The sequence below is a fragment of the Lactuca serriola genome, chromosome 4, assembly GCF_051521515.1.
Source record: "Lactuca serriola cultivar US96UC23 chromosome 4, Lser_US96UC23_V15, whole genome shotgun sequence".
Lineage (NCBI taxonomy): Eukaryota > Viridiplantae > Streptophyta > Magnoliopsida > Asterales > Asteraceae > Lactuca > Lactuca serriola.
The window spans coordinates 62,438,901-62,583,079 of record NC_136411.1 but is presented as its reverse complement, the minus strand read 5'-3'; the positions used below and the strand labels follow the sequence as shown (position 1 = coordinate 62,583,079).

Here is a 144,179-nt window from a genome sequence, read left to right as displayed (position 1 = left end):
GAACAACCATGCACTTTGGGTACACTGTGTGACTGGTCCGCTGCACCGGCCTTCAGTCTACCTGGTCCACCCTCCGAGTCTAACCGTATACATCGAGTCTACAGTGTGATTGGTCCGCCCGCACCGGGCCTTCGATCCACCTGGTCCACTCTCTGAGTCTACAGTGTGACTGGTCCACCCGTACTGGGCCTTCAGTCGTCCTGGTCCACTCACCGAGCCTTGGCACGTCTGGTCCGCCCTCTTGGGGCCTACAGCCTATCCGGACTGCTCGTTAGGCCTTCGGAACAACCGGTCCGCCCTGGGTATGTTGGCCTACAGCACAAAGCAGGACCCACCTAAACCCAACCCCAGTCCAACAACCATGTACACATAAACATTCAATCATATAACAATTCACATTCAATCAAGCCGATCTAGCAGATCACATAACATAACATCATCCTAACCAGGATACCGACCTAACTGGTCACTAGCATAGCATCATCCTATATACCAAGATGTCGACCTTAACCAGGTCTCTAACATAATACCATCCTAACTACCAGGATGCAAACATAGCAAAGCAATAACATAACAACAATACCCGGATCACAATCTGATAAAGGGCCGGCCTTGGTGCCTTAGACCCTGTTGATATAGTGAGGATAACTCACCCCACAACTGCCGACTGAACAGATAAACCCAAGCTGCTCCGACCACTGATGTGATCTCCACCACGTGGTCAAAGTCACCAATTAACAATTAACAAAATACCCCTGGAAATCAACTGGTCAACCCTTGGTCAAAGTCGCAACCAAAGTCAAAGTCAAAGTCAACCCCTGACTGACTCTACTCGCCGAGTGAACCAGATGACTCGCCGAGTCCCCATGCACAGAACTTCCCCAATCCGCGACTCAACTCACCAAGTCACCCTGAGACTCGCCGAGTTCCACAACCCTGAGTCCTTTCACACTCGACTCACCGAGTCATCCCTTGACTCGCCGATTCGCAGCTCAACCAGAAGAAAGGTTAGGGCCTCACGACCAGACTTGCCGAGTCCAAGAACAGACTCGACGAGTCCAAGGCTATCTTCAACAGGCTCATCAAGTTGTTCTTCCAACTCGTCGAGTCCCTGCTTATCTTCATCCAACTCGCCGAGTTGTTCTTCCAACTCGTCGAGTTCCAACCTATCTTCAAGCAACTCGCCAAGCACAACCTTGTGACTCGCCGAGTACCCTTAGATCGGAAACCATACAGAGGCTTTCCGATCCATGCAGAAGCTCTAAACCATAGATCTACCCTTCTACAAGGCATCCATCACGTAAAGTGGCAAACTTTACGTGAATCCAAGTAGATCTAAGCATGTTACACTCTAGGGTTTGGGTTTGGGACAAAAGAACTTCACCAACAACTCTTGAGCATAGACTTTATGGCTTTCTGGATCATTAGCAACCTAGATCTGAGGTAGCAACCTCAGATCTTACACCAAACTTGAGATGGACCTCATTTATGCCCCCAAACCCCCACAAATGATAGATCTAGATGCACAAAAGCTCAAACAGAGGATTATTACCTCAAATGAAGGCTCCCACTGATGAATGAACCAATTCTCTGCAAAGCCCCCTTGCTCCAATCTTCTTGCTCTTCAATTTCCTTCCAAGGTTACCTCCTCCAAGGCTCTAATCTCTCACCAAGGAAAGCTCACACGAATTTAGGGTTTCTGGAACTCAAAGGAAAGGTAAAGAGGCTGGGGAAGAAGTGTTATGTTCTTTATATAGGGCTCAACCCCCGGAATTAGGGTTTTCTCCACTCAGCACCAACTCGCCGAGTCCACCCATGCTACTCGCCGAGTTGGACACTTAACACACGACCAGAGTCGCGACCCTACTCGCCGAGTTCACTCGTGGACTCGCCGAGTTTCCCTTTCACACTTACACTTTTAGCCCTTCAACTCTACTTTTGATACTTCGAGATGTTACAATTCTCCCCCACTTGAATTAGGCTTCGTCCTCGAAGCCTGCAGCAACACAACTCCGGAACTACTCTCGCAATGCACCACCTGGCATTAACCAGACCAGGTTCCTCAACGCACAACCACCAAAACCCAAAACCCAATTTTTCTACCCGCGATGTTCTGACCACCGCTTCAAGCCAGCCACCGGCCTCCTCCTCTGATAACCACACTTATCAACTTCACTCGCTCCAAAACACAACAATCACTCGACTCATACGAGCTAAAAATAACCATGAACCACCGGGATTCCCGGTCTGAGGCCAACTTTATCCACTCCATGCTGATAGGATGACACATCCTTCAGCCCAGAGCAACTCCCATGAGTTCTCCACCGCAATCTCATACCCATGCTGAGCTGGCTCTAGCATCTTCGGGTTGGGAAAACCCGATACACTGACGACACCTCCAAACATCCCCCAGGATGAATGTCAACCCTGCATTCCTTTCGAGCCTCAGCAAACATCCAACCCGGATGTGATTCCATACCACAGCCACAGACACACTGCTCATCAACCATGTTTGAAATACCCCAATGATAACTCTGCACTACTGCTTTCACTTCTGCGAACTTACACTCCCTCTCGGAGCTACATTCCTTTCCTTTACCCTTACTAAGGAAATCCACTTGCATGCCTTGACACTACCATAAGTGCCATGGTGCTCACTCAATACTACACCATTCTCTTATACCATAACCGCTATCCTATGCACCATACATGCTTTGGATCCGCTCACAAGGACTCTCCAGTCCATGCTCTACCTTCCACCCACCACGATCAATACCTGGGGCCAGACCTTCTGACGCTAACACATCGCGACATACTCAATCTATTTCCTTGTACCGATCTATCAACACATGTAGAGTCTTCAGCATGACTGGACCGCCTTACCAGGCCTTCAGCCAATCTGGACCACTCTTAGAACCTTCAGCAGATCTGGACCACCCTCCAGGGCCTTCAGCATGGCTGGACCGTTCTCCGAGCCTTCGGCCTGACTGGTACGCCTACCGGCCTTCAGTCTATCCGGACCGCTCAACTAGCATTCATCATTCCGAGTCATTCCTCTGGAAACTCTCCCATACATACTGTTCTAGCCCTCTAGGGGTTCCGAACTCTATCTCCATCCTACATACTCAAACCCGGCCCGATCTCAGGCCTTCCACAATCGCTCACCCTTGGTCTGTATCCTGCCCCACCTGTCTGACACTTGCTCATACCGGCCTACGCTCGGCTGACAGAACCACTGTTGAATCCCAACAGCTAGACAACCTCTCATGCTTATCGATCTTCCAGTGAATTTTCCAATTCTCCCCCACTTAGAGCACTGACTATCAACCACCTGATCGCCATCACCGACCTCCCTTATCAACCTTACACAACACAATCCCTTACACACGAACTGGCTCCCACTAGAACGAGCAACCTTCACAAAATCACATAACATCACTGATCATCCCGGGCTCGAAAGAAACTCAGTCTTTAGCTAACCACTCCTCAGACTGCAGATGCTACCCGATATTCCTACCAAAAGCCAAATTCCTACTAATAATCCTCCTGAATGATAACCAACGAAATTCCCAACACTAAACCCATAACCATACCATAACCCTCAAAGAATAACTAATACAATACCGAAAACCACACAACGAGACTAGCAGATAAACAATACTCCACAATAATCATAAGATAACAAGACATCAAGAAAGAAACATATCTGCAGTTGCATCCGGCACTGCCCTGACCTCCTCCGCTATAAGCTGAAATGCACGACCCTGAACCCTTGGGGGCTCCGCTCCACCCTGACCTCCACCCGCAATCCTCAAAGTGGCCGGTGCTGGAGCCTGCACCGGTCCTGCAGCAAGCTGTGGACAGTTGACCCTCAAGTGTCCAACCTGATAGCAATGATAACAAATCCTCAAACCTCGAACCGGGGCTGTCTGCCGACAATCCCTCGCATAGTGCCCCTCCTTTCCACACTTACGGCATGCACCACCGGACCTACAAACTCCGGTGTGACCATTCCCGCACTTCCCACAAGTGTGGCTGCTCTGCTCTCCCATCCTAGAATCAACGGTCTTGGAGCGTTTCGGCGTCGGCTGCGACTGCACCGGAGCCTGTCTCTACTCTCGCAACTACAACTCAATCTCCAACTCACGCCGCCTAGCGGCCTCCTGCAACTCCAACAAGGTCTCGCACCTCTACGTAGACACAAACTGTCTGATATCCCTCTTAAGCATACTCAGATATGGGGACATTTGAGCCTGCTCTGAATCGAACTCAGGGCAAAACATCACCCTCTCAGTGAACATCCTGGTGATCTCCGTCACCGACTCTGAATCCTGCTTCAGCTCCAGGAACACCTAAGCTAACCTCTCTCTCTCTCAACCCGCGGAACATAACGAGTGCTAAACATCTCCCGGAACTGATCCCATGAAACCGCAGCCCTCTGCGCGTCCGAATACAACCCCGTGGTCAATCTCCACCAATCCTTCGCCCCGAGCCTTAACAGGTTCAGAGCACACCTCACCCTCTGATTAGAATGGCATGAACACGTGAAGAAACACCCCTCCACGTCCGAAAACCATCTCATAGCAACAATCGGGTCCTGAACCCCATCGAAGGTAGGAGGCTTCGTATTATCGAAGTCCCGATACTAAAAACCTCAACCGACTCCTCCCCCTGCCGCTGCTACAGCCGCTGTAGCCGCCGCGGCAGCCGTCTCTGTGAGAGCCACATAGCGCTCATCAAAATACTCAATCATGGCGGTCTTTATCGACCTGAACAGTTCCGGTAACTCGTCCCGGAACAACGCAGCAACCTCATCATGCAGGATCTCGTGAATCCTGGCGTCCAACTCGCTTGTGCTCATCTGACCATAACCTCGGGCAGTACTGACCCACTCTGACCTCCCTATCCTGCTCCCGATCCTGACCTGGATCCGCTCCCAGCATGCCTCGTAACCACCATACCGAAAAACACCACAAGATCTCAGATACTTCCCCCAAACCTGGGAACCAACTCCCAACCCAACCCTAGAGGCCATGGTTTCTTTGATACGCGTATGGGTCCTGTGCTTTCAGTAGTACGGGCCATACTACCTTCCACACCTACCCATATTTGTATCAAGTATACCACAACACCCTAGTGAAAACATACATAACAAGCGCTCAACCCTCTCTCCTAGAGGAACACCGGAAATCTCCCACAGAGGAACCCTAGGCTAGCAGGCATCATAAATCAGGCAACATTATCATGAAATCCTGAAGATCCCTAGCCTAGTACTAGCATGTTGTTCTATCAAAGCTCAAAAACAATTATCATGTATGGTATTTTGGGGTTACTTACTGGCTCCGGCTGATCGTACCTCCGCGTCCTCCTTTACTCATTTTGAAAACCATTTTAAATTCTCTTTTGAAAAACTCTCCTTGATTTGAGACTGGATTCACACGAATGTTCCTCCAATTCACTCAAACCAAGGCTCTGATACCAACTTTTAACGACCATAAAAATTCCAAACAATTTAAACTTTTCAAAAACAACCCCATTTCATTAAGTTATTACAAAAAGGTTTTCAATACAATTATCATCAGAGTCTTCCCAGAACCACATCATAAAACATAATCATGAGGAGCGCTACGATCACGCCTTTGCCTTGCCACGGTCTCTTGAAGAACCTGAAAACCATTAAACCACAACTGTAAGCCTGAAAGCTTAGTGAGATACCCCCAAAATACCAACCACATATACCATACACAAACAACATGCCATATCATAACAGAACATAGAACAGCCATGCACTTCGGGTCCACTGTGTGACTGGTCCGCCGCACCGGCCTTTAGTCTACCTGGTCCACCCTCCGAGTCTAACCGTATACATTGAGTCTATAGTGTGATTGGTCTGCCCGTACCGGGCCTTCGATCCACCTGGTCCACTCTCTGAGTCTACAGTTTGACTGGTCCGCCCGCACTGGGCCTTCAGTCGGCCTGGTCCACTCACCGAACCTCGGCATGTCTGGTCCGCCCTCTTGGGGCCTACAGCCTATCCGGACTGCTCGTTGGGCCTTCGAAACAACCGGTCCGCCCTGGGTATGTTGGCCTACAACACAAAGCAGGACCCGCCTAAACCCAACCCCAATCCAACAACCATGTAAACATAAACATTCAATCATATAACAATTCACATTCAATCAAGCCGATCTAGCAGATCACTTAACATAACATCATCCTAACCAGGCTACCGACCTACCCGGTCACTAGCATAGCATCATCCTATATACCAGGATGTCGAACTTAATCAGGTCTCTAACATAATACCATCCTAGCTACCAGGATGCAAACATAGCAAAGCAATAACATAACAACGATACCCGGATCACAATCTGATAAAGGGCCGGCCTTGGTGCCTTAGACCCTGTTGATATAGTGAGGATAACTCACCCCACAACTGCCGACTGAACAGATAAACCCAAGCTGCTCCGACCACTGATGTGATCTCCACCACTGGTCAACACCAAAACACTGAACTCAAAACAAAAGCCAACAATTACCAAAATGCCCCTGGAAATCAACTGGTCAACCCTTGGTCAAATTCACAGCCAAAGTCAAAGTCAAAGTCAACCCCTGACTGACTCTACTCGCCGAGTCAACCCGATGACTCGCCGAGTCCCCATGCACAGAACTTCCCCAATCTGCGACTCAACTCGCCGAGTCACCCCGAGACTCACCGAGTTCCACAACCCTGAGTCCTTTCACACTCGACTCACCGAGTCATCCCTTGACTCACCGATTCGCAGCTAAACCAGAAGAAAGGTTAGGGCCTCACGACCAGACTCGCCGAGTCCAAGGCTATCTTCAACAGGCTCGCCGAGTTTTTCTTCCAACTCGTCGAGTCCCTGCTTATCTTCATCTAACTCGCCGAGTTGTTCTTCCAACCCGTCGAGTTCCAGCCTATCTTCAAGCAACTCACCAAGCACACCCTTGTGACTCGCCAAGTACCCTTAGATCTGAAACCATACAGAGGCTTTTTGAGCCATGTAGAAGCTCTAAACCATAGATCTACCCTTCTACAAGCCATCCATCACGTAAAGTGGCAAACTTTACATGAATCCAAGTAGATCTAAGCATGTTACACTCTAGGGTTTGGGTTTGGGACAAAAGAACTTCACCAACAACTCTTGAGCATAGACTTTATGGCTTTCTGGATCATTAGCAACCTAGATCTGAGGTAGCAACCTAGATCTAAGGTAGCAACCTCAGATCTTACACCAAACTTGAGATGGACCTCATTTATGCCCCAAAACCCCCACAAATGATATATCTAGATGCACAAAAGCTCAAACAGAGGATTATTACCTCAAATGAAGGCTCCCACTGATGAATGAACCAATTCTCTGCAAAGCCCCCTTGCTCCAATCTTCTTGCTCTTCAATTTCCTTCCAAGGTTACCTCCTCCAAGGCTCTAATCTCTCACCAAGGAAAGCTCACACGAATTTAGGGTTTATGGAACTCAAAGGAAAGGTAAAGAGGCTGGGGAAGAAGTGTTATGTTCTTTATATAGGGCTCAACCCCCGGAATTATGTTTTTCTCCACTCAGCACCAACTCGCCAAGTCCACCCATGCTACTCGCCGAGTTGGTCACTTAACACGCGACCCTACTCTCCGAGTTCACTCGTGGACTCGTCGAGTTGCCCTTTCACACTTACACTTTTAGCCCTTCAACTCTACTCCTGATACTTCGGGATGTTATAGAATGATTTACTAAATCAATCCCCATATATTTAATTAGTCTCTTTTAATCTCAAAATTGATTCCAAATTAATTCTTGATCAACACTAATTAAATAATATGATTTCTTATTAATATATTAGACCTTATAATATATTAATAAATCATAAATAACCTTTTCTCAAAAGTCCATCCTATCAAATTGTCCCCGTGCTATGCAACCCAAATGGATCATGCTACTCTCGGGTCAAGTACATACCAATTATAGTTATGGGCTTAGACACCTAATCCAACAATAATTATTTCCTCCATTATCAACAAAAGTTGAAGAATATAATTTATTTTGGAGTTCATGTCACACCCCAAAACCGAGATGGCAGAAACATTCGGGGACAGAGGACGTTATGTACAATATCATAACAATGTGTAATAGTAAAACAAGCAACGACATCCATTGCATTAATAGTATAGTTTATACAAGTATGTTCTGTGTATAGTTGTAAGACACCAAAAATATACATTTAACAAAATAAAAGACGAATCTTGAACATGCTCCGTTTTCTCAAAACATGGTCCGGTGTACCTGTCTACTGGTGACTAGAGAATACAAGTTATTTTGAAAGAGAGTATCAACATAAAAGTTGAGTGAGTGCATAAGTATTTTATGATTAAAGTTAGTTTTATGTTCCTTAAGCATGTTTATTGTTCCAGAAAATCCCATATTTTCTATTACAACTGAAAGGTAGTTTTAATTTCCATAAAACAATTTGGTGTAAGTGTCATTATACTTATAAAATTGTATGACATAGTTTTAGTTCACCATAAGACTACAAGAAAACTGTTTTATACATTGTTATGTTTTATTTGTTTTAAACCGGTACTTTGTAGATGTACCCTTTTAAAATAAAACCCGGTACTTTGTAGATGTATCCCAAACCGAGATGGCAGAAACATTCGGGGGTGGAGGACGTCATGTACAGTATCATAACAATGCGTAATAGTAAAATAAGCAAAAACATCCATTGCATTAATAGTATAGTTTATACAAGTGTGGTCTGTGTATAGTTTTAAGACACCAAAAATATCTATTTTACAAAATAAAAGACGAGTCTTGAATATGCTCTATCTTCTCAAAACCTGGTCCGGTGTATCTGTCTACTGGTGACCTGAGAATACAAGTTATTCTGAAAGAGAGTATCAACATAAAAGTTGAGTGAATGCATAAGTATTTATGATTAAAGTTTGTTTTCTGTTCCTTAATCATGTTTACTGTTCCAGAAAATCCCATATTTTCTATTACAACTGAAAGGTAGTTTTAATTTCCATAAAACAATTTGGTGTAAGTGTCATTATACTTATAAAATTGTATGGCATAGTTTTAGTTCATCATAAGACTATAAGAAAACTTTTTTATATATTGTTATGTTTTATTTGTTATAAACTGGTACTCTGTAGATGTACCCTTTTAAAATAAAACCCAGTACTTTATAAATGTACCCCATATATAACTTGGTACTTTGTAGATGTACCTCATACATAACCCAGTACTTTGCAGATGTACCCCATATATATATATATATATATATATATATATATATATATATATATATATATATATATATAACTCCCCGTTTCAGGTACGTATTTGATCTACTTGTATTCCGTTTGTATTAGTGACTCGACAAGTGGAAGCCCTGACTCGTCGAGTAGATGCGAGGTGGGGACGCGGGTTTAAGTAAGCTACTCGCCAAGTCGATGCTTGGACTCGATGAGTAGTCCAGTCTGGATGAAACCCTAATTAAAGGGCCTACACCCTATTTAAACAAAATTATGAGCTTCAGGTCCAACCTCCATTACCTCCAGAACATTACTTTCGAAACCTTAATTCCCTTTTGGCAATCTAGAGTTTTCTTAGTAACTTGGAGGGTTTTTGGTGCATTGTGTATCTAGTAGAAGAGTAGGAAGGAAGAAGAATCAAGGGAGATGGACTAGATCTAGGAGCATCATCAGTTTCTCTTCACTTTCAGGTAATCAAGCTCAAAACTTGACTTGTGGTTTTATAGATTTTATCCTTTGCCCCTTTATGGTGTCTTGGGGTCAATAAGCTTCATCCTTAAGACTTGGACATCCCAAGTCGATTCACCTTCAGATCTACACTCTAGAACCAAGATCATCGCATAAAGATGCAAGCTCTATGGCTATATTAGCCGATGCACTTCATTAGACCTCTTTTTGGATCCTTAAAGCTTATACTTCCATGCATGCACGTAAAGTTCATAACTTTACGTGTTAGATCGACCTTATAAGCCCAGATATGCCTTTTGGACGAGATTTGTACATCAGAAATCGAGTTATAGACTTGGATAATGGGCGACTCGATGAGTTGTTCTTGGAACTCGGCGAGTCCAGGGCTCGAGTCCCCAATATGTTATGACTCAAAGGAGCCCAGTTGAGTGTTAGCTGAGGCTTAGAAAGGTCCCAAGGAGCGTTTTGATGTTTTAAGAGTTAGCCATAATCTGGAAACCATAGGACTCAATGAGTGTAAGAACACACTCGACGAGGCGAAGGCAACCTTCTTACCCACAAGAACAGACTCGACGAGTTGTTCATACAACTCGGCGAGTCGTAGACTGGATGTGTTCATATGATGAAGGAGGACTCGACAAGTTGTTCATACAACTCAGCGAGTCAAATGAAGATTGAATCGATGTTATTATAAAAGGAGAACTCGTCGAGTCTTTGCTAAACTCGATGAGTAGATTCGAGTTTGGGAATAGAAGAAAAGACAGGGACTCGGCGAGTTGGCGGCCCAACTCGGCGAGTCTGGTCAACTGGCAGTTGACATTGACCAGGATGATGAATTTGGCCAGGGGTAAAATAGTCACTTTACCCTAAGATTAGTATCAGTGTGTGACTAAGTGACTTTATGGAAATTGAAGCCGGGGAGTTGCCGGAGCAGCAGTTAGAGTCCCGATCAGCATTTCAGCAGTCAGCCTTACGAGGTGAGTTTCCTTCCAGTAGGAACGGTTCTACGGCCACAATGTCGGCCCGTTTAGATAGCGGTAGTTTCGGACTGCGTTCGGATGTCGGGGTGGTCCCGATAAGTAGTTTGGTATGCTTGAGGTCTTTGTGATTCAGACATGTCTATGTGTTATGTGTTCCGGACTGCGGTTTGATGCAGTATGCAGTATATGTGTTATTGTTATATGCTATGATTATGTTATACTATGTTCAGTTAGTTCCATACTTCGGTCCGATGCAATGGGTAAGGCCCTAGTCAGTTCCGGACTTCGGTCCGATGCAGGGGGCAAGGCCCCAGTCAGTTCCCGACTTCGGTCTAATGCAGAGGGCGAGGCCCTAGTCAGTTCTGGACTTCCGTCTGATGCAGAGGGAGAGGCCCAGTATGTGCTTTAAATGTTATTGTATGGTATGTGGTAGTTTGGTGGAGCTCACTAAGCTTCGTGCTTACAATTTCAGTTTTGGTTTTAGGTATTTCAGCTAGCAAGAGGAAGGGCTCGGGATGACGGCATGGCACCTACCACAGTTTTAGTCCGGGAGTTAGACTCTGATATTTTGACATGTTTTGACATCAGTTGTGACATGAGACATATTTTATGACATTTTGAGACACACGATTTATGGTTTTATTATACGATAGTTTGATATTATGGTTTTAGGAATGTTTTCAAACGAAATTTTTGGCTTGTATTTTTGGGATGTTTCAAGTTGGTATCAGAGCCTTGGTTTGAGGGATTCGGGCGCTCTTCCGAGTGTGTCTGAACTCAAACTAAGGAAGTGGTAAAAGTTTTCAAAAGAAAAGAGTTTTAGAAAAGTAAAAAGAAACTTAAAAAGAAAAGAGTTTTAGAAAAGTAAAAAGAAACTTAAATAGAAAAGAGTTTTTGAAAAAGAGAAAAGGGTGTGGTGCATGCGATCAGGCGAGCTCAAGTAAGTACTCCCAAATTACCCATACAAGTTTATGCTATGTTATGATTATCAGCTTTATTAGAACAACATGCTAGATTAGGACTAAGGATCTAGGAAGGATGCCTTATGTGCCCGTGAGAGTGTTTTTAGGAACTTTTCCTTTAGCTAGTTGCGTGTCACCCACCTCAACCCAACACAGAGGGGATCTGCACTTCCGGCCATAGAGGGCTTCAAATGGAGAAACTTTGATACTAGAAGGGTAGATGTTGTTGTATGAAAACTCGACCAATGGAAAATGGATAACATGCTTTACGAAAGTCGATCACACAAGCTCTCAGCATGTCTTCCAACGTCTGTATCGTCCTCTCACTCTGTCCATCAGTTTGTGGGTGGTAGGTTGTACTCATGTCCAACCTAGTTCCCAGAGACTTTTGTAGCGACTACCAGAATCTTGAAGTGAATCTACTGTCTCTTTAAGAGATGATAGATATGGGAACACCATGCAGTCGTACAATCTCCCTAATGTATGTTCTTGTTTGTATCTCCATCTTGTCAATTTCTTTGACTGGTAGGAAGTGTGCGGACTTAGTTAACCTGTCTACGATCACCCAAATGGTATCGATACCACCCGTTGTTTTGGGAATTTGGGTTATGAAGTCCATTGTAATCCGCTCCCACTTCCACTTAGATATCTCCAGTTGTTGTAGTAAAACTGAGAGCTTTTGGTATTCAACCTTAATCTTGGAGCAAGTAAGACTCATGCCCATGAAGGTAGCAATCTCTACTTTCATGTTAGGCCACCAATATAACTTTTTGAGATCCATATACATCTTATCTGAACCTGGGTGAACGGATTATCGAGTATTGTGCGCTTCGTTCAATACAATGTCTCTGAAACCACCGAGCTGCGGTGTCCAGATCCGATCCATGAGGTATAAGGCTCCGTCACCCTTGACTTCTAAGTTCTTATCCATCCCTCTAAGGGATTCACCTGCCACATTTTCAGTTTTCAAGGCTTCTTGTTGAGCCTCTTTAATCTGTGTGAGCAGTTGTGAATGGATTGTCATAGTCAATGCCTTGACTCTACGACCTGAGTATTCTTTCCGACTTAAGGCATCAACTACTACGTTGGCTTTACTGTGATGATACCGAATTTTGCATTCGTAGTCACTGAGTAGCTCGACCCACCGTCGTTGTCTCATGTTGAGCTCCTTCTGGTCGAATATATGTTGAAGGATTTTGTGGTCTGTAAAGATAGTACTTTTCGTACCATACAGGTAGTGTCTCCAGATCTTCAAAGCAAGTACCACTGCTCCTAACTCAAGATCATGAGTAGTGTAGTTGACTTCGTGTGTCTTAAGCTGCCTTGAGGCATAAGCGATGACCTTTCCCTGTTGCATAGGAACACAGCCAAGCCCTTGGTTGGAAGCATCGTAGTAAACCATGGAATCTTCTATCCCTTCCGGGAGGGATAATATCGGTGTGCTGCATAAGGCTTGCTTCCGCGTTTGGAACGCCTTCTCTTGTTTCTCTTCCTAGGCAAAGGTCACACCTTTCTGGGTCAATGTGGTAAGTGGTTTCGCGATCCTTGAGAAGTTCTGAATAAACCTGCGATAGTAGCAAGCGAGGCCTAGAAATTGATGAATTTATGTAGGCACCTTTGGTGTTGGATTAATGTCTAAGTCCATAACTATTTTGGTATGTACTTGACCCGATTATGAGCATGGTCCTTTTGGGTTGCCTTCACCATAGCAATATGTAGGATGATTTAAGGAGAGAAAGGTTTAAATATGATTTGTTAATATATTATGAGAATAATATATTGAAGGAGAAATCATATTGTTTAATTAACATTAGTCAAGAATTAATTGATAATTAATTTTGTGGCTAAAAGAGATTAATTAAACTTAGGGGACTGGACTGCAATTATTGGATAATTGAGTTATTGGGCTAAGGAATGCTAAAGGATCAAGGGGTGAACGAAAATATGATGGAAGCCCATCATATTTTCGTCCATGGCCTTATCCAGAAGGTTCCATGGGCTGCTTAGAGTTTAAGCTGTCCATTAGGGTTTTGACTGAAACCCTAGCAGCCCACACAAGTATATAAAAGACCCCTTAGGCTCCAAAAATGTGGACAACTGATTCTCTAGGGTTTCCAGCCGTTTTTGGTGCCTCCCCTTTCTTCTCCTCTTCATCCAAGTTGTATATGGTGTTTGTGACTCCATTAGAGGTGCAGCACTTGAGGCACTAAGCTTTCTAAGGCCAATCCAAGCAAGGAATTGATTGTTATTGCTATATAACAATCAAAGGTAATTCTATGAACCCTAATTCAGTTTATAATATGTTAGATCAAAGTTTATTAGTCTTGGATTCAAAGCATGTACAATAAAGAAACCTAGATCCAAGCATTAGGGTTTGTATGAGCACATAGGAAGTTCTTATGCCTAAAAACCATCAGTGGTATCAGAGCCTTGATTGGTTTCAGTTGTATGTGATGCTTAACTGCTTTATTTGCTGAAAAATCGATTTTTGGCCTCTGCCCGACCTGACTCGGCGAGTCAGTGGATGAACTTGGCGAGTCTGTCCCTGACTCGGCGAGTCCAGTCCCTGACTCGGCGAGTCCAGGGGGCAGACAGAGGGGATTCCGGGTTTTTGCTGCTGTTTTGACTTGGATTTGATACCTAATTCGTTTTTTGAAGTTAAAATCCGATTTTTATCTTAAATTAGTGATTATCCTTGCCAAAACAATAGATAATTTCAAATCTTTTAAATAATAGTTTGTTTATATGATAAATATGGATTATTTCAAATTATTTGGTAATTATCTAATGACTAAAATAAGATTAGGTCAAATATAGATAATTGTGAAATTAATTGTTTAATTTGAATTATTTGTTATTTGATCCCTAATGTTTTGAAATGTTTCAAAACTTGCCATCAAGTTTTTGGAATTTAATAGTTAATTAAAAGTTTAATTTTGAAATGTTAAATTCTAAAACCCTAGTAATTTGAAAAAGTTCAAATCACACCCTTATGGTTTTATTAATTAATTAAAGTGTATAATTAAAAGTGATTTAATAAACCCACAAAGTTTTGGTTTACATTAAAAGTACAATTTTACTAAATTAAACCAACTAGTATTTTAAAAGTGTAAAATACACCCTATACTATATATAACATTAAAAGTCTAATATTATATATATGTATGAGTAAACAGTCAGTCTTACCGTTAGTAGGCCTCATTCACGAAGCTGGTCTATAAGGGGTGTTTAAGGAAATTGCCTATAAAATGGCGATTGAATGGGTATCCACTCTTACCCACCGCACTCTTGACTAGTGGAGGGTCGTTAGCCGAACGGGTAGGATAGGACAGAAACTTTCCATTATAAGTATAATGAAGTACAAAGTAACTAAATGCTTTTTCAAATTCCCAAATCATAGTTACTTTAGGCAAAATGTGAAATTGTATGCTAACCCATGGAATTACACTTCGTACCCTTGTCAAATGTTAGTGGAGCGTGTGTGGTTAACCGGCACACTAATTTGGGGATGACATTGGTGGCGAAGGGTGGCTCGATGCTTATCATAGATCAATGGAGCGTGTGTGGCTAACCGGCACATTGATTAGGTGATAGAAGCATTGGGTGCACCATGTGATTCGTATGGTTATTCACACCTTGTTTGTGATCCTCGCCATCCCAGTCACAAATAGTAGGGCATAATCGAGATTAAACATGCCATTGAAAAGTTCAATGAATCTCAAAAGATCTAGGAGTTTCAATTCATTTAAAACTTAAACTTCCTTTTCGTTTTTCATGGTGGAAATTGGTAAATCGTCATTTACCTACCTTCAAATATTCTGCAACTAGATTACGGCATCCCTCTTCTAGGTTGTAGAGTATTGTGTTGGATCCTAGCTTGATGTTTCATTTGGGTGTTGCATCAAGAATTCTAATCAACTTAACTTGAATTTTCTCCCGTTTTGTAGATGTCTGAATCTTACAATGGTCTTCCCAAATCCTTTGGAACAAGCTTTCCAAATGAAGATGACATTCTGAGATACGATCGAGGAAATGAGAGTCATGCTTCACTTCCTCCACCTCCTCCAATTATTCTCCCTGACCCACAAGTTCAAAGGCTTGAAAAGTTCAAGCTCACTCAAGCCCTTTTGGCAAGTAAACACGAAGATGGGAAACCTGTGTGTGCACACGTCTTAGAGATGAAGTCACACATTGATAGGTTAAGCATGTTGGGTGTCGAGATTTCAAGCGAGTTGGCTGTTGACTGGGTTCTTCAGTCACTTCCTGAATCATATAGTGAGTTCGTTAGAGAGTACTATATGATGGACCACGACGTGACCCTAATTGATCTCACCTATTTGCTTATAGCTGCTGAATCAGTAATGATTTGGCGTGCTGGTCAAGCAAATTTGTCTAGTGAATCAAACTCCCAAACTTCAATGGACACTGGCAACATTGGAAGTCCAGAAAGAACTAAGTCTGTGATTGACCGATGTGTTGTGCCAAAGGAGTCCATTTGCTTTTATTGCCAAGAGAAGGGGCATTGGAGACGAAGCTGCCCTAACTACCTGAGAGATCTAAGAGATGGGAGAGTCAAGACGTATGGCTCTGCTTCAGGTAAAATCCATTATCTAACTCTTTTGAGTTCCTATTCTAGATTCTTAATACATGATGTGATAAGATTACATTTTGATGTTTTGTAGGATCGAAGAAAAGAGAGGAAACTTGAGGAAAGAAGTGAGCTGAATCTAATCATGAAGAAATGGATTTCGATCGCATTACTTGAAGAATGGATTCTTGAGCTACTACTTGGAGTTAGAATAGATTGTTAAGAAATATGTAATAACATAGTTTTTCAATTGAATTGCATTGTAAGGACAAAAAATTTTCCGCAATAAAATGAATTTTATTTATTTATCCTTGCGATGGCATGTATGAAAAGTTGATGTTTGAATGTTTCTATTATTAGCAATAATGGATTTGATTCTTAATTATGTTATTTGTGGAAATGTCAAAAGTTTACCAAATAGGGAGAGTTTCTCATTGCCCAAGTTTCAATTGGAAAGAAACTTGGAATCATGCAATGTGTATTGTATGATGAATGAAAAACTTTCACATTTGGGAAACTTAGACTAATTATTTGACAAAGTGTCAATTGAAGGACTAGGAGATCAAGTACACTAGGTTGTGCGTTGATCAAGTCCACCACAAGAGTGACAAAGATATTCGTCATGATTTACTAAAGTTTAGTAAATATGGTTATACTTATAAGATTGAGTATAATTCTGAGTTAACTGAAATAGTTTCAATCAATAGCAGAACGAAAAAGAAGAATCAAGAAGGCAGAAAGATAAAAGTTTCTCCATTCTAAGAAGAAGGGAGAGTACCTTTTATTGTGTTTTATGATAAAGTCTTAATGATTAAGAACCATATCTCAATTGATCCTCTAAGTGAGTCTTAGTGCATTTGCATGTCTAAGAAGAGGAATCGAGAATTGTAGAAATGGTTAAATCAAAGAGTTAATCATACTTCGTTCCAATATCAAGTCTTAGAGTCATACTCCAAGATTGTGACATTGAGTGACAAGTCTTAAGTAGGTTCATAACACTCATCAAATGTGGAATTTGGAAAAGTTTTCTTATTCTTGCACATTAGAAATTAGTAAGTTGTGATGTCTTGGATAAGACAAAGGCCAACTAGGACCAATTTGTGAAGTGTTTTGTCTTGATAAGAACTACACCAACTCTTGAATATTTGCTTTGTCAAGAAATGTTTCTTGACAAGAGAATCTTATATGTCAAGGAGTCAGTGGGAGTCTTAATGGTCTTGAAAGGTTTCAAGAACAAATCAAGAATATACCTTATCGATCATCACCAGCACACGACTTGAGGTTTGCAACCTATCGTGCTGATATTATTTTGTTTTTGTGCCATTCCAATTGAGTTAATTGCGTATGTGAGTTCTATGAGTTCTCATTTGAATGCATACTAGAGCCTTAGTCGATGGAAAGTACATTGATATGTAAGGACAAGTTACTAAACTACTTGGAAGACATGGTGGGCACTCGTGTTACCATAGGGCAAGAAATCAAGATTAAGAAAGTTCAGTCCATATGAGTTTGGATTTGTCGCAAACCGTGGTTTTGGCAAATTCACATGGATAGGAACTCATACACCATAAAATCTAAGTGTCATAAGATTCCCTCCTTCATGAAAATGACTGTGAGGAAATACTTCCACTAAGAGAGGTTTTAAGAAGATAGCGATTGTGAAAATTGTATTCTCACATTCGATTATGGTTACGGCATCCCTTTCCATAGTTCGAATTATGAGATTTGGCAATTAGTTTCAACATTTGGAACTTAGTAACATAAGTTCTGAATTGTTTAAACACACATATGAGCTATCTAAGACAAAGGTGTATAAGGTTAAGAAGCCTAGATAAAGGCTTATCGAAGCATCTGGTATTAGAAATATGAATTTCAGAAATTCAATAGGCAGTGTTTTCTGAAAGTTCATTTGTTTTCTGAATACATGTCAAAGCTAGTGGGAGCATAAGTGTTATACTTATATGATAATAATCATCATGATAGTGGGATCATAAGTTTTATGCTTGTATGATTATTATGGCGAGTATTGCAAGTTAGCAATATTAATTATAGAAAAACAAAGATTCAAATTGCAAAGTTGCATGGGTTGAAAAGTTGTTTTAATATAATTAAGGGAGAGAATATTATACTTTGTTTCAAAATCTAAAGCTTAGATTGAGAAATTTTAATATTTTCAGTCAAAGGATACATTGTGTGTTCTTAAAATTCGGTTATGATTACGGCATCCCTTTTCATAGTTCGAATTGTGAGAACATGACACATAAAATATTATGGCAAAAGATTGGTAAAGTATCATATCTTTATGTAAGACATTATGCATCGTGTCCCATACGCTTCGGGTATAGGATCGATTGCAAATGTTATAATATTTGACCATTCTAAAATTTTCCAAATGTCTAGCGCATTAAGTGGGAAAAGGGATTAGAATCAGTTTTGACTAAAATAATCAAACAACTATCAAAGGACGATCCAAAGTTCGTTGAGGATTGGTCGCTTGTGAGTAGTTGGAAGTATGGTATTGGATGGACCATATTGACATTATTATGAATAGATAAGATTCTATTAAGAATGAGTTGTCATATGGCAAATGTGGAAATGTTTCCATATTGGGAGTTGGATATTGAGATTTTGTGTCTAGATTAGAAAACTTTATGCAAGAAGGATGTTCAAAGGAATGTACTTTGAATGTGAGACTTCACGTCTATGGAATTGTCTTGTAACAATTTCTAAGAAAGTACTTTGTAATTTCATTAGCCAAGTCTTGGTGACTTTTCTGCTATGACTTTACGAAAGGATCGTTGCGTAAAATGTTAGAATCTAGCATATTCTAGTAGTGGAAGAACCTTGTGTTCTTACACTAATAATGGGGATTGAGGAATTGTGAAATGAGAATCATTGGAAAAGTTTTCAATTGTTCTATTTCACAAAGCATGGACCATAGGAAACAAAGTGTGCATGCTTAGAGCATGGGACAATTGTTGTTGTAATTCAAGAAATGAGTTGATTATCCGAAACATTAAATAATAAATAATGAGTGATCAATATGGTGGATAAATAGAAGTGTTTTATTTACTCTCAAAAGTTTGGGGCCATATAGGATTAAGTATTATTGTCATGTTTCAGTTTGCATGTTTTGACTTCCAGAAAAACTAGGTTATTCAAACATCCACAGTCGGTCATACGTTGGGAGTAGGTATGAATAAAGACTGTCATGAATCTGTCTGTAGATTGTCTGAAGTGTTTAGACATGGCACAAGTTTGCTGCAGAATTCATGAGTGCTTTGATAAGATTAGAGTATTGGATTAAACCCACGCATTAGGGTTTGTATGAGCACATAGGATTGTTCTTATGCCTAAAACCCATCAGTGGTATCAGAGCCTTGATTGGTTTTAGTTGTATGTGATGCTTAACTGCTTTATTTACTGAAAAAACGAATTTTTGGCCTCTGCCCGACCTGACTCGGCGAGTCAGTGGATGAACTCGGCGAGTCTGTCTGACTTGGCGAGTCCAGTCCCTGACTCGGCGAGTCCAGGGGTCAAACAAAGAAATTTTCGGGTTTTGGCTGCTGTTTTGACTTGGACTTGATGCTTAATTTGTTTTATGAAGTTAAAATCCGAATTGTATCTTAATTAAGTGTTTATCCATGCCAAAACAATAGATAATTTCAAATCTTTTAAATATTGGTTGTTTATGTGATAAATATGGATTATTTAAAGTTATTTGGTAATTATCTAATGACTAAAATAAGATTAGGTCAAATATAGATAATTATGAAATTAATTGTTTAATTTATGTTACTTTTTATTTGATCCCTTATGTTTTGAAAAGTTTCAAAACATGCCCTCAAGTTTTGGAATTTAAATTTTGATTAAAAGGTTTAATTTTGAAACATTTAAATTCTGAACTCTAATGTTTTGAAATGTCTCAAAACTTGCCCTCAAGTTTTGGAATTTAAAAGTTGATTAAAAGTTTAATTTTGAAATGTTAAATTCTAAAACCCTAGTAATTTGAAAAGTTCAAATCACACCCTTATGGTTTTATTAATTAATTAATGTGTATAATTAAAAGTGATTTAATAAACCCATAAAGTTTTGGTTTACATTTAATTAAATTAAAAGTATAATTTTACTAAATTAAACCACCTAGTATTTTAAAAGTGTAAAATACACCTTATACTATATATAACATTAAAAGTCTAATATTATATATGTATGAGTAAACAGTCAGTCTTACCGTTAGTAGGCCTCATTCACGAAGCTGGTCTATAAGGGGTGTTTAAGGAAATTGCCTATAAAATGGCGATTGAATGGGTATCCACTCTTACCCACCGCACTCTTGACTAGTGGAGGGTCGTTAGCCGAACGGGTAGGATAGGACAGAAACCTTCCATTATAAGTATAATGAAGTACAAAGTAACTAAATGCTTTTTCAAATTCCCAAATCATAGTTACTTTAGGCAAAATGTGAAATTGTATGCTAACCCATGGAATTACACTTCGTACCCTTGTCAAATGTTAGTGGAGCGTGTGTGGTTAACCGGCACACTAATTTGGGGATGACATTGGTGGCGAAGGGTGGCTCGATGCTTATCATAGATCAATGGAGCGTGTGTGGCTAACCGGCACATTGATTAGGTGATAGAAGCATTGGGTGCACCATGTGATTCGTATGGTTATTCACACCTTGTTTGTGATCCTCGCCATCCCAGTCACAAATAGTAGGGCATAATCGAGATTAAACATGCCATTGAAAAGTTCAATGAATCTCAAAAGATCTAGGAGTTTCAATTCATTTAAAACTTAAACTTCCTTTTCGTTTTTCATGGTGGAAATTGGTAAATCGTCATTTACCTACCTTCAAATATTCTGCAACTAGATTACGGCATCCCTCTTCTAGGTTGTAGAGTATTGTGTTGGATCCTAGCTTGATGTTTCATTTGGGTGTTGCATCAAGAATTCTAATCAACTTAACTTGAATTTTCTCCCGTTTTGTAGATGTCTGAATCTTACAATGGTCTTCCCAAATCCTTTGGAACAAGCTTTCCAAATGAAGATGACATTCTGAGATACGATCGAGGAAATGAGAGTCATGCTTCACTTCCTCCACCTCCTCCAATTATTCTCCCTGACCCACAAGTTCAAAGGCTTGAAAAGTTCAAGCTCACTCAAGCCCTTTTGGCAAGTAAACACGAAGATGGGAAACCTGTGTGTGCACACGTCTTAGAGATGAAGTCACACATTGATAGGTTAAGCATGTTGGGTGTCGAGATTTCAAGCGAGTTGGCTGTTGACTGGGTTCTTCAGTCACTTCTAAGTTCTTATCCATCCCTCTAAGGGATTCACCTGCCACATTTTCAGTTTTCAAGGCTTCTTGTTGAGCCTCTTTAATCTGCGTGGGAAGATGTGAATGGATTGTCATAGTCAATGCCTTGACTCTACGACCTGAGTATTCTTTCCGACTTAGGGCATCAACTGCTACGTTGGCTATACTGTGATGCTACCGAATTTTGCATTCGTAGTCACTAAGTAGCTCGACCCACCATCGTTGTCTCATGTTGAGCTCCTTCTGGTCGAATATATGTTGAAGGCTTTTGTGGTCTGTAAAGATAGTACTTTTTGTACCATACAGGTAGTGTCTCCAGATCTTCAAAGCAAGTACCACTGCTCCTAACTCAAGATCATGAGTAGTGTAGTTGACTTCGTGTGTCTTAAGCTGCCTTGAGGCATAAGCGATGACCTTTCCCTGTTGCATAAGAACACAGCCAAGCCCTTGGTTGGAAGCATCGTAGTAAACCACGGAATCTTCTATCCCTTCCGGGAGGGATAATATCGGTGTGCTGCATAAGGCTTGCTTCCGCGTTTGGAACGCCTTCTCTTGTTTCTCTTCCTAGGCAAAGGTCACACCTTTCTGGGTCAATGTAGTAAGTGGTTTCGCGATCCTTGAGAAGTTCTGAATAAACCTGCGATAGTAGCAAGCGAGGCCTAGAAATTGATGAATTTATGTAGGCGCCTTTGGTGTTGGATTAATGTCTAAGTCCATAACTATTTTGGTATGTACTTGACCCGATTATGAGCATGGTCCTTTTGGGTTGCCTTCACCATAGCAATATGTAGGATGATTTAAGGAGAGAAAGGTTTAAATATGATTTATTAATATATTATGAGAATAATATATTAAAGGAGAAATCATATTGTTTAATTAACATTAGTCAAGAATTAATTGATAATTAATTTTGTGGCTAAAAGAGATTAATTAAACTTAGGGGACTGGACTGCAATTATTGGATAATTGAGTTATTGGGCTAAGGAATGCTAAAGGATCAAGGGGTGAACGAAATTATGATGGAAGCCCATCATATTTTCGTCCATGGCCTTATCCAGAAGGTTCCATGGGCTGCTTAGAGTTTAAGTTGTCCATTAGGGTTTTGACTGAAACCCTAGCAGCCCACACAAGTATATAAAGGACCCCTTAGGCTCCAAAAACGTGGATAACTGATTCTCTAGGTTTTCCAGCCGTTTTTGGTGCCTCCCCTTTCTTCTCCTCTTCATCCAAGTTGTATATGGTGTTTGTGACTCCATTAGAGGTGCAGCACTTGAGGCACTAAGCTTTCTAAGGTCAATCCAAGCAAGGAATTGATTGTTATTGCTATATAACAATCAAAGGTAATTCTATAAACCCTAATTCAGTTTATAATATGTTAGATCTAAGTTTATTAGTCTTGGATTAGAGAAACCTAGATCCAAGCATTAGGGTTTGTATGAGCACATAGGAAGTTCTTATGCCTAAAAACCATCATTTGGTGCTGACCAGTTCTCAATGGCCTTTATTTTGGAAGGGTCTACGTGTATTCCCTCTTTGCTAACCACGTTACCCAAGAATTCGACTCTTCGAATCCAAAATTCGCATTTAGAGAACTTCGCATAAAGCTTCTCTGCCCGTAGTGTTTCTAAGATCTGTCGTAGGTGTTGACTATGCTCCTCTTTACTACGAGAGTAGATAAGTATGTTGTCAATGAACATGATTACAAACTTATCTAAGTAAGGGCGGCACACCCAGTTCATTAAGTCCATGAACACTGCGGGCGCATTGGTTAATCCGAAAGGCATCACTACAAACTCGTAGCGACCATAACGAGTTCGGAAGGTAGTTTTGGGAACATATTCCTCTAAAACTCATAATTGGTGATACCCAGATCTTAAGTCAATCTTTGAAAAGTAGCTCGCTCCTTGAAGTTGGTCGAACAAGTCGTCTATCTGTGGTAGGGGATATCGGTTCTTAACAGTAAGTTTGTTTAACTCCCTATAGTCGATGCACATACGGAACGATCCGTCCTTCTTCTTTACGAACAAGATCAGTGCTCCCCAGGGTGAGAAGCTTGGTCTAATAAATCCCTTGTTAAGTAGTTCATTCAGTTCATTGGATAGTTCATGTATCTCAGTTGGTGCTAGTTGATAAGGCGATTTGGCTATAGGAGTAGCTCCGGGAACTAAGTCGATTCTGAACTCGACTTGACGTTGTGGTGGTAATCCTGGGACTTCTTTGGGAAAGATGTCGGGAAAGTCGTGTACTTCTAGGATGTTCTTTAGGTCTTTCACCTCTTGGCTCATATCTACCACGTGAGCAAGGAATGCATGATATTCCTTCCGTAAGTACTTTTGGGCTTGTATACTTGAGATGATTTGGAGGTTCGTGCCTGGTTTGTCACCATAGATAACTAGGGTTTTGCTATTCGCTAGATTAAGATGAACGACTTTCTCAAAACACATGATGTCATCACGATGAAGACTCAACCAATACATGCCAATAATGACGTCGAAACTTTTAATTGAGACTGGCATGAGGTTGATTTGAAATGAATAACTATCTAGAGAGAGGGTGCATCCTATGTATACATCGTTAGCACTCTCAATTTTCCCGTTAGCCATTTCTACGGTGAACGTTTCTTTTAGTGCTCGTCGTTGTTGTTTAAGTAAGTGTGCAAATTTTTAGTTCACGAAACTCCTCTCCACTCCATTATCAAATAGTATGTATGCATAAGAGTTATCGTGGAGAAATTTACCAGTGACCACCATAGGGTCTGCCATAGCTTCCTCATGGACTATCGCCAAAACTCTCCCTACTCCACCAACAGTTCCTACTTTCGGGTAGTTCCTCTTGTAGTGCCCAACTTCACCGCACCCGTAGTAGGCCCGGCCTGCTCTAGCACAAGGGACCTGGGAGATTGGTCTTTTTGGTGCCTTACAGAAACCGGCAGTGTGCCCCTTCATGTTGCAGTTAGCACAATGCATCTCCCGGAAGGGTCCGTTGTGGTGGAAGTTGCACTTGTTGCACTTTGGCAAACTCCCAGCATACTGTTTTGCTCGTGCAGTGTGTTGGAAATCAGACAGCAAAATATCAAGCTGCACACTCAAAATATGCAAACTGAATTAAGAATTAGAGGCACACACACTTGAAGAACTTTTTGGAAGTTGTTTATTCTAATGCTCTGCTTACAAGTAAAACAGGGATCCAAACATTTATAGACTACTACATTGAATGCTGAAATAAAGAGACTTTAAACTAAGAATTGAAACTGAAATACTTTACTACCTGGTTAACCATATTAGCTAATTATATGGTAACCACTTATTCATTCTTTAATGCATTAAAACTAAGTTAAACATGAATCAAATCAGGATTAATTCCAACATTCTCCCCCTTAATCTTGATTTATGTCTTCAGGTCTTCAACACCCAACAAATTCCGCATTTCTACAAATTTGACTCGTGGGAGTGCTTTGGTCAAGATATCTGCCTTTTGTTCTTCCCCGCTGATGTGTTTCACATCAATTTGCTTCCTTTCAATACAACCCCGTATGAAATGGAACTTCGTGTCAATGTGCTTACTCCTCCCATGGAAAACAGGATTCTGCATAAGAGCTATGGCAAACTTGTTGTCTACGTACATCCTGACACATTCTTCCTTCCAACCAGTTAGCTCCTTCAGCAAACTTCTTAACCAGAGTGCTTGGCATGCTGTTGCGGTTGCAGCCATGAATTCTGCTTCACACGAAGACAAGGCTACAGTTTGTTGTTTCTGGGATGACCATGTTATTGGATTCCCAGAAAAATAAAACACCATCCCCGTTGTGCCTTTTCTGCCATCAACATCCATTCCAAAGCTGCTATCACTGAATCCAATAAGCCTTTTATCACCACCTTTCTTGTACATTAGACCAAAATTGGTTGTCCCCTTTATGTACCTCAAAATGTGTTTGACTGCTTTAAGGTGGCTTTGCTTTGGTGATTCCATATATCTACTTACTACTCCAACTGAGTAGCTCAAATCAGGTCTTGAGTGGATGAGATAGCGAAGACTTACAATGAGGCGTCGATACTCGGTAGCATTGACTGGTACTCCATCTTCATCTTTTGTCAAACCCAATCGAGGTTCCATTGGATATTGAGATGGGTTGCACTCTCCCATGCCTGCTATTTGCAAAATCTTCTCAGCATACCCTGCTTGACCAATTGTAATTCCATCCTTTTCTTGGTGAACCTCTATCCCCAGGTAGTAGGATAAGGTTCCCAAGTCACTCATATCAAAAGACTTCAACATCCTTCTCTTAAATTCAGCAACTAGTTCTTCACTTGAACCTGTCACAATTAGGTCGTCTACATAGACCCCGACAATTAAAGACCTGTTTGACTTTTGGAGTTTATACACAGCATATTCTTGTGGACATCTCTGGAATCCCATTTCTTTCAATGTTTTATCAAGCCTATCATTCCACGCCCTTGGAGCCTGACGTAGGCCATAGAGAGCCTTGTTAAGCTTGTAGACCATGTTTTCTTTTCCAGCAATGACAAAACCTGTTGGTTGAGTAACATACACCTCTTCCTGTAGAATTCCATTCAAAAACGCAGATTTCACATCCAAGTGATGAACTTTCCACCCTTCACTTGCTGCCAATGCCAGTACCAAGCGAATTGTCTCCACACGAGCCACCGGTGCAAAAGCCTCATCAAAGTCTACACCCTTTTGCTGTACATATCCCTTTGCGACGATTCTGGCTTTGTGTTTTGTTACTTTCCCTTCTGCGTTCTTTTTCAACTTGAATACCCACTTCAGCCCTATCGCCTTTTGCCCTTTAGGGAGATGAGTCAATTTCCATGTATTGTTGTTTTCAACTAATTCCAGTTCTTGTTTCATCGCATTTCTCCATTCTTTGTCACCTGAAGCTTCTTCATACGTGGCGGGTTCTTCACCTGCGTACATTAGCATCTCTGAATCATCTTCTATCTCCTGGGTTTCGTTATAAATGTCTGTTAAGGCCCTAAATCCTCGAACAGGGGTATCGTTGTACGTGGACCTGTCTACGGCTTCTTCTGATGCTGGACTCGTGGAGTCTCCTGGACTTATTGGGACTTCGCTCACAGGAGGTGAATGATCTGCTGGTGTTGTGGATGATTGATACCCATGTGGTGGCAAACTAGGGCTTCCAATTTCTCCTAATGTTGGATCGAGTTCCTCCATCGTATCTTGGGCTATTCCTCCACTAGGGAACCTGACCCAAGAATTACTTAGTATTGGGCCTTCACAGGGGACTTTAGCCCAATCCCATTTCCTTTTCTCTTCAAATACAACATCTCTTGATACATATATTCTATTTCGTTTAGGGCAATACAACCGGAACGCCTTACTTCCTACCTCGTTTCCCAAATACACCATTTGATCACTTCTATCTCCCAACTTTGTGAGTTTATTCGTTGGTATCTTTACGTGAGCTACACAACCGAACACTCTAAAGTGCTCCAACTTTGGCTTCATCTCCTGTAGAGCTTCATATGGAGTCATGTCTTTTACTCCTCTTGTTGGGACTCGGTTTAAAATCTGCACGACGTGGCGAACGGCTTCTCCCCACAGTGTTTCTGGGACATCCATGGCTTTCAGCAAGGACCTGGTGGTTTCAAGAATTGTACGGTTCCGGCGTTCTACCACCCCGTTCTGTTGAGGGGAATAGGGTGCAGTCAATTGCCTCTTGATTCCTTCCCGATTGCAGAACTCAGTGAATTCATTTGACGTGAATTCACCTCCTCGATCTGTGCGCAACAATTTTAATTTGTATTTCCCTTCACCTTCTACTTGATTCTTGAACTTCTTGAAGGCAGTGAAAGCTTCACTTTTGTCTTTGATCATCGACACCCACATGTATCTGCTGTAGTCATCTACCATGAGAAGGAAGTACCGGTTGCCAGCTACTGTTTGGGGCGTTATAGGACCGCACAAATCTGCATGAATCAGTTCAAGTGGAGAGCTTGCACACCATTGTGCTACTTTTGGGAACGGATATTGGGTCTGTTTGGCAACTAAACATCCCTCACAAATCTGTGTGGGATGTTGAATTCTTGGCACTCCCCGCACCATATCCTTTACCACCATAGACTCGATCACCCGGAAGTTTACGTGACCTAATCTTGCGTGCCACAGCCATGCTGTATCATCTAGGCTTGCACTAAGGCACACAGGTTGTGTTGTATGCAGGACAATCTTGTACAACCTGTTCTTTGAACGTTGTACCTTCATTATCAACCTGTTGCTAACATCATGAACCCTTAAGAATTCATGAAGCATCTCGATCTTGTATCCCACTTCTGTCATCTGTCCTAGGCTAAGTATATTACTTTGTAAAGCTGGGATGTAATATACCTCAGAGATGACTTGTTGCTCTCCATTTTTGCCTTCCAAGAGAATTGTACCCCTTCCTTTGATCTGAACTTTAGACCCGTCCCCAAAACACACCTGCCCTGTTACTCTTTCATCAAGTTCTGCAAAGTACTCATGCACCCCTGTCATGTGGTTACTGGCCCCATTATCCAAGTACCATGTATCCTTCTCATTTTCTTTTGTTGTTGGGAACACTTTGTCTTCATTAAGCAGCACCATGTTGTTTGTCTCTTCACCATGGACAGTCAACAATAAAGCGGGTCCTTCTTCTTCCGTCTGAGTCAAGTTTGCCTCATCTCTTTTTTTTCTCGGTGCTTTGCATTCAGATGCATAGTGACCATATTCTTCACAATTGAAACACATAATATGACTCTTATCCCTTCCTCTTTGGCGATTATTACTTGAGTCACGAGGCGCCGACGAATTGCCCCGACCACCTCTGCCTCGTGCACTTCCTCTACCACGACCACCTGATCGACCCCCTCTTTCATGATGAGACGAGCCCCGTCCTCTACCGCCTGTTGAGAACCCACCCCGTGAAGACTTTTGATTGAGCTTATTTTCTGTTTGAGTAAGTAACAAACTCACTTCCCCACTTGTTTGGCTGCTACGGGACTTTAGTCGGTCCTCGTAAGCCTTAAGCCTACCAATTGCTTCTTCAAAAGGCATGCTATCCAAATCTGAGTACTGCTCAATCGATGCCACCAGCTGGAGATACTTATCTGGAACTGAATCAAGTAGCTTTCTCACCACTGTGCTGTCTTCAAGGGTTTCACCGAGGCTGCTAAACTTTGAAATCATCCCACTCAATTTTCCTGTGAACTCATCGATAGACTCTCCGTCTTTCATCCGTAGTGCCTCGAAATCACTTTTGAGTGTGTGTAATTTGGCCTTCTGTACCCTATCAGCTCCTAGGTACCTTAACTTCAAGGATTCCCAAACTTCTTTTGCTGTCTTCTTCTTTGCTACTTGCAACAGAATATCTTCAGGTACTGCTTGGAAAAGAAAAGCTCGTGCCGACTTGTTCTTCTTCTCATCCACAGCTTCTCCGGTTACAGGTTCAATGGATTCCCATATTCCCTGGGCATCCATTATAGCTTCCATCTTAATTGCCCACGTGGTGTAGTTCGTAGGAGTCAACATCGGACATTGAAATGGCACTCCACCATTTTCTTTTGTAACAATTTGGCTGGATGTCGACATGGCTTCGTAGCGAATATATTTGGGCATGAACCGTGAAGCTCTGATACCAAATGTTGGAAATCAGACAGCAAAATATCAAGCTGCACACTCAAAATATGCAAACTGAATTAAGAATTAGAGGCACACACACTTGAAGAACTTTTTGGAAGTTGTTTATTCTAATGCTCTGCTTACAAGTAAAACAGGGATCCAAACATTTATAGACTACTACATTGAATGCTGAAATAAAGAGACTTTAAACTAAGAATTGAAACTGAAATACTTTACTACCTGGTTAACCATATTAGCTAATTATATGGTAACCACTTATTCATTCTTTAATGCATTAAAACTAAGTTAAACATGAATCAAATCAAGATTAATTCCAACACAGTGACAGCAGGTGTTGTTGCTGCATGAACAACCACAATTTGTTGTTTCATGGCAGAGTTTTGCGTTGATTTGTTTTTGTTCATGTCCCAATACTTCCTCTTGTTGTCGCTCGTTTTGGCTGGCTCTGGGACAGGGTTTGTTGTTGGTGTATGGACTCCATGGTCAATGATTCGTTGCACCAATCGTTTGGCATTGTCGAAGGTAGTGGGGTTAGAAGACAATGCATTCCCTTGATATGGAGGTACCGGTCCCTATATGTACCTCTCAATCTTCTTGCCCTCAGCAGGGACCATCCCCAGACATAGAACCACCAGATCACTAAATCGATTAGTGTAAGCTACTATGTCAGAACCTTTCATGGTTAGACTCGAAAGTTCTTGTTCAAGTTTCTGAACTTCGCTCTCAGACAGTACTCCTCTGTCATAAGATCCATCAGGGATTCCCAGCCCATCGCGTTAGCCATTATTAGAGTAAGTGACATGACATGGCCATTCCACCATGTGAGGGCTCTATCATAGAAGGTGCAGGAAGCAAATTTTGCTTTGCTTCCCTCCATGCAGGAGCAAATCTCAAAGACAGACTCCGTTTCCTCTATCCATTGCGATAGAGCGATGATGTCACCGCTACCATAAAGGCTTTGGGTTTGCAGTTGGTGAAGTCTTTGTACGAACACTCCGTAGGGTGCCCGTGACTATCACCTTGTGTAGAGTTAACACTCGTTCCTCCTCCGCTAGTACCACTAGCGTTGACCTGCGTTAAGGTTGTCGTTGTAGCCGCGGTCACTGCAGCTTAAAAAACTTCAGGATCGTATTGTGGAGGAGGTGGTGGTTGAGTTGGGGTTATTGGAGGATTGCGTCTGGTTAATCTATGAGGAGGCATCTTTCAACTGTAAGTTTACAAAGATGAAGATAATAGTAAGCATTCAATAGTGAGAATAACGAGAGTGATCCTTGATCTAACACACCATAGATCAACATGTAATTAATAAAGTGTTTGTGATTGTGTTCTACCATTTGAAAGATGAAAGAATTTGGATAAGGTTTTCCAAGAGGATTGGATGCATGTCAATAGCATTGGTATTATAGATGTAAAGAGTTCATGAAAATTTGACCTTGTAATAGGTCTACAAATACCAATACAGGGAAAACTTGACAGCATAACGACCCAACGAACTGAAAGTTTAAGGTTTAGATGCAAACAGGAAAATAATACTAGAGTCTAAAAGTAGACTTAATCTATATCCAAAAGAGTGAGTAGAGTAGGCTCTACTCACGAGGAGTGTTGTTCTAGGTCGTACTTGATTATGCCCTGGATTCAGCCAACTATTGTTCTATTCCCCATGCACGCCTTTGCAATGCCAATTGGTTCTGTCGAAGATTCCTAACTTCAGATTTGCAGGCATTCAATTCTACCTGTAGTGCGTTAGTGTGAGTCCTGGCTAACTCCTGATCATTGTTCGGTTGATGGAGACGAACTGTGTTGACTACTAAGTTAGCATGAATTTCCATGACTTGGTCAAAGTTTGCTCTTCCCTGTTCAACATTACAAGCAACATGGAGAACTAAGATAGGAAAGAATCGGTCTGCTGAGCCACCCTCATTCAAGTTGTAGAAGCTTCGGTCCCCATTGTAAGGAGGTGGTCGTCCCTGTTCGTGGCTCCACCTTCCCAAGTTCACTGCCCACAGAGGCGTCGAGCCTTGAAAATCCTGACGAGGGTTAGGATTTTGAGCAACTTGGTCTGGGTTATAGACCTCGGGTTCTGAGTCAGTGTCTTCCTGATCATCATCTATAATCTCTTCCTCAGAACTCTCCTCGGGGTCTTCTTCTACTGGGACCACCGGGTTTTCTTCTTTGGGTTCAGCTTCAAGCCATCCACCGATCCCTTGATTGGGAAAGTACGGGTCGCCAAGTAGATGGAATTCAGCCATGATATCTAAGCGAGAAAAGGGGTGTAAGAGACATATAATAGATGTATCACTATAGATAATTATAGGACGATCCTCACTAGTTACTTCAATACCTGCGTAGTGCATAGCAACTATATATCACCAAGATAGAATAGACCTTCGAATAAATGATTCAACTCTAAGACCACAACCAAACAAGGAACAAGAAGTAAAGCGAAGATCACAGATTCTAAGTCTATGACATCTTAGTCACATATAACCTTAGTGCATCCACCCAGCAACTATTGACCTACTAGTAAAGACCTTTTTAGTTTTCACATAAGTAGTTATAGTACCACAAAATACTCCTATAGTATTATAAGTTTACATTTTGTTCTAGAGTTTCATTGTAGTAGAGTTGGTAAGCTTTTAGACTAGTTGCAACACCACAACCATTCCTAGGCACATGCTAATCACTTCTCGGGTAGATATAGTTGATCAGGCTATATCCATCCGAGACCTGATTATATGTCCCCAAGCCTACTTGTGTTGTTCAACAACCGCAATACTTTTGTTTTGTTCTAGTATGACACTGATTTTAGAATGAATACATGTATGTCTACTTTAGTAAAATATTTTATTATTTAAAAAGTATAAACTCTTGCTCATAGTGTTTTAATCTCGATGTGTTTATAGTTGTATATCTTTTATGGGTTGATATACTCAATTCACTATAAACAAAGCTCTGATACCAATCTGTCACACCCCCAAACCGAGATGGCGGAAACATTCGGGGGCGGAGGACGTCATGTACAGTATCATAAAAATGCATAATAGTACAACAAGCAACAACATCCATTGCATTAATAGTATAGTTTATACAAGTGTGTTCTGTGTATAGTTGTAAGACACCAAAATTATATATTTAACAAAATAAAAAGATGGGTCTTGAACATGCTCCGTCTTCTCAAAACCTGGTCCGGTGTACCTGTCTACTGGTAACCAGAGAATACAAGTTATTTTGAAAGAGAGTATCAACATAAAAATTAACTGGGTGCATAAGTATTTATGATTAAAGTTTGTTTTCTGTTCCTTAAGCATGTTTACTGTTCCAGAAAATCTCATATTTTCTATTACAACTAAAAGGTAGTTTTAATTTCCATAAACAATTTGGTGTAAGTGTCTTTATACTTATAAAATAGTATGACATAGTTTTAGTTCACCATACGACTATAAGAAGATTGTTTTATATATTGTTATGTTTTATTTGTTATAAACCTGTACTTTGTAGATGTACCCTTTTAAAATAAAACCCGGTACCTTGTAGATGTACCCCATATATAACCTGGTACTTTGTAGATGTATCCCATATATAACCCAGTACTTTGTAGATGTACCCTACATATAACCCGGTGCTTTGCATATGTACTCCATATATAACTCGGTACTTTGCAGAATGTACCCCATATATATATATATATATATATATATATATATATATATATATATATATATATAACCATATACTAAAAGTGTTATTATACTTTGTTGTAAATAAATAAATTGATAGTACATTCCTTTCCTAGTTTTTTTGGAGTGTAAAATATATGTACGTAATTCATGTATTGTTCCTCTGTTCTAGAATATAATATGCATTGATCCCCTAAACTATACATATTATAGTTTACTAGTATGTTTGTTTGAACTGTCACCGATTTGTGGAAAAGACTCAATTGCCCAGTGTTTGCAACTGAGTTAAGCATGTACTTTAAAAATGGGGTTTAATATTCAACTATATATTTAGTAAGTATAACTATGATTTAGCTAACGGTCGGACTAATGATCCTACCCAAAGCCCACAACCAAACAAGGAACAGGAGTCAAGGTATTTAGCATTAGTCCTAAGTTCGTTAAAGCATACATATACATAAATATATAAATGAATTAGATTTTGATAACAAATAGCAATCTAAAATAGTTAAAATAGTTTTTAAATTGATTTTAATAGCATATAAAAGCATAAGAAATCCTTTGATTGTTTATTTCCACATGTAAATGTTAACACAATATAAACTGTATTCTACTTGTATCCCCCCCCCCCCAACCATTTAAAAAGGTAAATTGTAGGGGTATGAACTCACCTTTTTAGGAGTGATTCGATATAGGGTTCGATATAGGTTGATTGACTACACAAGCTAGTTCCAAGGACAAAAAAAGAACTAAATGTCAATTTATGTAACATAATGGCATTTAATTAGCAATTATAACCTTTAAGGCATTAGAGAAACAACCTAGGATGTAAGAATCACTTACCAAAGAGGTATTAGAATTGAAATCAAGTGGTTGTAAGCAGTTCACGGAAAAATGGGTGTTCACGGCCCAAGAATACTTGGTGTACTTGAGTTTTACGGCCCAAAGTGGGTGTTCACAGCCCAACTTCTTGATGTATGATGAATAATTGAAGGTCCTAAGCAAGTTCTCTTGAAGAATAAGGGAAGGAGAATGATATTTAAGAGCAAAGGGGTATTTTCGGTTGAAGATCCTTGAGAGAGAAATGGAGTGCTTGCGGTCAGAAGTATAGAAGTGATGATAAAAATCAGTCAAACTTCTATATATAAGGGAGAGTTCACGGCTGCAAACTGAGGTTCACGGTCTGAAGACTGTTTACGGCCCCAAGGCTCGCTTGCGGTCCTCGGTCCTAAATGCATTCCCTTTGAAACACACAACATCTAAGAATGCTAGGTTTAAACCCCTAAAAATTTATTACCCTAAATATAATAGGATAATAAAAAGAAATAAGTTTGACCTTTCGTTGACCAAGTTTGACTTTTACAAGATAGAAACTTCGGGTTATCACAATTCATAATCTTAAATTCCTTACCTGACATAGTTAATTCATCAGGAATATCATATTCTTCGGGATTGAACCAAAGTTCTGCAAACGAAACCATCCCTTTATCATCATCGGCATCGTCACTCGAATTGAATTCTCAACTTCAGTCGATTGTGATGAGAAAAGAGTTGTGATTGTTTCTTGCATGATACCATCAAAGGTTGGTGAAACTATTGTAACAGGAATTAAGGAGGTAATTGGTGATGTTGGTGGTGGTAGAGTTGTTGATATTTCATGTGGTTGTTGTTGTTGAAGTGTAAACGGTATTCATTCCTTCATCCATGTTGACATTTTTTTCCTTATTAGATAAGTTCACAGTGATGTTTGGAGTTTTGACCTCCTCTATAACGAATTTGGTATGAAAAACACCAGATGGTTTGACTTACGCCTTCTCAGGGGTATTTGTGTTTGGTTGTGCACCAGAATCAATGTTTACACATGTATCAGATATGTTTGTAGTGACATCAGGGATCCTTGTCTCTTCAAAAGTAGACTTGATAGGGATATCCGTTCTTGGTGAACCATTACAAGAATCCTCAATTTGAATGTTCGATCTATTGCTATCACTTTCATTCTCAATTTTGAAAATTACTTCCTCAAATTGAACTTCAGCATCTTCATTCTTTCTCTTATTTATATTTTGTACATCATCTAAAGCTCGACACTTCATTGTTGCTGGGGAACCAAGAATCAAAACTTCACAGATTACAACTCCCCTTCTGGTAAACTATAACTTCTTAACTCGTTTTAAACCACACTTTTTCTCAACTGGATCACTTTCCTATGTGATTTCAGTTGTACTAGGAACAAGATCAATAGTTTCAACAACCATTGGCTTAACAGTCTCAACAACCGGCTCTGGCTCTTGAGTAGTTTTCATGGTTGCAGAATCAGAAGTTTGCTTTGATGGTTTCTTGGTTCGTTTGAGTACCCCTTTACTAGTCTTCGTGGGTATTGTTTCTTTAACAAACACCCCATCTCCTTCTTTTGGCTTTCCTACTTGTTTCTTAGTCTTTTGAGCCTTAGATCCTTTCGATGGTCCTTTTACTCCTTGTTGAGAAACCTTTTCTGGAAGAACACCAGTTGGAGTAGAATCGATTGAAGCCAACTACTGCACAAGAAATTGATTTTTTTTGGATCCACCAAGTTATGCGTCGAATCAAGAATTAATTTGAGCAAAAACAGGAAATAGTGTAGCATCATCCCCAACAATCTTTGGATTCGTCATGGTAGCAAACTCAACAGTATCAACACCTGATGGAACAATAACATTCTCATGGCTATAGATTTCCTTCAATATAAACCCCTAAAACTTAGCACTTGACACCCTATTCACTAGTTTTGAATGAGAAATATAAGTGCCAAGTTCCTCCCAAAGCAATGAAGCATAGTCTACATTAAGACCATAATACATACGAGCCATGACTGAATAAACCTTAAGCTTAGCCTTATCAATTCCAGAACTCCTCCCTGTCAAACACCTTAAGACAATTCCAAACAGGAAACTCCATATATAGGGTAGACTCGACTTCTTAAAAGAACTAATATTCACAAGAGTGTGTTGATGTCCCATTTCATTAAACATGTGGATAACCTGATCAGTTGAGAATTCATAAATATTACCTAAAGAAGGTAAATTCAAAATTTGTGCGAATTGCTTCTTTATAAGTTTCTTCGTTTTGGAAAGTGTGATCTGGAAATTAACAACAATAGTCTTATTATTGTATAAAACCATTGAAGAAACAAGAGATAACCATTGTATCGGACTAGAAAATGTTCCATAGAATGCAAAAGAAAGACCAGAATTGTTTAGAATTTGAACAAGCAATTGTAGTTCATTTGGATACACATCGAGAGACAGAATGAGACGAAGATTTTTATGTATAATCTTCAACATTGGTTGTGAAATATCCTTATCATTGGTTGTAAATGGATCAACATTGTGTTGTGTAGCCGCCATCTGAGAAAATCGAAGAGAATTTTGGAGAGAAAATTGACAATGAACAGTTAGGGTTCTTGAAAGTTTTTAAGAGCATAAACTTAAAATAGGAAGGAACTGTTTCCTTATATATCAGGTGTGAATTTTGAATTCAATTCGTTGCCAAATTAAATAATGTGACGTGGAATATCGGTTATTGAATCGTCTCCATGAAAACCGCCACGTGTAAAAGTGATGATCACTTTTTTCCTAAATTCTCGTGAAAATCTTGAAATGTCACTTCCACCAGATCTTTCGCTTCTCCCAACCAGATAAGTACCGCCCTAAGTTTCGTTACCAAGAGAAAACGACATAAGATTCATCACCACAAGAGAACCATCGAACCATCCTTCAGCATGGAGGCAAGGCTCAAGCACTTATGGGAAGGATAAGTGAAATCATTTTCCATACTATGCTAAATCTATGTTTTGAGTTAGTAATACCCAAAACCTCAAGGATTTTAGTGCTTTCGTGTGCCAAAGAATAAGATAGAACCAAAGGAATATATATATATATATATATATATATATATATATATATATATATAGTGATATCAAATATCCTTTTATATAAAAGCAAGTGGATCCTGGGAAAAGATCTCTTCAATCAACATCAAGAGAGGTGACAAATAGCCAGTGTGGTTTCCCATGAATCATAATTGAAAAACTGTATGGTGAGTATTGAAGGGCCTCTTTTTCTTTAGGTTCGAAGGTGGTTTCGTTTACATAAAGTTCACTGCTTAACATAAGAGTGAATCATTATGTAAAAAATACATGGATGACCAGTGTAGTTAAGAACAAGTAGGTTTGGATAAATTTTAAGTAACGAAAGTGACAGAGAAGATATTTAAATGGAAATATCATTTCATGAAAATCAAAAATTTGGATCTTTTTGGGCAAAAATGACTTGGGATTAGTACATCTTATAAGATTACACAATGTGAATGAAAATGAGATTTTGAACATTGAAAGTGGTACATTGAAATAAATGTTTCATGAAAATCTTGAACAAGAATGTTCACTGTCAATTCATTAGGTTTAGTTTTCTTGGGTTTCACTTTCATCACAAAAAAATGATTTAGTACCATTAACACAGATTTGTGACAAACCTATATCTTGGTTGGTTTAAACCAAAGATGTATTGGGTATGTGTCATTGTGTGTGATTGTGAAAGAAATTTTGGGTGAAAAAAATTGGTTAGAAGAACTCTTTCTACCTCTGCAAAAGATATGGACCTTGCAGAATTCCCTTTACTCATCATGAAGAGAGAAAAGTAGCTTGTCGACTAATGTGAATGTAGCCTGATTGGGAAGAAACATTCGTATCAAGAGTTTCATTAAGGCTTCAAACACGACGTGGCCATGATAGGCCCACGATGTGGAATCCGGATTCGAGACTATTTTATCCTGACATGACTACCATGTGGCCAAGGTGGGCCCACGGCGTGGTGATGTCTTTCATGTCGACTGTTTTTTCTGGACATGCCCACGACATGGCCAAAAGGTCACCACGTTGTGGTGATGGTTGACTAGGGTGACCGTTGAATTTTGTTAACTGTTGACTTTTGACCAGTTTGACATTGGGCCAACTTGCAGTATTTGGGATGTTGATTGTGGATTTATCTATTTTGATGTTAGTCGGTTCGCATGATTAATCAGTGCAAGGGATGAGAGTGTTGTTGTGCTTCTCTGGTTCTCCACTTCAGGCGAGTTTCTTAATATGCCACGTATAGTATTTCAGTACAAGTATGCTAGTTGGCTAGGATAACTCACTATTATGCACCTGCAGTGTAGGATAATTGGTTTCATGGTATATTAGAGTCGTAGGGTCTTGCATATTGATTATATGATATTGTTAGGAGTTATGTTGGTTAGGGTAACTGGAGAAGGCCAGTTATCAGGATTATGTATGATTGACCAGCGAATGACTTAATTGATAAGTGTTCAGTGGCAGGGTAACTAGGGAATGCTAGTTTCAAAGGGTATGTAATATGCTACTATATGTATTTGTTTTATGTTACATGATTATGTGGTAATGATAGCTTCGGTTCTATGTGGTTTAAGTTGGATCGCCTAACAACTCTTGGTCTAATGCCTCACTGTGATGTTCTTGTTTGGTTGTTCACTCTCGGGTGGATCATTTGTTCGACTATCTATCTGATCCCTGACTACATATGAGTTTATGAATTATATGAAAGACCAGGATCTAGCCCCTCACATTTGTATGGAAGACCAGGACGTAACTCCTAGCAGTGGTGTTTGGGTTAGGCCCATTTACTCCTTAGGGAGGCCCGTTATGTATTGTTGGGTAGGGTTCGTTATGTATGTTTAGGTGGGACCCTTTATGTGAGTTCGGTTGGGCCTATGAACTCTTGGGTTAGGCCTGTTACACATGATATATGTTTGTGGATAGGAGATTTGGTTGCTCGACGCGAGAGTCAAGGATTGTATGTGGATGCATTGTATGTATGGTGAAATATGTGTATACTTGGGAACTACTAAGCTTTATGCTTACAGTTATGGATTAAACTTTTTGCAGGCCGTTCGTGAGAAGAGCTCGGTGGGGACTGTACACACGCATCAAAGATATTCATTTTCATGGTTTTGTAAACTTAACACAGATAATGTATGGTTTCAATCAAACAAATGTCACTCAATGATTTTTAAAGCAAAGGTTTAATTGGTTAATCTATTTTATGAACAAAGATCTCTCTGTAATTTTTGGGACGTTACAAGTTTGTTGACATGTGTAAGTAAGAATGATACTATAATCCACATGATAATCAAAATGGATTGTCATACTATTGGTATGCCTTGAGATGAGGCATTTCTCATGGAATACTTTATTTAATGATCACACTAACATGAGAATAGTGAAACCTAAAAGTTATGAGAAAAGCCCTAATAATGATAGGGAGTCATGAAATTTAAACTGTACTTAAGAGCGAATTGTTCAACTATCCATGTAACTAGAATAAGGTGACGATTGTATGTATGTTGATGTTTTATTTAGCGGGCATATTGAATCGAAATCCTTATAGGAATATAAAGTACATACTTCATTATAAATGGAGACTAAACAAAATGTGATCGTAACAGTAATAAATGAATTACTACACTACAATGAATGAGGAATAATTTAGTGATAAATTAAATAAAGGTATTTCAAGGAAAGTTGAATTATAGATATTAAGAGATGATACATACATACATAGTAATGGTTAGAGTATCATCACATGAATATGTAGTTACAACATCGCCTGAACTCGTAATTCATAGCAAGGGTTAGAGTATCATCACATGAATACGTAGTTACAACATCGCCTGAACTCGTAATTCATCACCTACATGTTGTGAGCCTGTTGGTGTTTCCATGGGGTTGTCTATAATAGTCTGTGGTCTCCATCTATATTCTAGTAGATGACTACATCTCCAAGTTGTCGGACAAGGTTATAGTATCTTTCATCCTACATCACCGATTCATCATCACCTATCTATCCTCACCTAATTATCATCACCTATCTCTCATCATTTTATTTCATCACACACCAACTATTTCATCTACCCATGTTTTATCCCAACATATTTGTAGATATAAAATAAATATATAGTTTAAATCATTTAAAACATGTATAAAATCATTCATCCAGCATAGACAACAAGTATTCAGATAATATGCACACATAACACGTAATTTATATAAAATACTTCATATCTATGTGTAAGATGAAAGGGACCATCCACTCACTTGATATGGTGGTGACTCGATACTAAGACAACGTGTCGTTTACTTTAAAATAATTTCCTTCGACGAAAGGTAGTATTATTACCACTAGATTTTAGTCTAATATTTACCGTGACTAATTATTAGTCTTATTATTATTATTATTATATAAGCGTTTAAACAATACTTTCCAACCACTATGTACAGACAGGGGCCAGACATAAAACACCGGAGGGTAGGACCATTTTGGCATATAGCACTTCTGAAATCCAACAACCCTATACGACCCTTTAAACCAGATTCCCCGTACCGCGAGTAGTTAAAAATATATTATAACGACACATATATAAGTCATAATAATAGTTCAAATATTTATTATAAGTTCATAATAACAATACTAATTTTAAATATAAGTTATATTAAAAATAGCGTAGACGTAGCTCACTTACAGCGGGTTTTATAGAAAATCGGGATTTGCTTGGAACAGCGTTATCGAGCCGAAAAACTTTTCTTCTTGGAGCCGTAGAGCACTCTGGGGCTTCCGCCTCGTGCTAGGGAAGTTCCCTAGGCTTTTCGGGGGTTTTCAGGGCTAGAGAGAGAGAGAGAGAGAGAGAGAGAGAGAGAGAGTAAAGAGAAGAAAGAATGGGAAAGGTGTGAAGAAAATGAGGGTGGGAGAAGCTCTATTTATAAATGGCTGAACTTGTTGCCACATGTCACCATCTAGTGGCAAGACTTGGGGAGAAAGCAATGGCCAAGATTGTGCCACATCACCCATTTTCGCACAGCACACTTCCGACTTCTAAAATCTGTAACTTTCACATATGACCTCCGTTTTTGACTTTCTTTATATCCACACGTAGGTAAAAATAAGATCAACAACTTTCATTTTGACTCCGTCGGCTAATTCTCGACCGATTTTAAATTTAACAGTACGAGGAGATTGTTGGGTCAAAATATGGTTTATACTTTGCTTTTCTAGGCAATTGTATTTTTCTGTAATATTTATGAGTTTATGGTCATGTTTACGGCTGAGTTTACAGCCGTAAACTCATTTACGGCCCATTTGTTTTCGGCCCATGTTCCCCTAGTATAAATATAGGTATTAGGGTGTGAGGAATAGATTGATGAACCCTAGAGAGTTTACGGCCAGAGAGAAACAGGAGCTTTTATGTGTGTGTGAATCTTTTGTATACGGATCTTCATTCATATCAATACATACAAAGATTCATATTATTCTTCTTCTCCTTCTCTTCTATTTGATTTGACATCATCCGTTTGATTGGGATTCCGCACCATCAAACGGATCTGATTGATACACAGGCAGATTAGGGACTTACAATTGGTATCAGAGCCAAGTTGTATCAGTCAATTTTGTCAGATTTGGGGCATTATTTGATCTTATTTTCGAAATATTTTTGCGTTTTTGGATAGATCTTGCAAAAATAAGGGGGGTTTGTTCTTCGTGTTTTTCATAAAAAAAAGGGTTTTTGATCGAGTTCTGGAGCAAAAAAAAAGTCGAAAAATCGGTGTTTTTTGCGAGGAGTTTGCGGCCGGCGTCTAGGGTTCCGAAGGTTCACAGTCCGAGCTTGCGGCCCGAGGTTCACGGTCCGAGCTTGCGGCTCGGAGTTTACGGCGTCGAACTCGGCCTCGCACCAGCTTACTCGGCCTCGCAAGCGCAGCCTCGCAAGAACAACCTTCGCTTCGCATTTAAAAAAATTAGGACGCGACTTTGCAGGCGCCGGGGATCGAACCCGGGTGTCCTGCCAACTAAACCTCGCGCCTTATCCAACTCGGCTACGTGATCCTTTGTTACCTTCCTTCCGAATTTGATTCGTAAAGACTCCTTTCGCACCAAATTCGTAAAGATTCGTAAAGAAATTGATTCGTAAAATCAATTTCTTTTATTTGTAAAACCTCATTTTCAATAATATATATATATATATATATATATATATATATATATATATATATATATATATATATATATATAAAATTAAAAAAATTAAAATATAAAAAAAATTATTTTTAACTTTTATTTTTGATTTTTTTTATTTAACATTTTGATTTTGACTTTCAGGTTTGACCTTTGATTTTAAACTTTGACTTTTTCGTTTAACTTTTAAAATTTCAAATTTAACTTTTTGGTTTGACTTTTAAGTTTGACTTTTGAGTTTAATTTTTTAAATTTGACTTTTAAGGTTGACTTTTGAAAAAAAAAAAAGGCATTTTAAATTTGACGTTTAATTTTTATCTTAGCTTCTAGTTGTGCTTTTTAATTGATTTTAAGGTCTACGAGGGAGCTGAAAACATGAAAGAGAGTCGTCAGGATATCTTAAGACAAAATTTCAACATGTTCGATTATATCCCTGGAGAAACCCTGGAAGCTCAGTTGCAGCGATTTACCACACTCATTACTGAGATGAATATTGTTGGGATCATTTTGACCAAATCTGAGATAAACAAAAAGATATTGAATTCACTTCCGAAATCGTGGGATATGAACGTGGCTATCATCAAGAAGACAAAAGATCTCAATCATCTTAGTCTTGCCGATATAATTGAAGAACTTAACGCTTTGAATTGTCGAAAAACAATGAGTTCAACAAACCTTTCGGTCAATGAAGTGTCTTGTTCTCATTCATGTGAAGTTTCATGTTCTCAATCATGTGAAGATACGATAAAATTTCTTTGGGAACAAATTGATTTATTTAAAAGAGAAGTTGAGGACCTGAGATATGAAGGATATCAACTCAGGAAAGGACAGAAACCCCCGAAGGCTGAGTTAGAAGCAAAAACCAAGGACTTTAGGAAACTTCTGGAAGAGTATAGCAACAAGTGTGAAAATTATGATTATGTTAAGAGTCAACTTGCTGCTGTAACTGAAGAACTTGACGCTTTAAAAATTAAGTGTGGAAAAACTGATGTCAGTTTCAAAAATTATAGTGCGTCAAGTCAGACAGTCGAGTCCTTATATGAAACCCAGTTAAAATTCAAAGAAAATCAAAACAAGGGTCTATGGTATGATAGTGTACCTCCTCCTTATAATCATAACTACACATCCATCCCTATGACACATGAAGAAATTGCCAGGAAGGCACATCTTAAATACGGAAAACCAGTTGGATTTGTGTCAGGAGGTATTCAGGTTGAAAATACTCATGTGCAGGTAAAGTAGCAGAAGATGAGAACAAGGAGAGCACTACTGAACAAACCAACATCTCTTTGAACTCTGAGTCTTTTGCTTCGAACTCAGCTGCTTCTGATCAACCCGCCTTTGAGAAATACAGGCCTCCAATTCCAGCGCAACAAAGCGCCTATTGCAAGCGTGCATCTGGGAACAATAAGAGACAAGGCAAGGATATGCCACCAGGGGCAGGAAGAAACAACTTCACGGTGAAGAAAAAGACATGTTTTCACTGTGGAACACCTAGACACATTGTCCAAATCGCGCATACGTTCCCTACTAAGCACAAGGCTGGCAGAACGCGCCAAGAGGGAGATACTTCAAAAGAAACCCCTCGAGATCACGATCAGACATTGACGACTGGAATGCCAAGAAGGCCAAGAATTCAACTCCCAAGGCCAAGAATCAAACTCCAAAGGATAATGTAACACCCCCAATTCTGGTATGATATTTATATTTTTGCTTATTGTTATTTTCTTCAAGTTCTAAGGGGAACTCGACGAGTCGGTAGCTGGACTCGTCAAGTAGAGTCGGGAATTCGATCACGTTTAAGTTGGCGACTTGGCGAGTCTATATTTCGGACTCAAGGAGTCCGCCAGTCTGGACGAAACCCTAATTTCAAGGATTTGCACCCTATTTAAACAACTTTTGGGGCCTCAGGTCAGCCCCCATCACCCCTCAGAGCATCTTCCTCGAAACCCTAGAGCCCTCTTTTCATTTTGTGTGTTTTTGGTGTGTTCTTTGAAGATTTTGAGAGATAAAGGAAGGTAGATCAAGAAGAGAAGAAGGATATCCTAGATCGTTGAGGAATCTCAGAAGAAAGTAAGGTATATCTTGGCCCTTTTCTATTTTTATTCTTAAATCTCCTTTTTGAAGCCATTAAAGCCATTCTTGGACCATTTCTTGGCTTAATAGAAGCATAGAGGACTTATGGAGTAGATTAACCTTCGGATCTAGCTAGATTTGAACTCCAGAAGCTTAGATCTAACACCATTAGGGATTCTTTTTGCATGAAAGCTCTAGATCTACTATTATAGTGTGCTTTGAACGTTAAAACCTTCATTTGATGTTATTTACACGTAAAGTTGGAAACTTTACGTGTAAATCAAGTCCCAGGAACCCATATCTATTAATCGTATGGACTGGTTTCAAGCAGAATCGAGTATATAATGTTTGCATGCATACGACACGGCGAGTCGTTCTTCTGACTCGGCGAGTCGAGTCGCGAGTCCCTTGTGTTTCTTTTTCGAGTTATGCCGAGTGGAACCAGTGAGAGAGAGGTGGACTCGGTGAGCTAGAGGGTTAGACTCATTCGTGGAAGAACTCGGCGAGTCAATGCCTGACTCGGCGAGTCCAAGGCAATCTTCATACTTCAAGAACAGACTCGACGAGTTGTTCATACAACTCGACGAGTCACAGCTAGAATGATCATCGGATGAAGGAGAACTCGACGAGTTGTTCATACAACTCGGCGAGTCGGATGCAGATTGTCGGAGTATTAGTAGTGACGAGGAACTCACCGAGTTTGCGCCAAAACTCGACGAGTAGCAGCGAGTGGAATCAAGATAGTAAGAGTAAGGACTCGACGAGTTGGCGACCCAACTCGACGAGTCAGGTCAACTGAGTGTTGACTGTGACAGCTAGGTTGACTTGGACCAGGGGTAGGAGAGTCATTTTACCCTCGGTATTATTATCAGTATCTGATTGATGGTGCTCATGGATATTGTAGCCGGGGTGAAATCGGAGCCGCAGCAGACAGATTCCGGAGCAGTCCTTTCAGCAGCTAGGCTACGAGGTGAGTTTTCCTTCCAGTAGGAACGAGTCTAAGGCCATAATGTCGGCCCGTTTAAGTTAGCAGTAGTTTCCGGATTTTGGTCCGACGCAGTTGTTAGTATGTTTGATGTCTTCGTGATTCGGACAGAATTATGTGTTATGTGTTCTGGGCTACGGTCCGATGCAGTATGCAGTATATGTGCTTATGCTAGATGATATGTGTTATGCTAGTTGATATGTGTTTATGCTATGCTATGATCGTTCAGTTCCGAACTTCGGTCCGATGCAGCTAGTTCCGGACACCGGTCCGATGCAGGGGACAAGGTCCTAGTCAATTCCGGACTACGGTCCGAGCAGTTTCCGGACTTCGGCCCGATGCAGTGGGCAAGGCCCAGTACGTGTTTATATGTTATTGTATGGTATGTGGTAGTTTTGGGGAGCTCACTAAGCTTCGTGATTACAGTTTCAGTTTTGGTTTCAGGTACTTCCGCAAGTAAGGGGAAGAGCTCGGGATGATGGCATCGCACACACCACAGCTTCAGTTTTTATCCTGGGAGTTTGTTTGATTTGTAGTTTGATTTGATTCAGCTGTTTCACGACAATTTATTATGAGTTGAGATATTTGACGTATGGTTTTTATGATATGACAATCAGTATATGATTTTTATTACTATTTAAACAAAAAAATTCGGGTCGTATTTTGGGATGTTACAAGTTGGTATCAGAGCCTTGGTTTGAGGGATTCAGGCACACTTCCAGGTGTGTCTGAACTCAAACTAAGGAAATGGTAAAATGTTTTTCGAAAGAAAAGAGTTTTAGAAAAGTAAAAAGAATTTTATTTTAGAAAGATAAGAACTTTGAAAAGAGAGAAGGGGTGTGGTGCATGCGATCAGCCTAACTCAACTAAGTACTCCCAAATTACCCACACAAGTTATATTGTGAATATCAGTTTCAGTTTCAGTAGAACAGCATGCTAGTATAGAACTAAGGATCTAGGAGGATGCCTTATATGTCTGTTTTATGTGTTTCAGCCTTATAAGAATTACATGCTAGCATAGAGTAGTCAGCAGTAGGATAGCCTGTCTAGGTTATGCCTGATAATATGAACATAGCATTGTATGCTAGTACAGCTTCCCTTTTATGAGGATAGAATTGCTTGAGTGGTCTCCTATGTCTGAATGCTGCTTGCTTTGTGCTTTGTGGGACTCTAAGTGATGGGAGTTAGCCATTAGGTGAATGCGTCACGTCACATGTGAACAGGGTTGAATAATCTCGGAGTGCTAGACTTAGCCCTATTGCGCAGCTCTTGTTTCGGTATAGCCGTTGTAGGGATGAGTCTTTTACTTGAAGGATTATCCGGGCCTCGCCGCATGTGATGGTATTCAGGTGAGGGCTACTTGGCATCACAGGGAGGCTTTCAGCAGCTGAGGACTGGATCGGGTATAGTCAGAGAATTCCCTAGGGAAAGCCTAGGATGAGAGTAGCATAGATCATTAGCAGTAATAGTGACTTGGTGGAGTCAAGGCAGTACTTGAGGAAAATACGGATAGATGTGGAAGGTAGTATGGGCCCGTACTACTGGAAGCAGAGGATCCGTACTCAAATCAAGGAAAGCTGAGATGAGACCGGGAAGCTTGTGGGGGTAGTGATTCCCCGAGATATATCAGTGTTCCTGACGTTTATTATGTTGTGTTTCAGAATGGTGGTATTGCGTCGTAGACCATCAGTCGGCAATTCAGGTGCCAGAGTGGGAGCAGGATCAGGCCCGGAGGCCGGGCAAATGGATGAGCAGACCATGGAGTTTCTCTCTTCAGAGATTACTCGCACCATACTTGAGCAGACTCCTGTGATCTTTGGTTCGATCAAGGAGGGTATCTTGGAGTTGATGGATGAGAAACTGAGTACTTTCCGTTACATACTCGGAATGCATTCAATCAGAAAGATTACAATCATAAATTGAAAATTACACCCAAACTCAGCTTGTAAAAGAAATCATCGAAACCCAAAATCATAGATAACAATCTAACACATACATAGAGATATATCAAGAGAGAGGATTCATACATAGGGGGAAAAGTGACCGAGAGTCCGATTCAAACACAAAGCTTCCTTCGTAAGATAATTGCTGCTGTTGCTAGTCATATGATTGATTCAGGAAGTAAACAACCCATTACAGACATTAATCATCAACAGCGACCCAAGAAAACCCAGTAACGCTCTCATTTTTCTTCTCAGTTCTTCTAATTTGTAGTTCAAACCTGGTTTTTCGAGCAGCCCTTACTGCCCTCGCTTCATCCTCCAAACACCGAGAGGCAGCAATAATTAAATGTCTAGTCAAGGGTTTGCTCGGCCACTGGACCATTGATCGACCTTGCGTATGATATGAGAAGCTAGGGTTAAATGGTTAGTCAAACAGATTTTAATGGTAATTTCCATGAATTACAGGATTTTATTTTAATTATCATGCTAAAGTTACATAATTACCCTTATTACAATTTTTAATTATTTAATTATTCCTAAATTCCTATTGGTGCATTCATGCACACAATAATTGCTAGAAACATTTGAATCTCTCTCTCTCTCTCTCTCTCTCTTTATATATATATATATATATATATATATATATATATATATATATATATATATATATATATATATATATATATATATATGGAACAAGTGAATATACATTACAGCCCCACCTAAGGTACTAAACCTGATGAAAATACGTCGTTTTACTATATAAAGATTGCGGTTAAAGATTCACAATTAACACTTGAAGATGTAGATTCAAGATCGGCGCAATAGTTTTGATAAGAAAGCAAGAATATTGATTATATTCGACCTTCGAGACAATGTAAAAAAAAAAAAAACTAATGTTCACTAGAGTAAAGTAATAAACGATAATGGATGAAAGAAAACATGGATGGTAAAACGATAATGAAGGAAAAAAATGTTATCGAGGATGGTATATTTACCAAGTGAAAATCAATCCGAATATATTACTAAGTTAAAACGACATATTTTAGAGTTTTAGTACCTAAGCTTAGGTGGGGCTGTAATTCTCTCTCTCTCTCTCTCTCTCTCTCTCTCTCTCTCTCTCTCTCTCTCTCTCTCTCTATATATATATATATATATATATATATATATATATATATAATTGAATTTGAAATCAAAATATAAGGATATATAAAAGATTTCCAAATATTTAATCTAATTTATCTATCTTTTAATATGTGTATACTTGTTGGCTAGGCATGTTTGTACGAATAATAGCAAAATCATTTTTAGACTATATTTTTTATTAAAAAATAAAGATATCAAATTTTATATTTTTTCATTTATAAATTGACATTTATATTGATATTTAAAGTAATAAAAAAAATAATTAAAATAATTAAAAAAAAAAAAAAAAAAAAAAAAAAAAAAAAAAAAAACAATTCGTTGACATTCAAATGTGGTTGACACTGCTTTTTTAGAGAAAAAAAAAAATTCAATATCTTCAAGTTACTAACAAACCCAAAAAAATATTATAAACATATAATGAACTCTGATTTTTTTTTTATTTCCGCTTGCTATACTATGACAGGCCATTTTAGTTTTACATATTTTCAATGGCAATCCAAAAGTGTTTTCTTCCTATTTCGTTGTTAAGAGCATGTGTTATGTGCCAAACGAGGAGTAACTGGGCTGACGTGGCACGTCTTAACGGCGTCGTGACGGGGAACCCCACCCCCCCCCCCCCTATTCGTTTTTGCTCGTCGAGGGTGAATCTCGTGGCCGTCGCGACTGGATGTAACGAGTGAAATTTAAACGTTTAACAACGTTTAAATGGCAACGGTTTTAAAAAAAAAAATTAGCTATTATAAAAAAAAACCATTTACCCTATAAATACCTATCATTTTATAAAAAATTTCACACACTTTCTCTTCTCCTCTCTACATACTTTCAATTATCTTAAAAAAAAATATGGATCCTTTCGACTCGTCCGATGATTCAAATGACGATATTTTTTTTAGGATGATGTATCATTATTACACTACTGACCTGCTACAATCAGACCCAGCCCTGCTACGAACAAGACCTGGGATGTTAAACATAAATCGCGAGGAAGGACACGAACATCTATATCGTGATTACTTTGCGGATAATTGTGTATACGGGACGAAGGACTTCAAAAGAAGATTTTGTTTGAGTAGGGATATGTTCTTACGAATCGTCAACGCCTTGGAAAGTCGGTATTGCTTCTTTACTATACTTTTATACAAAATAAATAAAAATGTACTACATGTTTCTTTAATTTTACAACATATGCAATATATTTTTAAACTGTAATTAATTTATGTTTAGGTACGAATTTTTTCAATTAAGATATGATGTTAGAGGTAGACGAGGGTTTACAACGTTGCAGAAATGTGTTGTGGCCATTCGTTTGATGGCTATGGGGGAGTCACCCGACACCATGGACGACTATATGAGAATGTCCGAATGAACCGCAAGAGAGAGTTTGTATACATTGTCAAGGGGTGTTGTTGAAACTTTTGGAGACGTGTATTTGCGGAAACCTTCGTTGCATGATTTGTAAGAATTGTATGCGGCGCATGAAGAACGTCATGGGTTTCCTGGATTGATCGGAAGCATTGATTGCACACGCTGAAAATGGAAAAATTGCCCGGTAGCATGGAAAGGGTAATACGCAAGTGGTCATCACAGATCATCTTCGTTGGTTTTAGAGGTTGTTGCTTCTAAAGATTTATGGATTTGGCATGCATTTTTTTGGGGTTACGGGTTCCAACAACGACGTCAACGTTCTTGATCAGTCGCCAATATTCGACGATCTTTTGAATGGAAAAGCCCCGGATGCTCCTTTCACGGTGAATAGAAACGAATACAAATATGGGTATTACCTTACAGATGGAATATATCCTCAGTATTCCACATTCGTGAAGGCATTCCGCCACCCGGTTGAAGAACGAGACAAATTTTTTAAAAGAAGACAAGAAGGAGCACGTAAGGATGTGGAACGTGTTTTTGGAGTGCTGAAGGCGAAGTAGCATATAGTCGAACATGCAACACGACCATTGGATTTAGAAACTCTACGATATATCATGTATGCCTGTATCATAATGCATAACATGGTAGTAGAAGATAAAGGGCGAAATATTGCACACTATATCCCAACGGAACCCAGACACGTTCAGTTTCAACCAGGAACAACAGATTATTTGCATCGCGTTGATGATATTCAGGACGCAAATAAACACAGACAACTTCGAGAGGACTTGGCGGATTATATCTTCTATGGTAACAATAACGATAACGAATAGCGTTGTATTTTTTTTTTTTTGAATTTGGATGTTATTTCTTTTTTTTTGTTTTTGGATATTATGTGTAATTTAGTCTCTATGTTAATTTTAATCTTTAAAAATTTTTATATGTTATTTATAGTTTTTAAACATTATGTTTTATTTATTATGTTATATTTAAAAAATATTTGTCTATATTTTTAAAAAATCGAAAAAAAATAAATAAATTATAAAATGGAAAAAAAAAAAAAGTTGGTGTCATAACAAGATACAACATTGTGACCATTTTCCCACTTGGTGTTATAACACCATTGATGATGTGGCACCAAAATGGTGTTACATCTAATTGCTCACACCTAATGGTCTAAGGGGCATATACATGTCATAAAAATATATAAAAATAGTTCTAAAAAATAATTGTAGCAAAAGTTGTAAAATTTTTATTAAAGTTCATAAAAAGTCTTCTTTAATTATTTTAAGAAAGTTTGTAAATAAAGTAAATTTGCAATAAATAAATAACTAGTTTTGTGACGAATTTGTTAAAAAAAAAAAAGTTTAAACCATGTTTGTAACAACTTTAAAGTTTTAATAAAAATTAAAACATAGAATAAAAATGTAAAATTGACATTGGCATGCCTATTCCTGGTATATCACGTAGAAAAAAAAAAGTCCCTTCCTTTTTTATACTCCCTCCGTTTCAAAATTATTGTCCATAGACAAAAAAAACACATATATTAAGAAAAGCAATCATTAGTTTTGTCTTTTTGAGTAAAATGACCCTTTTGCCCTTTTCTAAAGCCAATGGGAAATGTGCATTTGTAATTATTCAAATTTACTTTATTAAATGTTATGGGTAATATGATAAAAATATATATCTACTTTTGGTAGTGGACAATAATTTTGGGACAAACTAAAATAGTAAGGTGGACAATAATTTTGGGACGGAAAGAGTAACATTTTTTTAGGTTGTTGGTCACTTGAAACACTAAAATAGTTTGTTTCACAAAACAGTATTAACCTTTTATATGTGAATTTGAACCGCTAAGTTTTAGCTCTTTGACATCACATGTAATAAACATGAACTTATCTAATTTTATGTTGGTGATTTTAGTGTCATCATGTCATTTTAAGTAACTGGAACTAACATTTGAGCTAAAAGGTTTCATAATTTGTATTCTAATATATGTACGGGGTTGTGCGGAGTGCACGCATGTATAAGATCGAATTAGAAGGTGGTTCGACGACTAGTCGGGGGTCCGGCGGCAACGCCCTTGGGTCCGAGGTTTCCAAAGGGGCAGCGCCCCTTTGGTGAGGTCTAGGGGCAACGAATTGGCTTACGAATAAAACCCTAATAAAAGTCTAATCTCGTTTAATATATAAACGGTTCTTCCTTCTAAAAAGAGGGTTACGAATTTTAGCTCTCGTTTTCATCAAGTTCTCACATAATTTCTCTAGCAAATTGGCTTACGATTTCTGTGTCTAGAATCGTAAGTGTCCACTTGGATTATCCTATGCTGAAGTTCTTGTAACCCAGACATATAGTAAAAATATCAGTTCGGAAAATGTTTTTACGATCCAAGTTGGTATCCAGATCTCCACCATAAACCCTATAATTTCCTACATTTTACACATATTAATTCACATTTAAATGACCATCACATCCGATTTTTGTAACAACTCCCGAGCATTTACATGTGAATTTAAATGAATTCACTTTTATTAATCGTAGTAAATTTATTTGTAAATGAATTCACTTGTATTAGTCGTAGTAAATTTATACTCAACTGTAAATGTACTTCGATTCCTATGTGAATTAGCTTCCATAAGAATTATATACAATAGATTCATATGTGGATTTGAACCAAATTTTCGAAGAAACAAAACAATTTTTATATATAGACAATGATGTCTAAAGAAAAAAATATATATTTAATTGGTTAATGGTCCGATGTCGCGAAATTAGAGAAATCTCCATTCGTTTCATAAAATTATAAGGACCATTTTCTCAATTTACTTTTATTATTTTAAGTGAAGTGATTCTACCATCACAAGCATCCAAAAAGGAGGGAGTAAAGAATAGGTGAACGCTACAAAAATCTTTCTTGGAGATAAAGAAAAATATTTTATATATACGTTGAAATCTTGGATTTGGTTGGACATTTATTACATATTCAAGTTGTTGAACCAACCACCAAAGCAAAGTGAAGCTCTGAAAACATATTCAATAGGATACTCTCGTTGATTCAATCTTTATCTATTTCGTTCCAATTCCATTCAAGGTACTCTCTCTCTCTCTCTCATCTCTCTCTCTCTCTCTCCATTGGGGGTTCTTGTTTCTTGTCGTTACTACTTGGGTCATTTTCTGTAGTTATTTTTGTATTCTTGTCTCAAAATCTCTCTTCATCGCTTCAAAATTATACGTTTCTTGTGTATATCCAACCTTATATTTCGATTTTGTAAATAAAATCTGTCACCTTTCATTGAAGTATGCATCTATGTATCTCGTGACTTTTTGATCAAAGATAACGTCTCTCTATGGGTTTTCTTGTTCTTCTCAAATCTTGTGTGAATTTGGAAATTGCTAATTAAAACTTGTCAACTTTGATTGAAACCTCTTGTGGGTTTTGCTTGGTTTTCTTTGTTTTTTCCTGATCTTGAATCTTTATGAAAAACCATTAGAGAAAGCTGTCGACTTTTCTCGGAAACCTGCCATTTTAACCATTTCCCCATCTTAAATTTGCAGATTTGTTATCCATAGCCATTCGTTAGCTATATTTAAACCAAAAGAACAACAATTCGAACTTAGTTTTCAAAACATTTTTGGTGTAGTGTATGTACAAAAAGCTTTCAAGAACAAGATGAAATGTTTCCACTATTTCAAAGATAAAACCAGAAGCAGAAGTCAAAGATCAGCACCTATACTAAAAGCGGAAACCAATTTAAGCCTATCAGAGGACGTGTCATCATGTAAGGATCGAGTCACAAAATCCTCAGGATCCACAAATTCGCCACGTGGCATCATTGAATTATACGAGGAAAAAGCTGAGAAGTTGAGGGTTTTTACATATCCGGAACTTAGACATGCGACTAACGACTTCACGAGATTAAGAAAGATTGGGGAAGGTGGATTTGGATGTGTTTATAAAGGAACAATCAAGCCTATTGATGCCAAAGGTGATCCCATTGTGGTTGCTATTAAAAAACTCAACCAAGATGGTTTTCAGGTATACTTTAATTTATTATCCTTCCACAAAGAAATCCCTGATTTAGGGTTAGGGATTTCATAATCATGTGTATTTTTATTTGGTTTATAATTTCCTTCTATTATATATTTATTTATATTTTCTAATTTTTATACTATTTATGTTTCATTAAACTTTGAAATTTTACTTAAATCTAAAATAAATCAAACTTCAAACCTACCATATAATAAAAAGTAAAATTATTAACATATGTTTCTGAAACATAATCAGATTACTTATTTTATTTTCATTGTTGATAGACAATACCATACCAATGGTATGTTTAGCATGCCTCGACTATCTTGTTGTGCGAGTTTTATCGAGTTTTTTTTTTTAAAAGACAGTTGTCTCCAATATATTTATTAATTTTTATAAAATAAATATTAAAAAAACCTGTATCTTCTATATGCTCTTTTATATATTTGAGTTAGCTAATCATCTAGTTTTACATAACGTTATATTTATATTTTCAGGTAATCCGCAGTGCTTTTTCTAAAATTTTAGTTTTAACTTGATTTTGAGAAGCTCTCTATTTTTATTGTGGGAAAGTGAGAAAACTGTTAATTTTATAAGCTCTCGTACATAGTTTTTTTTATATTTAGCCCAATTTGATGGGTCACATAAATATAAATAAGTTAATGAAAAGCTCCTTTTTTGTATGTATAGCATCAAAAAGTTTTGTGAAAAAAGTGATTGCTCTTTATATAGAAGTAGCAATTTTACCCGTTTCGTCTTATTGTACCAATTTGATTTGTCATTGATATTGACATTTCACTATAGTTGGAAGCCATATAAACTTGAAATAGTAATCGATCTGATTGATGATTGTGATTTGTTCATTGATCCAACCCATATGTATCATGTATCATGATTACATGCAATCATTGTGATTTGTGCATTGATCCAACCCACATGTCTCATGATTCATGCATGTACTGTGCATTGATAATTGTACTGCGTAACATGTGGTCGAATTATGTACAAAAGGGTATTGAAGCAATAATCACTATTTTTTTCCTTTTCACACACTGTGCATTACAAGATGTACATTACGAATGATTGAAAGTACATTCTTTCTTTATCTGGGATGCAGGGTCACAAACAATGGGTAGCTGAAGTACAATTTCTTGGTGTAGTTGACCACCCGAATTTGGTCAAACTAATTGGATACTGCGCCATGGATGGTGAACGAGGGATCCAACGCCTGTTGGTTTATGAGTTCATGCCGAATAAAAGCTTAGAAGATCATCTCTTCAGAAAATCTCACGATCCTCTTCCATGGCAAAGAAGATTACAAATTATGCTTGGAGCAGCGCAAGGACTTGCTTATCTGCATGAAGAATTAGAAGCTCAGGTATTTTGATTTTATTTTCTTTTCTTTCTCCAAATAAAAAGATAATCATAAATACACATATTTTATTTTACTTTGTAAATGGTTCGCAGGTGATATTTCGTGATTTTAAGACGTCCAATATTTTATTAGATGAAGATTTCAACCCGAAGCTCTCAGATTTCGGGCTTGCTAGAGAAGGCCCAACTGAGGGTAACACACATGTCTCAACCGCTGTGAGTACACTCACAAGTCACATCTTCTTTCTGGTTTTGTTTATTATGTGAATAGGACAAAAATTGGGCCTTATTTTAAACCATAAATAACTCAAGCCGAGCGTGATGATTTTTTAGGTTATGGGTACACATGGTTATGCAGCTCCGGACTACATCGAAACGGGTCATCTAACAGCAAAAAGCGATGTGTGGAGCTTTGGGATTGTTCTATACGAGATCCTAACAGGAAGGCGTTCATTAGAAAGAAGCCGACCAAAAGAAGACCAGAAACTGATAGATTTTGTAAGACGATATCCAATCGACAGTAAAAAGTTTGGGATAATCATAGACCCACGCCTTGAAGCTCGATACTCCCTCACAGACGCTAGAAAAATTGCAAAGCTAGCAGATAGTTGTTTGCTAAAGAGTGCAAAAGATCGACCTAAAATGAGTCAAGTGGTGGAGTCTTTGAAGCAGATTTTGGATGTTTCAACTGAAGGAAGCCCATCAAATAAAAGTTATGAGGTTGGTGATGATGAACCAGGGGAGTTGACTGAAAAGTCAAAGATGGGGGAAGTCTCGGATTCATCCAAGAGGAGATTGGCTCAGTTGGCTAAGCTGAGTGAACATGTTGGGGGAGTTAGTAAGAAAGGGTTTATGATAATGCATAGAGCTAAAGTGTCTTAAAACACATATCATGGTTACTTTCTTGCATAATATATAATAATGTTTAGAGATTTTTTTTTTTTTTTTCATTTTGGGCATCAGTGGGAAGAGTAGTAATCAAACCTTTATGAAATTTGTTAAATGACTTCAATTTTGATCTGTATGTCTGACTCATCTCCTCAATCACCCCTGCAAATTTTAGGTCAAAATCACATAATAAGAAAAGCAGATTCTATAATAAATATAATAACAAAGCGTCTGATTTTTTCTAAATATGTTTGTTTCGAGATACCTGATATCAAGATCTCTCTGAAGCTGAGCAGATCATCAAACTCGAATTTTGATGAACAATTTCATCGCTTGTTTATAAATATAATCTTTCTCTTCGATTCCCATTCACTTGTTAACTTCCAACATTGGTTGTTCAATATTACAAGACCTACCAGATCCACTTTTGATCATTCTTCTAGAACTATAAAACTTATTTCTACACAAATAGTCATAAGTAAGGTGCATACAAAAATCAATAAAAAACCCTTCTTCAGATATATAAACAGCATCTTCTTCTACACCATGATCACCTCTTTCTTTAACATCACAATCAGCTCTTTCCAAAATCTTATAAGTCACTTCATCAAATTCAAGACACAATTCCTTCAAATCCTCCCCCCACTTCAAAGCCATTTGTGGCAACCTTTGCTTACGCAAATGTGACAACAACAAATTTGTTGTCACAATATTTGGAACAAAAGCCATTTTCAGCAGTTTTGCAGTCAAGATCATAGCATCATTATGTATATCACTGCAAACAGCATTCAGCATTGTGTTATAAGTGATTGTATTTGGAACAATTCCAGATGAAAGAAGTTGATTGAGCACCAATACAGCTTTTTTCATTTTTCGAGTAACAAAAAACCCGTGGATCCGAATGTTGTAAGTGGTTATATCCGGGTCCCACCCACTGGTGTACATTTTGTATACAAGATTATCTGCAGTATCCATGTCAAACGCCTTGCAGTATCCACTTAACAAAGTGTTGTAAGTAACAATATCGGGTACTAAATTAAACCGATGCATGTCTGTATAAGTGTCAAGAGCATACTTCATTCTACCCTGTTTACAATACCCGTTGATAAGAATATTGATAGTGAAAAGATCAGGAATAAGATCCATTTGTATCATCTCTTTTTCCAACTTTAACGCCTCGTTTAATCTCCCAACATTACAAAATCCAGCAATTAAAGAATTGTAAGTGAAATTATTTGGGAAAACCCCTTTGTTTTTCATTTGTAAGAACACATTATACGCCTCTTCAACAAGACCAGATTTAGATAATCCATCAATGTAAGCAGAAAATGCAACAGTATCTGGGGATATACTTTTACTTTTCATAAATGCCCATAATCTTTGAGCACCCATCACATCCCCAATCTTGAAGTACCCATCTATAATTACAGTGAATGCCACTTTATTGACTGGAAACTGATTCTGTATCATATAATGCATAAGCTCCTCGGCTTCTAGAAGTTTTCCATTTCTTGATAAACACATGAGCAAGGAATTACATGTGGAAGATGAGGGGGTTAAACCATATTTCATCATCATATGGTATGCATCGAATGCCTTTGTTTCTAATCCTTTTTTGCTATAAGCACAGATAATAGAATTGAAAGCAATTACAGAAAGGGGTAAACCCTCTTTGAGCATGTCTTCTAGATGTTTAGTGGCTTCATCTGTTCTTCCTTCTGAACACAATATTGCTACTGTTACATCTGGCCATGAGTAATCTGAAAGTGGGCCACACATGGATCGATTTAGATAACTTAATGAGTTATCTAAATTTTCGACTCTTTCATATTTATGGTATCCTGAAACCAATATGTTATATGTCACACCATCTGCTTTGATATGATTGTTCTTCATATCCTCAAAAAGATCAGTTGCCTTATCAATTTCTTTAGCTTTCACAAAACCATCCATTAATGCATTGTAAACAATAGTATTTGGAGACACACCGTTTTCTTGCATTTCATCAAATATGTCTCTTGCTTCCTTAATTTTTCCCTCTTTGCTCAAGGCATTGATGATTGTACTGAAAGTGGCAGTGTTTGGAGTACAACCCCTTTTGACCATTAAGTCAACCCAACTCCAAACATCTGATGTTCTTCCATGGATGCAGTATGCGTTGATCAAAATGTTATATGTATAAACATCTGGTTCACATTGAAACTTACTCATTAAGTGTAACAAGCTCTCTCCAGTTTGAACTTGACCTTTCCTACAGAACCCATGGATCATTACATTGAATGCGATGTTTGAAGGAAAAGGCCCTTTTCTGATCATATCTCTGAATAACTTCCAAACACTTCCGTAATCACCTATTCTAAGTAACAATTTAAAGAGAATTGAAAGTGCTGACAAACATGGTTGCATTCCTAATCCTCTCATTATTCTTGAAATCTGTAATGCATGTGAGTCCATTTCAGCATTTGTGAAAGCACGCATAAGTGAATCCAGAACTGAAAAATCTGACTCATAACCAAAATGTCCTCTCCACATAAATTCCATCAAATCTTGACCTCTAGAGACTCCAATTCTTCTTATCATCCATGATAACACATCCTGTGCTCTAATCCTGAAACCATGCATAGCCAACACATGGCATGCAACGCAACACGACTTGACTATTCTATCCGACTCCTCCCTGAACACGAATTTGAAAAATGCAAACGCGCCATGTCTGTTTTCAAACTGTGTCATGATCTTTACTAACAAAAACGGGCGAAAATCACGAGAAAATTTCTTCAAGACAAAACCTTGCTTCTTTTTTATCAGTTTCCCCAACCCTAATATGATTCTACGCCTCTCATTCGGACTTATAACAGCGTCTTCACTATTTAAATTCTTTAAAGGTGAGAAATCCTCAAGATAATCACATTTACGATTGGAAGATGATGAAGTATTGAAGCAATGTGAGCATTGAAAAATTGGGGGTTTTGGGAGTAGAGCGAAGGCAGTATTAGATAATAGAGAGTTACACACCTTAATGAGAATGCTTCGAGATCGACCGCTCACAGTAGCAGACATCCGGCGATCTGCCGGAAGGCTATTTTTTTAATGAGCTGCGCCGTCACCGGAGGACCAAGTCTTGCACGAGAGAGAAGCAGAGCTACTGCGCCCTTGTAGCAGAGTGGCGGAATGATAGAGAAGAACTAAATTTTCAAACATACCTCTACACTTAGAGATTTAACCAATTTGAACCTCGTACGTTACGAGTTTGACAATTAAGGATAGATTACAATTTCAACGTATCCTAGAAAGATAGATATAGATTGCAATTTACCCCTCGTTTTATTTTATTATTATCAATGAGTATTTATACTTTCAAGTATTTGCTAGACAATAACATAAAAATAATCAATACAAAAACTAAAAACACATGTCTAACAAAGTAAAACAAATTGGAAAATACTAGTCATCATCATTGTTATCGACAATCAAACTTTGTATAAATTATATAATCGACAAAATACCAAAACAATCATTTGCAATCGTACTCCTCTCTAACAAAATCTCTTCAAAAAAAAACATGAAATCCTCCATTCATTTACATGATTACAGCGAATGCTTTACATATCTTTTATAACAACATACAAAAATTGGGCTCTTACATCAGTGTAAAACTAAATAACATCATCCATTTTGTATGGATTTGAACTCTTTGTCATGTATCTAATAATTAATCATCAATCAGTAACAAGCCACCCGGGTTTAAACACCGGATCATTCGTAAAATCCCGACCTGTTACAGATGTCGACTCACCCTGCCGTCTGAAGCACTACAGACAATAAAAGTAAAAACATTAAGTTGGGGTCAACAATGTGGTCAAACTTTTTGAGTTTATGAGAAGAAAGAATACACACCTTGTAGCAAACAATGGTGTCATCTGGATACATTGCAAATAACTTTGTTCCAAGTCTTGCGTGACAAGAATCACATAAACTTTCATCATTAATTTGTACGTGTCGTGATCTTTCCTCCAATCTTGCTAAATTTGCATCAAGCCCAACAGCCCGTGACATATTATGAAGAATCTAACAAGTTAAAAACTTTGCACAAGTTATAAATATATATATTTTCCAATTTGAAAAGCAGTTATCTTTTTCAAGAAAGATGGGTAATTTGCAAAGAACCTACTTGTCCTTGATAATGATGATGAAGACGAGCTCTTAGCATTCTTAATATTGTATCGGAAGCAAGCTGTAAGGGCATATTTGGGGATAATCTCTGCAAATTAAAACCTACAACTTTTGAGACCTTTTGGTAAGATTTATAGTTAACTTTTTTACTTTTTACTTTCGTTTTAATACCTCAAGAACTTGCAGAGGATCAAGAGATTCTCCATGATTATGGAGAAGCCTAACAGCAGCTTTGAACATGGGTTTCTTCCCATCTGTTGGGTTTAGATAAATATCAAGCAACCTGAAATCATAAATCCAGAAAAAAAATATATATAAATGAACGTTTTCCAACATCTCTGTGTGTGTGTGTGTGTGAGAGAGAGAGAGAGAGAGAGAGAGAGAGGGGACCAACTGCATATAAGCATCTGGTCTTCCAATTTCAGCACAATAGTGTTCAGCAGCATCATTGTCCTCCAATTTTCTGAACATTTTTTAATATAGAAATTGTGAGCTTAAGAAATTGTGAAAAAAGTTTTTAAAGTTAGTGAAAAAACTTACACAGCTAGGATCTGGAGCACCAATGTTTCTTGCCCTAGTTTTCGATAAAGAATAGCCTGCAAAAAAAAGAACAAGAAAACATATTTTTAAAACCATGTCCATGTCCATGATACAAAGTTTCTACCACATAAACTGAAACAATTCCTTTTTGATCTTAGTATTATACACAGTTATAACAGACCTTTTCCAACCATAATTCTGATTCTTGTATCAAATCAAGAACTTCTTCAGGGTCATACAGATCTGAAGACTGTAAGAAGAATTGCAGTCTCTCTCTCACAGGATTTTGGAATATGGATTGCTTTTCAGGCTCCAAACCATTAATCTGCTTTGAGGTTCCAGCTTCAGATGAAATTTCTGTTTCATAACTTTCAAGTGCTGATTTGGTGAGTAAAAGAGCATATGATGTATGAAACTGAGGATCATCAGAGTCTTGTTCTTCAATCAACCATTGCAGATATCTGCAACATCAAAAAAGATCAGAACCAACAATATTTTACACATTCAAAAGCAGAAAATCTCATTACCTTTGAAGAATTTCAGTTTTTTTCATGTCAATTGCAGCAATTACATCACTTGGTGGAAGCTGATGACTCCTTTTTTCAGATGTCAATACTCGAACAGCAAGCACCTGGTTAATATCTGCAATCTAATTTATAAAAAAAAAAAATAAAATAAAATAAAAAGTTTCCATGAGCAAGAAAAATGTAAACTTTAATTCAAAAAGAAAAGAGAGATTGATTGTTTAAAAGCATACCCATCCAAGATGTTGCAGAATGAGATCTTTATCAGATAATTCTTCAAGAATCCTTGAAGCTTCAGTTGCTGCAGTCTCTTTACCAGATATAATGTTTACACCTTCCCCACTTGTTTCATTTATCCGTGTTTGGTCCTTCCAAAATCCGGATGAATAGTTTCTTGCCAATATTCTCCAAATGGCAAGAGCCTTAGAACTCATCCCTTTGCTTTCACAAAGAAAAGCAAGTGTCCTTAAATGCCCTGACTCATTCAGTAAAGTTTCCAACTCTTCCTGCATTGCCCATTAAAACTACTTAGTTTAATTACATTTTTATTAATTATCTTTTCTCAATTGTGAATAAATTAATTAAACCCATACCACTATGCACCAGTTTTCAGAAGAAGCAAGACTTTCCATTTCATCAACTAAATTCAGAGCTCTATAAAGATACATTAATAACGTGTCAACTCCCTCCTTCACAGATGATGTCAGCTCTTTCTCACGTGAAGCCTTTAAGTACCTATAAAGTTAAAGAAAAGGGTAAAATAAGAACAGTTGAAATTGTTGGTCTGAATTTGTTGTGATAAAATTGAAGAAATAAATTTCTTGAAACAAATAAGTTAATAAGAGTCAAGAGTATATAAACCTGATTAAGTTTTTTATAGCAGAGTCCATTAAATCGTCTCTATTTGGAGGATTCAAAAGGAAATCATCATCTACAGCTGTCTCCAAACCTGCTTTTTTAAGAAAAATAGCTCTTTGAATAGCTATCAATCCATTGTCAATAACAGTTTCCAAAGGGGCAGGTGGAGGGTGTAAACCCCAATAACGATTCCTAGGTACCTGAAAAACAACTTTAATTTCAGTAATATTATTTTTTATCAATGAAAATATATCAATTATTAATTAAATATATGTAAGCATACCAGCAATGACCAACGATTTGGATCTGGCATGATGAATGGAAAAATCTCAGAAGGCTGCATGGTTTCTGATAATAGAAAATGGTCAACTGCTTCTTCAAAATGCAAGTCAAACATTAACAAGAATCCCACTTGAGCATGAACAAATGACATTGCTTCCTTTGTTATTTCACCATCATCATGAAGCTCCTCAACCAAAGAAATAGCCTCCTTGAAATCCTTCTTTCTCAAAAAAACCTTAATTTGTTCTTCAGAGGGTACTTTCAAGTAGCAAATTACCTTGGATGATGTTGCTACAACCACCACCTTGCCAGTTTCATCTTCATCATCTGCTATGACACGTTGACCAGTTCCTTCTACTGAAAACACAATCTTCTGAACACATTTCCCTGTTTTTTTAAGATACAGCTCCATTTTTCCATTGTGAAGAGAAATGACACTTGTGCCCATCTCCCCTATACCATCTGGAGATCCATGAAAGACCAAACTTCCACCCACTGGTTGCCCTTGAGAGTCAATAATAATCCCAACATTGTCAACAAGCATAAGAACTTTATACTCTTTTTTTAAAACCTTAAGACATGGTGTACTCATGTCTGGCAATGAAAAGATCAAACCACATTGACCTGTAACACATGAACACAAATAATAACCACTTGAACTACCCACAACAATGGAATCATCAATCCAGACCATCTCTTTAACTAAATCAACACATTGAATCTCTTTCATGGTCACAAGAGTACCTGCAACACTATCATAACTCTCATTACTCCTACCAACAAGCCCCACTAAAATCAGTTTCTTCCCAACAGCAGCAGCAAAAACACAGTTATCATCAATAGGTAAATCATTCACAACACCACCATTTAACCTACCACCACCACCACCACCTAATCTCTGCAAGAAACTCGAGCCACCACTTGCATCTGCTCCACCTCCCACGGTTAACTTTGTGAAACCCTCATTTCCTTTACTCCTCAACCTCCTAGCAACAAAACTAACATCTTTCAGAGCACCGATCTTTTTCACAGGTTTAACTAATTCTAAATCAACAAAATGTATAAACCCGTCGGAAACAACTAAAATCTTCTCAATTTCACCAAATACATGTATTGATTCTACTGCACAGTCGCTTATCGACATATGCCGAACAAATTTAATTTGATCATCGTTATCTCTGTTCTCATTGTTACTACTACTCTCTTGGTTATGACTATTACTAGAATTGGAACTGGGATGATGAAGAGAGAGTAGGAGGAGTTTACCGGAGACAGTGCCGACGTATATTAGGGTTTCGGAAGGAGATGTGGAAAAAAGAGCTAGAGATCGAATTGATGATGACGATGCGTCGAATTGTGCAAAAGGTTCGAGGATCGTGCGAGATTTCAACAGGGGTTTAGCCATGGGAGATGAGGTTTTGGGTTTAAAGCTTCGAAATTTCCGCCATAATATAATGTAGAGCAAGATGAAGAAGACGATGGACTGACGATGAGTTGTAGCGATGCGATTCAGTTTAACGACTACTACTCTACGGGTGTAGAAAATCGATCATTGACTCCAAAATTCCCGATTTACTTTTAAAGTACTACAAATCTACAATCAATCATATCTAATAATGAAATAAAAATTCCTTATTTATCCCAAAAAAACAAATTGTTTTCTTATAACACTAATCTTTTATCCTAATTTTTTATTTTCTACCCTTTTGACAATCAATAACGGCTCCGTTTTATTTAGAGAAAATTACAAATTTAGTCAAAAATACTAGTTATTTTATAAATTTAGCCAAAAAAAATCGAAGTTGCAAAAATAGCCACTGAAATCGCAGATGGAAATGGTCCATCTGTAATTTTGTCATTCCATCTGTGAAGATACAAGCATCTAAAGCACAGTTGTGCTTTAGGTACTTGTAACTTCGCAGATGGCTAGTCCATCTGTGATTTCCTTTTTTTTAGTATATAAACGTTTTTTTCCCTTCATTTTTCACTTTTCATTTTAGAGAAACTCTCTCTCTAGGCCATTCCCTTGCGATTTCCCTTCATTTTTCACTATTCATTTTTCAATAAGGTTATTTCATAGTCAAACCCATTGATTTCGTAGTCAAACCTATTTTTCATAGTTAAAATTAAAAAATTAAAAAAATAATAAAAATTTAAAAAAAAACATAAAATCGCAGATCAAAGGGAGAGGAAATCGCAGATGGACATTATCCATCTGCGATTTTAGTATGATTCTTCCTTATATATACACGGAAAAAAAAATACCATCTGCGAATGTACAAGTGGCTAAAGCACTTCTGTGCTTTAGCCACTTGTACATTCACAGATGGGATAGGCAAATCGCAGATGGGCCATTTCCATCCGCAATTTCGGTGGCTAAATTTGCAAAATCAATTCTTTTTGGCTATTTTCTACAAAGTAATTAGCTAATTTGGTTATTTTTGTAATTTTCTCTTTTATTTATGTCATAGTAGATCACATGAAGTAGCGTGACACCCATTTCATAAACGGCCAGGAGTGGGCAACGAGTTCTCCCGTTATTATGATGTGGCGTCAAGAAAACGTCTGTATAACGGTGCAAACACTATCCCCTCATCCGTTATATTGCTTAGTGGTGATAATGTGTACAAACGGGTTAATTTCGATCGAAAACAATTTCGACGTTCATATTTTGAACCGTTTAACAACAGTCAAAAACGTAAAAAAATAATAATAATAATAATAATAATAATAATAATAATTTTTTCAATCTTTTACCTCTGTTATATATATATATATATATATATATATATATATATATATATATATATATATATATATATATATATATATATATAACTTATTTTTTATCTAAAATCTCATATCAAATCATTTAATTTCAAACTTCAAAAAAAATCTCTTTTTATTACTATGGATCGAAACTCCAACACTTTTCATCCAAACACAAATACACATCCACCTTTCAGTTTTACACAATACGAATTGTACGCAAACATCCTCAACACTCAAGGCAACTTTTTCAATCTCGCCTTATCCCACCACAATTCCCTACAACCATTCCACAAAACATTTTCAACCAATTCGCTACAATGTAACAAAATACCACACAACCACCACCCACCCAAAAAACGGTACCCGAGACGCAAGCGGGGGAGGTGAAAAAAACGGCCCAGAAAGAGAGAGCACGAAGGAAATGGAAAGTTATTGCGGTGGTGCAATCGGAAGACGAACCTCCAACATGGTGGACTGTAGAGGAGAAATACGCGTTGGCAGCGGCTTGGTGCGGGACATCAAAAAATCCAACAAAAGAAAACGATATGAGAAAAGTTGCTTTTGGGAAGCCATGATCTGGAAATTTCGTACCATTTTGAAGAAGGATGATAAGTATCGCAATCACGACATGTTGAGTAGCAAATGGACTCAAATAAGCAAGAACTGCACCAAGTTCAATTTCGTCTACAACAAACTTTTATCGCACAAGCAAAGTGGTGTGATCGATTTTGACGTTTATAGAGCGACGAGGGACCAATATCATGCCGAGACCGGTCACGTTTTTTAGCACGAAAAGGTTTGGGAGATTGTCAAGGAAGACCCAAAGTGGAATAAAACAGACACATTTACAGAACAACAATCGAAGACGTCTCACGGTTCGAGTTTGATCGATGTTTCGGACGCACGCACGAACATCGACCTCAATGCGGACACGGATGAGATACCGGACGACTTGAACGACCTTGAATAGATCTACCCACCTCGACGACTGATAGGCCGCGACAAAGCGAGGCGTGTTCAACGACACGCAGAAGAAGGCTAAAGTAAACGTCGGGAGCAAGCCGAAATGAAACAAAAATTTGACGATCACAACGAATCGCGCGTAAAAGATATGAGTAGCAACGGGGGCATTTAGAGTTCTTCGTCGTGAAGCCGAGGAAGATCGCATTGCGAAGGATTTGACAATTCTCCAAACTAACGAGGAGAATATGCCACCGAGAAATGGGCTTATTTTTGGATAAAATAAGCTCATAAACTTAAGCTAATAAGCTAACTCAAACATTAATTTTTCATAAACCCAAAATAAACTAAAAATCTTAAAAACCTGGAAAAATAAGCTAAAACAAACACCCTCGAAATTGCTCATTTGTTATGTAATCCACTTCCTAAAGTAATCATTATAACATTTGTCAAAATAATAAAAACATTATCATCCTAACAACAAATCAATAATATTAATGTGTAGTTTGTGATATGAAATATAGAAAAAATGGACTCCTCAGTATCCTTAAATATAAAGCCATAAAGTATACTTAAATTTAGTTACCTAATATTAAATAAAATCTATAATCGTTTCTTAATAAACATTATACAACCAATTAATTGATTGAGATTATAATCAATTTTTTTTTCGAAAAAAAAATTAAAACTTGATCAACATGTCCTATACAAGCTTCATATTAAGCAAATGACATTAATTGAAAGTATTCCATCGCTACAATGCTACATTACAACTTCTATTGAGTTTTATTAACATCAATACACATCAAAAAGGTAGTGAAATAATCTATAGATTTACCTAAGTGTACATGCACAATAAATCTAGGTTTTACTAGTTATAATGTGTTTTATAAAACTACAAGAAAGAACATACTAACATCTTGGCTTTTTGCTTTAGATCTTGTGATTGTCAGTTGTTGCAGTGGATGAAGAATCAAAACTATAACCCCTCTAATGAAGTCAGACCCACAACTCCAAAAACAAAAAGGAAGAACCCCGGAATAGGGTTTAGTCAAAATTCTCTAACCTTTGGATAGAGGTTAGAAATTTTATATACATGAGAGTGGTGGTTGTCGAGGCCAACAAAATAAATATCCTAAATATTACACACTAAAATAGTGTATAGTGGTAAAGGGATTGTATCCACGGAGATTTGTTCAATTTTATAACTCTATGATAATCTTGTTGTACAACACTTGTAAAACTAAAATAAAATAAAATTGGGGATTTTGATATTTTGAGATGTTTAAAAGAAAACTAGAATTGCACTAAGATTTAAAAACACAATTCAACAAAAGAAAATTTTGATGTAAAATCAATAAGAGAAAGATGCTTGACTTTGGACTTTCATTACTTGAACATTTGGTTAAATAATCATGAGAATACCAAGGTGCAATACTTGTGTTTATAATCTAACTTGGCTATAGCAATTTATAAGCATAACTTGCCTCAACTCTTCTTTTGTATTAAAATGACTAGAGAAGCTTATAACACATTTCCTAAATCAAAGTCACAAAGCTAATGAAACTTGTAATTTTGTGAAAATCAATTAGCATTAGATTTTGAGAGTTACAAAATCCAAAGAGTAATCTATTGCTTTCATTACCACTATGGAGAAATATTTTCTTAGTCTAAATGAAATGAAAACAAACATTTAAACTGATTGTTGCTTGTTAAATTGAAGACCCGTTACTTAGCCAAGAATTTAACCAACAAAAATAACATTCACATATCAATATTCATGACTAGAGATATCTAAACATGGAGGAAGTTTTCATAGAAAATATAATCATAAATATTCAACACAAGTTCATGGAGTTCTTCAAAATAACCAAATCATTCAAGAAATTACATCCAAGTCAACCAAAAGAAGTTTAGCCTAGCATGGCTAAACTCAAGAAACTAAAATAAAAATAGATAGTACCAAACATGTAGCAAGATTTAAGAGTGAAAAGATGATGTTCTTCACAATATTCTTGGTGTTCTTCCAGCTCCAAACTCCAGAGAAAAGTCAAAAAATCGGATCTAAAGTTATCCCAAAAGTGAACCACCAACCATCCCAAAATAGAGGCAAAAGCACAAAACTCGGTTTCTTCACTGCATGTTGCACGCGGACGGCAGGTGAGTACACGCGGACCATTTGTATGACACGCAGACAAGTTCTGGAGCACACGCATACCACGTGAATTTTGCTAAGTGGGCTATTTGGCCCATTTGATTGGCCTTCTAGTTTGTTCCTTTATTTCTTGGTCCAGCCTATATGCAAAGATTCTTGATAGCCCAATTGTACCTTCCAAAGCCTTCAAAGATGCTCCAATGCTCCTTTAATCTTCCATAGCTCAAGTCCTCGTCGCCTCATTATCATTCTTGCCCAAAATTAAGTCCAACTCGATTTCTTGTTTATGTTGACACCAAGCTCAATTGCACCACTTCAAATCCACAAGAAAACCGCAAGCCTCCAAAAGTCCCGCACTCCTTCCATATATCCAATGACAAATAGTCTTCGGTAAATCCTGCAATTAAGCTCAAAAGACTGGAAAGCACTCGATAAAGGAGAAAAATAACAAAAGAAGAAAATATAAATGAAGATTAACTAAAATGAGATGGTTTTAACTAAAAATAAACTATGAAAAGAAGTAATAAAATGAAGCTATCAGAGAGAGAGAGTGAGAGGGAGAAAGAGAGATAAAGAGAGAGGGGGGGAGAGAGATAGAGAGAGAGAAAAAAAAAAAGAGAAAGAAAGAAAGAAAGACAAAGTGGACGATTTCTAGAGTGAATAACAGCTCCAGCATTTGACCCATAACAATCTATTTATAGCTAGATGATGAAATCCTAAAGGATACAAACTCTTTAAGGTTTATCCTTATCTTATCATAAAGTTGCTTTATCCATCTCATGGATGCACATGCAGTCAATAATGGGTTTTATAGGTTATAAATATATGCATGAGGCGGAAAAAATACTTAACTTTTAATTTCACATGCAACCTATTTAGATCTATGTTTTCTCTTTTGATAACAATAAACTATGAACATCAAGAACCTTATCAAACCCTATGTAACTTAGAAAATAAAAGAGAGTTAGGGTTTACATACCTTTTGATTATTATAGCAAATAACAAATTCAAATCCTTCTTCAAAAGCCTTGAAAAGCAAACACCAGAAATATAATGTCTCTAATGGTTTATACCCAAGCCATGGTAACAAAAATACTTTACAAAAGAGGAAAGGATAAGGAAATTTCGTTCTTCAACCTTCTAGTCGGTGAGGAGCACGAAAATAATGAGACAGTGGGTCATTTTTATAGCTAGGGAATGACAAGGATAAACTCTAATTCGAATTTTAAAATAATTATATTTTAATCTATTCAAATCCTTATCCTTATCAGTAATTAGGAATATTTAAGAAACCCTAAAAGGTTCCAAGAAATTGTCCAACCATAGAAACAATCTAGAATTGTCTCTATTGCTCAACTATTAAACAATTATAATCCAACCATTACACTTTTAATTAATTTCAATTTGTCTCAAAATTAATTCCAATTAATTTCTGATTAATTATTAATTAAACAATACTATTTCTAATTAATATATTAATCTCTTAATATATTAACAAACCTTTTATTGATATTTTAAAATCATATAATAAATCAATAAATCATCATCTCTCTCTAAAATTCATTCTACACCATTATTAGTTCTGAGGGCAACCCAAAAATGATTTTGCTTCAATTTGCAGTTTTATACAAATTTAGTTACAATCTTAGACACCTTAATCCAACAGTCAAGACCATCCATATAAATGCTCTAGGCGATTTTGGAATATTCAAATTAATCTTTTGGATTAATTAAAATTCAAACACTTTAATTAATTAAAACAATTTACTCAATTATCAAAATAATTTCTAATTAATTTATTAATTTCTTAATAAATTAACAACTTATTCTTTCAACTTCTTAATGCTAATTGGGTCATGAAGTCAATCCAAAAGGATATTGTTATTATTAGAAACTGTACCAAAACAATTAATGACCTTTGACACCATTTCTAACAACCTCCACTTGCAAATTTCTGCAAGTGTATACATATTTTTATCTCGATTTAAAATTAAAAAATGACGTGTCTTATACAAACTAAATTAAAAAAACTCTTACTCAAAAACTAGTTCTTATCAGGGTTTATGGCCAAGTAATTAAGGTACAATACTAGGTCGCTTTGACGATACATCGATGGATGGGATGGTAACATGAAACCTATTTAAAAGGGTCAAAACCAAAGTTCACCAGTCTTTTTGTTTTCATTAAAAAAATGTTAGGACATACTCATAAAATAACCAAAATATTAGACTTTTTAGCAAATACATGTTTTATGCGATTGACATAAGACTCATGGTAATGTCAAAAGGTATAAGGTCCATTTAGTACGAAAGAAATAAGTTAGAGATAAGGATAAGGAGTTGTCTGGATTTATAAGATTGGGGATGTTTGAAAAATTAAGAGGCAATGTCTAGATTAACTACTCTTAATTGAAAATTTAAGAAGTAATGTCTGGATTAACTACTCTTAATTGAAAAATTAAGAGGTAATGCCTGGATTTATAAGAATGAGGATGTTTGGTAGGGAAAAAAACTTCTTAATTCTCAAAAACCTTCTTAAAGTTTCAGACATAATATTACTTCAGCACTCGATCATTTTCATTACATTCTCACTAACACACCACTAACCATTGAAAATAGTTACCACACCACGTTATTTATACTTTTGTACATTAAATTAAATAAACAAAACATTATTTTTAAAATTAAATAAATAAACACACACACACACACACACATATATATATATATATATATATATATATATATATATATATATATATATATATATATATATATATATATATATATATATATACTCCATACTATTCCATATTACCAAATCAATTAAACCCAAAAAATTACTCTATATTACCAAAACCAATAGCAATCAAGAAATAAAGTTTAAATATCATTCTTTTCTTAACTCAAGTATGTTAAATTAGCACAATTAAACCAAAAAACCAAAATATTACTCCAAAATTGCTACTTAGGCCAATTAAACCAAGTTTAACGTACAAAAAAACCAGTCCACTAAAAACATACCTAACCCACTTAAATTTAAATAAGCCCAACATTTTAATTATGTGCTTTATTTCCAATTTTCATTGTCGTTTGCTACCCACGAAATCTCACCCTCCTCTTTTAGCCACCCTTTATTGTTGTAATTCTTTTTTCCGGTGAGCTTCCTTCGAGAACAACGACAATTTTTATGATCGTTTGGAAGAAACAAATCTCATTGGTTGTGATAACCTATAGAGTCGTCCGCTCTACACCACAACTACGCATCCTCCTGAGGAGAAGTTTGGTTTCAAACCCCGGTTCGAACAGCCTGGGGCGGTGTTAATGCGTGGAAATGTCCGCCAGCTCAGCTCTTCATGCGTGAGCATCTCTTCTTATCGGAAGGAATAAGAGTATCTTTTATAAGATATATAGATAAACATATAGTCATCTATAGATATAAAAAAATATATAAATATAGATTGATATAATCACTATGAAAAGTCCAAGTTCAAAAAACAGTTTTTCTAAATCATGTTATATCTTGAAACATGGTGATTGTTGTTAATACAAAAGTACACAATCAACAAAGTAATGAAATGAAACAAACTAAATTCAGATATATATTCAATATACAAGAATCAAATTTACAGAAAACATACTTGTTTGATGATTACATAGAAATATAACCACGAAATTGTAGAGATTGAGGTCTGCTTTAGCAGTGTCCTGAGACAGAAATTTCCCTGGGATGGGTCTGTCTTGAGGATACAACAATCCAATTCAAGAACAGATCTTGAATCTGTCGAAATTCACCATGATCCCTTTGGAAAGATAGACGATTTTTGAGAGAAAGATTGTGTGTTTATTAGTCTTCAAATTCTGTCAAGATCCTTTCATTTATAGGCTTATCCTGTATTTAACAGAATTTGTTTTTCACTGAATTAATAAAAAGATTAATTAAGGACTAATTAATTTCGGATTATATCTTAAAAAATATTATTTAGTCAAGAGAAGCCAAGGCCCTATCTTTGATCATTAATATTTAACAATCCAAGCCTACTACTAGCCTAATTAGACCAGTCCAACACCACAACCCAAACCCACTTTGCTTAACCCATTACTTGGTCCATTTGAATAAATGAGTGGGACAAGCTTTATAAGGTGGAAAAAGGTTTCCTCTTCCACCAATGTGGGATAAGTCCCATATTGTAATTTTATTGAGCAAAGTTCCAACAATTGTCATCGGTTTAACTTATTTTTCTATTGAAACGTGGTGATTGTCATCGGTTTGAAAAGAAATTTATGAAAATATATCGGAGTTGGGAGATTTTGCTAACTAATCTTAAATAAAATAAAAATAAAAAAATAAATAACCAAACTGGCAATAGCAATCCTTCTCGCTTTTCTAGGGTCTTAACAACCAATCGACAAGCTATATGTCGATATCAATACCCCTCATCAACCCCAATTACTTTGCTATGGCCTACGCTTGCTGGCAAGCTGGATAGCACAAAGAACAAGAACGAGTTGTGCTAGTTTCTTAAATCTCAATCCTGTGTTTATTTGTAGATTGATTTTGTAATCATATGGTAAGTGAAGAACTTGTTACATTTCCAGAGGCAGATATATCATTCATGTGTCCAATGAATTTGATCGGTTAATTTGTCTTGGTTAAGGGACAATGTTTGAACCAAGTTACTTAGGTACTTACTTAATGGGACAATAATGTTTGTCGTCCTCTCTCCATATCTAAAAGTAAAGTATTAATATGCTATATAACATAAACTGTCTAAAATGCACATTGATTTTGAGTTTATGATTGATTGCATTTGGTTATGGCAGGAGGAGAACTTCCAAGTTTGAAGAGCATACAAAACTTGTCTTCCTTCTAGGAAAACTTGGACTTTTGGGAAAGCTACATATCTTTTCTTTTGGTAAATTTCATGTTGAAATCTCTTGAATTTTCTGATTTTAGAAACAAGACAACCTTCAACATGATTCAAGTTTTTTGAAGGTATACTTTGTAAAAATAGTATTACATACTTCAAAAAAAGTTATATAATTAAAGCCATATTACTTAAAGACACAAACTTTGATGCAAAAAAACCATTAAAAGTGATATGTAAATGTATTTTTTTGCCATTTCTTTGAAATGACGATGGAAGAGAAATCTAAAATGTCTCTTGAAACTTTGACTTCTTACCTGTCCTAATCCTATAATAAAAAGTTGAACAATCAAATTAAAAAAAAAAAAAAAAAGTATAATGTGAAAAAAGATGCAGGTAAAGAAACAGAAACAAATGGCATGGAAATTATGCAAATGAGGTTCATAAATCTTAAATTTTATCTTTCAAAAGCTTAAAAAGGGTGAAGAGTAAAAAATCAGAATGGTTCTTCTTATAGTACTTAGATATAATTCATTCATAATAATTATACTGATATACGTTTTAGATTTAATAAATAATTTTGAAGTTAAAAAACTAAAACAACTTAGGATATGTTATGACCATATCAAATTTCTTGATTTTTCTGAGTTTATTTATATTAACCCCATGCGGGATTTCTGCTTAGTTTTTGGATGATGTAGATTTTTGCTAGTATTAAGAAAAAATGAAAGTGGAATTCTGTAATAAACAAATTGACAAAAATATGTTACTATTTTTTCCATTTGATCATTTATGGGGTTCCCCTTGTTAAAATAAAAGGCTTAAAGAAGTAAACAACACAAACCTAAAATATAAGGTAAAAAAGAAATCAAACACATAAGAAGGGTTTAAATGTTTATCATAATATAATTGCAGAATTAAAAAACTCAAAATTTACCACATGGTTAAGTTGGGTAATTCTCATTTTTATAAAAAAAACCCAAGACATGATCGCTTAAAAAAAAAAACAAAAACATCGCAGAAATTTAAAAATAAAAGAGAAAAGGGCAAAATTTGTCTCTAAGGGTATCTTTGTCTTTTCTCTTCGTCATCACCAGCCATCATCATCATCATCATCATCATATGAGTCTTGACAAATGACAACACCCATCAGGCCACCATCACTTCTATACAAAACCAAGCCAAAAAACCCCCCCAACTTTCTCCAATTTACACATCCCCTCCCCTCATATTTTCTTGATCAGAAAGGGGGTAATTATGTAATTTACATAATATTTTGTAAATTGATTAATTTGAAGCAACAAGGGTTCCAGTTTGCACAGTTGCAGATTTCTTGGAATTCTCTGTTGATTTCTTGGATGATGATGATGAAGAAGAAACCTTCTTCCATCTCCTCTCTCTTGCCTCATCATTCTCAATCTGTTCTTGTCTACACTCTTGGCTACAGAATGGAGTGTTCCCTCTGTGTCAAATTACAAAAATACCCATCAGAATATGTAACCAAAACAGCAAAACTAAACATACTACAACCACCCCATATGCATATAAAATACAACTCTGTATGCCTCTTTAGGCATGTTGACTTCATCTCAAAATTAGGTTTAGACGGTACCACTCTTTATGTATAAAGTACAACCCTCCTATGCATATGGTTTTTTTTTTTTGTTTTTTTTTTTCGAAAGAGTTGAATCTTTATGTTGGTTTTGTTCATTGGGTTGAAAACTTTACAAGTTCTTTTGTCCTGATACACTGAATCTTGTCCCCTGTATGAATTTACGGAAATACCCTTTTCACAAATCTCAAAACAAATCGACATCGTACAACAGAGTATGCAACCTTCTTCAGGATTACAACTCTTTATGCATAAAGCACAACCCTTTATGCACATGTCTTGTTTTCCCAGAAGCTAATGAATCTCCTGAAAGATTCTATGACAGAATTTCCATGGTACAACCCTTCTATGAATCTGGTTCTATCCTTGATGATCTTTATAAAAAAGATTGCATCACTACGTTGATTGATTCGATCGATAGTTATTTTGTCAAAGGTACAAGTCTATGATGCACATATTGGGAAAGAAAAAAAAGAATTGATTTTAATTTTATACCTGTACATGAATATGTCACTGTTATGACCCAGCGGCTTGGAGCAAAGAGTACAAGCTTCAAGAAAATGAGGCTCTTCGTACCCGGCGTAAGATAGCGCAGCAGACTTCATTGTGCGTATAAACTAAAAGAAGACGTTGGCGATCGCTAAGATGAGCGAGGGGTGTGTAGGTTAAAGATCAAGGGACTGTGGGAAGGAATTCTTGCTGTAGAGAAGTGATCATTTATAGAGTTTATAGAGGAGAGGTGCTAGGGATCGGGTGTGAGATGGAGCAGGGTCATACGTGGTTCTTAGTTTATAGATTAATGACACGTGTTGGTTAGATTGGGGTTCTTCTTGGTTCTAGAGTGGTCCGTGATGCAGGAGATTAATACAGTTTTTTCAAACCACTTTCCCTTTCCAAAATTCAAGGGGCCTGAATCCAGTGGCATAGCCTATTAATTATTGAGGTACTTTTTCTTCTTTTTACTTTGTGGTCCTTTAGGTCTCTGGGTTTTACAATTTCAGACATATATTTTCATGTACCTACCGTTTTACACATTTTTGTTATCAAAGTGATTGCTTATCAATTATCAATGAGCAATTTATCATATTTATCTATTGTCCTCATTAGAAATATCAATCATAGGTTGTCGTTGTATAATAATAGTCATCCAAATGGTGATAAAATATATAATAATAATGCTTATTTTGTACTTATAATCGACATATAAAATTGAATTAACAAATCCTTTAATTTGCATCATAGTAATATTCTTTTATATTTGTTTAATCATTGAAGAAAATATGCTTAATAATATATATATATATATATATATATATATATATATATATATATTAATAAAACTTAGTTATCATCGTATAACGAGTGAGATGACAAGCATACAACAACTTGCGTCGTTAAGCCTTTTTGTATGGTAAAACTAATTCTTTTGAAGACTACACCTATAGATCTAGAAGATATAACATTGTTATTCATGATCCGTTGTACTCTTTTAAGAAGCTCCACCGCATTCGACATGAGGAAACCAACCATATCAAATGCAAATGGTATGAACACATGTTGATTTTTCATGCACAATTTCTCATGTTTTGTGACCTTGCATGTAGTAGTTTTAAAGCAGTCTGTCCCACTGTGAAACCCCTAGCACACTTAAATATGTCAAACAAAACATCTTTAACCATATCATGCTTGTATTTGAACCCTGAGAGTTCTTTGCAATGGACCACGTGCTTTCCAAAATAGTCCAAACATGCCTTGCAGCATACCGTACATATCTCGTTAGTTGGGAATCTTGGGATCATGGGTCGATATTTGAGGATACTACGATACTCCATATGAGATATATGTTGACCAAGTCTATCTATAAGGATAGCTAGAAGAAAATATTAAGCATGTAGTGCACGTAAACATTGGAAAACTGTTTTCTGCCGAGCGGTCATGTCGAGATGCACTTCCATATCTTGGACAATTTTACTAAAAAGGGTACTCATTAGTGTATTATGGGATTTAGGGGGCAGTGTCCTTAGTAGTAAAACTACTAAGATCAATGTCTGGAATCTTGTTACGAAGAGAATCCAAGACACAAGCATAATCATAATCCATACCATATATGTCGCTATCTAGTAAGATGTGGTCTTGCAATACCCAAGATTGGATCATTGAGGCAACAAAAACATATGAGTTAAACCTCATTTGTTAAGTATAAACCCAAATCACCAAACCTAATATGTAGAGAAGCAATTCGCCACTGTATGTCGCTTAGGAAAGGGTCACCACAAACCACAATGTCCTCAATCTCCCCGCGCAACCCATTGTCAAAGAACAATGCCTCCTCCTCCATGTGCACGAGTTGACACGTCCTCGGCCCAAAGAAAAGTTTAGCAATACATATACAGGTCCGAAGCATAAGGAGCTCACTCTGGGGGTCAGAAAATTATGGAAGAAGGCGCATCAAATTCATAGCGCTTTTGGCTCTCTTTATGGCTAAGCTGCTAATGAAACTAGCATCTATACTAATAGCTTCCCCAAAAATTTTCGCCCCCAATGGCGGCCTCCCGATACCAACCGGGAATAGCCCCTCACGCAACTTCCTACCATTACATGAGGGCCAAAAGAGCTCGGTTTTCTTGATATTCAACTGAAGGCCCAATTTTAGGCCAATCACCTTAATGATGTCCAACGCTTTGACCACCTCCTCCGAATCTCTAATAAGTGTGACATCATCAAGGTACCATGCATGGAGAAGAAGCTTGCAATTGTCTCTAATATTATGCAAGAGTGGGTGCAAAACAAGGGCAAATAGAAGTGATCCCAAGGGGTCTCCTTGTTGAACCCCATTAGTGGACTAAATATGTGTTTCTCCTAGATACAACCTTGCTGCTTGACCATATATGAATTCTACCCACAAGGATATATAAAGGCACCTCAATCTGACCACATGAAGTAATACAGATCTATAAGCAAGGTTAAAGGCATTGGAGAAGTCCACAGTAAGCATGGAAAGAGACCCATCATCGTGTCGCTCACTCAACACCCTATTAGCGCTATGTAATACGAACTCAGCGCCACCCAACACCCTGACCCCGAACTGAAATCATTGAGATACTTCGCCATTACTTTACCAACACCTTTCATAGCCAGCTTGGAACCCAAACGTTTCAATATAGTGCCTACTACAATCGGTCGTATTCCTTTGTCAGGTTTTAAGAGCGGCGTAAGAGGCGTAGAGGCAACAAATTCTTCCAAACTCGAAGGGCATCTTCTCCTAACCATAAATTAACCACAAATATAATAGCACATAGGAAGTATTTGGCTATAACTGAACCTTTTCCACAATTTTTCATTTTTCAAACAACATAAAAACTCATTTAATATTCTCAAATCTTATGTTCAACAGATGTCATCATAATAAAACATATCCTAAGATCACAAAATACAATCCTCTGTCAGTGTGTACGGATCATACCGGTGTCTTCCCGCGATCCTCGCTAGTACCTGAAACACATAACACATAACACCGTAAGCATAAATGCTTAGTGAGTTCCCTAAAATACCACATACAACACATATTAGTCACTTGAGGCTATAACTCTGTATGACCTTCTGGTCAATGTGTCTCAGTGGGACCCTCCAGTCCTATAACTCTATGGACCCTTTGGTCCTAACTCTGTGGACCTTCCGATCCTAACTCTGTAAACTCTGAATCATATATAGCACAAATCACATAGAAACCACATCTTACAAAAAGCATACAAGATACTCTGTCACATAACTCTAATTACCACTCTAGGTAAAGTATAGTGAGAAGACTGACCTCGGGAAATCTCGGAAAGTCTCTAATTCGAAATACTGATCTAGCCTCCGCCTAATCATATAAAGTATTTTACCTCTAATTAACCACGATTCTCAAAAGCTAGACTAGACCCTTTCTATAATCTCTCATAAGGGGGAAAGACCATTTTACCCCTTTAATGGTCTAAATGTCCAATTGTTGACCAAACCCTAAAAGTCAACGAAAGTCAACAGAGGGCAATACGCAGCGCATACCAGCTCTTGTATGCGGGGCGTACTCCGGCGATCCAGAATCGGGGTTTCAAACCCTTACGCGGCGCGTTCTGAGATTTACGCTCAGCGTAAGTCTCAGTTTCATGCTCTTATTGATTTTTTGTCTTAAACGGTTAAGACATAAGCTCAAATTCCAGATCTGACTATCCTAAAGCCACTTAATCCATAAATTCGAAACCTTTAAGCCTTTGCATGGCTGTAAAGGTCTCCAATCACTCTAAACACCTTTCCTCTTTCCTCATTAAGCCTATATCTCATGCATGGCTTAATATTCACGTCCAAGATTGGATTTTTATGAACCTACAACACATATTACACCGGAATAGGGCAAATCTAAGCTTATGGAGACCCTTTGCTCATAAAGTCTCCACCTTGGAACCAAAAACCATAAAAATGGGTCCATAAAGCACAATCAACAATGGCAAGGAGATCTTTGAGCTTTTTACCTCCAAATGAAGCTCCAACCTCTGTAGAACTCGGATCTAAGCTTGTCCTCCAACTTCTAGCTCCCACAATGGCCTCCTCTCCTGCTTCACCACCACAAAATGGCACTTTTAAGCTTAAGAACACACACACAAGTTTATAATGGGTTTTTGCTCTCTTAGGGTTTCACTCACTGCAATATGGTGGTTGGGGTAAGGGCCTTATCATTCCTTTTATAGTCCTCAAGTCTCATTTAAGGTTTTGCATCTGACCCAGTTACGCCCAACGTAACTTTGGTACGCCCAGCGTACCTAATTGAGTCTGCATCCAAAATAAGCGCATGAGTACGCGCAACGTACTCTTCAGTACGCCCAGCGTACTCATTTGCAACATTTTCCACTCAAGGGCTAAACTTGACAACTTGGTAAAGAAGAAGGGTTAAATAGATGTACCTGAATTTCGGGATGTTAAAGCATCCAAAATGTGTTGAGCTCTCAACCCATCTCTCCCACACGAGGTTCCTTTAAGGAATGATTTAATGTCTCCAAGAACATTGTCAACATCCACTATAAGAAAAGGTTATGAAAATATGGTACTCAACATGTATGGTGGTGGCTTGTGTAGATGCTTGTCCTCCAATACCTCTGTGGTATCATCCCCGTATGAAGCAACCCCCGAGGAACATACATTGCTGCTGTGAAATGCCCATCTGCAACCTTACAGAGACAATATCTGACGTTGGTGCCACCCCGTGTTCTATCCTCCTTAGCGTACTCTTCTTTTTTGTCTTGTTGCTCCAGCCTTGCATTGTTAACCAAGTTTTTAACAAGCTTGGCTATATCGTCTTCTGTACCCCAAGTAACTAATGCGCTTAGGATATTACGATGCTGCAAGGACTTCCTGTTCCTAGACCTACCTTCTTGCTTATTCTTAGGCCTGAATAATTAAAGAGTACACCTACGAAAAATTAACAATGTTGCAAGGCTCTCTTTATTGTTTTTACAATTGATGATATAAAATTGTTAGGAATGTCTCGGATTTGTCATATAGATTAAGTTATATGACACTCACAATAAAAATCTAATAGTTGAGATGTAAAATTCTATAGAGAAGATTTATAGTTTAAAGTTTGTTACACCAAAAATATTATTATTGTTTCGCGATTGACTTTTTACATATGCCTTATGTGGGTCATATGGATAACTCAAATGATACAATTTATTAATATTTTTAGATTAAATTATATGATGGTCAAGTATAGAGAAAACATATGAAATGTATACAAGGAAATAAGAAATTAGAGAAACAATTTTGTGGTTAAACTGGAGTTTTCTAAACTTGAGGTCCCTTTATTGTAATATGAATACCGTTCCATAGTTGTTGTGCTCACTTTGTTATTTCCAAATCCCTTACACCTCACTCCTAGCCTCCTAGCTAACAATACAAGACAAATATATTGCTGACACATTTTGAGAAGGAAATACCAACGATTTTATACATTCCACGAATACTTCAATTTTTTTTTTTGGGAATTTATCAGTTAATTTATATCTTGTAATATATTTTCTGGAAATGAATAACATGATCCACTTAAACAATCCGTTATATCCACTGCTAACCATTATAGTGGTTGGTGCCAAATCATCACCATTAACTACCATTAAACCTATACGATACCCACGACTAACCACTCCACTACACATCATTTTTTTTTTCATTTTTTATTCAAAAATACAATAAAATTATATTTTTTGAAAATATAAAAAAACATTGCATTTTTTTACTAGTTTTTCGTTATTTATAAAAATAAAAATACAACTTCAAATTACATTACTTAATTAACTTAGAATAATAAAAAAAAACATTACATTAACTTAAATAACCTAAATTAAAAAAAAACAAACATAAGTAAAAAAAAACTAATATTCGTTCATGTTGTGTTGATACAGATGATCCGTGACATCTTCTCGAACATTGAAAAATGTTTTGTTGTTATGAATTTCAACAGCCCGTGATAAAAATTCATTCGTTTCGGGTACAAACTCTTCAAGCGGGATGACGACGTCGTTCGGATCATACGTGCAAATTTCTCGACTTTGATCTTCAATTATCATATTATGCATTATAATACATGCTATGACCATTTTTTTAATTATTTCCTTATCCTAAAGTCGTGTAGCGTATTTCACTACATGTCATGTCTGCTTGAGGACTCTAAATGCCCTCTTGATATCCTTCCTCGCTGATTTCTGCCTCTTTGTGAACAACTTTACATTTTCAGTTTGAGGAACCGAATATGCCTTCATAATTGTAGAATAATCAAGGTATATCCCATCACAAAGGTAGTAACCGTATTTGTACGAATGATCGTTCACCATGAACGTCATATCAGGTGTTTTGTCGGTCTAAAGATCGTTGAAAAGTGGAGACTGGACAAGAACGTTAATGTCGTTGTTAGACCACACAACTCCAAAACACGAACACCATATCCATAAATCCTGAGATGCAACAACTTCTAGGATTATACTTGGCTCACCTATATCTCCTTGAGTGAATTGACCACGCCATGCAATTGGACATTTTTCCCAAACCACATGCTTACAATCTAGACTACCAAGCATACCCGAAAATCCATTTATCTCTTCATGAGCCGAATATAATCTCTCAATATCCCAGGGAGTAGGTGTACGCAAATATTGTTGGGGAAAAACCTCATACACACATGCACAAAACCAATCTACACAATCAACTGCGGTCCTCTTGGATATTTTCAAATATTCGTCGGATACATCAAATGTTATACCGTATCCCAAATATCTAAGCGCAACCGCACACTTTTGTATGTTACTAAAACTCATTCTTACTCTAGCATCGGGTTTTTGTTTGAAAAAATCATAACGAGCTTCGAAAGCATTACTAATACGTAAAAATACAGTCTTATTTACACGAAAACGACGTTCGAACAAGACATCATTGTAAAGACAATTATCCTCAAAGTAATCACGTACCAATAAGTCGTGTGCGACTTGACAATCACGATTAACGACCGCCCTTGTACGAGCAACATTTGAACTTTCTTCATCGTGAAGGTGATGCACAACGTTGAAGAAGGTCGAGATGAATTATCCGCCATCATCCGAATCAAAATTCTTAAAGAAATCCATGTGTTTTTTTGGTGAAAAATGAGGGTTTTTGGAGAATGAATGTGTAAAAGTTGATGAAAAAAAGAGTTTTATTTATAGTTATCAAGTTTGTAAAAATAAAAAATTAAAAACTTGAAAAATGACCATTAAATGGTAAAAAAAAAGCCAACGATTGGCCATTTGCATTCGCCGTCCCCAACACGAAGAGCCATAAGCATGGACCACCACAAAACCTTGGGGTGGTGTGCACGAAAATTTTTTGTGGCTATCTAGACCATGACCGAGTTCGTGGTGGGTATGCCACTCGGCCTTAGATATAAATAAAGATGAATGTTAATGATATTAGGGGGTGCTTGAGATTGCCTTTTAAATGTTTGAATTATCTTTTCTAGTAACAAAAAAAATGATAATTGTAAAATGACTAAAAAATGTGTGGGAAAATGACTCTTGAGGGTAATTAACTTTTGCGTTTGTACTCATTTGGTCCCTTTCATTTTTTTACCATTAAATGGTAAAAAAAAAGCCAACGATTGGCCATTTGCATTCGCCGTCCCCAACACGAAGAGCCATAAGCATGGACCACCACAAAACCTTGGGGTGGTGTGCACGAAAATTTTTTGTGGCTATCTAGACCATGACCGAGTTCGTGGTGGGTATGCCACTCGGCCTTAGATATAAATAAAGATGAATGTTAATGATATTAGGGGGTGCTTGAGATTGCCTTTTAAATGTTTGAATTATCTTTTCTAGTAACAAAAAAAATGATAATTGTAAAATGACTAAAAAATGTGTGGGAAAATGACTCTTGAGGGTAATTAACTTTTGCGTTTGTACTCATTTGGTCCCTTTCATTTTTTTGTATTCAATATACCATCGAACTTGTTGTTTGCGTTCACCATAACCCTTTTGACCGACTTTTGACCTGTGATAGCCGGTCAAAGGGTTATGGTGAACACAAACAACAAGTTTGATGGTATATTGAGTACAAAAAAGGGAAACGGACCAAATGAGAACGAACTCAACAGTTGGTTACCCTCCTGAGACATTTTCCCCGAAAAGTTAAATGAAATTAAAATTGCAAAATTATCAAAGACTGTAACCTTCTTTGGTTATAATGTATATGAAGAGCGTTTCAAAGGGGTAACCTTGTTAAAACATAGTCTATGTGATGCTTACTGTGGTTAACTGTCAACACCTCTCTGCAAAAGGATATGACTGTGTATGAGAGGTATATTTATCAGCATAAACGTTTACCTCAAGGTATATTTTGGTGATGTGTCTACAAAAGCATCATGATATTGTATATATTGATGTTGTATCTTATCCCATGAATTCGATCTTAAAGCTAAGTAAACTAAAAAATCACAACACTTGTGATTCCACTCGTTTGTAGACTTGTCTAGAATCCATGATACGATAAATCATTTGATTGGAAATGTAAATGTAGTCATGAAATGCGCCTGCTTAGTCAAGATTCCCCTAATAAATATTCAAGTGCATTACAAAGTTGTACGTGTATGAATAATGTTCTTTCGTGAGTTATGTTTTGAAGAGAAGCAAGAATGAATCTCATAAAGTTATTAATATCAGTAGGAGATGACATGGGATTTGCTGTAAATGAGTTAAGGGAAAATGAATCAGAAGGGTAACCAATTGTTGCATTTGTTCTCATTTGGTCCCTTTTCCTTTTTTTTGTACTCAATATACCATTGAACTTGTTGTTTGTGTTCACCATAACCCTTTGTCCGGCTATCACAGGTCAAAAGGGTTATGGTGAACACAAACAACAAGTTCGATGGTATATTGAATACAAAAAAAGGAAATGGACCAAATGAGTACAAACGCAAAAGTTAATTACCCTCAAGAGTCATTTTCCCAAAATATGTGGTAAGAAAAAAAAAAAAAAAAAAGAGACTATGTGAGTTTATCAAGGGTGATATTGTGATTTTCATTTAAAAAACATAAGCACTTCAAAAAGTTAGGATCCTTTAATTTTTAAAAGCCTCAATTTTAAATAATGTCAAAAAAGTCATTTTGAAAAACATCAATATTGTTATATAATAATGAATTTTTTTTTCTAGAATTCTTGATTTTTTAAAAAATCAATAAATAAATAAACTATTATCAAAAGCAATCCAAAACCCGGAGAGATACAACAATTCTATAAATTTGCCTTGTATATCCTGCTATTTTGATAATCCATATATGAATTTTCTTTGAATATAAACAATAATTATATTAGTTTATTGTTAAAATTACCAATATAATTAAAAAAATGCCTACATTTATCATGATGTCATAAAAAAGACATGTAAATTTGTGTACAATATTTTACCCAAAAGTAATAATAAATCATAATTTTTGTATACGAAGTTTATTACATTTACCATTATCAAGTAACAACACATCCGTCCCTAACATTTCGGAGACCTTGTGGGAAAATCTGATTGAGGCCCTATAAATTTTATTCTGTACAATATTTTTAAGTTGATTTGCTATTGCTAAATTCAAAACTTAAAATTGCTAAAAAAAGATCTCGTAAATTCACTACCACAACATCATGTTTCCACTCATTAATTATAAGTTGTAACCGTTGCAAACAATTTTTCAAAAAAAAAAAAAAAGATAAAAAATCAGCAGATTATTATTTTCTAAACATCAATCTCTAACATTTTTATAAGAAAATTAATTTATTACACTTTCAAAATAAATATTATTAAGAAATTTGTTCTCGATTGAAATTAAAGTCAAAGTGTTCAATCTCTCTTGAGGCATGGTCGAGCACAAAAAAGTTTTAGTTTTCAAAAGTTTTTTTTTTCATGGATGCAACTATAATGAGAACGATCAACAATATTTTGTATACTTGACAAGAAAATTGATAAATGTTTATCATTTTTAAGAAATTTAGTAAATATTTTTGTAACAATTTCAGTTCATTGAATAAATCATCAATGTTGACCTTTGGGATATGACCATTTTGCAATATTTTTTCAAAAATTTTGCAACTTTTCTTTACCTCACTAGTATTGAGTGATTTCAACTTTTCTGTTATGAATAAGAAATCAAAAATGTTTCCATATTATTTGCATTGTTCAAACCTCCCCTCTAATGAACCAATAACTTGATCAACCATGTAAACAATATATTGACATATTGAATCCTGAATGACTCATGAGGTGAAAGTTCATATATCGTTCTGATGACCCAACGTCATTCTCGTCAAAATGTATTTTTTTTTTAAATTCGTCTATTATTATTATTTTTTCAACAAACACCGATTTAATTCCTAAATCATAAGTTATAGCTCTCACACAATCCAAAACCTTCTCAAACATATTCTATTTGTAGTATTTAAAAAACTCAATAATTGCTCCTATACTTCTCATTGTCTCATCAACATAATCTCATATTTTATTTGTAGTATTTAAAAAAACTCAATAATCGCTCCAATATTACTCATTGTCTCATCAATACACATAATCTCAGATTGTTTTGTTTACTCAGGTTATTTACTTTAGTCAATATATGTTATTTACTTTAGCCGATATATGTTACTATATAACTGTACCAATTATAAAGTCAAAATTTCTAAGTTTATACTCTGCTAGACAAGTAACTTCACTTTTAATTTTTATATATCTCTTTATCAACAAATTTATACAAAACTTTTATTATTTCAGGAGCTTGAGTCACTATTGCTTTCACACTTTCAATTCTACTTTCTCACCTTATAGTTGACAAAGATTTTAATATGAGACTCTATTAGGGTAAAATAACTTTTAGAATTTATGATTAGAATTGATTTTTTGTATTAGATTTTTCAGGTAAAGCGTCTTTTATAAAATATAAAATTGTTTATTATAATTTTTATTAGAAATTTTTTCCGTGGATATTGATGTTTTTCTTAAATTGATGATAAATTTTAGAATTTATTATTAGATTTTGATTTTTTTTATTATTTTCTTTCATTTTTATTCATTAGTAAAATGACTTTAAAATTACAAAAAAGTGTTACATTGTGTATATAAATATAATGATAACATATAAAATATATTTTACAAAAAATACTAGCTTCATACGTATAGAATTGCCATAAATTTTGAAGGCTCCTAAAATCAAAAGTCATGTATGACTGCACTGCTCGACCACCCTAAGGTTGCCACTAAGTAAAGTAAAGTTCCACTAGATAACTAGAAATTAATATGTTTTATTAAAATGAAACAATAGTTTTTTAACGATTCAGTTTTTATTTTTGAATATGCTTGATAAGGAGAAAATTCATAAGCTAGAGTTTAGGTATATGTTTGACCATAACACCTTCATTGTTTTAAATATACATATAACAACGATGTTTACTATTTGCTTGTAATTTCATAATATATTGAATATTTATTATACTTGTTGATATGTATTTTAACCACTATTATTATATATTCGTTACATGAAAACTACTGAAGCCATATAAAATAGTTTAATTTTTTGTTATTCAATATAAGTAGATATAATGTTAGCATCATGATAAAACCCTGAAGTCCAAGTAAAAAGTACGTTCGAAAATTATATTTACAGTCAAACGTTACAATTATGAAGACCGATGAAAGCACAAAACTTTTCACAATTGTACCATATGCATTAAAAGCTTGTACGCCATGCGCTTTTGCACTTTATCAGATGACCCAGAGACTAAAGTAGTCCACTCATAAAACAATGGCAAGGCTGTAATTAATGATCAAAGAAGGGTCGATAAGTTAAACAGCAGTGCCAAAACTTCATCAATAGTGACACATAAGATGGTTAATCAACAATCACATAGTCATCTTTCGTTTTATATTTTATAATAATATGATTTTATGCTATGAAAAATACCTAATTTATGTAAGAAAAGGTCATGCGAGCATAATGTCGTTTTCTATAACTCTAAATTCTCCCACCTTGGAGATGACGAGGCATGGGACCATGGGCCTCAATGACTACAATGAAAATCAAGTAACCACAAAATAAACCCTATATATACATATACATGTTGAATTTACCTGTTTAACTGGTTTGATGATAAATTATACTAGTAATATTTTTTAGTAGTTTGTATGTAATCAAAATATATTATTTGATATAGTTTAATGTGATTAAAGTATTCAGTTAATAGTTAATCAATGGGATATCTCTCAAAACACAAAAATTTAGATACACTGATGACTAAAACATACATTCTTATTTTAACAAAGAATATTTCGTAGATGAAGAAATGTATTATATAATAATTATCCCATCACTAATAAAAATACAAAACAACTTCATTTAAAGTCTTGTGAACATGCAAAACAAGTATAGAATGAAATTTTTGAAGATTGTGAGAAATTTCAAATTAGTAAAGTGAAGGGACGGAAACTGTAAATATTAAAATAATAAGTGGGGGGCTGGGCTCACCGGCCACTATGGTCTATGGACACACTTGCCGAGTGGGGCACCGGCATTGGGCTCCATCTTCTATGTCAATGTCTCTGCTGCCCGAGACCCACCTGCCCGATACGGGCAGACCCTTTTTTTTATTTACTTTATTTTATGTCCTTGAAAACGATCAAAATTGACAGATTAATATTTATATCTTTTTGAATATTTTATTAAAACCTTTTTTTTTATAAAATTCCTAAGGATGCCATGTAGCATGATAGGTGAAACGTCATCTAATTTACATAAAGAAAGTTATTTTAATTTTACATTTTTAAAGCTATCAAATGCAGAAGTGTTAATGCCTTCAATTGTTTTGTACAAAAACTCCATCATATTTATAAAAATAGTAGCTTTTATAGTTCTATTTAATCTGATATACATCGATAGTAATACATCATTTCATCTTGAGCAACGCACTTTTCATCAAATTACAAAATATTAGTTATAACTAATTCTATATTATTTTGTTTTTTTAAATGGCAAAATTGGTCCTTGTGATATCCTAAAAAATGACGTTTTCAGAGTCCAAAATTAAAATTTTCATACAGATTTTTGTCCTTTGAGTTAACTGCTCAAATTGTTTTTTTTTTTTTTTTTTTTTTTTTTTGGATAACAAAGAGTAAAGTTTCAGTTTTAAAATAACCACATCAATATAAATAAAAAAAGGTTAAACTGTACTTCTCTAGATACTACAAGGACCACTTTTGCAATTTATTATAATAAAAACGAATCATTTAATTTTATTATTTTATTTATAAGTCTCAGGCACAGCGAAGCAATATAGGCTTCGTTTCATTTACAGGAAAGGAAACCTTCTTGGTCCACGTTTCTAGACGCCATCATTTTTCCCTTGATGAGTCATCATATGATTCAACGATCACGATTTCGTTAGTTCATAATCGACGGCTGCTAGCACCACCACTAAGATTCCTTTTAATTTTTAGTTTTAAAATATGGCGCTTGATCCCATGTACTTGATTTGATGAGTCCTTTTATATTACGAATGGTTACGTGGAGCTTTTTTGTTTGTCTTTCAAAATTATAAAATATTAGAACTTAGATTTAATCATTAAATAAATAAGGTTACTTTTTTAATTTTGTTTATGTATTTTGGTATAATATGAGTTGTTTGCATTCGTATAATATAATGATTCGAAGAAAAACAAAAGTTTCATTTTGTTTAAAACATATCATTTTATTTTTATTTTTTTGTAATATTATATAATTAAATTTATTAATTTGTTGAAAAAAGTTATTTCAATATAACCCTAGTAACAAGTTTAATGCTGTTTGACATTTTTTTTGTTTAGTTAGACACTTATATCCCCGCCACATAATATCTATGTTATTTTTTATTAATATTATCAGGTAAGTTCTGCTAATATAGCTAATAATAATATTTTTGAACCGTTTAATAAGATGATATATAAAAAAATATATGTGTTTTTGAACAACACCAAAATCATGTTATTCTCATACAACACTTGTTCTTACTTTTTATTTAACTTTAAATAAAAAACAATTTCAAGGAAAAATATCATTTCAATCTTCATTATTTATCTAACTTCCACTCGAATTTACTAAAATAGTTTCACAAGTTAATAACTTAATTATTTTGAAAACGAAGAATAATTATATAAAATAGCTACAAACTTAGCAAGAAGCTAAGAATGAGGAGACAAGGTACAAGCAGTTTTTAAGAACTAGAATGAGGAGATGAACAACTCCACATCGCCTAATTACAAGTTATATTTTTTACCCTAGGTTTTCACCAAATATTATAGTGTTATTAGGTATTGTCCTCTCTCCTTAACGTTGAAGGTTCAATTCCTATTAGGAACATAGATAAATTTATGAGTAATTTAAGAGTAAAGTAGATTTGAGGTTCAAAAAAAAAAGACAAATAGCGAAATAAACACCATAACATTCAATAAGGAATGGCAGTAAATATGTTTCTCTTCCTTGAACAGTTTCCCTACGAAGCTAACATAATAGAGAAATATATTGATTCCGCTCGGACGACTGTTTTCTATGATTTTTTGGTTGTTACAATTTCAATCTACATTTCATGGTCTAGCTAGCGTAGAAGCTTAATATTGGGGCATTGCTATTTTGTTCGCTTTGATTGCGGTGGAATATTATATATATTTATTAAAATATTAGTCATTTGTTTGTATTACAATGAGTTTAGAATTATACTTTCATTATGGGTAGTTGTTTCCTTGATGAGCAATGTTCTTTAATGTGTATTTAAACAAACTTGGAAGATCAATAATACATATGGAATAATATTCTACCAGTTACATTATTAGGACAAATATTAAATTTGTTAATGGGATTGTCAAGTGGAAGACCAAATATCATATCTAAATTAAATAAACAAGAAGTCTTTTTCTTAAGTGATAACCGAGTTGAAAAATGTTGATGTGTACTAATAAACCAAGGCAAGTGAATCATTAATCGGTCACATGACATGTGAAGATGCTTGTGATGACTCACTTCCACATAATGAGGAATAAACTACCACCTAATTATTACTCCTTTTCCTTATAAGATTATTTGTTATGTTCTTATTGTACTAATATATATAAAAAAAACTTTGACATTAATAACTTTAATGTTGACGCTTAATTTCTTTTATTTCATATACTTTAGAGAACTGGTAATATTTAAATATATTAAGTTATATGTGAATTGAATGTTATATATATATATATATATATATATATATATATATATATATATATATATATATATATATATATATATATATATATATATATATATATATATATATTTTTTTTTTTTTTTCTTACAATATTTGTTAAGTTGTTACTGAAAGTAATATAAAAAACTTTGATATTAGTAATAACTTTAATTTTGAGCATAATTTCTTTTATTTCAAATACTTTAGAATTGATATTGCAATACATTAAGTTATATGCTAATTGAATGTAATATTCTTTTTCTTTAAAGGGTGTGTCAATCTAAAACTGAATCGATAGGATTCGAGTAGGAGGGAATTTTTTTGGAGTGTAAAATTCTCACGTAATCAGCATAAACCCACCTTAATAGTAGTGGATGTTATGTTTAATTAAATATTAATGTAACCAAAGAAAAAACATGTAAGCACTATAAATACAAAGGTTAATTACACAAAAAGAAAAAATCCAAAGGTCGAAAGTTTTTATGGTTTACTAGGCTTAAATTTATACATTTTCAAAAAACAATAACCTATCACCTTTTCCGTTTATTCTATTTGATTGGATTACTTAGTTTGCACGTCGAGGGTGCAGTCGATTTAACAGAAATATATGCATATCTTTGATTTTTATATACCGACAATGCCCCTTTCTATACCTTTTTATATCCCTCTAAAGTTTAAACCACGCAATTACTCGCTTTATCCCTCTCCTTCTATGCAAACCTTTTTGTTTCATATATCTCTCAATCTAGATATTGGTGCATGCATGATAACATGTTTAACCATCACTTACATCGTAAATTATCATGAATTAAAACCATCATCTCCACCCTTCCTAGCTAGTTCCTTCTACGTCTTCTTCATATATATTATGAACTCCCCTTCATATTCTAGGTCTCTTTAGTCTTTAATTATCAACCTCTTCTTCAATTCATGAACACCATTTTGAACAAGTGTATGTGTAGTGTACCATTTACGAGAATCTGGTGAACTCAACACATTGTATCTCTAGAACCCCCTGCTTTGATTTGTTTTTTCTTATCCATTAATCCTTAAATTAAAAAGATAACTTGTAATAACCTTGCATATACAAGAGAGACAGAACCTTATATAAAGATAGTGATATATAGCTAGTCAATTCGAACTGAAGACTTATAGATGCTAAAAAGTTTTTTTACTAGTAATCATCAATTCATCGTGAAGAATGAGCATAAAAGTAAAAGTGTAATTCGTAGCGAGAATTAGGTCAGGTGTATATTAGTGATGTCATGTTTTTGTTATGTATTCTATGATTTTTTTTTTCCCATTACTGATGAAAGTGACTTTTGTGGTTAAGAATATATATGCTTTATTTCATTGATTATTTGATGATGGTATACGACATATTACACATTTATTGAAGGGGTATCCTTATTCAAGTCTTTTAACAGTAGATGCCACGATAACACCAAGTCAAAGGTATATTAATGATTGATAACAACTGGTCACAATGCTATACACATCGATATTCACTATAATTAAACAATGGATGACGATGATGAAAGTCATGAAAAACTGACATCAGTTTGAACACCTAGAGAAATGTATTTTAACAATGGATAAAGATTGTCCGCGAGGAATATAGGATGGTGTTTCACGGTGATGAAACGAGGATAACGACGAAAGTCGTGATGGATAACATTGGATCATGAATATTCATAATGACAATTCACGATAAGACAAACTTTATATATATGATGTAAATTTACACATCCTCATTTACATACTTGCACCAAAATTGAACTTATTTATTCAAAAATCATATATTTTCATTTACGAGGGCATTGAAGACATTGGTCGATCATTTAATAATTTGTTTCAAGCTGCTTCACAAACCCTTTTAATGGTCTCGCCCATTGCTAGGAGCTCGAAGTGTTACGGAGTATAAACCATAATCTCCATTCCATTCCTTAGGGCGCGTTTGGTTGTGAGGAAATGAATGGAATTCGAAGGAAAATGATTTCAATTCTCTTGAATTCATGTTTTGGTTGAACTTAGAGGGGGGAAAGTGATTTCTAAATGAAATAAACTTTCCATCATATAGAGGAAAGTAGATTCCTTTCCAAAGTTGGATGGAAAACATTCATTCTCATCAAGAAAAGTGGGATTACAAAAATAACCCTTGTGTGACGTTCTAAAATTTCAAATAAAATTTTCATTTTTAAAACCTCACAAAACACAATTTCACATTTCTGAAAATAACATTTATAAGTTGTTCAAAACACAAGACAACAAAATGTTTAACAATATCCCAGAATCCTCAAAACATAATCTCTAGCTAGTGTGTACAATCATCCCGGCACCTTCCTGTAATCCTGAAAGATACTTGAAACACATTTCACATAACACTGTAAGCACGAAGCTTAGTGAGTTCTCCAAAATACCACACACAAATAATTAGCCTCTCATGGCTATATCTCGATAAGGACCCTCCAGTCCTAACTTAACAAGGCACAGAATAATATACAACATAAATCACAAAGATAAAATGCATGATATCAAATAACTTAGAATAAGCACATAAGACCCTCCGGTCATGTAACTCAAATAAGACCATCCGGTCACACAATATTACCACTCATATAAGTATAGTGAGAAGACTCATCTCGCAGAGTAAAACAATATACCCCCAAACCAAGGATGACGGAAACGTCCAGGGGCGGCGGACTTCATGTATAGTATCACAGCAACGAGTATAATAATGCTTAAAGTAAATACAACCATCATAAATATAATTGAAAAATTACACCATAGTATGAGTTTACATGTTTCAAAATCAATTACACTATGATGGCAAAATGAAATGCTTGACGATTTAATGTCCTATCCTCAAAAGCTGTTGATTTCCTGTTTCGCTAATTTTCTGAGAATACAAGTAATTTCGAAAAAGTGTCAACAATTAAGTTAGTGAGTTCATAAGCTTTGGGATGTAGAATTTGAAAACCCTGGTTACTACCAGTATGTATAGTAGTTTCTGTTTGAAAACTCTGGTTACCACCAGCATGTACAGTAGTTTTATTATTTAAAATAAAACCGAGTTTTGTATCCCGAGTTTGGAAGTCTTTGTTTGTAAATGTAATGTACACTTAAGAAAAATCCAATATTCTCCTTATAAAATGTTATGTAGTCTTAAATCCCAAGACGGAGTGTATGTGTGTGTTTCGTACTTATAACGATGTATGTAGTTTTAAATAGATAAAACCCCTTTTTATAGTAGAAATTCCCGTAAACTATAAGTGTCGTTATCTACCTATGTGAGTTGTTATAACCATACTATAACAGAGATGCCTGATGCGACGTTCTTCAGGCGTCGGAATTGAAATGCCATTTGTCACCCCGATCGGCCGATCGGGTTGTCGTAAGCAGCATGGGTGTGGGTTGTCAATCCCAATATAGATCTATACACAATTATCACGTTCTCCCTACAAGAGACTATGATTATAACTATTCAGGAATTTTAACCTGTACTCTCAGAGTACAATGAAGATTAGTCTCCCAAATTACGATAACGAGTTTACATGTAGTATGCGAGTAAAACCTTTTCTGTGGTGGAATAGAAATCCCCTTTCGTGTAGTATGTTTGTATTGTAAAAATCCATAAACTATGTTTATTATAGTTTATTATACTTATTTGAAGTGTATGAAAACCCTTATCATTAATGACTAATTTCTGTTTATGATGTTAAACTAACAAGAAATACATTCAAAATTTAGAAACTTATTGTTAGACACTTTGCTCAACATGTTACAAAGTGTTGTCAATATTGTAAGCTATGTAAATTGTTTTTAACCTTTCTACACTGTTTTAGAAAATTCACAGAAAATCATACGAAGTCGAAAGCTGAATCCATAAACTCTGAGAGTTTAGAAAATGTGTCTAGTTTGTTCATAATTTTTACTATGATTTTTAGTGAACTCTAACTTGTATGAAAATGTTCATATTCACAGATTGGTCCGAATTCGTTTCTGAAATGATAGGCAGTTTTGTAAAAATCACCATAAATTGTAGAAAAATCGTATGGAGATGTGCAAGTAGTCATTAGAAAGGTATAAACCTGAACTACTTGCATATTAAACAATTTTGAAAGGTATTATGTTTAAGATGGTCAAAACAGTCTGTGAATAGGACTTAACGTTTCTGTGAAAAGCTGAAGTATGAGTTTGAGTTGTGTTAAGGTGATTTAACTTGTATCCCCCCCCCCCCCCCCCCAAAACTTGAAGAAAACATGAAAATGTAGGGGTATGAACTCACGTTGAGTGATTTCTTTAGATAAATGCTGAAGAAAAGAGGTTTCCAAGTCAAGAACACTTGGTAAATGCTTGGAGAGTTGACGATCTAAGAACAAATATTGCTATATTTGTTATGAGAGATCCATAATTTGAGTGAAGGTGTGAAGAATGTTCAAATGTAGGATGAAAATACTTACCAAAAGTGAGTGAAAAGCTTAATATCAGCCTTGGAGCCTCGAGTTCTTAGAGAGAGAAAGTGAGAGAGATCGGTTTGCTTTTTGGTGAAAGAGTGAATAAGGTGGGAGGAGAGATAAGGATTTTCCAGCCTTTGATCAACATATCTTGCTGGAGGAGAGTGTGAAAGGACAAATAGTGTAACGACCCAATTTTCACTTCCAAAAATTTCGTTTTAAAACATTACTTTAGAAAACCTTAATAATTAAAAACATTGTTTGATCAAACCATAACACAACGTAAACCATGTCTAAAAGCCAAATCATACAATCAATCGAAATATCAGAGTATAAATCTCAGAGAAATCTCGTAAATGCGGAAACCAGTGTGTGTGCATGATGTGCCGCTACCGCGCCAGCTCCTTCCCCTGTGAAGAAGAGGTACCTGAAACCAAAACTGTAAACTGTAAGCACAAAGCTTAGTGAGTTCCCCCATCGTACTACATATCATACAAACACGTAACATACATAATACCAGGCTATTCTGGGGTGCCTGACTACCCGGTACGGCCATTCTGGGGTGCCGACTACCCGTACGGCCATTCTGGGGTGTCGTCCTACCCGTGTCAAGCCATTCTGGGGTGCTGACTACCCGTGTCAAGCCATTCTGGGGTGCTGACTACCCGTCGGTCCTGACAACCGATCCTCGGGGACTATCCCCTCCTACTACCTCTAACGCACATAACATAACAAGCCAGCATGCAAACATATCATCACGTACTATCAGACATTTCTGGGGTGTCTGAACTACCCTTCGGTCCTAACAACCGATCTCTACTTCTATCACATATAACGTATCATGCTAGCATATAACATATCAGGTAGTAGTAAACCTAGACGATATCACAAAGACAATCATCTAATCATACGACTCCTACTGGTGGGCTGGCATTGTGGTCGTAGACCCACTGCTACTGGAAGGTAACTCACCTCGAAGTAGCTGCTGATCTGATCGGGAACTGACTGTCTACTGCTGCTGCTGTTGCTCCGGAAATCCTCCGGCTGCAAATCCCACAACATACACAATCAAACACTGCTAATTGTCCTTTGGGTAAAATGACCATTTTACCCCTGATCGTGCCCTAAGACAAAGTCAGAGTCAACTTTCAGTTGACCCGACTCTCCGAGTTGGCTCTCCAACTCGCCAAGTCCCTACCCAGACGATTGTCCTGGATCCCGTTTCTACTCGTCGAGTTAGGCGATGACTCAACGAGTTCTCCTTCTAAACTGATATTCAAGTCCTTCATCCTACTCGCTGAGTTGTATGAACAACTCGTCGAGTTCATCTTCATCCGATGAACACTTATGCTGCGACTCGCCGAGTTGTATGAACAACTCGTCGAGTCTGTTCTTGATCGAAAGAGATTGCCTTGAACTCGCCGAGTCAGGGCATTGACTCGCCGAGTTCCTCCATGAATGAGTTCAGCTCCCAACTCACTGAGTCACACCCCGTGACTCACTGCTCACACTCGACTCTACGGAAAGGGGACAACTCGAAGACTCGCGAGCAGACTCGCCGAGTCGTCGCCATGCAATCACTATATACACGATTTTTCTCGATTCCGGTCCATGCCATTTACAGATCTGGGTTCCTAGAGCATGAATCACACGTAAAGTTTCCAACTTTACGTGTAGATATTCACCCATAAGGGTTTTAGGGTTCAAAATGCCACAAAATGGTAGATCTAGGGTGAACAAGCAACATGGATCCGAAAAGGTAACAGATCTGAGCTCCTGGAGCTCAATCTCGCCTATATCTAAAGGCCAATCAACCTATCACGACCTATATTGCACATACAAGCTTGGGGATTGGCTCAAGAATGACTTAAATGAAGTAATAAGCATAGAAACAGGGGGAAAACGGGTTATACCTCAAAGGAACTGCTGAGAGAGCACAAAGATGCTTGGATTCCTTCCCTTCCTCTTGATCTACTTCTCTTTTGCCTCAAAACCTTCAAGAACACACAACAATTGCTTCAAACTCTCAAAGAACAAGCTTAGAACGAGGGTTGGGAGCTCTGGGGGGAAATGGGGGCTAGCTTGGGGCGAATAAGTGGTTTAAATAGGGTGCAAACCCCTGAAACTTAGGGTTTCATCCAAAAGCGGCGACTCATAGAGTCCGGAATATGGACTCGCCGAGTCACCAACTTAAACGTGTCCCGGGTCCCGTATCTACTCGGCGAGTCGGACCTATGACTCGCCGAGTCCAAGGCTAAAAAGAAGAGAATACTCGAATAAGATTTACGTACCAGGAACCAGGTGCTACAAATCTCCCCCACTTATTTTAGACTTCGTCCTCGAAGTCTGCTGCTCGATCCTGAAACAGCTTGGGGTAATGCTCCATCATCTCGTCCACCGACTCCCAAGTCCATTCCGAACCCTTGCGGTGCTGCCATTGCACCTTCACTAGCTCCACCTTCTTGCTCCTCAAATCCTTCGACTTCCTGTTGAGGATTGCGACTGGGCGCTCAATGTAATTCAAGCCGTCATCAACCTGAATATCCTCTAACGGCACAACCGTTGAATCGTCCACTAGGCACTTCCGCAGCTGAGAAACATGGAAAGTGTTGTGGATCTGGTTGAGCTCGTCCGGCAGATCCAGCCTATACGCCACCTTGCCCACCCGGGCTACAACTCTGAACGGTCCGATGAATCTCGGGCCCAACTTGTCCCGCTTCCTGAATCGAATGACGCCTTTCCAAGGTGACACCTTCAGGAGAACCATATCCCCGACTTGGAACTCCAAGTCGGATCGACGCTTGTCGGCGTAACTCTTCTGTCGACTCTGAGCAGTCTGAAGTCTGCTCCGAACCTGCTGGATCCTCTCGGTCGTCTTGAGCACCACCTCGGTGCTCCCCATGACTCTCTGGCCAACTTCACCCCAACATATCGGGGTCCTGCACCTCCGTCCGTACAACATCTCAAATAGAGGGCGGTCGATACTCACGTGGTAGCCGTTGTTGTAGGAGAACTCAGCGAGGGGAAGATAGGTATCCCAGCTACCACCAAAGTCTAGCACGCACGCCCGCAACATATCCTCCAGAGTCAGGATGGTCCGTTCGCTCTAACCATCCGTCTGCGGGTGGAAGGAGGTGCTAAAATGCAAACGAGTGCCCAACTCGTCATGAAATCTCTTCCAAAATCTGGAAATAAAACGCACATCCCTGCCCGAGATAACCGATACTGGCACCCCGTGCCACGCCACGATCTCCCTGATGTAGATGTCGGCTAATTTCTCGGCCGATATGCTCTCCTGAATCGGGATAAAGTGAGCACTCTTGGTCAATCGATCCACGATGACCCAAATCGAATCCACTCCACGCGCGGTCCTGGGAAGCTTCGTGATAAAATCCATCGTGATATCTTCCCATTTCCACAGTGGAATATCCAACGGCTGCATCTTGCCGTGCGACCTCTGATGTTCAGCCTTGACCTTCCTGCAGGTCAAGCACCGCTCAACGTACCATGCCACATCCCGCTTCATGCGGGGCCACCAATAATCTAGACGAAGATCCCTATACATCTTCGTCGCCCCGGGATGAATAGAGAATCGAGACTTGTGCGCCTCCTCCATCAAAATCTGGCGCACGCCTCCGTGATACGGCACCCACACCATACGGTGTAGTGTCAAAAGTCCTCGGCTATCATAATCAAAGAAGGAAACCTGACCCACCACACGCTCGCTCTTACAATGTTCCTCCTTGATAGCCTCCTATTGAGCCTCCCGAATTTGCTCCAACAAGGGAGTCACCACGGTCATCCTCATGCAAACGTCCCTGATCGGCGCCGCCTTGCGGCTAAGCGCATCGGCCACCACATTGGCCTTCCCCGGGTGGTATAGGATCTCGCAATCATAATCCTTTACCATGTCCAACTACCGACGCTGCCTTATGTTCAGGTTCGGCTGATCCATGAGGTACCTCAGACTCTTGTGGTCCGTGTAAATGGTACATCGAACCCCGTAGAGGTAATGCCGCCAAATCTTGAGGGCAAAAACCACCACCCCCAACTCCAAATCATGCGTCGGGTAGTTCGCCTCGTGAGGCTTGAGCTGCCTAGAAGCGTAGGCTATGACATGCCCCCTTTGCATCAGTACCGCGCCCAACCCTGAAATGGACGCGTCGCGGTATACCACAAAATCCTCTACGCCCTCTGGCAGGGCTAAGATTAGCGCCTCGCACAGGCTCTGTCTCAGCGTCTCAAATGCAGCCTGCTGCTCGGGTCCCCACCGAAAGACCACGACTTTCTTCGTCAACCGCGTCAGGGGTACGACTATCTTGGAGAAATCCTGAATAAATCTCCGATAGTAGCCTACTAATCCCAGGAAAGTCCGAATCTCAGATGGAGACTTCGGAACCTCCCATCTCATCACGGCCTCGACCTTGGCCGGATCGACCAGAATCCCGTTCTGGTTGACAAGGTGTCCGAGAAATTGCACCTCGCGCAACCAAAACTCACACTTTGAGAACTTGGCATACAAGCTCTCCCTCCTCAAGGCCTCCAATACCTCTCTCAGATGCTCCTCATGCTCCTTCTGAGTCTTGGAATAAACCAAGATGCCATCGATAAAGACTATCACAGACCGATCCAGCATCGGTCTGCATACGCGGTTCATGAGGTCCATGAACGCGGCAGGAGCATTGGTGAGCCCAAACGGCATCACCACAAACTCATAGTGGCCATAACGTGTCCGAACGCGGTCTTCTGCGTATCCTCCTCCCTGACCCTCATTTGATGATAACTCGAACGCAAATCAATCTTGGAGAACCAAGATGCTCCCTGAAGCTGGTCAAAGAGGTCATCAATCCTTGGGAGCGGGTAACGGTTCTTTACCGTTACCTTGTTCAGCTCCCGGTAATCTATACACATCCGATGCGACCCGTCCTTCTTTTTCACAAACAGAATCGGGGCTTCCCAGGGTGAACTGCTCGGACGAATAAATCCCTTGTCTAGCAGCTCCTGCAGCTGCGTAGATAATTCCTGCATCTCGGGAGGAGCCAACCGATACGGTGCCTTGGCTATCGGAGCCGCACCAGGAACAAGGTCAATCCTGAACTCCACCTGTCGCTCCGGAGGTATCCCAGGTAGCTCCTCCGGGAAAACATCTGCAAAATCTCGAACCACCGGAACCTCGCTCACTGTCGCCTTACCCGCCTCCCGGGCATCCATCACATACGCGACATACCCTGCGCATCCCTGCTGAAGATAGCGCCTAGCCCTCGCTGCTGAACATACAGTGGGTCCACACTGCAGCCTCTCGCCATGAATCACTAACTCTCCCCCGCTTGGGGTCCTGACCCGCACTAGCTGCCGCGCGCAATCTATCACCGCCCCATTAGGGCTCAACCAATTCATGCCTATAATCACCTTGTTCCCGCACAACGGAATGGGAACCAAGTCTACCAAGTAACGCTCCTCAAACAAACGCAGTACGCAATCTTGAAATACCATCGATGCCCGCACCGATCGATCATCAGCAATCTCTACCTCTAAAGGGCAATCTAACTCGCCCGAAGACTCCTGAAACTTCTTGCTAAGCACAAGGGAAACAAATGATCGGGACGCACCCGAGTCGAACAATACCTGAACTGGGATGCCGTTCACATGGAACGATCCTAATGCATACATATACATACGGAGCACATATCAATATCATAACATCACAAAAATAAAAGAGAGGGAAAGAATCATACCCGTCACCACATCGGGTGCGGCGCCTGCCTCGGTAGTGAACTGAAATGCTCGGCTCCTCACCACTGGAGCCTCTGTCTTGCCCTGCCGGCCATCCGTGATCCGCAGGGTCGCTGGAGCTGGCGCCTTCACTGGCGCTGAAACTGTCAACTGGGGGCAATTGGCCTTCTTGTGGCCCCTCTGGTTGCAGTGGAAACACAACAACTCTGATGTCTGAATAACTGTTGACGAAGCAGTGCAATCCCTGCTAATGTGTCCAGACTTGCCGCACTTGTAGCAGCCTGATGATCCCAACCTGCACGCCCCCTCGTGCGGCCTGCCGCATTTCCTGCAGCGCTCGGTCCTGACTGGCCTTTCGGCCTACCATCTGATCCCTTGGGCTTCTTCCCCGAAGCCCCTCCTGTCTGTCCATCCTCTGATTTCCGTTTCCGGATGTGCTCCAAATCTATCTCCCTCTCCCTCGCCCTGGCAATCATAGAGTCCAAGGTAGGGCAAGCCGAAAAGCTAACATGCTCCCGGATGTCAGCTCGTAGCATATCGTGATAACGGGTCCTCCTCATATCCTCGTCACCAGCATACTGGGGCACCAACAAAGCCCTCTCCCGGAACTTGGCGGTGATCTCCGCCACAGTCTCCATCGTCTGTCTCATGTCTAGAAACTCCCTGGCCAGCTGCTGAAGCTCGACAGCCGGCGCAAACTCTGCCCTGAACCTGGTCACAAAGTCCGACCAGGTCATAGCCTCGATAGTTGAGGCTCCCAACGAGTCTCCCACTAACTCCTACCAATCCCAGGCTCGGTCCCGTAAACACCCTGCTGCATACCTCACCTTCGATCCCTCGGGGCAGAAGCTAGTCAACTGTGCATACTCAATGTCTACAATCCATCGCCTGGCAGCAATGGGGTCTTTCACCCCGTGGAAATCTGGCGCACCACTGCCCCTGAAGTCCTTAAAGGACAGTGTGCGAGGACCCGACTGGCCAGATGCCATGTCGCTCCGGAACGCCCTGAGGCGATCCTCCATCAACTCGATGATCCCTTCCTTGATCGACCCGAAGATAATGGGAGTCGACTCAAGGATACCCCTGGTGATCTATGATGCGATGAACTCGCGTAGTCCCTCATCTACCTGCTCGGAACCTGATCCCGAACCTGACCCCTCTCTTGAACCGCCATCTACCGGCCTTGATCGAAGTACCACCATTCTGCAATACATCACAACAATCATTAGTGATACTGATACTTCCTGAGGGATCACAACTACTTACAAGTTCCCTGGTCTTATCTTGGCCTTCCCTGGTTCGGGTACGGATCCTCTGCTTTCAGTAGTATGGGCCCATACTACCTTCCACATCTATCCGTACCTTCTTCAGGGACTGCCTCGACTCTACCACATCCCTTTCACTACGGCTGATCACTACTATACTCATCCTAGGCTCGCCCTAGGAAAATCTCCGACTCTACTCTATCCAGTCCTCAGCTGCTGCAGACCTCCTTGTAATGCCAATTAGCCATTACCCGAATACCACCACACGTGACGAGGCTCAGATAATCCTTCGAGTACCCGACTTGTCCCTACAACGGTTGGACTCAAACAAGAGTTGCGCAGTAGTATCAAATCCGGTACTCTAAGATTATTCAACCCTGATCACATGTGACGTGACGTATTCGCCTAATGGCTAATTCCCATTATTCAAAGTCCCACATAGCACGAAGCAAGCAGCATTCAGACAATGTAACAATCTCAATCAACTCTATCTGCTTACAGGAACTACACTAGCATAAAGTGCTAAGCTCATACTATCAGGCATAACCTAATCAGGCTATCCTACTTGCTGTCTACTCAATAACTAGCATGAAATTCTCAGACAACTGAAACACATAAAGCAGGCAAATAAGGCATCACTCCTAGATCCTTAGTCCTATTCTAGCATGCTGTTCTACAAAAGCTGATAAACATAACATAAACTTGTATGGGTACTTTGGGGAAAACTTACTTGAGCTCAGCCGGTCGCACACATCACACACTTCGTTCTTTCTCAAAACTCTTTTCTCAATTTTAGAAAACATTTTCTTTTAGAGAATCTTTTAATCCCTCGATTTGAGTTCAGACACCCCCGAAGGTGAGTCCGAATCCCTCAAACCAAGGCTCTGATACCAACTTGTAACGACCTAATTTTCACTTCCAAAAATTTCGTTTTAAAACATTACTTTAGAAAACATTAATAATTAAAAACATTGTTTGATAAAACCATAACACAACGTAAACCATGTCTAAAAGCCAAATCATACAACCAATCGAAATATCAGAGTATAAATCTCAGAGAAATCTCGTAAATGCGGAAACCAGTGTGTGTGCATGATGTGCCGCTACCGCGCCAGCTCCTTCCCCTGTGAAGAAGAGGTACCTGAAACCAAAACTGTAAACTGTAAGCACAAAGCTTAGTGAGTTCCCCCATCGTACTACATACCATACAAACACGTAACATACATACTGCCAGGCTAATCTGGGGTGCCTGACTACACGGTACGGCCATTCTGGGTTGCCGACTACCCGTGCGGCCATTCTGGGGTGTCGTCCTACCCGTGTCAAGCCATTCTGGGGTGCTGACTACCCGTGTCAAGCCATTCTGGGGTGCTGACTACCCGTCGGTCCTGACAACCGATCCTCGGGGACTATCCCCTCCTACTACCTCTAACGCACATAACATAACAAGCCAGCATGCAAACATATCATCACGTACTATCAGACATTTCTGGGGTGTCTGAACTACCCTTCGGTCCTAACAACCGATCTCTACTTCTATCACATATAACGTATCATGCTAGCATATAACATATCAGGTAGTAGTAAACCTAGACGATATCACAAAGACAATCATCTAATCATACGACTCCTACTGGTGGGCTGGCATTGTGGTCGTAGACCCACTGCTACTGGAAGGTAACTCACCTCGAAGTAGCTGCTGATCTGATCGGGAACTGACTGTCTACTGCTGCTGCTGTTGCTCCGGAAATCCTCCGGCTGCAAATCCCACAACATACACAATCAAACACTGCTAATTGTCCTTTGGGTAAAATGACCATTTTACCCCTGATCGTGCCCTAAGACAAAGTCAGAGTCAACTTTCAGTTGACCCGACTCTCCGAGTTGGCTCTCCAACTCGCCAAGTCCCTACCCAGACGATTGTCCTGGATCCCGTTTCTACTCGTCGAGTTAGGCGATGACTCAACGAGTTCTCCTTCTAAACTGATATTCAAGTCCTTCATCCTACTCGCTGAGTTGTATGAACAACTCGTCGAGTTCATCTTCATCCGATGAACACTTATGCTGCGACTCGCCGAGTTGTATGAACAACTCGTCGAGTCTGTTCTTGATCGAAAGAGATTGCCTTGAACTCGCCGAGTCAGGGCATTGACTCGCCGAGTTCCTCCATGAATGAGTTCAGCTCCCAACTCACTGAGTCACACCCCGTGACTCACTGCTCACACTCGACTCTACGGAAAGGGGACAACTCGAAGACTCGCGAGCAGACTCGCCGAGTCGTCGCCATGCAATCACTATATACACGATTTTTCTCGATTCCGGTCCATGCCATTTACAGATCTGGGTTCCTAGAGCATGAATCACACGTAAAGTTTCCAACTTTACGTGTAGATATTCACCCATAAGGGTTTTAGGGTTCAAAATGCCACAAAATGGTAGATCTAGGGTGAACAAGCAACATGGATCCGAAAAGGTAACAGATCTGAGCTCCTGGAGCTCAATCTCGCCTATATCTAAAGGCCAATCAACCTATCACGACCTATATTGCACATACAAGCTTGGGGATTGGCTCAAGAATGACTTAAATGAAGTAATAAGCATAGAAACAGGGGGAAAACGGGTTATACCTCAAAGGAACTGCTGAGAGAGCACAAAGATGCTTGGATTCCTTCCCTTCCTCTTGATCTACTTCTCTTTTGCCTCAAAACCTTCAAGAACACACAACAATTGCTTCAAACTCTCAAAGAACAAGCTTAGAACGAGGGTTGGGAGCTCTGGGGGGAAATGGGGGCTAGCTTGGGGCGAATAAGTGGTTTAAATAGGGTGCAAACCCCTGAAACTTAGGGTTTCATCCAAAAGCGGCGACTCATAGAGTCCGGAATATGGACTCGCCGAGTCACCAACTTAAACGTGTCCCGGGTCCCGTATCTACTCGGCGAGTCGGACCTATGACTCGCCGAGTCCAAGGCTAAAAAGAAGAGAATACTCGAATAAGATTTACGTACCAGGAACCAGGTGCTACAAATCTCCCCCACTTATTTTAGACTTCGTCCTCGAAGTCTGCTGCTCGATCCTGAAACAGCTTGGGGTAATGCTCCATCATCTCGTCCACCGACTCCCAAGTCCATTCCGAACCCTTGCGGTGCTGCCATTGCACCTTCACTAGCTCCACCTTCTTGCTCCTCAAATCCTTCGACTTCCTGTTGAGGATTGCGACTGGGCGCTCAATGTAATTCAAGCCGTCATCAACCTGAATATCCTCTAACGGCACAACCGTTGAATCGTCCACTAGGCACTTCCGCAGCTGAGAAACATGGAAAGTGTTGTGGATCTGGTTGAGCTCGTCCGGCAGATCCAGCCTATACGCCACCTTGCCCACCCGGGCTACAACTCTGAACGGTCCGATGAATCTCGGGCCCAACTTGTCCCGCTTCCTGAATCGAATGACGCCTTTCCAAGGTGACACCTTCAGGAGAACCATATCCCCGACTTGGAACTCCAAGTCGGATCGACGCTTGTCGGCGTAACTCTTCTGTCGACTCTGAGCAGTCTGAAGTCTGCTCCGAACCTGCTGGATCCTCTCGGTCGTCTTGAGCACCACCTCGGTGCTCCCCATGACTCTCTGGCCAACTTCACCCCAACATATCGGGGTCCTGCACCTCCGTCCGTACAACATCTCAAATAGAGGGCGGTCGATACTCACGTGGTAGCCGTTGTTGTAGGAGAACTCAGCGAGGGGAAGATAGGTATCCCAGCTACCACCGAAGTCTAGCACGCACGCCCGCAACATATCCTCCAGAGTCAGGATGGTCCGTTCGCTCTAACCATCCGTCTGCGGGTGGAAGGAGGTGCTAAAATGCAAACGAGTGCCCAACTCGTCATGAAATCTCTTCCAAAATCTGGAAATAAAACGCACATCCCTGCCCGAGATAACCGATACTGGCACCCCGTGCCACGCCACGATCTCCCTGATGTAGATGTCGGCTAATTTCTCGGCCGATATGCTCTCCTGAATCGGGATAAAGTGAGCACTCTTGGTCAATCGATCCACGATGACCCAAATCGAATCCACTCCACGCGCGGTCCTGGGAAGCTTCGTGATAAAATCCATCGTGATATCTTCCCATTTCCACAGTGGAATATCCAACGGCTGCATCTTGCCGTGCGACCTCTGATGTTCAGCCTTGACCTTCCTGCAGGTCAAGCACCGCTCAACGTACCATGCCACATCCCGCTTCATGCGGGGCCACCAATAATCTAGACGAAGATCCCTATACATCTTCGTCGCCCCGGGATGAATAGAGAATCGAGACTTGTGCGCCTCCTCCATCAAAATCTGGCGCACGCCTCCGTGATACGGCACCCACACCATACGGTGTAGTGTCAAAAGTCCTCGGCTATCATAATCAAAGAAGGAAACCTGACCCACCACACGCTCGCTCTTACAATGTTCCTCCTTGATAGCCTCCTATTGAGCCTCCCGAATTTGCTCCAACAAGGGAGTCACCACGGTCATCCTCATGCAAACGTCCCTGATCGGCGCCGCCTTGCGGCTAAGCGCATCGGCCACCACATTGGCCTTCCCCGGGTGGTATAGGATCTCGCAATCATAATCCTTTACCATGTCCAACTACCGACGCTGCCTTATGTTCAGGTTCGGCTGATCCATGAGGTACCTCAGACTCTTGTGGTCCGTGTAAATGGTACATCGAACCCCGTAGAGGTAATGCCGCCAAATCTTGAGGGCAAAAACCACCACCCCCAACTCCAAATCATGCGTCGGGTAGTTCGCCTCGTGAGGCTTGAGCTGCCTAGAAGCGTAGGCTATGACATGCCCCCTTTGCATCAGTACCGCGCCCAACCCTGAAATGGACGCGTCGCGGTATACCACAAAATCCTCTACGCCCTCTGGCAGGGCTAAGATTAGCGCCTCGCACAGGCTCTGTCTCAGCGTCTCAAATGCAGCCTGCTGCTCGGGTCCCCACCGAAAGACCACGACTTTCTTCGTCAACCGCGTCAGGGGTACGACTATCTTGGAGAAATCCTGAATAAATCTCCGATAGTAGCCTACTAATCCCAGGAAAGTCCGAATCTCAGATGGAGACTTCGGAACCTCCCATCTCATCACGGCCTCGACCTTGGCCGGATCGACCAGAATCCCGTTCTGGTTGACAAGGTGTCCGAGAAATTGCACCTCGCGCAACCAAAACTCACACTTTGAGAACTTGGCATACAAGCTCTCCCTCCTCAAGGCCTCCAATACCTCTCTCAGATGCTCCTCATGCTCCTTCTGAGTCTTGGAATAAACCAAGATGCCATCGATAAAGACTATCACAGACCGATCCAGCATCGGTCTGCATACGCGGTTCATGAGGTCCATGAACGCGGCAGGAGCATTGGTGAGCCCAAACGGCATCACCACAAACTCATAGTGGCCATAACGTGTCCGAACGCGGTCTTCTGCGTATCCTCCTCCCTGACCCTCATTTGATGATAACTCGAACGCAAATCAATCTTGGAGAACCAAGATGCTCCCTGAAGCTGGTCAAAGAGGTCATCAATCCTTGGGAGCGGGTAACGGTTCTTTACCGTTACCTTGTTCAGCTCCCGGTAATCTATACACATCCGATGCGACCCGTCCTTCTTTTTCACAAACAGAATCGGGGCTTCCCAGGGTGAACTGCTCGGACGAATAAATCCCTTGTCTAGCAGCTCCTGCAGCTGCGTAGATAATTCCTGCATCTCGGGAGGAGCCAACCGATACGGTGCCTTGGCTATCGGAGCCGCACCAGGAACAAGGTCAATCCTGAACTCCACCTGTCGCTCCGGAGGTATCCCAGGTAGCTCCTCCGGGAAAACATCTGCAAAATCTCGAACCACCGGAACCTCGCTCACTGTCGCCTTACCCGCCTCCCGGGCATCCATCACATACGCGACATACCCTGCGCATCCCTGCTGAAGATAGCGCCTAGCCCTCGCTGCTGAACATACAGTGGGTCCACACTGCAGCCTCTCGCCATGAATCACTAACTCTCCCCCGCTTGGGGTCCTGACCCGCACTAGCTGCCGCGCGCAATCTATCACCGCCCCATTAGGGCTCAACCAATTCATGCCTATAATCACCTTGTTCCCGCACAACGGAATGGGAACCAAGTCTACCAAGTAACGCTCCTCAAACAAACGCAGTACGCAATCTTGAAATACCATCGATGCCCGCACCGATCGATCATCAGCAATCTCTACCTCTAAAGGGCAATCTAACTCGCCCGAAGACTCCTGAAACTTCTTGCTAAGCACAAGGGAAACAAATGATCGGGACGCACCCGAGTCGAACAATACCTGAACTGGGATGCCGTTCACATGGAACGATCCTAATGCATACATATACATACGGAGCACATATCAATATCATAACATCACAAAAATAAAAGAGAGGGAAAGAATCATACCCGTCACCACATCGGGTGCGGCGCCTGCCTCGGTAGTGAACTGAAATGCTCGGCTCCTCACCACTGGAGCCTCTGTCTTGCCCTGCCGGCCATCCGTGATCCGCAGGGTCGCTGGAGCTGGCGCCTTCACTGGCGCTGAAACTGTCAACTGGGGGCAATTGGCCTTCTTGTGGCCCCTCTGGTTGCAGTGGAAACACAACAACTCTGATGTCTGAATAACTGTTGACGAAGCAGTGCAATCCCTGCTAATGTGTCCAGACTTGCCGCACTTGTAGCAGCCTGATGATCCCAACCTGCACGCCCCCTCGTGCGGCCTGCCGCATTTCCTGCAGCGCTCGGTCCTGACTGGCCTTTCGGCCTACCATCTGATCCCTTGGGCTTCTTCCCCGAAGCCCCTCCTGTCTGTCCATCCTCTGATTTCCGTTTCCGGATGTGCTCCAAATCTATCTCCCTCTCCCTCGCCCTGGCAATCATAGAGTCCAAGGTAGGGCAAGCCGAAAAGCTAACATGCTCCCGGATGTCAGCTCGTAGCATATCGTGATAACGGGTCCTCCTCATATCCTCGTCACCAGCATACTGGGGCACCAACAAAGCCCTCTCCCGGAACTTGGCGGTGATCTCCGCCACAGTCTCCATCGTCTGTCTCATGTCTAGAAACTCCCTGGCCAGCTGCTGAAGCTCGACAGCCGGCGCAAACTCTGCCCTGAACCTGGTCACAAAGTCCGACCAGGTCATAGCCTCGATAGTTGAGGCTCCCAACGAGTCTCCCACTAACTCCTACCAATCCCAGGCTCGGTCCCGTAAACACCCTGCTGCATACCTCACCTTCGATCCCTCGGGGCAGAAGCTAGTCAACTGTGCATACTCAATGTCTACAATCCATCGCCTGGCAGCAATGGGGTCTTTCACCCCGTGGAAATCTGGCGCACCACTGCCCCTGAAGTCCTTAAAGGACAGTGTGCGAGGACCCGACTGGCCAGATGCCATGTCGCTCCGGAACGCCCTGAGGCGATCCTCCATCAACTCGATGATCCCTTCCTTGATCGACCCGAAGATAATGGGAGTCGACTCAAGGATACCCCTGGTGATCTATGATGCGATGAACTCGCGTAGTCCCTCATCTACCTGCTCGGAACCTGATCCCGAACCTGACCCCTCTCTTGAACCGCCATCTACCGGCCTTGATCGAAGTACCACCATTCTGCAATACATCACAACAATCATTAGTGATACTGATACTTCCTGAGGGATCACAACTACTTACAAGTTCCCTGGTCTTATCTTGGCCTTCCCTGGTTCGGGTACGGATCCTCTGCTTTCAGTAGTATGGGCCCATACTACCTTCCACATCTATCCGTACCTTCTTCAGGGACTGCCTCGACTCTACCACATCCCTTTCACTACGGCTGATCACTACTATACTCATCCTAGGCTCGCCCTAGGAAAATCTCCGACTCTACTCTATCCAGTCCTCAGCTGCTGCAGACCTCCTTGTAATGCCAATTAGCCATTACCCGAATACCACCACACGTGACGAGGCTCAGATAATCCTTCGAGTACCCGACTTGTCCCTACAACGGTTGGACTCAAACAAGAGTTGCGCAGTAGTATCAAATCCGGTACTCTAAGATTATTCAACCCTGATCACATGTGACGTGACGTATTCGCCTAATGGCTAATTCCCATTATTCAAAGTCCCACATAGCACGAAGCAAGCAGCATTCAGACAATGTAACAATCTCAATCAACTCTATCTGCTTACAGGAACTACACTAGCATAAAGTGCTAAGCTCATACTATCAGGCATAACCTAATCAGGCTATCCTACTTGCTGTCTACTCAATAACTAGCATGAAATTCTCAGACAACTGAAACACATAAAGCAGGCAAATAAGGCATCACTCCTAGATCCTTAGTCCTATTCTAGCATGCTGTTCTACAAAAGCTGATAAACATAACATAAACTTGTATGGGTACTTTGGGGAAAACTTACTTGAGCTCAGCCGGTCGCACACATCACACACTTCGTTCTTTCTCAAAACTCTTTTCTCAATTTTAGAAAACATTTTCTTTTAGAGAATCTTTTAATCCCTCGATTTGAGTTCAGACACCCCCGAAGGTGAGTCCGAATCCCTCAAACCAAGGCTCTGATACCAACTTGTAACGACCTAATTTTCACTTCCAAAAATTTCGTTTTAAAACATTACTTTAGAAAACATTAATAATTAAAAACATTGTTTGATAAAACCATAACACAACGTAAACCATGTCTAAAAGCCAAATCATACAACCAATCGAAATATCAGAGTATAAATCTCAGAGAAATCTCGTAAATGCGGAAACCAGTGTGTGTGCATGATGTGCCGCTACCGCGCCAGCTCCTTCCCCTGTGAAGAAGAGGTACCTGAAACCAAAACTGTAAACTGTAAGCACAAAGCTTAGTGAGTTCCCCCATCGTACTACATACCATACAAACACGTAACATACATACTGCCAGGCTAATCTGGGGTGCCTGACTACACGGTACGGCCATTCTGGGTTGCCGACTACCCGTGCGGCCATTCTGGGGTGTCGTCCTACCCGTGTCAAGCCATTCTGGGGTGCTGACTACCCGTGTCAAGCCATTCTGGGGTGCTGACTACCCGTCGGTCCTGACAACCGATCCTCGGGGACTATCCCCTCCTACTACCTCTAACGCACATAACATAACAAGCCAGCATGCAAACATATCATCACGTACTATCAGACATTTCTGGGGTGTCTGAACTACCCTTCGGTCCTAACAACCGATCTCTACTTCTATCACATATAACGTATCATGCTAGCATATAACATATCAGGTAGTAGTAAACCTAGACGATATCACAAAGACAATCATCTAATCATACGACTCCTACTGGTGGGCTGGCATTGTGGTCGTAGACCCACTGCTACTGGAAGGTAACTCACCTCGAAGTAGCTGCTGATCTGATCGGGAACTGACTGTCTACTGCTGCTGCTGTTGCTCCGGAAATCCTCCGGCTGCAAATCCCACAACATACACAATCAAACACTGCTAATTGTCCTTTGGGTAAAATGACCATTTTACCCCTGATCGTGCCCTAAGACAAAGTCAGAGTCAACTTTCAGTTGACCCGACTCTCCGAGTTGGCTCTCCAACTCGCCAAGTCCCTACCCAGACGATTGTCCTGGATCCCGTTTCTACTCGTCGAGTTAGGCGATGACTCAACGAGTTCTCCTTCTAAACTGATATTCAAGTCCTTCATCCTACTCGCTGAGTTGTATGAACAACTCGTCGAGTTCATCTTCATCCGATGAACACTTATGCTGCGACTCGCCGAGTTGTATGAACAACTCGTCGAGTCTGTTCTTGATCGAAAGAGATTGCCATGAACTCGCCGAGTCAGGGCATTGACTCGCCGAGTTCCTCCATGAATGAGTTCAGCTCCCAACTCACTGAGTCACACCCCGTGACTCACTGCTCACACTCGACTCTACGGAAAGGGGACAACTCGAAGACTCGCGAGCAGACTCGCCGAGTCGTCGCCATGCAATCACTATATACACGATTTTGCTCGATTCCGGTCCATGCCATTTACAGATCTGGGTTCCTAGAGCATGAATCACACGTAAAGTTTCCAACTTTACGTGTAGATATTCACCCATAAGGGTTTTAGGGTTCAAAATGCCACAAAATGGTAGATCTAGGGTGAACAAGCAACATGGATCCGAAAAGGTAACAGATCTGAGCTCCTGGAGCTCAATCTCGCCTATATCTAAAGGCCAATCAACCTATCACGACCTATATTGCACATACAAGCTTGGGGATTGGCTCAAGAATGACTTAAATGAAGTAATAAGCATAGAAACAGGGGGAAAACGGGTTATACCTCAAAGGAACTGCTGAGAGAGCACAAAGATGCTTGGATTCCTTCCCTTCCTCTTGATCTACTTCTCTTTTGCCTCAAAACCTTCAAGAACACACAACAATTGCTTCAAACTCTCAAAGAACAAGCTTAGAACGAGGGTTGGGAGCTCTGGGGGGAAATGGGGGCTAGCTTGGGGCGGATAAGTGGTTTAAATAGGGTGCAAACCCCTGAAACTTAGGGTTTCATCCAAAAGCGGCGACTCGTCGAGTCCGGAATATGGACTCGCCGAGTCACCAACTTAAACGTGTCCCGGGTCCCGTATCTACTCGGCGAGTCGGACCTATGACTCGCCGAGTCCAAGGCTAAAAAGAAGAGAATACTCGAATAAGATTTACGTACCAGGAACCAGGTGCTACAAATAGTTGACTAGGTAGAGATGAATAGTGACTGGAGGTTGTCATAGGGTGGTAGCTTGTGTCATTACTTTATGGGTAAGTCAACACTCTAACCCAATATCTTGCACAAAAGATATTATTCTTAGATGAAGGTTCCCGACCCCCCCCCCCCCAACTGTGATTAAAATATGAATATATAAGTCAAGGGTTTTGAGCATTGTAACACTCCTATGGTGTACATACAACCCTAAATACCTTGGATCTATGTTTTCTCTATTATACATGCAAACTTGAACTTTCTAAGGTATTACCCTAACTAGCATACAATCATTGATACTTGGGTAATATAAACAAGTTGGAAGACATACCTTTTCATGTAGCTTGATTCCATGGAGCTTAAGAGCCTAGTACCTCAAGTATGACACCTCAAATGGGTCACATAACATCACCAACATCTTGGAATAACTTGAGATAAAAGGTTCCTATGCTCAAATTGGCTAGCCCTTATGTGTACACACACTAGTGCCAATTTCTTAAGCCATGGGGTCCTTATATATGGTGGTTATTAGGGTTACACCATGTAGCTCATGTCTTTCCATATTCTTCATGCTCCATGGGTTAAAACCTCCATAGAGTATCCATGGGTTTAACCCAACATGAAGAACTATGGATCATAAGCCCACATATATAAGAATGAATGATTTACACAATCAATCCCATATATTTAATTAGTCTCCTTTTGATCACAAAATTAATTCTAAATTAATTCTTGATCAATACTAATTAAATAATATGATTTCATATTAATATATTAGAACTTATAATATATTAACAAATCATAAATATCCGTTTCTCACAAAAGTCTATCCAAATTGTTCCGATGCCATGCAACCCAAATGGACCATGCCAATCGGGTCAAGTACATACCAATTATAATTATGGACTTTGACACTAATCCAACAGTCTCCCACTTAGATAAGTCTAAAACTATTATTGCGTATGACTCCAAAACCCGACTAGTAATCGTAGCTCTTAAAAGCTGTTGTCGAACTCTGAACAAATCAATGACGCGTCCATCAGATAAGGGATCATATATTCCTCCATTCTAGATATCATATGGACTAAGACATTGATTATAATCATTCTCTCTGTTCATTTGTTGTTTCCCGATTTCCGATTTATGACGACCGACTAATTGAACAAATCACATTAGTCTTGGCTTGGCTAAGCACTTCGGGGTGTCATCACTAAATCATCAAGGGGCCCACAAATATCGCTTTTATCCCTTTAAGGGTAAAAGGAATGAATAAATTTTGACTCATATGCTTGTTTTGCTACTTGTTGAATCATACACAAAGGCACGTTTTATAACATCGAGTTACCAATGTGTTTTCGTACAATCAATGCATAACCAACTCATAGGCAACAAGTCATATCTCTAGGTTTGAAAAATATAAGATATTATCGCCTCATGATCACTCGTGATAAAATCCATGAAGTGAGTCAAATGAGCGTGAGTTGAATCCAATACTCAGGACTTATGAGCACTCATGAATGTTGTAGCAACTCTTGCTATGTCCCATACCTTGGACATCTACAATCCAGCTTCATGACAATCGTGATTCATATCTACTTCCAACATATGACCGACTGTGGATGGTTTGAATAACTTAGTCATTCAGGAAGAACAACCTAGTTATTCTGCAAGTCAAAACATGCAAAGTGAAACACAAGAATAATCGAATCCAATATGGTCTCAGAACTTATGAATATAAATAAAACACCTTTTATTTATCACCATATTGATTACCCATCATTCATTGCATACTGTTTCAAACTATCTACTTTATACTTGAATTAAAACAATAGTTATCTCATGCTCCGAGCACGTACACTATGTTTTCTAAACACTAGTCATGACATACATCAAGTATTCACACTATGTTTTTCCAAACATTAGTTATGTCATACATCAAGTATGCACACTAAGTTTGTCTATGATCTTAACTTTGTGAAATAGATCGATTGAACATAATTCCAATGATTCTCATTTCACAATCCCAAATCTTTACCGCAAATGCAAGAATTCCAAATTCCTATCATTTACCTAAATCTGATAGATTCTAAACTTATATGCACTAATCATCTATAATGATTATGCACAAAGTCACAAAGATTTGTCACCAGACATTACAGAGTATTTCAATGGAGATCAACTCCATGGAACGAAGTCTCAAATTCAAAGTACATTTAAGGATATTTAATTCCTCATGATTGACCTTGGAAATAGGCTTTGATAGACATGGGGCTTAAGAAACGCAAATGAATGATTGACATGGAGCTTGTTTCGATAGGAGTGTTCACAGTGTGATCGGCTTCAAAGTTCATTGATGTCGAAACTTTGGGTGTGGAGAAAAAAATTAGTTGATGAAATAAAGTGCATCCCATTAACTTAATATTTTAGGTTCGAGATTTTTTTTTTTTTTTTTAATCCATTACCTACTAGCGTCAACTAGGACATAAGAGGCGTGGATGTAGATTCTTTATTTTGTAGGTTTGTGACTGTCAATTGTCATGTCGAGATGAGTGATCATTTATTTATTTCTTGTTATATGGTTTCTTCTATTTGGAGGCAAATTGAGAGTGATTGGACATTGATACTCCTCATGTTGGCACAGTTATAAAATAGATTTGTTGGGTGGATAACTATGGTATTTTATTGGCGTAGAAGAAATGTTTGGATGTGGTTGTTTTCGGTTTTTATTTGGTGATTTGGATATACCAGAATGCTTTGTTCTTTGGATTGAAAAAACTAAAGAAATTTGACATTTTTAGTTGTTTAATAGAAGTTTGAAGTCGAAAGTGAACTTATTAATATAAGTTAATTCTTATGAAAAATGTGATACGGTTGTAGCTAAAAGGTCACTGGCTCATTAAAACTTTTTCTGTTACAATGTTTAAAATGTCATTTAGTAACGATAAGTTAAAATATCATATAGAGCAAAACTAAAATTAATAATTTTTAGTTATGATAATATAACAAATAATCAATTTTAAGTCTAAGATTTATTTATTTATTTTATTTTTTTGCAAGAAAAACGTTAAAAAGGATTAGTCAGTTATAATATAAAAAGAACGGGAAAAAAAAAGCACATCCACCCCATTACAACCAGCATCCTATAAAAACTTAGTTTTATGATGTTAGTGATCCAAGCAAAATCTTGGCTGTTGCTAATCTCATCCTTGTATAATGGTGGAAATCCATCTTGTATGACCAATGAGGTTATACTACCATTATTTATTTTTACTTTTTATCATATAGTTATCATATTACATTACATGGACAAAAATATAAAATTATATTCGTTAACATATATAGCTATTATCTTTCATTGTCTTTCTTTCCAACTCAAAGTATTAGTTTTATTATGATTATTATTACTCTTTTTTTTTCCTTTTCCTCTTTTCCTTTATTTTCTGTTTCTCTCCAAAATAACTGTGGAGGGGGAAATGCAACAAAGTAAAATAGTAGTAAAACACTATTTCTTGAACTTCCGTTCAAATTTCAAGAAAACCAAATTTCGTAGAGATTTATTTATTTACTTTTTTAAATTTAATGTCGTAAAGGACTGAAGGGTGAAAAACTGAAACGTGAAAAGCTAAAGACTTTCGAAACAAAACCTTCTGAATTCTTCTTGGGTTAAAATTGATTGATGTCAATTAATTAAGCCCATTTAGTTTTTTTTTTTTTACACAATTTTTTTCCACGTGTGTTTTTTTAGAGCTCTTAACTATTTTACTAGTAAGCCACGCCCCTATGCCACATCAGCACCCCACAATGCTGCAAGGCATGTATAACACACAGTCTTATGAATTCTCATCTCTTTGCTAGTAGGAGGCCACTCATGCATTTCAGTTCAAATGGAAAAAGTAATATTATTTCTTGAATTTCAGTTCAAATTTCAAGAAACCCAAATCTGATAAAATTGGATATCAAATGTAACAAATCTTACATCCCACATTCAGCATGAACACAAAACATTCTACCAAAAGTCTTCCCATTTCCATAAAGTTAAGAGAAAACTCTTATTTTGAGTTTAAAAAAAAAAAACAAATAATGAACTCTCACCATACTTATTCTAGCCTGTAAGAGCAGAGTTAAGAGCACTATGAACATCCACACCAATCTGTGCTTCAGCCTTGGCCAAATCAGTTGATGCAGACCCCAACTTCTGTGTAAACTCACTTAATCCCTTTTGTACTTGTGCTGGATCAATTCTGTCAAGTGGAACAGCTTCTACAGCCAATATGTCTGCATAAGAGTTTGAATGAACAAAAGCAAACCCACTGCTGATGAAGTATTTCTTCACATCGTTTCCTTCATGGACTGAAAGAAGGCCTGGTTTTAGCTCAGCAATTGTTGGCACGTGTCCTGGTAAAATACCCATTTGCCCTGTTGTTGCAGGAACTATCACCATATCAACCTGTATTATTGTAATCATCACAAAACATCAACAACATTTCCAGATAATCAACAAAACGAGTTTCAAGATTTCCAGATAATCATATTGTGCAGAAATGAATCAATAAAGATTTAAAACTTGTGACAAGAGACCACTTTTCAATAGATCTCAAGACTACAAACTCAGAGAAATGCCCAAAATGAAAAATGATTGATTACAATGCAAACGTTGTAATATTGTATGAATAAACCAAATGATTTCGAGATATGGTGCAAAACCTAGGATAATTATCGTATAGGCTTAACCGCATTATTAACTATATCAAACCCTAGAAAATCCAAATAAGCGAAATTTAAAGCGGCTTGCACGATTTGTTAAAACAAGAAACACCAACCTCTTTTTTAGAGAGTTCTGAAGCGTAAGGGAGAACGAAATTGACAGTAAGTTTAGACGGCAAAGTGGAAGGTGTAGGGGGACGGGGTTGCATAAACTGGATCGGTGTCTTTGGTGGATCGATGTTGGGAGCCACTTTCTTCCATGCCTCGACGAATGCACTGTCACCGGGTGCGTTATCAGCAGAGACCTCGGTCGAGTAGGGCCGGCGGAGGGTGGCAGCGGCGCCGGCGGGGTAAGTGTTGGTGGATCGGGTGAGGAGGCGAGAAGCCACTTGACGAAACATGGTTTTTATGCAGTTGCAGAGATCGTTCGGATCGCAAGGTCGGAGATCGATTGAAGAGAGGATTGGCACTCCTGATTCGTGTTTTGCTTATGGTTTTGATCGGATTTGGGGAGGTTTGAATTGGGCAAAGCAGACAGGGCAACCGCAAACTTTGGGGATTCTTGGGTTCTTTTTAGGGTAGCATTTTATTGTATCTTTTTAATTACATAAATTTTTTAGCATATGAATGTGATAATATAAAATTTAAATAAATAAATAAATAAAAATAGGTGATTTTTAGACGATAAAAAGTGAAAATATCAAGGGTAAAAGACTTTAATTGATGGAAAATGCGGACAATAGTCAAAAAAATGGGGGTAATTTCAAATTTTAGACATGAAAATGGACATTTTCGGGTATAGACATGCATTTCGTGGAGGTAGCTCCGCGGAATCTACTGTAGCTCCGCGGAATGGCAAAATCGTAAATAAATTAGTGTATTAAAAAAAACTCAAGATCCATTCCGCGGGGCTACAGTGGATTCCACGGAGCTTTGCGAAGGTAGCTTCAAAAAATGGATCTTCAGAAAAGAAAAAAAAATCTTGCGATGATTCTTTTATGTAATGATCTCTAATTAAAAGATCAATTTTTTTCCACCTCACATTCATTCAAAACATTGTCAAAAAAAAAAATTCATACTATCATAATATTTTCTTGAAAATAATTAGTTGAGAGAATGAATATAAATTCCAAAAAATCGGTTTGAAAAAAAAAAAAAAAAAAAAAACTAAAGATTCATTCCTCAAAGCTATCTCCGCGGGATCCTCTATAGCTCCGCGGAATGGGTCATGAGTTTTTTTTTAATACACTAATTCATTTACGATTTTGTCATTCCGCGGAGCTACAGTAGATTTTGCGGAATGCATGTCTATACCTGGAAATGTTTATTTCATGTCTAAATTTTGAAAATACACCTTATTTTTTTACTATTGCCGGTATTTAAAATTTTTCTCAAGAGCTGTATCAAAGGGTATGCTATTTATTGTAAATCAACAGTTTATAACACATAAATATATAGTTTCCAAGTCTGATAAATTTGGATATCAAATGTAACAAATAATTAATGTTATTTCAAGCTAACTTATTTATAAATTACTAGGTGTGAGACCCATGTATTACATGGGTTAATTTAAATAAAAAATTAAAAATGAAGTTTTAACAATTTGAGAAGTTTGAATTATAAAAAAAATAAGAAAAAATTTATATTATTAAAATTAATGAAACTTTAATACATTGAATACATTACATATATAAATCATTTATAATAAATACCTTACATATATATTACCTTACATGTTAAATGTGGAGTTTTAATTTAATAAAATGAAAATCACAATAAAATGACAAGTGGAAAATAGAAAATTCAAAAATTCTAGAAAATGTCATGTGTCCAAATGAAGGAAAAAAAGGACATGTGGCAAAAAGGCTTCATTTATTAAGGAGGATTTTATAAATTACGATAAATTATTCTTACGCTTTTACCAAAACGAATATAAGATAAATATATACATTTTAATATATTGATATAAGATCTTAAAATATAAATAAATTCGATATATAAATCAAGTTAATAGGTATAATGGAGTGAAAGTCGAGTAGTTGTATTTAAATGTACATAATATCATTAATCATTTTATTCAAAAAGACTATATGATTAATTTAAAATATCATTTTTATAGTTATGTTTACTATACTAGATATTAATAAAAGTGAAAATGACAAAATAACCATTATTTATAGTTTTTCAAAAATTAGTAAATTTTTTTTTAAATCATCCACGAGACGATGAGTCCATGAGGACCATGACCATGAACTTTGTGTGAAATGGGCCCAAAACTCAAAAATGGATCACTCAAGTAATTAGTTTGTTAATAAAACGTATTAAAATATAAATAAATTAGACATACCGAAAATAAGGTTAACAGATTGAGTGAAAGTCGAGTAATTTAAATGTTTATAACATTATTAATCATTATTGAATAAATTTGTATTATTATTTTAATATACATTTTTTATTTATATAACTTATATTTAATACATTATATAAAAGTGAAAAATACCAAAATAGTCATTTTTAAGTCTTTTTAAAAATTAACCAAAAAAAAAATTAATAACCACATGACTCTCACACGGCAGCATGTAAAATGGACCCAAAACAACATCGACCGTTGCATTTCGCAATGTCTAATCCATAAATATTATGAATGGTACCTTGCAAAATGTATGGTTATTTGTAGAAAATCTGAATTTTTGCCCAACTTTTTGAAAATTTAGAGAATAGTTATTTTCTTCATTTTTAAACAGATATATAATTATATTGGTGGGTTTTAATTGAATTTAAAAACAAAAAGTTTTGGTTCAAGATGATTATAAATTTTTAATCTTCTATTCAACCTTAATCTAAGGATGTTTCTATTTGTCTTCTTTAAAAATAAGGGTAGAATATCATATATGGTTTTTATTATGGAAGATGCATTTATAGTTATTATTCAATTGATGTTAATTTTGTGATAGTGTGATATATCAATGATTAATCTTTTTTTTTTATTAAATACCCAATAAAAGTGAGCCCAACTAATACCAAAGTATTTGGACTATGGACTATGGTTTCTAATTTCTATTTTTATGAGTCATGAGGCCAAGCAAGACTAAAATCAAAAACCAACAAATAATAAAAATTGATAAAACTGAAAAAACAAAATCAAACCCGAATCATTTGTTTTGGGTTTAGATTTTTAAAACTGTTTTGGTTTGGGCTCGGTTTGCACATTAAAAACTGACCTACTGAAGCTGAACCGACCAAATAGTCTTAAAACCAAACATAAATCGGTCCAAACCTACGACTTTAAACCAAAAACCCATCAACTAGTTTTAACTTTTAATCTTTCCTAGTTTCTTAAGATTAGTTGGATTTTAATCTTCTTTTAGTTTCTTTAAACTAGTTGGTTGATTAAGTGTTTTAATATTTTATAATTATTCAAAAATAGGTTAAAACCTAAAAGTCACAGGTTTGGGTTCAAACCTAATCCAAAAATCGAACCCAATTGTTTCAAAACCCTAAAACCGAATTTATTACTATGAGTTTTGGTTTTACCCCAAAATCGACCCATGTTTGTTATGACATTTAAGAACAATGGGTCGCTTAAATAAGAGTACATTGGTGGAGTTGTGGATGGTTTTGATGAGATAGATATTGAGCAGCCGACCCTGAGGGTTGTAGAGTATTTGGTCGTACCGTAATGTCTCGATTTCCAACATAAATTTTTCATTTTTATTTATTCAAATATATCACAGTATAGTTACATGATCTGGAAAACATGATATGAATGCGCGTGTATACAGTCAAACTTTGTCCTTCTCACAATCTGAAAGAGTAGGTGGAAAATATTTATAACCAACTGGGTAAGCACGAGGGTTAGTGAGTTCCTCAAAATACCATATATTACAATACATATATATATATATATATATATATATATATATATATATATATATATATATATATCCACGTATGATTATGATATAAGAGAGCTGGTAGAGTAGAGTTGATAATATAGTCTTTATGTGCTAAATGTCTTTGTACTTGAATTATTTGTTATGGTAAGGATAGAGTGTTGAAGGCAAAATTGTTGGATCGTAAGCCTAAGATACACATAGCATGTTGAAGACGAAATGGATGGGTCGTTAGTCTAAGATACATATAACATGTTGAAAACGAAATAGATGGGCTGTAAGTTTAAGATACACATAACGTGTTGAAGATGAAATGGTTGGGTCGTAAGTCCAGTGGCGGACCTATGTAAGGCATTTGGGGTCCCGAGCCACTGCTCAATTTCCGGCACGTAGTGTAAATTTTTTTTTTCTATTACGTGCACCCGCTTGAAGTACGAGGGACACCCCTACTAAAACAGTTTGCGTCCGCCACTGCGTAAGTCTAAGATACATATATTATTGGCAGATCGTGAGCCATTATTTGTATGCATGAATATGTATTGTAATATGTGGAATTTTGGGAAACTTACTAACCCTCGTGCTTACATAGTATAGTGAAATAACTTACCTGGACAATTATTCAGACGATTGATAACTATCCTTCTAACAATCCACTGGCGGGTAACGTGCCTAACAAGTGTTAACCTATAATATTATAACCTATTAATATCTTTGGTAATCTGGTAGAAGTTAGACCCTTCACAAATTCCAAATATACTTTCATGGTCATCAAATAAGGATCAATCATGCAGGACCATTTCGACGTATAACTTTTCTGAAATCCAACAACCAAGCCAATGTGACCACTCTAGAGACTTCTCTCGTAAGCCATCTATTTTTTATATTCTTTATATCCGTGTGTAGTTATCGACGAACACTACAACATTCATTTAGACTTTGTTGCTAATTCTTACTTTATTTTTAAAGTTATATTTTTAAAGGACTTAAATTGTTAAAACCCGTATAAAAATCATAACTCTTTCATACGCCATACATTCTTGACCTTCTTTATATCGTTGGGTTCATATTTACGATATCTTCAACCCTTTTATATAATTTCAGCTAACAATCAACCAATCCTAATTTCAATTTTAGTGTTGCGTATTGTCGTACTGAACTTTGAATGATTATAACTTCCTCATACGAAGTCAAATTTAGGGGGTGTTTGATATAGCTACTAATTGGGTCCAATAGAAGACCCGATCTAAAAGAGACAAATCAACATGTTTGATATAGATTTTACGATCATGGATTCGGTCCAAAATGTGGACTCAGTCCAAGCTTTAGAGCTGATTCGGTGCCATCTATTCCACTGATGGACCAGGACAACAAATGAGAAATATGTTTGCTTTCTAATTTTGCCCTATCAATTGTTGAACACCTACACATAAGAAAGACATCGTCGACCTGCTGACCAACAAAAGCCATCAACGACGGTCATCTTCCTCCGACCACTCAACAAGAGACCACCATTATTCCGGGCATGTGAGTTTTTGTTCCTGTTTGCTCGTTTTTTTCGTACATGTTCTATTTTTTCTGTGATATTCGAGTTTGAGTGGATTTTTCTGTTTATTGATTAAGTTTTGTCCAAAAAACTTTCATTTTTGTTGTTGTTGTGTAACTATGTTCGTATGTGTTGAGTGGGAGATAGAAGTAATAAAATGGCTTCAATCTAAACCAACTTTGAAAGAACAGAACAATATTTTACATCTGGAATCTCAAGTATTGATGTGTAAATGTTCTCCAAATCATCCATGTAAAAGTCAAAATTTGTTGTCTTGAAATTGTTGTATGACTCGTGAGTTTTTGTTATAACTACAAGTAAAAGTCGAAAATTGTTGTGATGGAATTGTTGAAAACATAGAGGAAGACCATCTGGTTCACGGAAGAAGCAATTGGATGCTTTAGGTAAAAAAATGATTTTTCTTGAGGAATTCCATGTAATTCTGGTTGCAATTCTAGTGGTGTAGGGATGAACCGGTGAAGCTTGGGAGGGGCGGGTATTTTTATATTTCAAATTTTTTTTGTTCAGAGGTATTATCATATATTTTGGTTGTTATGTTGAGCAAGGATATTTTGGTTATTAAAAATAATGTATATTTAGTCGTTTTGGTTGGATATTTGTCATATATTTTGGTTGTTATGTTGAACAGGGGTATTTTGGGCATAAAAAAATCAGGTATGTTTACTCATTTCGTTGATGTATGGTTGATTTGTCTTGTTATTTGTGGCATTTTCATGAGAAAATGTATTTTGGATACAAAAATAATCAAATCTTAAATGTTGTTTGAGGGTAATATAGTTATTTTGCATAGTTAATCAGGTGAAAAATCTAACAATAGGTTTCAATCAGAACTTAACTCAGTCAGCTTCTAACCCAGTCAGCTCTAACCCATTTAGCAACTATCAAACGACCCCTTAGTTGTTTCCTATATGCACACTCTCGTTTTTACGACTACTATGACTTTCATATAGATCACTAAGGGTAATAATCAACTTATCTCCGACTCACTTTTTACGACACTCTTTGTCGTATAAAGTGTAACGCAAGACTTCAAACAATCATAGTTCTCCATACAAAATCAGATTTGAGCATTCTCTCTCTCTCTCTCTCACTATATATATATATATATATATATATATATATATATATATATATATATATATATATATATATACTTATGATGATGATTACTTTGGATAAAAAAGTAATATATTTATACTTCGAATTTTATAAACAAACATTTATATTAAATCCTACTAAATGGTGAAAACGGGATGTTATATGTACATTCACTTGGTTTTGTAGCTATGTTAATTTTGTTACAAGGAGTATACGCTGATGATGCTCTCATCAACGGGTAAAATTACACTGAAAATCACCCCTCAAGTATCTCTCATCAGCTCTCTTATCATTAGGTTCAAAAATAAAAAATTACCCAAAAGTGAACATTTCCCGTCATAAAAATCATTTACAACCTCAAAAATCATCCATGACAGAAGTAAAATCGTCTAGAAAGATTTTAGTAAAAGTATTAAGCATGAATACTAATTCATATATATATATATATATATATATATATATATATATATATATATATGTGTGTGTGTGTGTGTGTATATATTAAAGAAGAGCATGAATTTGAATAGTTCCGGATTGCCGGTCGTTTTATCCCCACACCCGTAGGTAATCCATCTTCCAGTTTCTTCCTTCCACCCTTCCTTATCCAAACATTATGTTCTTTTCATCAGCACAGCCATCAAACCATTAACTTTGTATACATAACAATAACGATTTAAAAATTAACTGTGTATATACATAACAATAACGTTTTAATTTAATATGAAATTATTATTTAATACATAACAATAACGATTTAATATATTATAACAATTAAATAATAATATCATAAAAAAAAATTAATTTTTAAAAATAAATAAATCGTTATTGTTATGTATTAAATAATAATTTCATATTAAATTAAAACGTTTATATTAAATATTATAATTATGTAGAAAATACGATAATAGAGACATCTTTTTATCTATCTTAAATTTTATCATTCTTACAACATATGATAATAGAGACAACTTTTTATCTTAAATAGTAAAAAAATGTTTAGTATCATAAATATTACCATAATTATGTAGAACATATGATAATAGTGACGTCTTTTATAAGGTTAAAACTTTAAGTTGTATTACATACAGGGTTGTAAAACTTGGCTAACACAACCAAATACTCGGCATGTTACTTAAACTCGACCTCCAATGGAAGCGAGTTTGCCTAACTCAGCTAGAAGACACTCGGATCCTTATTAAACTCGATCCAAATCTAAAAAACACGGTCCAAAATCATTTTCGAAATTCTGAAATCTAATTGGTCACTTGTCGACAAAGACAATTTCACCAAAGAATACACTCAACGTCCTACAAAATTAGATGCAAGGAAGATCTCATGGGTTAGTCTCTTTTAAATATTTCACAATTTTTCCTATTTATAGAGGTTAATACATTTTCTTGTTTACTCTCACGATCAATGTGGGATGAAGACATTTTAATTAAACTCATTTCTTTATTTGCCAATAATTTTATTTTGTTAAATAAAATATTAAATAATAAAAATAAAACGTTATCCAGAAAATTTATTGTTCAATAGTTCCATTTTTCAGTAATCTCGTAAGTTGCTATAAAAAATTAAGTTTTTATTGAATAACTTTTTGTTAAATCCTAAAATCATAAATTCAGTTAGGTACTTAATATAGAAAGTTTGTTGATATGTATTTTCATGATTCAAAATGTCACTATAAAATGAATTCATTTATAAAATATAATCGAGTATATATTTCGTGCTTTTGAATCAAAGTGATTTTTCAAAAAATTATAATTTTATATTTAGGTAGATTTTTCTATATTTATATAACATTATGTAGGTTATAATATTATTATAAACAATTTGAATAATCATGAGAGTTTCAAATGTATGTGGTGAAAGGAAAATGTTTCATTTATCGGTCCAAATTGATCAAACTCGGACCGATTCAGCTTAATATACCAAACTACATAACGTTTTTTCTATTGAAACCCGGTTTGTATATATTTTGTGCTTTTTAATCAAATTTATTTTTAAACAATTATAATTTTATGTTTAGGTAACTTATTTATAATATTATTAGAAACAATTTGAAAAATCATGGGAGTTTCAAATGTATGTGCTGAAAGGAAATTGTTTCCTTTATCGGTCCAAATTGATCAAACTCAGACCAATTCAACTCAATATACCAAACTACATAACGGTTTTTCAACTAAAACTCTGTTTGAACCTAAAAAAAATCTTGTTCAAAACCATTTTCGGGATTCTAAAACTTAAATGGACAGTTGCCAATAAAGACAATCTCACCAAAGAATACCCTCAACATCCTAAAAAAGGTAGGCATAAGGAAGTTCTCATGGTTTGGTCCCTTTGAAACATTTAACAACATTTCCTATTTATAGAAGAGGAAACGTTCTCTTGTTTACTCTCATCATCGATGTGGGATGAAGACATTGTAATAAAACACACTTTCTTGTTTATAAAACATTATTCAACTTATTTAGTAAAACATCATTTCTCTTGTTTACCCTTTCTTTATTGTTCAATAGTTCCATTTTTCTATAATCTCGTAAGTTGCTATAAAAAAAGTAAGTTTTTATTGAATAACTTTTTGTTTAATTCTAAAATCATAAATTCAGTTAGGTACTTAATATAGAAAGTTTGTTTAAATGTATTTTCATGATTCAAAAGTTCATTATAAAAAGAATTCATTTATAAAATATAATCTGCGTATATATTTCGTGCTTTTGATCAAATCGAATTTTCAAACAATTATAATTTTATGTTTAGGTAGATGTTTTTTATATTTATATAACATTATGTAACTTTTTTAAAATATCATTGGAAACAATTTGAAAAATCATGGGAGTTTCAAAAGTATGTAGTGAAAGGAAAATGCTTCTTTTATGGTCCATATAGATCAAACTCGGACCGATTCAACTAAATATACCAAACTACATATTTTTTTTATAGTGAAACTCGTTTTGTATATATTTCGTGCTTTTGAATCAAAGTGATTTTTCAAACAGATATAATTTTAGGTTTAGGTAGATGCTTTTTTGTATTTATATAAAATTATGTAACTTATTTATAATATTATTAGAAATAATTTGAAAAACATGGGAGTTTCAAATGTTTGTTGTGAAAGGAAAATGATTCCTTTATCGATCCAAATTGATCCAGCTCCGGTTCAACTAAATATACCCAACTACATAATTTTTTTTCTAACTGAAACACGGTTTAAACCTGAAAAAATTCGATTCAAAACCATTTTTGGAATTCTAAAAGTTAACCGGACATTTGCCAATATAGACAATCTCACCAAATAATACCTTCAAAATCCTACAAAGGTAGGCATGAGGAAGTTCTCATGGTTTGATCATTTTGAAACATTTCACAACCTTTCCTATTTATAGAAGATGAAAAATTCTCTTGTTTACTCTCACCATCGATGTGGGATGAAGACATTGTAATAAAACACCCTTTCTTGTTTATAGAACATTATTTAACTTATTTATAATATTATTGTAAAGAAATTGAAAATTCATGAGATTTTCAAATGAATGTGGTGAAAGGAAGTTAAAAAATGGGATTTCAAATGCATGAGATTCAAGAAAAAATGCTAGCTTTATAATTATGTATGATATATATATATATATATATATATATATATATATATATATCATAGTCCATAAAAATAGTCTACTTTCATCAAAACTATATTTATCAATTTTACTTTACATCCTCACTTATATAAACATGGATGTACCTATGAGTATGACTTGTATTTAACCTACAAGTCATAAAAACTTAGGTGTTATATTTTTATTTTGTTTTATTTAAAAATAATTATATTTTATACTTAATTTCACTTAAGATTTAGAACTTATAGCCCCATACTTATATACTTATACTTATAGGTGTTACAAAACTCATTCCAAAGATGCTTTAGACACATAATAAAACTTTAAAAAGTCTTAGAGCCTCATTTATGTTCCTCAATGGTATGTCCTAGTAAAAATTTATAATAACCATTAAAGCTTGGAAAAATGTTTTGCACAATTAATCATTGAAATACCAATATGTGTGTCAATTAAGTCATTCTTGTTTGTTTTAACGAGTTCCCCGTTAACACTTGCCCATGTCGATTATTTTTTCTTTTTTAATTTAATTCCATGTCATATTTGTCTTCAACTTATGTCCACGTGGCAGTCAACATTCAAATAATTATATACCCACCACGAACATCCGCCACCACCATCACCATTGTGAGCACCAACACCGCCACCACCATTAACATCCACCACCTCCACCACCATCGACATCCACCAACACCTTCTTCCCTTATTCCAATCATATCGTTCCCTTCTACCAGCGTAACTAATTTTTTTTGATAAAATTAATGTTGGCAATTGACTAATTTGAGAATCATCCCATACATTTATAATGGTAACTAGATAATTTGAGGAAAATAACAATGCTCATATTTACCTCTCAGCTCACATAATTACATCCAGAAAAAAATTTCCTTGACTCCAATAGAACCTGAAAAAAAAAAAGATAAATCCAGAAGTGCTTACACATACATCTTTGAGGACTTTCATCGAGCCGAAACCATGTTGCCTTCATTGATTACTTTCATCGAACATGTAGCATACACATATATAGTTCACTAATTTCTAAGAGAAACAAATGCTTATACATACATCGTTTATGGTGGATTGAAAACAAAAAATGACACATATCCAATGATTAACAACATATAAGGAAAAACATACATGAATCCTAGACAAAAAAAAACATATCAACAGAATAATATTACATAAATTTACATCCAAATACGGATCAAACTGCACAAAATTTACAAACTCCAAAAATTCAATAATCAAATTAGGCGTGAACTTAACAATGGTAGGTGTAAGATCTTCGACGGAGTCAGTGATGAAACTGATGAGAAGCCTAAAGCAAACGAATATAAAAATAGAGGATGTTTATTACTGTTCAAATGCGAAGGATGGTGTAGACGATGTTAAAAGACGGAGGTGACACGTTGGAGTTCTGAGGTGATGTAACGCCCCGACTCTCAAGTATTAATTTTTCAGTTTTATTTTCATATTGAAAGGTCTACTCGACGAGTTGGATGCCCTGACTCGTCGAGTAGGAACGTTTTTGGCCGCGAGTTTAAGTGACCAACTCAACGGGTCGGAGGACACGATTCGACGAGTTGGAGCTGAAGAATGAAACCCTAATTTTCGGGGTTTTATACCTTATTTAAAGGATCATTAGCCTCTCTTGGCCTCCCCTCACCGTCCCCTTGAGCTCTTAAACCCTAATTCGTGTGTGTGCCCCATTTGGTGTGATTTTCAAGTTTGGAAGGAAGATCTTGTTGCAAGGAGCTTGAAGATCAAGAAGTTTGAGGCAAGGAACGTGTTTAGATCTGAAGTCTACCCCAGTTTAGCATCATTTGAAGGTATCAAGTCTTTACCTTGATCTCCTTCTAGCTAGATCCTTCTATATTTGAGTTTTGGAGCCATTTTAGCATGTTGGTGTTTCATTTTGGGTGATGAACCAAGATCTGAAGTTGCAACTTCAGATCTAGGCTCATCTTGGTCCTTATAATTATAAAGTTTCAACCTTTAGCATGATAGTGCATTTCCCTTGCCTAGAATCTCTTCTTTAGCTTGATTTTGGTCATTATCACCTTGCATGTACGTAAAGTTTGCAACTTTACGTAAGAAGTATGCCTTAGGAGCTTAGATCTACGTTATGGAGCTTTGGAATGGCTTAAAAAGCATCTGGATGGAGAAAGGACCGAAGGGACTCGATGAGTTGCATGGTCAACTCGGCGAGTTCGATGAAGATTGTCGTGCACGGATTTCTGCATGGACTCGGTGAGTCAGTAGGATGACTCGGCAAGTCAGATTGGGTTTTCTCGACATTTGGACATGCATGAACTCGACGAATTACAGGGAAAATCGATGAGTCAATGGGGGATTTCACGACTTCTCAAGTTCAGGAAGGACTCGACGAGTCGGGTCACATGGACTGTTGACCTTGACCATTGACTTGGACCTTGACCAAGGGTTGAATAGTTGACTTCTGGGGTATTTTGGTAAATTGGAAATTTATGAATATGGTCCTAAGGTAAATATAGGCGGTGGAGTACGTGGCGATGATTTGAGAGTTTGAGCTTATCATTTCAGTTCAGCAGTTGTGTGGTGAGTTTTCCTCAATATACTCAAGGGTCTAAGGCACCAAGGTCGGCCATTTGGATTGTTATCCTGATATGTTATATGCTTGAGTATTATATGATCTGTTAGATTAGTATCCTGGTAGATAGGATGGTATATGCTTTTATGATCTATTAGATCAATATCCTAGTAGATAGGATGTTATATGCGGTTATGATCTGTTAGATCGGTTTGTTTGTCTATAGATTGTTATGTGGTCATCTGTTATATGTGCACATGTTTGATTGGTGGTTGAGGCTTATATGCTTTGTGTGAAATTCAATAGACCTGGGCATTCCAACCCGATGGTTGTGGGCCGTAAGTATTCCATCCCGATGATGATTGGACTCGAAGTATGTGGACATTCCAACCTGTTGGTTGTGGGCCTGGGGTATTCCATCCTGAGGATGATTGGATCCATAGTATGCTGGCATTCCAACCGGATGGTTGAGGGTCTAGGGTATTCCAACCCGATGGTTGACTAGACCCATAATATGTTGTTTGTGATTATATGAGTATTGTTGTGTGTATGGGTATTTTGGGGAAACTCACTAAGCTTCGGGCTTACAGTTTCAGTTTTGGTTTTAGGTATATCAGATGATTGAGGGAAGGCAAAGGCATGATCGTACAGCTCCTCATGTTTATGACTTGTTTCTAGGATACTATGATATTATACTATTTTGAAAACAAGTTTTGTAATGATTAATGGTTTTGAAATGCTTTGAGAAAGTTTAAATTTGGCATGATTTTTATGGGTGTTACAGGTGAGGTTTTGTTCTGCGAGTATCTTTTTATTCAATCAAGCAATATCCTTTGAAGGTTTTAGGAAGATGTCGACATTGTATTGATAAAGGTAGCCCTAAAATTGACATCAGGTAAATGGATGGATCCAATCTTTAGTGGTCATCGAAAACGAATTTTCCAATGGTTTACTGGCCAACATCAATAACTTAACTCATTTAAAAAGATTGGTGCAATCTGAAAATGCATGTAGTGGTGAAGGTTTGCCAGCGAGAGAAAGAAAGGATGAAAAGAAAAAAGAGTGTGGGTGGGTTTCTCTTATCTTTGTGGTGTAGATGAGGTGGCTATCAAATATTTAATACCAATTAATTACTAATTCCATGTCAGCTTTGTTAACGGGGATTAGCTAAAAACTAACAAGAATGGCTAAATTGACAAGAAAATTGGTAGTCCAATGACTAATTGCGCAAAAAAAATGGTGAACTAACAAGAATGGCTAAATTGACACGAAAATTTGTAGTTCGATGACTAATTGCGCAAAAAAATACCTTGATGACCAAATCAGACAAAATGCAATAGTTTGTAGTGCTACAGTGTCATTTTCCCTTAAATCTTTTCCAAATCTTCTTATATTTTGGTCTATTATGGTATTCTACGTTTATATCTTTGAAACACTAAGTTCATAAGTTTCCCATGGTACTTAACTAATTTATACTAATCATTTCCTTCTTCATATCATCAATTGCCTCAATTTCCCTTTTGTCCCACTTCGATAAGATATAACAACGTACTCTAGGGGTTTGTCTTAATTCTTGAATAATGTTTATCTCATTATACCCTTTCCATTTTAAAGAATATTATAATATGGCTAAACATTCTAATTATCATAATTTATCAAATAAAACATAATTTGGCACTATTTTCCAAGCATATATATATATATATATATATATATATATATCAAATGTTGTACTTACTATTTGATATAATATTAAGGATGTTGTATATACCTACCCCATAAGACGATTTTGTCCTTGAAATTGCGAATTATGCAACCTTACTAGATTCATGGGAGACTGATAACTCTAAGATCATTACTTGAATTAATAATTATGTTATCCAGTCTATTGGTACTTAGCTAGGAAAGTATGACACGACAAAGGAGGTTTGGGATCACTTGGCTAGGTTGTATACTTAGTATAACTTTGCAAATCAGTATCAGTTAGAGTTTGATATTCGAGCCCTCCAACAGAACAATCTCAATGTTCAGGAATTTTATGAAGCTATGTTGAATTTATGGGATTAGTTGGCTCTTACAGAACTTGATGTGTTGAAGGATTTTAAGCCTTATATTGATAGAAGGGAAGAACAACATTTTGTTCAGTTCGTGATGGCGTTACATTCAAATTTTGAAGGCTTGCATGGAGTAATCTTGCATCGTACACTTTTTCCCACTATTGATTCAGTTGTTCTCAAGTTGATTGCTGAAAAAACTCGTACCAAGTCCCATGCTGACAAAGATCCCAAGACAGCCCCTCCTGATGTATTTTCTGTTTCACAACGACCTCATTATTCAAACCAGAATTACCCCAAAGTTACATTTGATGAGTGTGCTTTCTGTAAGAAGAACCATTGGAAGGCAAATTTGTCCTTTGTTGACAACCAAGGGAAATCAGCTGCAACAACAAATGAGATCACTTGCACAGTCTCGGTCTTCACAGTAGAATAGGTCTTATAGACAATCTTAGTCACGCCCATCATTTACATCTTTTAGGCCACCACAATGCGATGTTGTTGCACCTTCAGTTGAGAATGAGAAAAATTTTACACCACCATCAGCCTTGGATCCCCATATTGTTGAGCAGTGTAGATAATTCATTGATGCCAATCCAACACTTCATATATTCCTTCATCTTTATGGATATTGGATTCTGGTGCATCTCATCACATGTCACCACATATATCATCTTTTGCTTCGTTATCATCTCGTACACTTGTCTCTGTTATGTCTGCTAGTGCTACACCTATGTCAGTAGAGGGTGTTGGTTCTATTGTCACGCCTTATATATCTTTAACATATGTCTATTACATTCCCACACTTGATTTGAGTCTTGCTTGAGTCAGTCACTTGTGTAAGTCCGGTTGTTGGGTCTTCTTTTCCGATTCATTCTGCTATGTATAAGACATTCGGTCTCGGAGGGTGATTGGGATAGGTCGTAGACTTAGGGAGCTTTATGTTTTGGAGAAGCTACATACTGCTGATGTTGCTGCATCTGGTGTCAATTTGTCATCTTTTCGTTTACATATTTTGTCTTCTGTTTTTTTTTTATCTTTGGCATTCTCGTTTTGGACATGTGTCAGTGTCTCATTTACAATTTTTGGTTTCCATTGGTGTGTTAGGTTCTTTGAAAACTAATGATATCTCTGATTGATGTGGTTGTAAACTGGGAAAATTTTCTACTTTACCATTTAATAAAAGTGTCACTCGTTTTGTTGCTCCCTTTGATATTGTGCATTCGGATGTGTAGGGTCCATCTCTGATTACCTCTAAATCTGCAGCTAACTATTATGTTTCATTCATCGATGATTACACTCGTGACATGTGGGTTTACATTATGAAGCGCAAGTCTGACTTTTTCACCATATATAGTGAATTCAGTAGGGATGAGCATTTGGACCGGGGAACCGGTCGGAACTGGTATCGAACCGGAACCGAATAGAACCGATTAGATTGGGAACGGGACGATATTATTGTGGATTTTTGGAAAGTAGGAACTAGTCATTGGACCCCGCCCAAAACTGGGAACCGAACGGGACCGATTTTTTTCTGTTTCAACAATAAATCGCAATCTGACTTTTTCTTAAAGTGTTTATATCTCACGAATTTGAAGTGGGATTGACATTATTTTTCCTACATGTTATTTAGGTTTTGTAGATAATTTTAGACTATAAACTCTCTTTATTTGGTTAAAAATTGAATGAGTTACAAGTCCTGAAAGGAAGCATATGAAATTACACTTTTTTTTTTTGTTTCAGCACAAAAACATAATCTTAATTTTTCTTAAAATGTTCATATCTCACTTATTTGAAGTGGGATTGAGATGATTCTTTTTTCTACATGTTATTTTGGTTTTATAGATAGTTTTAGACTATAAAAACGCTTGATTCGGTTAAAAATTGAACGAGTCACAAGGCCCGCAAGTAAGCATATCAAATCAGACTTTTTTTTTTTTCTGTTTCAGCACTAAAACGTAATCTAACTTTTTTGTTAAAATGTGTACATCTCACTTATTCTAAGTTGTGTTGACCTGATTCTTTTTCCTACATGTTATTTAGGTTTTGTAGCTAATTTTAGACTATAAAAACTCTTGATTTGGTTAAAATTGAATGATTTATAAGCTCGAAAAGGAAGCATATCAAATCAGATTTTTTTCCCCGTTTTTAGCACTTAAACGTAATCTGACTTTTTTGTTAAAATATGCATATCTCATTCATTTTAAGTTGTATTGACTTGATTTTTTCCTGCATGTTATTTAGGTTTTGTAGTTAATTTTAGACTATAAAAACTCTTAATTTTGTTAAAAATTGAATGAGTTACATGCCTTAGAATATAACATACCAAATCTGTTTTTTTTCCAGCAACATACATGAAAGTTTGATTGTATTTTCTTTGTTCTTTTTTATAGATCTGGAAAGAACCGACATAAACCAAAACTGAAACCGAAATATTTCTCAAAATACGTTGCTATTTCTCGGGGACCGGTTCCGACATTGAAGACCCGACAAGAACCGGAAATGAAACTGGAACCGGTAGAACTAGCGGTCCGGTTCGGTTTCTATTTTCCACCAAGTTTGGTTCCTGGGTCGGTTCGGGCTGGGCCGGTTCCGATACTCATCCTTAGACTTTAGAGCTCTTGTCAAGACTCAACACTCTGTTGTCATAATTTTTTTTCCGGTGTGATTTAGGAGGGGAATTTTCCACCAATGATTTTAAGAAGTTATTGGCATCTGGTGGAACTGCACATCATTCATTTTGTACAAGCACACCTTAGCATAATGGTTTTGCAGAAAGGAAACATCGACGCCTTCTATAAACTGCAAGATCTTTGCTACTTTTTGCTCAAGTTCCCAATATGTTTTAGGGAGAAGTTGTTCATACCGCCACTTACGTTATTAATCGCATCCTATTGTGCACACTTCGAGGAAGTCTCCTTATGAAATGTTGTTTGGGCAACTTCCAGATTATTCTTCATTGCGAGTTTCTGGGTGTACCTGCTTTGTCTTGTAGCCTCGTGTAGAGAGAGATAGGTTGTCTTCAAAATCAGCCCTTTGTGTATTTTTGGGATATGATATTGGTCAGAAAGGTTATCGGTGTTAGATCCATCAAATCATAAATTGTATGTCTCTTGCATTGTCACTTTTTTGGAGCACATTCTGTTATATAGAAATCCTGTTCAGTCACATGATGCAACCCGAGAGGAGCTTCGTACTATTGATTCATTTAGCATTGACATTAATGATCCACCACTTGTCGCTGATCCTCTTCCTACAGATCATCAGGATCCCCTACTATCGAGGCCTTATCGTAACTATAACTCCACAAAGCTTCTTGAATTTGTCTATTCCTCTTACTCACGACTATTTGCCTCCTTTATTGCTAATGTACATCGTCTCTTTGATCCAACATCCTATAAAGAGCCCGTTTCTGATCCTCTTTGGCAGACCACTATAGTTGAGGAACTTGCAGGTCTTTATCTGACTCATTTGTGGGATATGGTTCCACTTCCGCCCAAAAAGCACACAATTGGTTGTCGTTGGGTATATAAAATCCAAACAAAGTATGATGGATCCGTTGAGCGATATAAAGTCGGACTTGTTGCAAAAGGGTATACACAAAAGTATGGTATGGATTATGATGAAACTTTTGCTTATATTGCAAAAATGACGGTTGTTCGCACCTTGATTATAGTTTCTTCCATTTGTTAACAAAAGATTTATCAAATGGATGTCAAGAATACGTTCTTGAATGGTGATATTAATGAGGAAGTATACATGTCTCCTTCCCCTGGTATTGATCACCAACCAGGTGAAGTTTGTCGACTTCGAAAGGCACTATATGGCCTAAAACAAGCCCCCCGTGCTTGGTTTGAGAAATTTTTTATGGTGATTACTTTGCTTGGTTTTAAACCAAGTAACCATGGCTCGACTCTATTTGTTTGATGTACGGGTGCAGGTCGGATTATTTTTTCCTTATATGCCGATAATATGATTATTACCGGTGATGATCGTGATGGTATAAAGTCTTTAAAGCTTGATTTGGCTCTCCTTTTTCTATGAAAGACTTGAGTTTGCTATGTTATTTCTTGGGGATTGAAGTTGCTCAGTCTCCAAAGGGTTATCTTTTATCTCAAACACAGTATATTTCAGATTTGTTTGAACACACACGAATCACGGATAATCAGATAGTTGATACGCCTATAGAGAGTAATGCAATATATTCTCCAACTGATGGTGTCCACTTATCAGATCCAAGCATTTATCGTACCATTGTAGGGAGTTTGGTTTACGGGACTGCCACTAGACCGGATATTGCTCATGCAGTTCATGTGGTTAGCTAGTTTGTCACTGTCCCTTCTACTATTCATTGCGCAGTTGTTCTTCGTATTTTGAGATATCTTCGTGGTACTTAGTTCTACACCCTTGTGTTTATATCTACATCCTCTCTTGAGCTGAGTGCCTATGCTGATGCTAATTGGGATAGTGATATTTATGACCGTAAGTCCACTATTGGGTATTATGTTTTTCTTGGAGATTCATTGATATCATGGAAGAGTAAGAACAAGATGTTGTCTCTCGTTCTTCTATAAAATCTGAGTATCAAGCCATGACTATCGCCACTTGTGAGATTGTTTGGTTGAGATAGGTTCTTGCAGATATGGGTGTTCACATCTCTCAGCCTACTCCTTTGTATTGTGACAACAAGAGTACGATAATGATTGCCAAGAATTTAGTGTTTCATGAACGCATAAAACACATTGGGTTTGATTGTCATTTCACATGTCATCATCTCTAAAAGGGCACTATCTCCCTTCCTTATGTTCCTTCCACCTTGCAGATTGCTGATATTCTTATGAAACCTTTGACTACTCATCGATTTCATTTTATGTGTGACAAACTCTCAATGCTTATTATTGTTGCATTGTGTGTGAGAGAGAGAGAGAGAGAGAGAGGATGTTAGCCTAATAAGATTTTGGGCTTTATTTTCTATTGGATTTTGTATTGGCCCATTAGTTAGAAAAACAAAACTAGTTAGTCTATATATTATGTCTTTTTCTTTCATTGTATCTTGTACTTCTCATTTGATAATAATACGAAACCTTAGCCGTTCCATGTCTTGTTATTTTACAAGATTCATGTCGGCGACAAGGAGGGAACCCGGTAGAATTCCATTTCTTGTTAAAATTCGAGCTTGAATTCGATCAATGAGGAGGGAACCCGGTAGAACTCCATTTCAATGGTTTCATAGGAGGTGTGATGACTTTCTTCTTTCTTTTGCAAACACACAATCACTTCTTGTTTAAATGCATCAACTCGGTAAATACAAATTACTTTTTTTACACAATCTTTTCTTTTATTTTTTCTCCTTACTTTCAATCTTTCTCTTTTTCTTTCATTGCTAAAACCGGAAAACTAGATAACATTTCTAAATTTTAATCTTTCAAAAACATATCTATAAAAATCAATAAAAGAAAATAAAGACTAAAAATCTAATTTAGCCTAAAGTTCATAACTATAGATCGAATTTCTTTTGATGTGTGATATATGGAGACCGAGAGGCGAGAGGGTTCCAAAACCCATTTATAAGCAAAACAAAAATACTAACCCGGCCCGGCAACAACATTATCACGTGCATGTCACGTGTAAGTCAAAAGCTGGACCAACACCACCAAAACCAGAGCACGCATTAATAATCACATCACCTTCATCGGTACTGCGCCTTCATTAACTCCGCCTTACATTGATCACCCCCACCCACCACCACCGCCTCCTCCCCCTTCCTTCCATAATCAAATGGATATCGGAACCCCTCCGCCTCCATTACTCTCCACTGAATCCAACCCAACCACTACAGGCATCAACATTCCTCAAGTTTACAACAATGGCGGCACTGTACCACACCAACACCACCACTCATCTTCTCCTTCCTCCTCCTCGTCGTCGACATCTTCAGTAATCATAGTAATGATTGTTGTCTCTTCCGCCATTATTGTCTCAGCCGCCATCTACCTCCTCATCCGCTTCCTCTCACGCCGCTGCAACCGCTCCTTCCGTACTACCTTTTCCCCGACCGACGACGTCGTCTCCGACAATAGAACTGAAAACGAACACGTGCATCATCACGTGATTAGTGTAGGTAATAATGGGGTGGAGTCGCTCCCGCTCTTTACGTTTTCTTCACTCACCGGAAATATCGCCGGTGGAGACTGCGCCGTGTGTTTATCGAAGTTTAAAGGTATAGATCAACTCCGACTGCTTCCATTATGCTGTCATGCGTTTCACGCACAGTGTATTGATGCTTGGCTTAAGTCTAACCAGACATGTCCGCTCTGCCGGTCGACGGTAAACCCTACCGAAGACGATGTGCTTAACAAAATTGCTGCGGCATCCGGCGGCGCCGGAGGTAGAGTCGGTGGAAATAGAAGTAACAGTAGTTTTCGTATTGAGATCGGAACTATTAGCCAGCGTCGAGAGCCATCTGATTCAGCCCGTAGGTCGTACTCCGTTGGCTCGTATGACTACGTGCTCGATGACGGCTACGAGATTCCCGTCGAATCAACGCACCGGAGAGGAATTTCCGACTGTACTTCAGTCGACAAGGATTCTACAACTCCGGAACCGCCGGGACAGAATTTGGCAGCGGAGGTGGCTGCGGGCGGCGGCAGTGGAAGGCGTAATTGGCTGCGAGATTACATGGACCGTGTTTCTCTTTCTCTCTCTTCACGTACTCAGTCGTTCCGTGGTTCTGGAAGGTTCTTTACCGGAAGCAGTCGCCGGAGTGACATCGTCGACGACTTTGAGGCGGGTCATGGTAGAATCGGAGAAGAGATTAGCGAGCTTTTCCGATGGCTCTCAGGGGTATAACTGTAAATTAACTTACTTTTTAGCTATTTATGGAAACTCCATCTTTTGCTATTAACACTCCGAAATTCGTTTAGGGCAAGAGTGGATTTAGCAAAGAGTGGGATTTTGATTTTTTATTTTTGATTTGTAATTACGAAAATCATTCTATGATTTTCTATATTTATTTATGATGTTTAAAGTTAACAATGACAATCTTTAATAAGCTTAAATCCCTTAAAACTATTATATTCATCCCTTAAAATCATTCTATGTGATTATTGATAAGGTGTTATTGCTTGATTTATAAATTATTATAATTATAATTCTATGTGATTATTAATAAGGTGTTATTGCTTGATATATAAATTATTATAATTTAAGTATCTCAAATTAGATTGACTTTAATATAGGATTTATTGCATAAATTATAAATTAGATAAATCGTGGTTAGAAAATGGTTACTATAACTTGGTGGCACATTATTGGCGTATAGTTAGGAAAGAATCAAGAAAATCTCGTTCAAATTTCATTATTGCGGTAGTAAATTTGGTTACCTAAAATTTTCGCATTTATCATTTAGTCAAGTCTATAACTTATTCATCTTCAAAATTTCAAAATAACTTTTTTTTTTTTTTTTTTTTTAATTCCATTTAAATATTATTTTTTTAATTGTTATTTTCTAATAATACTAATTGTTTACAAAAGAAATGAACAAAGTATATATTAAACTCACGTTCATAGTTTTGAAATTAGTGTTTATTAAAACTAAAGACATGCATTAAATTAAAAATTCCACATGACAACCAAACATTCCATGATTCCGAGTGTTGTTCTCGTATGCCGATGGATCTTTTGTCATGTTGGGTGTCTCCGATGTGCTCAAGTCGTGGGAAATTTTCAATTATCCATCATTCCATCTTCTTCTTTATCTAGTTATTTAATATTTATTTATTCTTCTTCCACCAAAGAAAACATGATCCATTAATCTTTAAAGTTTATCATTTTCAAATTTAATCCTTTTTGTTATTGTTTAACGATAACAATCTGGTCCAATAACATTTTAGACTTTTAGTTGATTGAAGTTAATTATGGCTTGTTACCGAAAGATTGTAAAATATATACAAGTTTTTTGGACTGGGAAATATAGATGCTAATTTCATCTGATGGATTCATTTTACCACTTTTAAAAAAAATATTGTGTTAGATAAAAGATATGTATTTTTGATGCACACATTTGTAAAAGAAAATCTACGATTTTTTATTTAATAATTTTTCTCTTTTATGGAACAAAATTAAAAATCTAGCTACAATAAAACAAATGAAATTAGACAAATAAGTTGAAAGTTGTTTAAAACTTATTTTAAATGCTTACGACATACTAAATCATTTTATTACAAAATTAAAATATCATTTTAGTCGGTAATTTTTGTTGTCTGTATAAATTAAAATTCCGTTTACTAGCTAACACAAATTGTATTGAAAAAACTACACATTTTATGTTAACACCAACATAAAATGATGCTATAAGTAGAACGGACAAGTAAGATTTTGAATAATCGAACTCATACTATTATTCACCGAATCAATGGATATTCGTCTCATTACACAATTATTATGCATTAGACAAAGTATTATGAATGAAATATAACATGAATCATATAAAATAAATGTCTACTATAAAAGACAATTTAGATATCAAATTAAAATACATATTCGATATTCAAAAATATGACGTGTCAACTCCAAAAATATATCTTTTCTTATAACCACTATCCTAATGTACAAAACTCCAAAAATCTATTTCCATGTTTTAGTTAAAAACTCAAAAAGCACTTTGAGGCCCGATGAAACCGTATGAATTCAATGTGATAGCTGTCTTTTTTTTTTTTTTTTACATAAAATCGATTGTCCCGTTGAGGACTGGATGTACGATTCAACATTAAGGTGTGACTTGTGAATGCGTATGTAAGATTGTTGAATACAATCGTAGAGTTGGATGCAATTTATGGGGTCAGAGCTTCAAATTGTTGATCGATGATTTATAAATGGAAGTGGGGTCTGGAAAACCGAAACGAAAATGACTCCTCAAGTCCTCACCTCCTTGGTAGTTGGTCATTCGTTTAGGTGTTTGGCCTTTGGGATTTGGATTTGGAATTAAAAAGAAACGATCGAGGAAATTAAGTACTATAATTGTAATATTTTATATGGGATATGCTATAAACGGAGCGGATCGTTATTGTCGATACCAATTATTTTAATAAAAATGTTAACGGGTACGGGTCATTAACATGTAAATGAATCACAAATTAAGATCCAACTCTTATAATTTTTACAGGTTTGGATCGAATCAGGATTAAAATCCGGTATGTTGCCATGTCTAATTATAACAACTAATAAGAACAAGGTCAAGCTTGTTACTTTTTAAGTATTTGCAAAAAATCAACTTAAATATCTTTTATTGATCAAAATCAAATTCGAAGAAGAAATTAAGTAGTTTCCTATAGGGAAACTATTGTTTATGATAGCTGCAAAACTATTTAACCAATGATAAACTTGTTACTATTTTTCTTTTGTGTGATTATGCGATGATCTATTTTTAATTGTTAAATCCGCAAAAACATAATTTGATGATAATCCTAAAAGCAATAGCAAATATGTTATCAAACAATAAAGAATAGCAAATGCGTTACCTAACAATAACATAATTTTACATTTTAACATCGTCCCATCCTCACTAAGAACAAACGCCCCGAATTCGTAGGTTCTCAAAATATTGTGGTAATCAATATATAGCCCACTATGTTAATGAAATTGCAGTCTAGGACTACAGATGTATGAATTGTACGATTATCTCTTATGCTAGAGATAGATGTTGCTCATAACAATAAAAATAGCATTCAATGAGATTGAACCACCCCGTACCTATATAATGATAATTGACCTGACAATTATTTTATAAAAAAAGATGGTAAAAAAATAAAAAATAATAACCACAGGTCATCTATAAATTCTATCTTGAAAAGAATCAACATGAGGTTCTTTTTTTTTTTTTTTTGAAAAGCTAAAGATTCATATATTTAGAACGTTCTAGCAAGAAACTAAAAACTTAATCGAAATTATTACACAAAAAAAATGGAGACCGTTACCAAACATTCCGATTAACATTTAATTTGAAAACCAGGTCATTAGCTTTGTGATATTTGGTTTGTTGATTTGATAAAGGAACCGGTAAATAAAATTTTTAATATGACATAAATACTCTTAATGATTTTTGTAAATAATCATATTTTTTTAATAAACATGAACGAAGTTTTATTTAATTACAACATTTTTATTGAACTCTTCTACAAAGTTTAAATTAAAAAAATAAATATCATATATTTATGAAATTAGTGGTTACTAATTTTGGATTTTAAATAATTTAAGGACTTTTGTCTCATCTTCTCCGAAAAAACAAAGATAAATAATAAAAGCAAACATAAGTAATAAGTGGTAAAAAGAGAGGACACAACAAAATCATTTAGAAATCAGATAGATAAATTATATATATATATATATATATATATATATATATATATATATATATATATATATATGTATATATATATATATATATATATATATATAGAGAGAGAGAGAGAGAGAGAGAGAGAATGATAATTGTGTAATTTAAAATAAGGATAATGAATTGAATTTACGTTCTTGAGCAAGATGTCAAATGAAGAATTAAATGGTAATTATGAAAATCTAATTTCAGTCCTTTGGTAACACGAAGTTGATCTCAATTAGATTTTAATTTTCAATTCTTTTTAATTCCTTTAGAATTATGTGGGAAAAAAAAACGCAATCTTAATGTATGTTTCTTTGTATTTTTTTTAAAGAAATTATGATAAAAGTGTATCCCTTATTACTTTGTTAGTCAACCAAAGTTAAAGCTCAAATGTGTACACAAATCCTCTCCTTTTGACGTTTGAAGATGTGATTTTGACATTGCTACATTCTTTCCTTCTTCATCACTTGATTCTTGATGTTATGATTGGGAGTCTCAGAAAATAGTAATATATATTTTAAATTTGTCTCATTTGTCTTTTTATAATATTTTAATTTAAAACATCTTAGTGCTTTTTACATGTATTCTCTTTATGTTGTTGTCATTGTGATTACATATACTAAAAACAAATTTCATTAAGTGTTAAAACCCATATTACCAAAACTATACAAATCTTATCGTTAAGTATTATATTAATAACTAACATAAATACGTTTCACTTAAATCGTTCGAGTGTTATTTACATACACTCCCTTTATATTGTTTTCATTAATGCATATTGTACGATATTTGTTTTCATGTATTTCAATTTTCATTACATTGATGCTAAAACCAAAATTCATTAAAGGTTAAGGTCATATTTTCATTGTCAACTATTTCTCATGTGTACGAATCAGTTCGCATTAACGATAAATCATAACACCTGAAAGTCCATATTACTGGTCATAGTATGCAAAGTTTATATATTTTTTTTTCCTATGTTCTATCTCATTACAATAATATTGCTAACCGAAACATATTTTTTATTGCATGCCCCAACCCCTTTAAGGAGTTGTTGCACAATTAATATGACAATGACCAATCATGTATACAAGACATTTTTACCAGAACATAGTTACATGTATATAACTTGTATATAACTGTAACATTATATACAAGACATTTCAAGATATTACCAAATAAGTTCAACACGGGTACCATTTTTTGGTGTTTTCTTGTATTCTTAATCCAAGTAACATTACAAGTAAGCATAACTAGTAAATATGTTGGTAAAAGTAAGCGAGACACTTTTATTAAAATTACGGTGACATTAATGTGTGAGAATTTGATGAAATATTCATGGCCCCAAAACATTTCGAAGTGAACAACACCAATAATCGAATACAAAATCCAAACAAAACATAACAAGCCAACCATATGATATATCAACACTAATCAAGTATGTTCTAACAATATGAATGTATGAAATGAAGGAGAAAATATTGTAATGAGCTAATGCTTTGATTAAAATATAACTCAGTACATATATAGTGAAAGAAAGGAACGTCCAATGGTTTCTAACTAACTCTAATATATTTACAACGTTAACCCTACATCTATCATAAATTACAAGTAGATCCTCCAATGTTGAATCTTAACATCATCCCCTCTGTAACAACCCAAAAATCAAGGGTAAAATTTTCATTTTTATTATAGTCAAAACACAGATATCTTTAAATCCAAGTATTCGAAAACATTGCTAATTAAAAACATTTATCAGAGTTCATCCCAAAAACGCATAATACGGAAAACACGGGTGT

General features: G+C 37.3%; 7 protein-coding genes and 1 pseudogene across 12 annotated transcripts; 3 read left to right on the top strand and 5 right to left on the bottom strand.

Moving 5' to 3' along the window:
• The first annotated feature begins 49,648 nt into the window (after nucleotides 1-49,648).
• LOC145098435 (uncharacterized) lies at nucleotides 49,649-50,043 on the top strand. Its single transcript, XM_079036073.1, has 2 exons — nucleotides 49,649-49,678; nucleotides 49,723-50,043. Exons 1-2 carry the CDS (start codon nucleotides 49,649-49,651, stop codon nucleotides 50,041-50,043), a joined length of 351 nt encoding a protein of 116 aa, XP_078892199.1.
• A 2,403-nt stretch (nucleotides 50,044-52,446) lies between these two features.
• Nucleotides 52,447-55,819, top strand: LOC145101711 (putative serine/threonine-protein kinase PBL19). Of its 3 annotated transcripts, none has more exons than XM_079038986.1 (5): nucleotides 52,447-52,574; nucleotides 53,039-53,519; nucleotides 54,631-54,891; nucleotides 54,981-55,103; nucleotides 55,221-55,819. In XM_079038986.1, the coding sequence occupies exons 2-5, from the start codon at nucleotides 53,154-53,156 to the stop codon at nucleotides 55,767-55,769; spliced, it is 1,299 nt and encodes a 432-aa protein (XP_078895112.1). In that variant the 5' UTR covers nucleotides 52,447-52,574; nucleotides 53,039-53,153; the 3' UTR covers nucleotides 55,770-55,819. The 3 variants fall into 3 exon arrangements, with proteins under 3 accessions (XP_078895112.1, XP_078895113.1, XP_078895111.1); XM_079038987.1 differs by having other exon boundaries at nucleotides 52,452-52,574; nucleotides 53,125-53,519; XM_079038985.1 differs by lacking the exon at nucleotides 52,447-52,574 and having other exon boundaries at nucleotides 52,612-53,519.
• On the bottom strand, nucleotides 54,453-58,949 carry LOC145101710 (uncharacterized). Its single transcript, XM_079038984.1, has 3 exons — nucleotides 56,041-58,949; nucleotides 55,872-55,937; nucleotides 54,453-54,867 (listed from the first exon to the last, which is right to left on the bottom strand). Exon 1 carries the CDS (start codon nucleotides 58,833-58,835, stop codon nucleotides 56,145-56,147), a length of 2,691 nt encoding a protein of 896 aa, XP_078895110.1. The 5' UTR covers nucleotides 58,836-58,949; the 3' UTR covers nucleotides 54,453-54,867; nucleotides 55,872-55,937; nucleotides 56,041-56,144.
• Nucleotides 58,950-59,324: 375 nt separating this feature from the next.
• Nucleotides 59,325-63,726, bottom strand: LOC145101709 (Vacuolar sorting protein 39). Of its 4 annotated transcripts, XM_079038983.1 has the most exons (13): nucleotides 63,419-63,556; nucleotides 62,154-63,138; nucleotides 61,874-62,070; nucleotides 61,606-61,747; nucleotides 61,246-61,518; nucleotides 61,016-61,137; nucleotides 60,670-60,949; nucleotides 60,489-60,544; nucleotides 60,343-60,411; nucleotides 60,120-60,231; nucleotides 59,947-60,036; nucleotides 59,673-59,843; nucleotides 59,325-59,587 (listed from the first exon to the last, which is right to left on the bottom strand). In XM_079038983.1, exons 2-13 carry the CDS (start codon nucleotides 62,880-62,882, stop codon nucleotides 59,495-59,497), a joined length of 2,334 nt encoding a protein of 777 aa, XP_078895109.1. In that variant the 5' UTR covers nucleotides 62,883-63,138; nucleotides 63,419-63,556; the 3' UTR covers nucleotides 59,325-59,494. The 4 variants fall into 4 exon arrangements, with proteins under 4 accessions (XP_078895109.1, XP_078895105.1, XP_078895106.1 ...); XM_079038979.1 differs by having other exon boundaries at nucleotides 62,154-63,722; XM_079038980.1 differs by lacking the exon at nucleotides 59,325-59,587 and having other exon boundaries at nucleotides 59,722-59,858; nucleotides 62,154-63,725.
• Nucleotides 63,727-73,790: 10,064 nt separating this feature from the next.
• LOC145101708 (FCS-Like Zinc finger 3-like) lies at nucleotides 73,791-75,223 on the bottom strand. Its single transcript, XM_079038978.1, has 2 exons — nucleotides 75,014-75,223; nucleotides 73,791-74,368 (listed from the first exon to the last, which is right to left on the bottom strand). The coding sequence occupies exons 1-2, from the start codon at nucleotides 75,121-75,123 to the stop codon at nucleotides 74,194-74,196; spliced, it is 285 nt and encodes a 94-aa protein (XP_078895104.1). The 5' UTR covers nucleotides 75,124-75,223; the 3' UTR covers nucleotides 73,791-74,193.
• A 6,185-nt stretch (nucleotides 75,224-81,408) lies between these two features.
• LOC145098434 (uncharacterized) lies at nucleotides 81,409-82,136 on the bottom strand. Its single transcript, XM_079036072.1, has 2 exons — nucleotides 82,012-82,136; nucleotides 81,409-81,919 (listed from the first exon to the last, which is right to left on the bottom strand). Exons 1-2 carry the CDS (start codon nucleotides 82,134-82,136, stop codon nucleotides 81,409-81,411), a joined length of 636 nt encoding a protein of 211 aa, XP_078892198.1.
• A 34,296-nt stretch (nucleotides 82,137-116,432) lies between these two features.
• LOC145101707 (ATP synthase subunit delta', mitochondrial-like) lies at nucleotides 116,433-117,805 on the bottom strand. Its single transcript, XM_079038977.1, has 2 exons — nucleotides 117,330-117,805; nucleotides 116,433-116,956 (listed from the first exon to the last, which is right to left on the bottom strand). Exons 1-2 carry the CDS (start codon nucleotides 117,612-117,614, stop codon nucleotides 116,612-116,614), a joined length of 630 nt encoding a protein of 209 aa, XP_078895103.1. The 5' UTR covers nucleotides 117,615-117,805; the 3' UTR covers nucleotides 116,433-116,611.
• A 19,829-nt stretch (nucleotides 117,806-137,634) lies between these two features.
• LOC145101705 (E3 ubiquitin-protein ligase ATL4 pseudogene) lies at nucleotides 137,635-139,053 on the top strand (annotated as a pseudogene).
• The last annotated feature ends 5,126 nt before the right edge of the window (nucleotides 139,054-144,179 follow it).

Coding starts and splice junctions, on each gene's coding strand:
- LOC145101709 (XM_079038979.1), bottom strand. CDS start 63,557: ATGGCTAAACCCCTGTTGAAATCTCGCACGATCCTCGAACCTTTTGCA. Junction 60,950..61,015: donor AAAACTGAAATTCTTCAAAG/GTAATGAGATTT, acceptor TTGATGTTGCAG/ATATCTGCAATGGTTGATTG. Junction 60,545..60,669: donor CAGAATTATGGTTGGAAAAG/GTCTGTTATAAC, acceptor TTTTTTTTGCAG/GCTATTCTTTATCGAAAACT.
- LOC145101710 (XM_079038984.1), bottom strand. CDS start 58,835: ATGTCTGCTACTGTGAGCGGTCGATCTCGAAGCATTCTCATTAAGGTG.
- LOC145101711 (XM_079038986.1), top strand. CDS start 53,154: ATGAAATGTTTCCACTATTTCAAAGATAAAACCAGAAGCAGAAGTCAA. Junction 53,520..54,630: donor TCAACCAAGATGGTTTTCAG/GTATACTTTAAT, acceptor TCTGGGATGCAG/GGTCACAAACAATGGGTAGC. Junction 55,104..55,220: donor ACACACATGTCTCAACCGCT/GTGAGTACACTC, acceptor ATGATTTTTTAG/GTTATGGGTACACATGGTTA.
- LOC145101707 (XM_079038977.1), bottom strand. CDS start 117,614: ATGTTTCGTCAAGTGGCTTCTCGCCTCCTCACCCGATCCACCAACACT. Junction 116,957..117,329: donor CAGAACTCTCTAAAAAAGAG/GTTGGTGTTTCT, acceptor ACAATAATACAG/GTTGATATGGTGATAGTTCC.
- LOC145098434 (XM_079036072.1), bottom strand. CDS start 82,136: ATGGCGGATAATTCATCTCGACCTTCTTCAACGTTGTGCATCACCTTC. Junction 81,920..82,011: donor AAGTCGCACACGACTTATTG/GTACGTGATTAC, acceptor TTTACGTATTAG/TAATGCTTTCGAAGCTCGTT.
- LOC145098435 (XM_079036073.1), top strand. CDS start 49,649: ATGGAAAAATTGCCCGGTAGCATGGAAAGG. Junction 49,679..49,722: donor TGCCCGGTAGCATGGAAAGG/GTAATACGCAAG, acceptor CGTTGGTTTTAG/AGGTTGTTGCTTCTAAAGAT.
- LOC145101708 (XM_079038978.1), bottom strand. CDS start 75,123: ATGAAGTCTGCTGCGCTATCTTACGCCGGGTACGAAGAGCCTCATTTT. Junction 74,369..75,013: donor AGTGACATATTCATGTACAG/GTATAAAATTAA, acceptor AATTTGACACAG/AGGGAACACTCCATTCTGTA.